This window comes from Chanos chanos, chromosome 5 (assembly GCF_902362185.1).
Source record: "Chanos chanos chromosome 5, fChaCha1.1, whole genome shotgun sequence".
Lineage (NCBI taxonomy): Eukaryota > Metazoa > Chordata > Actinopteri > Gonorynchiformes > Chanidae > Chanos > Chanos chanos.
In genome coordinates this window covers 13359661-13501099 of record NC_044499.1, presented here as the reverse complement: position 1 = coordinate 13501099, position 141439 = coordinate 13359661, and the positions used below count along the sequence as shown (strand labels likewise).

The following is a 141439-nucleotide window of genomic DNA, read 5'->3' as shown; positions in this document are numbered from 1 at the left end:
TCTGTAGTTGAGAAAAAGACTGTGACACCTTTTTTTCCTCAATATATCCTGGTATTTTATGTAGTTTTTAAGAATAATGCACAATATGTTGTATTATAACCTTTAAATATGAGCTTCAGTATATCAACTGATATCCTGCATGCTGACACTCATCTGAGCCCGTGTACGTAGGCTACGGCAGGGTTTTTTGGAAAAGCAGCAATGGGACACAGTGATATACGGACAGCAGCCCTGTAGGGGTGGCAAGACTGGAACCTGACTGTGGTATCACAACATGTCCACCAAAACATCGAAGGTCAAATCCTCATATAGATCAATGTTAAACGACAAGGCAACATATTTCACAGAGTTTTGACCTTTTAGGTCCTATAGGTACCTCAGTGCTCAAAAAGTTTTCTCAAAAAAGTTGCTTAGTGATTTTATGATGAGTTGACTTCTCATTTGTTGTGGTGTGCTTGAGATCTATAGAGGGATTTTTATAGGTCTGTAGAGATACAGATCTGTGAGATGCATGGTCTAAATGAACTGTTAAAAGAGTGTGTCTCCTCCTGCTCTCAGGTGAAGTGCTGTAAATACTGGCCAGACGACACAGAGATCTACAGAGACATAAAGGTCACTCTGATCGAGACTCAGCTTCTCTCAGAGTATGTCATCAGAACCTTCGCTGTAGAGAAGGTATGAGAGCAAGCAGAGACCTTCACACACACACACACACACACACACACACACGTATACATGTGCGTACACACGCATACACGTGCACACACGCATACACACACATGCGCGTGCTCAAACACACACGGACACACACACGTGCACAAACACGCGTACACACACACACATACACGCACGCACACACACAAACACACGCACGCACACACACCACACACACACACACACACACACACACACACACACACACACACTATGCCCTAATGACTTCATACACTTTCACTGTCTGGCACCAGTTCAGTGGTTAATGTACTACATTTGATCATTTCTTATCTTCTATGGAGAACATAAAGGGAGAAGATGTAGACATATCATATTTCTTATTTTACTTATCGCCATAACAGGCAAGCCTCCAAATTTTTGATCAAATATGGTCATTTGGGGGTTTGTGTCAAATGTGATGATTTGGGGTTTGTGTGAGGGTTTGTGGAGTGATGTGGCTGTAACTCCAGAGGGAGCGGTTGCAGGCGGTGCTGAGGTGGAGCGGAGGAAGGTAAGCTCCCGTTACCCTTCTTCTCGTGTGTCTGTTCACAGAGAGGAGCCCACGAGATCCGAGAGATCAGACAGTTTCACTTCACAGGCTGGCCAGATCACGGCGTGCCGTACCACGCCACAGGCCTGCTGGGCTTCATACGCAGGGTCAAAGCCAAGAACCCAGCCAACGCCGGCCCAATCGTAGTCCACTGCAGGTGACCGGCCACACATCCGCATATTTTTATACTTATTACAGTTTCCATGTGTTACTGCTCATGAGTTCTATCAGTGTAAAAAAATTTTTTGCACCTTAGTTCATAGTACGTTTGAAGTATTTTAATGAATGGTGTACTCCATTTAAGATTTTTAGCAATTGTCAAATGAATTTTGATTTTGTCATTTAAAAAAGTGTGTGTATGATGTTTGTGTCGTTAATAGTTTATCTGTCGTAGTTCTCTTTTATTGAGATGATATTTCACTTTTTCCCATTGAAATCAGAGTTGGGTTACATATTTACATGCCTGTATAAATTTGTGTTGTGAATGGTCTGTTTACAGCGCTGGGGCGGGACGCACGGGCTGTTTCATTGTGATTGACATTATGCTAGACATGGCAGAGAGGGAGGGCGTGGTCGACATCTATAACTGTGTGAGAGAGCTGCGTTCCCGGAGAGTCAACATGGTCCAAACAGAGGTAATGGCACTCTAATGACAATTACACTCCATATTCACATAATGAGTCTACAGCAACACAAGAGGTACACAAAGAAAGCATTTGAGGAGAACTATAGTATGAACGCAGAAAAAGAAAAATAGAGAGAGAAAGGAAGTGACAAACTGGAGAAAGTTGGAGGTAGAAAGCATAAAAGAGAAATAAATGTTTTCATGATTGATGGGTTGGCACTGAGGCAGGGAATTGGCTTCATCGATTGAAACAGTCAGTTAAGCTTCATGGCTGCTGTATACAGTATGTATGTATTCATTCATGGCCTGTTCTCACTCAGAGGAATCGTGTCATCTCCACTGTTGACTGTCTCGTCCAACCAGTGGAACACAAACACTTTCCACCTTCGTCCTTCCTCTTTAAGAGCCAATCAGGACAGAGTACGTGACACAATCCCAGCAGTTATGAAGATCATAAAGGCTCATGAATAGCCACAGAGATTATTTGGATTGAGCATTCTTTTAGTCCTTTTGACGTTTTAATGTGGTTACAGCACTGAAGAACTACTCGCTTTTGTGAACACGGACCATCTGGACGCAGCCATAGCTTTACTGAATGCATCATTTCACTGTAATTCCGTTTAGATCACAAGCGTCATTGGATTTAATGGGCAAATGTTTCATAGATGACGTCTGGATTGGGATTCAAGAATCCACAGAGCAAACGCACCTCTGATTCACCCTCCTCAAGTTCACTGACCTTCAGAGGGTGTTCAAATGCATATATGTGTGTGTGTTTTTGTGTGTGTGCGTATGTGTGTGTCTGCGTGTGTGTGTGTGGTTTGTGTGTGTGTGTGCGTGTGCATGTGTGTGAGTGTGTTGTTTTCCCTTGCAGGTGTTTGTTCACTTTGGCATGAACCATGGCCCTAAGGGCACTTGTTACCTTTTTATGTGCATGTTTGAACTGTCACTGGAAATTTTCAACAACAGAACAAATTTGTTTTGCAAATGTGGTGGAAAATTAGAAGGGAGATTCAAATTTGCAAAAGATTTGCTTTCTTTTTTTTTGTTTTTGTTTTTGTTTTTGTTCTTTTTGGTTTTGTTTGCTTCACATATTGACCATTATGTTGCATCTAGTTCTAGTTTAACAGTTACAGAACCAGCAGAAAGAGGAAAGATCATTAGACACTATGCTAACTGCCAAAGCTTAAACCCACTGACCCTTGTGTCAACACTTTAGTCAAAAGTGACAAGGCAAGATTCTCCCAAATGTCACTTCAAGAGTGATTTGCGTCAAGCTGAGAGCCTCTCTCCTCTTGGCAGAATGATGGGAATTTGATTTAGCATGTTCTGCCATGCCCCTCCAGTTTCTGTCATATTCAGGAAAAATCGGAGTTGTTTTGGACATTGAGATTATTTGTCATAATGTATGCTCTCTATAAATGTTTTGTTGGGTGCTGATGAAATTTGATAGCTTGCTGTTCTCTCTCTGTCAAAATGTAACTAGGGGATTTTCACAACAACAACAACAAAAAAAAAAAAATAGAAAACTAAATGTATGATGAATTCATTTACCCAGAGGGTATAAAACTAGTTTACAGAGCAGATTCTTGGCAAAATAATTAACATCACATCATTGCATTTACGTTGTTACAATGTATTTAAATGGTTACTGTAGGTTCGTAGGTGACTGAAAAAGTGTATTTTTCAGTCAGCAACAGTATAGATTCAGAATGGAACATTATAATAGAGACTATATGGAGATTACGTGCCATTCTTAGTCTTTTTAACCACTTTCTTTTCAGGAGCAGTATGTTTTTATTCATGATGCCATTCTGGAGGCGTGTCTCTGTGGTGACACCACTATCCCAGCCAATCAGCTTCGCTCTGTCTACTATGACATGAATCGACTGGACCCGCAGACCAATTCCAGTCCGATAAAAGAAGAGTTCAGGGTGGGTCACGAACAAATACCTTTGTATATTTGTTTTTAGAGGTTTTAGTCAAATCTGTACCAGTTTTATACCTTTGCTGTGAAGAGTAAAAACTACAGCTTTTTTTTTTTTGCTTTTGTTTAAGGATACATGTCTAGTTTTTATAAGTTTATGAACTAACCTAATAACATAATAACTTCCATTACATCATAGTTCCAACAATGTAAGCTTTGCTGTTCTAAATGAATAGACTGAGGACATGACAAACATTAATGAGGAGCTGTTGCACAAACAAATTCCATCATTTCGAACCATGAAGCTAATTTCATCAGCTAATGACAGCTAATGACTCGAACATTGTAAACATCACATTTTAAATAGTCTGAAAATCTTTCATACATTTCTTAGATGTGAAATGAAGTGATACTGAGAAAGTTTTGTTGTGCTGTGTTATAGACTCTCAACATGGTAACACCAACGTTACGTGTCGAGGACTGCAGCATTGCGCTGCTGCCACGGAACCACGAGAAGAACCGCTGCATGGATGTTCTGCCACCTGATCGCTGTCTCCCGTTCCTAATCACCATCGACGGAGAGAGCAGTAACTACATTAACGCTGCGCTTATGGATGTAAGCTTACAACCTCCCGAAGGACTGTGTCTGTCAACACACGCAGTTAAGGGAGGAGGCATGATCTTTTTTAGACAGTCTCCCAGAGATTTTTACCTTTTATCATTTGTTTCCATTTGCTTTTCCCTGTGTTTAATTGTCTCTACTCTGATTTTTGCTGCTTCCTCTTCTCTCTCTCTCTCTCCAGAGTTATAAGCAGCCTTCCGCATTCATTGTTACCCAGCATCCTTTACCAAACACAGTGAAAGACTTCTGGAGACTGGTGTTGGACTATCACTGCACATCCATAGTGATGCTCAATGATGTTGACCCTGCTCAGGTAGGCTTAGAGGATAAAGTTAGACTTTGTGTGTGAGTTAGAAACAGACAAAAAGATTGTGAGTGTATGATTGTGTGTGTGTGTGAGAGAGAGAGAGAGAGAGAGAGAGAGAGAGAGTGATGTTCTGTGGGGGCAGCAGCCTGAGGCACTGTCATAACACCCCTGGATCAAAGCTGAAAGAGGAGCAGTGATCCCAGTCTCCCCGCTCCCCCCTCACCTCCACCTCCACCTCACAAAATACTCCCCCTTCCAGACCCCCACCACCACAGTCTACTCCCAATGTGACTGAGCTTTTCATTCAATATTCTCACTGTAGCCACAGAGACCAGGAAACCCAGGTGGAGACACACACATACACACACACTCACACTCTTATTCCTCTCTTATTTCTCTCTCTCTTCCTCTCACTCTCACCCTATCTATCTATCTATCTATCTATCTATCTATCTATCTATCTATCTATCTATCTATCTATCTATCTGTCAGTCTGTCTGTCTGTCTGTCTGTCTGTCTGTCTATCTATCTATCTAGTTAGCTATCCTTTGCTCTCTCTCCCTCCCTCATCAAGGTCTTTGCTTTGCATATGCAGAATTTGTGAAGTTTTAATAGGACCTCAGAGGAAACAGACTTTTCTTCTTTTCCCTTGCTCTTTTTTTTCACATAACTTCATTCTTCAGTGTGTTTTCCCCTCTCTCTGAGTGTGTGTGTGTGTGTCTGTGTGTGTGTTTGTGCGTATATACATGCATGCATTCATGTCTGAGCGTTGGCTGGGTGAAAGCTGAAAGTTTAAATCCAGCTGTCGTTCTTTTGGAGCTGTGTGTCTGATATGGGGAAATAGGGAAATTTCCCTCCTCTTATAAACTGAACAGGCAACTCTCCCTCCAGCCCCATCCTCCATATCCTCCATATAGTTCAAAAAGAGGTGCCAAAGTGAAGAGTCGATAATCCACTGACGAGAGGCACTAAAGCTTTCTCCAGAACATCTTTTGATCTTGTATTCTTTTACAAAAAGCAACACAATGGCTTGCTATTGTGGGGAATTCACGCATTCTTCTTTTTAATAGAAATGATCAAATGCTAGATTATTTGAATTTATGAATAGATCATGAAGAGTCAATGATCTGATTCTCATGGAGTCTAAATGACTTTTTTTCACTGTCTTTCTCTGACACTCAAAGCTTTCGTGAATTAATATTTAATGTGATTTCTCCTACTGCAGTCTCTTTTTTGTGCATATTTACTGGCTCCGTATGAGTATTTGTATTTCTTTGGGATAATCTATATTCTATTTTGTAAGAGTCTCAATACCAGTGTGTTCACCAGAAAAAACAACCATTAAAACAGTCACTTTTCTCATATATTGGAGAGCTTACGTGTGTGTGTGTGTGTGTGTGTGTGTGTGTGTGTGTGCACGTGTGCGTGCATGTGTGCATGTGTGTGTGTGTGTGTGTGTGTGTGTGTGTGTGTGTTTATTAGCTGTGCCCTCAGTACTGGCCAGAGAATGGGGTTCATCGGCACGGACCTCTCCAAGTGGAATTCGTGTCAGCTGACCTAGAGGAAGACATCATCAGTAGAATATTCCGGATCTACAATGCAGCTCGGGTAGGAACAAACAGTCCCCGGCTGAGCTGACCTCAGTGATCACCTCAGCTCACCTGCTGACGGTTAAGCTCCTTACTGCTACATGGCAACAGCCATGAAAAAGCTAAAGCCACCAATGAATCCTCAGTAGAGCCTTGTCTCCAATGCTGTCCCAGTGTATGTTTGGAGATTATGATCAAATTACAACACCGAACCAAAATTGAATTTGTGTTTGAAGTTGTGTCTGCATTTCAACTGAACAAAGTTTTAAAGCTTTTTATTGGTTTCCTCATACATTGCAGTGCCATGTAATTTATGGATTCTCATTCCCAATTCAGGCTGGGGAATATATTGATATTCAGGTATAAAGATGATGGTCATGTAGACAGCATACTTTATCAAAGGTTTATCTGAGAACATATCTGAGTACTTCCATTTGTCATTTCAGATTTATGGCTAACATAGATTGAGTTTTGGCACCATACCGATCACCCAAGTACTTAGACATTCGGCATTTGAAGTGCTACTGTCGCTAAAAGACAGTGGTGTGACATAGAACTAATGTGATGTATGTCGTCTAGCCTCAGGATGGCTATCGTATGGTGCAGCAGTTCCAGTTCCTGGGTTGGCCCATGTACAGAGACACACCGGTGTCAAAGCGCTCCTTCCTCAAACTCATCCACCAGGTGGATAAATGGCAAGAGGAATACGACGGAGGGGAGGGCCGCACGGTGGTGCACTGCTTGTAAGTCTTCAACACCATTTCTCTTTTAACTCCACCTCAAGTCATATACGACTTACGACAACTCACATGCGTCTTGACATGTCAAAACTCGTATGCGACCCGAACTGTAAAAAGGTATATGCAGTCTAACGTTTATAATGACGACTTTCAGGTCATAAACACCTTTAGGGTTTAAGACAACCTCACATTTGCAAAAACTCTTTAACAGCTCATACAATATTAATTAATCACACAGACTTTTAACATTTAAGATGCTGTATATGACCTGTCAGGTCCATTTCGTACACAGTTGAAGACTTACATCTACAAAACACCCTAGGACTTCACACATTATAGCCCATTCAAGAAGGCTTCTGCTATGCACAACCTCACAGGCCTCACACAGTTTAAGACTTCTGAACCAGAATAGGGACTAAATAACTGATACACAGTACAGGACTAACAACAACTCAACTCAGCAACTCAACTTATGACTTTTTACTCAAATGCAATTTAAAATTCAGCAACACTCAATTCGATGAAAGTCCTCCTGAAAAGTCTCTCATATACAATTCATACGCACAGTTTATTAATCACTCGTATACAACTGAATCACCTATTAGTATACTCAATGTCCACACTCAACACAAAAAAGGGATTTTTACACAAGGAACAAATCTAAAGCCTCATACTTTATTGTTTCCCAACAACAAACTCATAGCATCTCAGTAAATCTTTCTAACAAAGTTGTTGATTCAAAATTGTGTTAACTAAATTTGTTCTCGCTTTCAAATAATTACTCTGTCCTAGCACAAGCACCTCACTGAATCCAAAGTAACACCATCTAAACAAATCAATAATCATTATTCCATTAATTAGAAGCCACATTAATCAGATTAGAGCCTTAAAGCTTTGTGTTTGTGTCAAATATGTTCATCTCTCTATTGTTCTCCAGGATTTAGAGCATGTCAAATAGGAGGATAAACATCCCCACCTACTGGCCCAGCACTCTTACTGCAATTTGTTTTTCACCAAATCATCAGATACACTCAAATGCTTAGACAATCTAGAAACTGCATGAATTGTTTTACTAATATTTGTAACCCTGTTTGCTTGCATGTGTGTGTGTGTGTTCACATGTACACATGATTAAATGCTAATTCATGAGTAACCCGCAAACCATTATCTGATATTCCATACAAATCATTTCAAGCATAATTATATCACATAGTCTCACCTGACGTGATAGTTATGCTCATTGACAGTACTGTATTGAAGTTACTCATTTTTCGTAAACGACTTTGTTATTTATTAAAGAGAGATGTTAAGTGGTGTAAATCTTTTAAGTGGTGTAAATCATTTTTCACCTTTGACCCCTGACCTGACCCGTATGAGTATCCGTTTGCCTCTCAGGAACGGCGGCGGTCGCAGTGGAACGTTCTGTGCCATCAGCATTGTCAGTGAAATGCTCCGTCACCAGCACTCTGTGGACGTGTTCCACGCCGTAAAAACACTAAGGAACAACAAGCCCAACATGGTGGACTTACTGGTATGTGATTTATAATACGTTTACACTGAGAAGACCTGCAGAATTAGAAAAACTGAGGCTTAATCCCTGTCTAGATGTTCATACTAAATGCTCATAGAATGTTTATTATATGAGTCCTTGCGTTGACTGTGTATGACTCTGTGAGTAGGACTCCACTGGAGATATTAACAGCAGTGACCTGTTTGCTTTGGCCATGTGTTAACTGATCATGGTGGAATACTCTTAAACTGATTTTTCCATAATCAGTAGCTGAGAAGTGTACTCAGTGCTGCATTGTTTATGTCTAAATGTAGCACTTTAGAGTAACGGTGCTCTCCTCTCTGTAGGACCAGTATAAGTTCTGCTACGAGGTGGCTTTGGAGTACCTGAGCTCGGGATAACTGACCAGTACGCAGACTGAAGCCTTGGGATTTTTTCTGCTGCAAGGACCCTGTTGCAGTGACTTTCAGACTATCTGTACAGACCACTGATGAGTGAGTGTGTGTGTGTGTGTGTGTGTGTGTGTGTGAGTGTGTGCGTGTGTACAGTGTGTTTAACTCATTAAATGCTCATTCATCCATCTAACCAAGTTAACTGAAAACCCAGAAGAGCACAATGTATTCTCAATAGAGTGATTTTTAATGGGGGTGTGTTCAATATTTTAGTGAAGTCTGCATTACCACCTGAGTTAGTCAAAGTCCACTTGGGTGGATTCTCTCTCTCTCTCTCTCTCTCTCTCTCTCTCTCTCTCTCTCTCCCTCTCTCTCTCTCTCTCTCCCTCTATCTCTCACTCTCTTACTCTTTCTCTCTCTCTCACTCTTGTTTGTTGGCCTTCATCACACTCCTCACACTCTTGGACAATGAGTCTGCATCATGTTAAGCTTAGTGTGAGATTTCAGTGTACGTTTTGCTGTACATTGTGTTTTGGCATTTCTTATTGCTCAATGCTGTAATATATATATAGTGGACATCATTTGTCAAAATGAATAACATAAATGATACTCTCTCGCGTGTATTAACCTAACTGTCATCGCCTCCAAGGACTTGTCATGACAACGATGCCATCGCTTACTGTGCGCCACGTCAAAAGGATCCAAAGCTTTGTTTTTCTCCCTCTTCCTTTTTTTGGTTGCACTCCTTTTTGTTTATCATTGTAAAACAAATTTGTAAATATTAGATATTTAGCTGATTATTTATTCATTCTGTGTACTTCTGTCGTGAAGCACAGTGACAATCATGTTTGATGGGTCCATTGTTTTTTTAGTGCCCTAATTGTATTGTCTGCTTTTGTTCATCTTGTTTGAAGAGATATTGTACATGTTCAAATATATGTATCAATAACAAACAACAGTTTGTCCTCTGAACTGTGTCTGTCTGTATATCTGCCTGTCTGTCTGTCTGTCTGTCTGTCTGTCTATCTATCTAGCTATCTAGCTATCTGTCTGTCTGTCTGTCTGTCGGTCATCTTATCAGTGTCCTCAAAATGGATACCCAGTGGTTTATGTGGTTTCAGAGTTTCAGAAGCAATGCAACAATGTGGTGTAGAGATAACTTATACCACCAAAAAAACACATAAGCTTACAAATATTGCAAACAGATTCATATACACACATATATGTGTGTGGGAACAGCCCCCAAATAAGGTTGCATTACTCTGCTGGAGTAAGAGAGGAGTGGATGCAAATGTACAGTATTTTAAAAGTGCATTATTCAACATATAGTGCCAAGTACTGTGAAATCTGGTCTATGTGTTCAGTACCTGTGAACTCCTAAAGTTTTACCTGGTACCAGCAAGTGCATAGTAGGCTCCATTTTACAACGATCCCAGAGATAAGGTTATGAGGTCACTAACCAGGTTGAATATGTATCAGTGAAAAATATCAAAAAAAGAAAACTTGGATGTGAAGCACGCCCTATTTCACATGTGCTTGAGTGATGAATATTGTAAAGTTGGATGACCTTATACCGTGTCACATCATACTTATTAGGTCAGTGTGTATGTGTGTGTGTGTGTGTGTGTATGTGTATGTGTAACTTGGTGCTAAAACTCGGTGACATCTTCTTTGTTTTTGTAAACAAATTCTCAAAACTTAGAAGTTCTCAAACAATTATTTTATTTTTTTTTTAACAGCCAAAACACCTATTATTATATTGTATTATATTTCATCTCTGAACATCTCCTGCCCAGCTGTTCTTCTTTGTTTAGAGCTTCATGTGTCAAATATATCACCTGGAGGATTTACTCTATGGGTTTATTATTGCAGAGGTCTGTCTGACAACACCGTGTGGTGAAAACAGGGATGGATATAAGGCATTCATATCTTCTCCCGCATCTCCAAAATGTTGTAACTGTTGAAGGAACAGAATATGGTTAACATTCTGAGCAATTGTTTGAACAATATAATGTAATTCCTGTTGTTTCTTTTTTTAGTTGTGAACTTCAAACTGTGCCCTTTTACACAGTTGCTCCTTAACACTAATTACACTCCCCTCACCTTGGTCACCACAAAGTTAAAGCACCTTAATTCAAAATTTCACCAATTTTACCTAAATTCAAAATGTTGCTAATGTAAAATTATCCATAGGAGCTGTGTGTGCAGACATGAGAAGACTTACATGGATAGTGTTTGAGTTTGGATGTGATACAGGCATCTTTCTTGAGGTCACAGGTTTCTGTGGTGGAGCAGTCAGGGGATGTACAACACTGTAGAGGAGTTTCTGTAATACAGTAATGGCCATCATATTTATGTATATTTATATGATGTGTGTGTGTGATTCTTCAATTTACAGAAACGCACAGCAGTTTGTTGCTTTAAAGGTCATTTTCCCAGTTAAAGAAAGCAACTTTATATTGAGTGTGATCTTCCCTAAACCTAACTGCAATAATCAGATAGATAGATAGATAGATAGATAGATAGATAGATAGATAGATAGATATGAAACATCTAACTACTTCATTTTAGTACTTCAGTTGAGATTTATGTTGGAGAGGACTCAGATGCACCTGTGCCAGATGAGTTTGAAGAGAGAATCATATACTCACCACGACGTGAGAAAACCACCCCAAAGAGAAGTGCAAGAATCAGAACCCTCATCATTTTGTCTAAAGAAGAGCAAAACATTGTTTAATATTTTGTGAAAATGTCAAGATACCTCTAAACATCATTTGATGAGTTATACTTTGGCCTTTTGCCAAGTTTAACATGAATTAGTCAGCTGTATATTTGTTATTTGATTAATAATTATCAATATTTCTATATAAAAGACATTCTGAACACCTAAACATTTCATAAAGAATATTACGGTATTTTCACTGTCATCTTTAAAATACTAAAACACTTAAAGAAAAAAGTTAAGTTCTAACTCAAAAAAGAATCCAAAAATTACAACATCTGTAACACAGAGTTGACTTTAAATAACTTACCACTCTGGTAGTGTGCTTCTGCTTAATGTGATCTGCGTTAGCTTGTATCACTGAATCCTTTTGTCTTCTCAGGACACATGTTATCTACAGTGTCCTCTCTCTCTTTTAAACACATTAGTGGTGTGAATGCTGAGTTTGGATGGCCAATCATTTGTGTCCTCTGAATCTTCGGAAATTTTGTCCAATGATTCAGGTTTATCAACAAATCAATAGTAACAAAGTTTCGCAACCTACTCACCGTAGTGTACAGCGATTAGAAGTGGTTCAAGGGACAGAAACAGTCATTTTTCAGGAATAAAAGAAAAAGAAATTGTGGAATGAACATTAAGAATAACTTTAAACCAACATAAACAGTTAAAATAGACATTTTTCTTCCAAAGTATTTTCATGAGGAACATAACAAATTATATCTAACAAGTTAAACTTATATTTGGCTTAAGTTTCCTCTATCTATGATATATGCTTTTCTCTAGCTATTAGACAGCAATCCATAGCATTCTGAAGGCATTAGCATTCTAACATGACCTGTCTGGAGAGAGTACACCTCAGCTGGAAGTAGCTAGCCAGTCCCAGTGTTTTAGAATTCAGTTATCATTTGAACTATAAATAAAAACCCAGAAAGTTAGCATGCCTTTAGTTAGAGCTAGGCTAAGTAAGAGTTTTAGAAAATTTAAAAGCATTAATGTATTTGTTAATGTGTTATATCCATATGCCGTGACTTTTCTGAATCTTGTGAAAGATTCTGCGTTGATGCAGAAAAGAAAATAATCGTTTTTTAAAACTGTAATTATATAACATACATGCCAGCGTACTGTTTTTATTGTAAATAAAGTAGGCTAGGTAACTAAAAAGTACACACACACACACACACACCCCTTCCCGGATACTCTGTTTATCATTTGTGCCTGGTGTGATTGGAAACATGGCGGAGGGAGAGCTACATCTCCAGCAGCCAGAGATTAAAAACGCACCCAGTATCTTAAAAGCAGATGTAATCGGTTCTTATGGAAACATAGCCAAAAACGAGCTTGACAAAATATATGCTTTTACATATGTATCAATTTAAAAAACACATGGAGGACAAGATGCATTGTGATGCTTCGAGAATCGTTTTGTAATCGAATCGAGTCGTGAGACCAGTGAAGATTCACATCTCTATTGTTTCATGCTGTAGGCTTTATTAAACCCAGGCATTTTGTCACAAAAAGTTTGAAAGTGAAATACGCTTTCTGTTTCGTAAATAAACTTCAATACTATACTATACGTAATTCAAACAGAGACTGCACGAAAATAGTACTAATCAAAATGTATGTAATCAAATGTACTAATCAAACATAAATAACAATTAATATATGTGCATAAAAACTGATAAATTTCCTCACTGATTTTGTCTTAGGTGGCAAAACTTGAACACAAATATCTAAAACTCTGATAGTACTCTCATAGCTGATGCTCTTAGATTTCTTAGGTTTCATTTCACAATGTTTCCTATTATCTTTGCAGCATACCTGCCACATTGTCATTATTAGTTTATTATTATTAGGTTATATTTATCAGAAGACCATGTCAAAGAGTTTCTGCAATAAAATCGCGAGCTTACATCCGCAGTGTATCAATGTGGCCTTTTCATGCTCTGTGATACAATCATTTTTGCCCCAATATATATATCTCATATCATACTAGAACCAAGTTAGATATAAATGAAGTCGTCTTGGACTTAGTATATGCTAAGAAAAAAAGAAATAAACAAAAGAAAAGTATGGACGTTGATGCTTGAACAGTACGTACAAGAGGCATCTTGACAGTCCATATGACTCATTCTTTGTAGCCTGTTCAAACAACGTATTTTTTATTTTTTCATTCATCTGAACAAATGACCAACATATTTTTGTGTGTGTATGCTGTTCTGGTTGTAGTAAAATGCCCTTTTATATCCTAGATAGCATATTTCTGATGTCATGAAAAAATTATATGAAAAGAAATGCCCATTTTAATAAATAGTTAATAAATAAATAATAAATAATAACCCTCCTGTGGGACACCTACAAAAACTACAAAACTCAACAAAATTGAGTTACTGACCTTAAAAAAAAGCAACTGACTAAATTCCAAACTATTTTGGACTGAAGCACTGATCTTTTTAATAGAAATGTCAACCTCCTCTTAATTACCTTACTTTATGTGTGCTCATTAAAATGCAATATAATTTAAAATGTAAATCATTATAACTTTCTAATCCAATCCACTAACAAGTTTTCGAGTCTCCTCTGAAGGTTTCCGTGCTGTAAATTCCCAGCAGGTTATTGCACCCTTCCACTACCTGGACAAACTCTGACAGTGGCCTTGTTTACTTTCTACCCTCACAATCCGGGGAGTGAGTCAATTTCCTGTACTTTTACGTTTATGCATTTAAATCTGGGAATTGCCTTGATTACATTCATTGGGAACTGCCTTGATTGCTTTTATTCATCAACATCATCAACATCAGAGCATTGCCCAGATTCCTGGATTGCTTTTGAACTTCATGACAGCTTCTATGTGTCATAGAAGATTTTCCCTCCATTTTTGGAGATTACTGATGTCTGGTCTTCCTCTGCTTCAAAGTGATGGTAAATTCCACAGCTGTTTTGATTTTGCCTTTTGAAATTTGACAAAGAATCAGCCTGGACAAGAATATAATTCTCTCTCTCTCTCTCTCTCTCTCTCTCTTTCTCTCTCTCTCTCTGTTAATCAAAAATAATGTGTATTTTCCTACACATTGTTATTGCTTGACTTTTGAAAGTGATATATTCAGTGCCTACACAGTGTCCATCTGTGGTGTCAGTCTGTAGGTGATATATGAATTATAGTTTGATAAGTCTACAAGTATATTGAAAGTATGAATGCGTATAGACTGTGTATGTGTGTCCATAAATCAATATAAATACGTAGATATGAAACTTTACTATGTACAAATGCATAGAATAGGTCATGAAAATACACCTGAACAACAAGGATGAAACAAAAGTTATTTTGTATTAGATATATTAGGTATATAGTAAAAAAAGAATGTGAGCAGCCTAGAGGCATAACTATATATCAGTTACAAAGACCATGTTTATTTTATTCATTTCAGTCAATTTTTATTTATTTAATTTTACAAAAAAACATTTTTAAAGAATGGTCTTCCTACCTAACAGATAGAAAGGCTAAAAACTGACAAGACCACAACCTGAATAATCCAGTGTCTATTCTCACCAGTGCAGTTTCTCTGTGTTCCTCTATGGGTCACACTCAGTCCATTTCTCACTACATGCCACAAAAGCACCACACGTCATGTATTTATTCCCTTCAACTTTATTAACCAGTTGTACAAATGAGTGGGTCAAATTACATACATGTAAGGCTTATAAATGCTAAAAGAATATGTGAGGATGTGTGTGTTTCCATAGACTGAAGAGAATACAAAGTAGGTCTCCTCCATTGAATTACAAAAGAATCAAGCAACACTTTTACATTTCCGTTTATGCTTTATTATCTTTAACAACATTGATGAGTTTGGGCAAAGTCCAGCCGGAACATCTCTCAGAAGAGAGTATTGCAGAAATCTGTTTCGCAGCATTTGATGTTTGCACCACGGATCAACTTTAAAAGTTCACAGTCAGACATCTTGATGCATCTTTGGAAGCTGTAGACTGGTTGAAGTTGAGAAAAAACAAATCAAACACTTTTCTTGGTTTTACATGGTTACAGTTATATGTGTCCACGGAATTTAACAAGATTAGAAGTAATACTGGTGAGAAGATCTTAAAGCTGCAAAAGGATCCCATCCTTAGCTTGCAACTAAAGGCCGAATCCTGCAGTTTAATTTCTAAAACAGGTAAAATCTCCTCCTTCATTTTCCAGCAGTATTAACTTCCTTCTGGACCTGTCCAGATTATTCATGAAGATTCTGCAGAGGTGTAGCAGAACATTAAGTTCCAGAGAGAGTCTCAGGCCTGGATGTGTGGACTTTCTGGATATATTTCTCTAACGTTGAGTGGGAGTATGTCATTACTGAAATGCGTTGACTTGAGCACTTGGCATTTGTTTTCACTTTTGAAAATTTTTAGCAACTCTGCCAAAAAATGTGTGATCATCTGTGTGGAGCATCAGATATCAAAGATGAAACTTACACTTAGGGAAGGAGAATTTGGCTGTAACACATGCATTCATTTCACTGGGGCATGTCTCTTTAGTGGTGGTACAAGCTGTCCCAGGTTTGGATACACAACGGAGGCACTTCAGGGCTGAACCTACCAAGCATCAGAAACTCAAATCAATGTGATGCTACACTGCTGCCATCATCAGGTTGTCTGTGGTTACTGCAGCACATATAGCCTTTGCCTTTAACCTTAAAAGTCACACACACAATTCTACATCTATGGAAATGTTAGCTTAAACTAACTTTCATACTCTGACCTATTTTCAAGTCCTGCACACTCATACAGACATATTTCAACCGAGATATTTCACCTGAAATATCTCTGTTGGTTATTTCACCTGAAATATATTCCGTTTATTATTATTTTTCATATACTTGTAAGTCTGTGGATTGACAGTACTCTAAATATCTTGATTTTTTGTCAGTATTATTGCTACTATTGTTACTTTAGTGTACAGTCACTTTAACCAAAGTCTTAATTTAACTCCATAACACAAGCTAGCAAGAGAAGAGAGCAGTTTGTTTGACTAAGTGTGGTCAAATGACTAAGAGGACTTTGTGCTTCACAGGAAACTCTGTACACAGAAAGAATCAATACTAGGCTTACCGCCAGTCAACATGAACACACAGATCAGGGCAAAAAGCAAGGTCTTCATCATTCTGCTAAAAGACGAGTCTGCAAAATATTTATTATATTGAATTATATCAAGTTCAGCACTGGTCTTCTTAGCCGAAGAAATTTGTATTACTGCAAGTCTTTCTTGAAAAATTTAGAAACTTTTATTAAGATTTGATGGAGAAAAAAAGTGTTTTGAAGGTAAAAAGAAATGTTTATAGTTACTGAGATCTTTGATAGTTTAATACAAACATTCTACAAATATTTTCAACAAAGCTGAAAAAGGCAAAGCACATAATGAAACACCATTGGTTTGTGAGACCACAGTGAACATGTGGTGGTATAACTGTGATACAGATCTATTATTCTGATATTTGATGACAACTTACCTCCTCTTGAACACTCCTGATGTGAATACTGTCATGAGCCACTTTCTGTCTTTATATATGAGCAGCACAGAGTTTGTTTCGGATGCTGTTCAAGTGTCTGGTACAAACACAAACAAACACTCTCTGACACATGCGCATGCACAAATACAGTCAGACACAGACATACATTCACACCCACACCTCCACCCCCACCCACACACACACACCATAAAGCAGTGCCTTTATTTTTCCCATTTATTTGAGACTCAGAGTCAGTAATAGGTCAAAATGATGTCATTCCTGTATTTCAGTAAATTTCCTTTTTGAAGAAGAATTGATGGTGTTTTGTTTTCTGTCTGTGTTAGGAAAAATATTGTATGAAGATTCACTGATTACACAATACAACCTAAGGCAAGCAGAGCAAGAGCAAGTTTTGTGTGTGAGTTATTTTTGTCAGTGAAAGGCCATAAAATTCCCTCTAAACATATAAATAGGTCTGCAAAAGAAATATTTTTGCCAGAATGTCTTTATTCATTGCATAGTAAATTCATAGCTGTCTGTTTTGTGCAGAGAGATGAGATGAAGCGCTCAGAAGGTATTGCAAAGGTCTGTCTGGCAACATTTGACTTGGATGTAGGCATTCATCTTCAGATCCTCACAATCAGACATTCTCATGCATTTCTGGAAGTGCCCGTCTGTTTAGGAAAATAGAAGAATGGCTGTATTTACAGTGAAGCTTCAACACATCTGGATATAGTGCATTTAAATGTGATCATAAATAGAAACATTATGTAGATATGTAGATTCACCATTTACTTCATCAGAAACACCTACCTTGGATCTACACTGAATGGCTGCTAAATGAGATATACTACCTTACAGGTATACAACAGAACATGTACAATTACAGACATACAATTACGCCCATCTGTTGCCATATACAGTTTGTTAGCCACCCTCTACCCCGCTCATCAGTGGTCGGAAACTGGACTGCTATTGACTGGATATTATTTGGCTGGCAGCCCATTCTCAGTACAGTAGTGACACTGACATGGCAGTGGAATGGCGGTGGGTATCACGCTGGTATGAGTGTATCAGACACAGCAGGACTGCTGGTTTTTATACATGTCAGTGACACTGCTGGGTTTAAAGTGGTCCACCACCCTAAAATAGCCAGTCATCAGCACTCCTGTAGTCAGAAAATGACCACTGATGAAGGGCTAGGTGGCAAGTTGGATGTTTCTAATAAAGTGGTTAATGAGTGTATGCAGTAAAGCAGTTGAATTCCCGTAGATTACATACAACAAATCAGTTTAACTCAAGTTGATACATACTAAAGCAAAATACACACACACATTTTATTTACTGTCTATCTTATGTGATTTTTGGGTGAGAATGACTAAGAGCTTAAAGTTCCCGGATATTGCTAGAACCTGGAGAAGATGACTGTGTGAGAAATTTCTGACCCTTACATGGAGCTCTATTGAACTTGGCTGCAGCACACGCATCTTTCTCTGGTTCACACCTTACTGCAGTGATTTCACAGGCTTCACCTGCCTTCCTGGGAGTACAGTGATGGCACTCCAGTGCAGAACCTACAAACCCACAAAATGTTTATCCATATGGATTCATACACACATTTGTAAACACATACACATACGCACAAACACAAACCATGCAGTCACACATTTTCCAGTAACTGTTTAGATGTGAAAACTGGACGTGAAAACCAAGTTACGAAAGAGAAAAGAAGAGTTTGCCTAAGTACAGGTGAATCACTTTGCATACACGTGTTGTTGAACTTGGCTGCATTTGAAGGGTGCAGTTAGGTTATTTCTACACAGACAAACGAATATAAAACTCACCACTAGTCACCACAAGCATAAAAACCAGAGCCAAAAGCAAGACCTTCATTATTCTGTTCAACAAAGCAGAATAAGATATTACATTTTTGTGGACATATTTCTAATTGATTTAGCTCACAGTCCAGTTCTTGGAAGTTGATGATTCAGTTTCAGTAATTGAGCAATAAGCATCAGGGTTGTTTTAGACTAAAGCCTGATTTCATACTAGCATTGTTTTAAAAATAAATCTGCTTATACAACTGGAAATCATATTGCAAAACTGTTCATAGTTTGCATTTTTATCAAAGAGAATCTTTAAAGGACTTACCCACCTGACTTTTACCTGATGTTCAATCAAACTCTTCACGTTTTCCTTATGTGTGAGACCTGCCCTTGCATTTAATGAATATGTCTACTTTTCCCCCAAAGGTTCAGTGACATCTGTGTGCAAACAATCCCTCCTTCATACAAAGTGTGCCCAATCTACTAAACGTCACACACATACATGGAGTACACGCTCATCAAACAGTATCTCTCAACTTTATGACTTTATGACTTTTTGACTTTATGACTCAACTTTAAGTGTGTGTGTGTGTGTGTGTGTGTGTGTGTGTGTGAGAGAGAGAGAGAGAGAGAGAGAGAGAGAAAGAGAGAGAGAGAGAGAGAGAGAGAGAGAGAGAGAGCTTTAAGTTGTGCAATATAGGGTACTTCTTCACAAAAGGAATTACATTCACTGTTTAAAGGGCAACATTGTTTGAAGACCAAACCCATGGAGATGTCTTAACTTAGGTACTCTATAAAATCTTAACAAGACAAGCTTTCATACTTTTACATACACAAAAGGTATCAACTATGAACAGGCATTAAGTCTTTAAATTAATTGTGGTTTTGCAACACAACAGGCTTGTGACACCTTATGTCTAAACAAATGTTAAAGTTTGATGTTTATGAAATGCTAGATTACACAAAAAGGTTTAATCTAGCTCTTATGTAACTACAGTTTCTCTGCTATTCCTTTAGTGCTCAATCACTGTTGATGAACTCATCATAGATAGGCTCTGTATGTTATTTCATTCATTTTCATCTCTGTGGTACAAATCAGTAAGTACATACATTTATTAAGCCAATCCATTAATCTTATAGGACAAACAGATGGTGATTTTTCTTGTTGACATAACTGTGACCATTATTTTTATCTGTTTAGTCACCAGAGCATTTATGTTTTGTCCATAATTGCCAAACTTATTCACAGCATGTTAGAATTCAGGTTGCACCATTCTTTAAGTTTAGTCTGCATTGCTGTTGGTCTATATTTAGTTGGGTGACATTTTAATCCCGTTGCTGTACTGTCTAGCATAAGACTACATAAATAAGTAATTTCATAAATGAATGTTCATGCAAATTTCTAAACACTGCTGGATTGCTGATTTTCTTTGGTTGCCAAAAGAAGGCATTAAATATTTTAAGTGCAGCTAAACGTTGCATTGCATCCCAACCATTAGCCAGCTGCAACAAGTGAGAGACTTGTTCATCCCAGTTAATTCAAATCATATGGTCATTGCCCACTACAGTAGCTCTATGGTGTTCACTGTCAATTATGATCAGTTCAGTAACCCAAACAGTCCGCTGCATAAAGATGTTCACCTCATGTCCCTAAACCTCATCCAAAGCACAAGCTGTTTTACCATTGTCTATCCCCTTCCCAGCCACCAAAGCCAAAGTCCAATATCAGCAGTGCCCAATATAAGGGAAATTGTCCATGAGGCGAAAACACTAAACCCTCTTTTGTGAGTCTTTTGTTAAAGAGATCGCGCGATACTGCCGCTGTCCCTATGGGCCATATATATCACAGTGTACAAGTTTTTCTCTGGTTGCTCTTTCACACTGCAGTAGCAAGTCTGGACAGCATCCCGTGGAAAAATGTCTCAGTACTCGGGAAAGGTGAGTACCACGCTCCATTTGGGAAAACCTCACATCCTAACACACACTTCCTGTCAGAAAAAAAAAAAAAAATACAACATGTTTCAGTGCTTCAGGGAGGGCTTACTTGTCAGTTCTGATCTAGGATCAGCTTCCCTTCCCCTGACCCTTTGCCTTAATCAAACAAGGAAAAAATGAGACTGGTTACAGGTCAACTATTAGGAGGTTCTACGAACTCCTAAATCAAACAAAGAAAACCCTATGTACACATATATACTGCAAGTAATTTTTCTTCTCCTAAATGCATTTTGATATAATTTTGTACACTGGTTGTTCTGCACATGAGTATAAGAGAGAAGAATATAAGAGAAACGTGTAGCTATTTAGCCCTTGCTACTTGAATGTGCTTTACTGCATATTTTACATTTAAAATGTAAAATATAGCTTCCCTTTCCAAGTAACAAATGTGGAGTTACTTCATACATTTTTCATGATTTCTGAGTACCGTGACAAATATTCTTTATAGCTGTTTCATCCAGCTAAATCCCCCCAACACTTTTTGTGTGCATATATCTCAGAGGGCATTATACAAAGCTGTTATGCATTAAACCCAATCCACCAACTAGTATAAATGAATACACAGAGGTGTTCCCTCACATCCAGTAATATCAGACCTATAAACACCAGCAGGAGAGGGCATAGTGGGATTGAACCCTGCCAGTCTGTTCAGCATTCACCAGTATTACAATGGTGGGCAAGATTATGGAAACTTTCTCCCTGCTTCATTTAGATAGTGTTTTATGAGGGAAAATGCTTCACTGGAAAGAGACTGGAGGTGTTTGGTGACTGTGACAACTTTGAAGACCGTGGTTTCATGAACCGGGTCAACTCCATCCGTGTGGAGAGTGGAGCCTGGGTTTGTTTTGATCACCCTGACTTTAAGGGCCAACAGTACATGCTGGAGCGTGGAGAATATCCAGAGTTCCAGCGCTGGAATGCCCACAATGATCACATGGGATCCTGCAGACCAATCAGAATGGTGAGCAAATTAAGCAGCACTAAAACACAGTACCTACAGCAACAAGATCATATTCTGGCATTTTGTAATGCTTCCCTCTTTAAGATTTTTAAGAGAAATGACAATTATCTCTCTAGATAAGCGCAAGAAGGTCAGATTACACTGTACCATAACACATGCAACGTGTTTCATATCAATATTCACAAGCAAAGAGAAATTATCTAAGTTTTTATTATATGCCCTATTGAACACCCTGAGAATCCAGTCTAACTGTGTTGCACAGTGTAAAATCCCAGACTATTTCTGTCAAAAACATCTCCCTTGCTCTTCATGCTCCTTAAAATTCACTGATTTTTATCAGAGCTGAACAAATGTAACCAATATGGGAGAAACCATTAGCTGACAGGAAGAAGCATGTGTGATTTCCACTGTTTTGTCTGCACAAGTCATTAAAGAGACAAGGGTGTAATATAAAAGAAAGCCACAAATAAACAACAGGAAGATACAAACAGGGAGAAAAGAGACTGGGTCCATAAAAGTTCTATCTGTGTGAGTGTCTTTATTCTCTGACAGCATGGCGAGCATTACAGGATGGAGATATTTGAGGCTCCTAACTTCACCGGACAGTGTATTGAAGTGTGTGATGACTGCCCCTTCCTACAAAGCCTAGGTCTTAACCAAAACTGCATCAACTCAATCAGAGTCTATGGAGATGGAGCGTAAGTCCTTAAATGTTTTAGAGCTGTTAGACTGAGATTAACTTACTTTAATACTTCACTGAGGTCAATTGTTACTATATAGCTGTTAAACCACTAACCTACTAGAAATTTTGTTGATGCTAAAGTCTTCCTCCCTCCCATCGGTTCAGCTGGGTGTTGTATGAGGAGCCAAACTTCCGTGGAAGTATGTACATTGTGGAGAGAGGGAACTACTGTACACACATGGAATGGCAGGCTCAGAACCCCAATATTCAGTCCATCCGCAGAGTGGTCAACTATTTCTAAACTTGGTACGGTGTAGCTGTCTGCACCGATCAAATCCCAACATCAGATGTCACTGCTCGGAGGTCAGGTACATTATATGACCTCTCAACATTATAACCTGGCAAAACATAACTCAACTTGGTTTATATGAAGGATGTGAATTATTTTTCTTAATTTCTATATAATAAAGTTGTAAAATAGTTTTTTAAAGAAATTAGCAAAGACATATTTTCTCTAATGCTTGTTCACTTTCAATTTGTATTTGTACTTAATGAGTTCAAATAAAAGCAACTAAGAAATTACTCTGTTATTATACTCCACATTAATTCTCGTATGAACAAATTTTCTTGTTTAAAGGAACAATGTGCTTTGCTTCTTCCTATCTTTAAAGATGGAGAAATACACTTTCCAAATCGACCCCTCCCTTGTCAGCAGTACACTCTGATGTTGACACTGCTGTTAAAAAGATGTCAGTGTTATTGAGCAAGAATTTCCCAACTACAGTGAACCCTGTTCAACACCCACCGGCCCAATGCTATCTATGTAAAATGTCTGTCATCCACACAATGGCACTTGCTCCAGCACAGAGAATTTATTACCATCCCATATCTAAATAGAAATTCCAAATATCAAGAATGTCATACTAACTACTCTTGTTATGTAAAAGTGTGGTGTACCCATAGTTTGGACTATCTATCTATCTATCTATCTATCTATCTATCTATCTATCTATCTATCTATCTATCTATCTATCCATCTATTTACTGTTGACATCAAATTAATGTGAGAACAGCATCACAAAACCTACTTGGATTAGACATAGGCCTGATGGCCTAATGTATTCTCACACTTGCAGAACAGTGAGTCTTTGTGCTTGGCAGGATGAGCGGGGAATATCCTGAATTTGTTCATGACAGCTGAACATCCGGGAGTCTGAAGGAGAAGAAATGGATTTTTCCTTCAGAAGTTTTGTCAACAGGAGGGAGCAGAGTGGACAAAGAGGTGACCTCTGGGGTCAAGCATATTGAGAGTTCTTTCACCCTCTTTGTGTTGCTCTGAGTAATGAACAGGCTGCTCAAAAATCACTGAAAAGGCATGTGTTCTCTTGAGCTTTCCTTGTTTCATTTTTCAGTTACATTTTACAAGGAAAATGGAAAATGATCTGTTTTCTTCTGTTTTTTGTCACAACCCCATTTAAAATGTCATGTAGTGATTTAGTTATTTTTAACAATCAAACAGATTTAAAAAAAAGGCTAATCATGTCGCAAATTATATTAATCACCTCTGAGAAAACGTAATTAAGTAATTGCTTGTCTTCTTGAAAGACTGAATATTCAAATAAATCGATAAATTATCTAGATTTCTCTCCTGGCATGCGAACATCCGGGTTTCCCCGCTGGCAGTGCTGTTGGTAGCTCGGCATTCAGAAGCCATTTTGGACGCGGTTCAGTTTTTCGCATGTCAATTCCAGCCTCCATCCTACCGCTGCGTAGTGTGCTTTTGCTACTACAATGAAAAGAAGAGAAATTCTTTGACAAACGGTGCGCCATAAAGTTTCTCCTGTGTTGACAGACAACGTTGGTATCGTCTCACAAACAAGTAATTTTAAATTCGTTTAGCGTCATGGATTTTTAAGCCGCTTCTCGCATTTCAAGCCGAACAATTGTGTGTTGAAGAGAGCCTATTGACAAACTCGTAGCGCTGAGATCTGTTGGAGGCCCCAGATCGCTTGAGCTCATGTGGTGGGGGCAAATTTTATCCTTAAATGCTTTCAGTGGAAAAACTGACAGAAAGAACAACGCTTCTCCCTCACTGAAGGAATATGTTTAATCCCTGGCTGACCTCTGCACTTATTTGGGGAAGTTTGTGTGCAGGTAAGTGGTCAGCTAACGTTCATTGTTAGGGGTGGTTTGGTACCTTATCCAACGAACTACTCTTGATGCATGACTGACACAATTCAGTATGCGAAACATAAAATCAGTTCGTGTTTGATCAGATTAGTGAATAACTCTGCCCTTCATATCTGGTGCGATATCTACTGCAAATTTACAAATTTCAGTGTTTACTTAAGGTCAGTGCTTCGTTTCAGTGGTTATTTATCACTCATCACGGCTAGTGTTTTCTTTTGTGACTGCGCCTATCACTCGAGAGGTTTCGTGAGATGTATTTGCTTTTTCAGTTATAAATAGACTTTTCTTCTTTTGTAAGTGTCTGTGAGTGAGTGAGGGATCATTTTAGGTTTGGCATCGAAGGTTAAACATTCACTGCTGTGACAACGAAGGTTTCATACTTTATATAACGTGTTGGCTTTTGTAACATGTTGAGAGGGGAGTCAGATACACTAAACCATTGGCAAAACGTCTTATTTTTGTTGTCATCAAAACATTTTTGTCACAGTCCCGAGGAGCTATGATATTTAACAGCGAAGTGATGCGTCGGTAACTTGCTGAATAATTCACTCCGAGAATGCATCTTGTAGCATTATCCTCTTGTTCTGTGACATTAAATAAAGTTATCTTGTGAAAGTGTTAAGTAAATACCGTTTGAATTTCAAAGAACTTATAACTCTGCCTTGTTGAATACGAATGTTTACATCAGTACCCACGTGAAACACTGTCCAAAGGCGACCGTACTTCTATTCGTCCTTGATCGGTAATTTTTTTTTCTCCTGAAACATTTTTTACCCCTGATAATTACTCGGTTAAACGAATTTCGTTCACTTTACATTTTATACTATCATCCACTGCCTATAATGTAGGATGGAGAACTCTTAGTTGTGTTATATATCGGAAAGTGTTTCAGACAGACAATAGGTAAATGTCTCTCAGTCTTAGGAGATGATGGTTTGCAGTTGAGCCATTAACATGGTTTTGTGTCCGTGCAGGTGGGGAAAGGCCATATCAATGCAAAAGGATTCTTGCGGATTTCAGTAGCTCTGTGTGGGCTTTAAGTTAACAGCAGTGATGTAGTCAACACGGGGTGAGGGCTGGGGTATAGAAAGTATGAGCCTTTTAGGGGGTCTTGTGGTGTTTGTGTGTGTGTGTGGGGATGTAGGATTGGACGGGAGGGGGTTGGGTCCTAAGGCCTGAGGCTGATCATTGCAATATTCTCATCACATGACCACTGATTTCACTAACAACATAGAAGGTCAGTTGTAGTGAATTTTCAGTAGTTGTGAAATTTCAAAATGGCAAATGTTGCAAGCATAAATATGTAAGGAAGTGCATACCATGAACAATAACATGGTAACAGGCCTCCTACCATCTTGTGTGTGTGCGTGTATGGTGAGTTTGCGCGTGTGTGTGTGTGTGTTCAGGGTGGGTGAGGGTTAGTGAGTAGGTGGGTTTCCACTGGGGGGATGGGCAGCCCTTAGTAAAGAGGAAGATTTAAAGGACCATGCAATGTTTTTTTTCTTGAGGTAATGTTGTATTTGATAGAAACATTAATGTTCTCCATGGTGACTTTATTATGAGATGTATCCCTCTGAGAGAGATTTTATTATCATTTGGTTAATGTGCTGGGATAATCATTTTATCCAAGGAAGCTCTCCTCTCATACTTGATTTAGCTTGCTTGATGTAAACATCACTATAGGATCTCTGACCCAATTCTGTGTCCATTTGAGCTATAACATGCTGTACAGTAGGCTTCCCATTGACATTTTCATAAACACATAATCATGCTTTTCAGCTTCTGAAGGCCAGAATTCTTCATAATGAATTGTACATTATGGTTCTTAATTCAAGCATTGGTTTTTTGACCAACTGAACCTTTGTAACATGCTATTAATATGAGATGCGTCACACAGAATTTTCATTAGTAATTGCTAGGTTTCCTTTACAACTCCAACACAGAAAATTGCTTTATATTCTGAAATGATTTCACATCTCTGAGTATGGTTTACTGTAATTTAGAATGGTCTTTGGTTGTGCCATTGTTCTTTTTTTTGATTGATGGATAGAGAATGATTCATGTTTACATAACGTGGATTACATTGAAACATCTGCATGTTTTCATTTCAATTGCGTGGGTTGTTTCAGCTTAAGAAAGTTGGCATGCAATATGCCATTGTGGTCAGACAGAGAGGCTCATCCAAGAGTAGTGAATTAACTGTTGATAGATTATAGATGGAGAGATTAGTCCTTCATAGTAGGGTAACCTTTGGGCTTTGTCTTTGTGGTCCTCTGCACTACTAAATTTTTTGATGTGGAAACTCAGATGGGGGGCGGGAATCACCACAGTTAGACACATTAGAGAGGCATTTGATGCCTTTGAGGTCAGAGCATGTGCTGGATTGTTATTTAATATGTAGTTTAGAGTAGAATAACAGAGAGCAATGCTGTGAATGGTACACATGACCTCTCTGTCTCTGTCTCTCTCTCTTTTTCTTTCTTTCTGTCTTTCTTTCTTTCTTTCACTCTCAGGACCCAGTCGGGGGGAGGTGGGGACCAGAGAGTGTGTTTACTACAATGATAACTGGCGAACAGAAAGGACCAATCAGAGCGGTCTGGAGCGATGTGAGGGAGAAAAAGACAAGAGGCTACACTGCTACGCTTCCTGGCTCAATTCATCTGGAACCATCCGCCTGGTCAAGAAGGGTTGCTGGCTAGATGATTTCAACTGCTATGACAGGTAATCAGATGTGTATCTTTTCCCAGAAGGCATTTAATTTGAGCTTTCATCACAACATAGTCTATAAAAAGCTCTGTGAAGCCACTGGCTGTTTAGCTTGTGTTAAATAAATATGAAATAAATGCATTGTGTTAAACTTGAATAAAAAGGAGTTCATATCTGTATGTGCATGATCTGTGTGTGTGTGAGTAGGCAGGAGTGTGTGGCCACAGAAGAGAGTCCTCAGGTGTTTTTCTGCTGCTGTGAGGGGAACTACTGCAATGAGAGATTCACCCACCTGCCTGATATTGTCGGACCCCCAGGTCAGTGCACACATACCTGCTTTTGTTTTTGTTTTGTGTGTGTGTTTGTGAGAGAGACAGTTACATGGAACTTAAACATTTCTCATGTTTCAAGTGATCACAATATTTGATAATTGACTGCTGGAGTATACACATGTATTTGATGATTTTGGGATAGTTGGTGAAAATGCAAAGAGAGTTCTTATGCATGTTGAACAGTTCTGTTGAGGACGTACAGTTAGGTTGCCAGGAGCTCACTGAATGAAAATTTCTGACTGTAACCCATTCTCAAAATCTCAAACTTTACACTCCCCCTTCTCTTCCTTGTGTGTCCCTCCAGTGAAGATCCAGCCTCCGAGGCCAGCCCCGTCTTTGTTGGGTGTGCTGGTCTACTCTCTCCTGCCTTTAGCTATCCTCTCCCTGGCTCTGGTGCTAGCCTGCTGGACCTACCATCAGCGCAAACCCCCTTATGGCCATGTGGACATCAGTGAGGTCGGTCTCCAGCAAGCTCAGCCAAGAGGCAAAGCAGTGGCCATAGCTAGACTCAGCACAGTAACACAATCCCACCATATCTGTTATTCAGAAATTAGCAGTAAACGTAGTCATATACCATACATCATGTTGCTGTGATTCTTCTTAGCAGAATATTTCACAAAATCAATATTTCTGATTCTGTGGTCTGATTTCCGGTTCTGATCTGTTAGGATCCGGGACCAGCTCCCCCATCCCCTCATGTGGGGCTGAAGCCTCTGCAGTTGCTGGAGATTAAAGCTAGAGGGCGCTTTGGCTGTGTGTGGAAGGCCCAGTTACTCAGTGAATATGTGGCAGTGAAGATCTTCCCCATTCAGGTTAGTCTGTGCCTAGTCACTATTAGTGGTTGACAGAACACTGACCACTTTGATCTCGGAGAGAGGTATTTGCTATGTGTTTATTTTTCCTTTTTTTGGATCAAGCAAGTAAAAAAAAAATCTTATGAAGGATAATATCATCTGTGTGGTGCGATTTAAATCAAAACTATGGCAGCCAATCACCGACATGCCTCTTATGTATGTGTGTCTGTCTGGAATTCTCTTAGGGGATACATTTAAAGATCGGAGCAAAAGTGACAAGGTCATTAGTGAAAAGGCAAAAAATGATCTTGTTGTAGTTATTATACATCTCATTTTTAAGGTAACCGGACAGATTTGTGGTGGCATGGATTTTTAACTATATCATCCAGCCCTAGTCACTGCTGTGCATGGCCACTGATTTAAGAGGTGATCAAGGATGCCGTGAATGGGACTGGAGATGCTTATAGTGTGTGTGTGTGTGTGTGTGTGTTTTTGTGTACAGGATAAACAGTCGTGGCAGAACGAGAGAGATATATACCTCACAGAGGGGATGCGACATGAGAACCTCCTGCGGTTTATCTCAGCAGAGAAGCGAGGGAGCAACCTCCAAATGGAACTGTGGCTCATCACTGAGTTTCATGAGAGGGTGAGTCCCAGTCTGCCAGTCCATCCATCCATCCATCCATCCATCCATCCCTCCATCCATCCATATGTTAAACTGGCTTGTGTGTGTGTGTGTGTGTGTGTGTGTGTGTGTGTGTGTGTGTGTGGGAACAGGGCTCTCTAATGGATTATCTGAAGGGTAATGTGGTGAACTGGGCTGAGATGTGTCATATTGCTGAGAGTATGTCCCGAGGCCTGGCCTACCTGCACGAGGACCAGCCTTACCGAGCTGAGGGACCCAAGCCTGCCATTGCACACAGGTGACACACACGTGCCTCAGGCATAGCAAACATACAGCAACATACAGCTTTATAAACACCTCAAATCATGCTTCAGCACCTGGGTTGACACACTCATTACAGGACACTGAACAATTATTCATTTTCCATAACGATGGAAGAAATTCTGATTTCTTGTGTCATAATAATGAGTGGAACTTGATTCTCGCAGGGACTTCAAGAGCAAGAATGTGTTGGTGAGGACAGATCTGACTGCTGTGATTGGAGACTTTGGGCTTGCTGTGCGCTTTGAACCTGGAAAACCCCCAGGAGATACTCATGGCCAGGCAAGGAGACAACACACAGTATACACACATCTACACACACACGGCACAAATGGAAAGCCATCAGTCACTACCATGCACCCACTACTGCTTTGTAATAAAGTTCACTAGTTGTTTGCATCCTGTGACTTTTCATTAATCGGTGGGGTGTTCCAGAGAGCGGGTTTAGTGAAAACTCAGAGTTAGTTAACTCAGAACAAGTAGTAAACCTTCTAATAGAAGAGCCCTTTGGCTTTGTTTTGCTAGGAGACTGAAGCCATAGGGCTCTTCTATTAGGAGGTTTACTACTTTTCACTAAAACCCGCTTTCTGGAATACCCCCCCTGACCAAACTGATAATGAAAACACACATTTGTGCACATTAATGGAGGTCACACAAAAGCTGTTTAAGACTTACAGAGGGGAGGATCATCCTACTTCTCATAGTTGAGTTTTGAATTGTAGCTTTGCCACAATTTGTGAGAAAAAGGAGGAAAATCACAAATCTCATCAAACAACTTTCTGCTAAATAATGTTTGAATTGGTGCAGCTTCTCCCCTCAGGCTGAGGTAGGGCTCAGTAATGTGACTGAGAGCTAAGGCTTGTGTCTATGCCCCGTTTCAGGTGGGCACCAGGCGTTACATGGCTCCAGAGGTGCTGGAGGGGGCCATAAACTTCCAGAGAGATGCCTTCCTGAGGATTGACATGTACGCCCTTGGCCTGGTGCTCTGGGAGTTGGTGTCTCGCTGCACCGCTGCAGACGGTGAGTGTCTCAAAGCTTAGTCATTTAAAGTGAAACCAGTCTCACCTCACAGTGTGGTTTCTCTTCAACCAGTTTTCTTACCACATTACAATATGTAGTCCTCTCAGATTAGATTTCACTATTGCTATGATGCTCAGTAAACGAGTATCTCTCCGATAGCCAGTCCTTTTTTTTAAATGATCTGAATTATGACATGTAGTCCTCTCAGTTTTTTTGACACCATGTGGACCAGGCTAATGTTACGTGCTTCTATCACTCTCAGGTCCAGTGGATGAGTATCTTTTGCCCTTTGAGGAGGAGATCGGGCAGCATCCGTCCCTGGAGGACCTGCAGGACGTGGTGGTCCATAAGAAGATGAGGCCAGTCTTTAAGGATTGCTGGCTAAAGCATCGGGTGAGTGAGGCTTTACAGAGCAGCTTCAGTGGGGACAAATGATGCACTATTTTAGTCTGTCATTCAGATAAACAGTGTAGAGAAATACAGCCTTAATATTATGCTTCTGACTGAACGTCGGTGATTTGATTCAAAATTACAAGCACCACAGACATGTTCAGGACATTTTTGAATATTTATTATTATAATACTAAAAAGAATTTTTGAACATTGATGCACAGGTCGTCTTGATGGATTTTTTTGTTTGTTTGTTTGTGTACCATTTGGCTCTGAGCTGTATCTTTTTTTCTTTTTTTTTTCCCTCTGCTCTTTCATAATACTTTTTTGGGTTTTTGTCTAACTTCTTGTCCTCTCCACTCTCTTCCACAACCTCCTGTGTGCTCTCCTCACCCCCTCCTCCGTGCGGCCTGTGTAATCCACTACCTGTGTGCTCTCCTCACCCCCTCCTCCGTGCCGCCTGTGTAATCCACTACCTGTGTGCTCTCCTCACCCCCTCCTCCGTGCCGCCTGTGTAATCCACTACCTGTGTGCTCTCCTCACCCCCTCCTCTGTGTCGCCTGTGTCATCCACTACCTGTGTGCTCTCCTCACCCCCTCCTCCGTGCGGCCTGTGTAATCCACTACCTGTGTGCTCTCCTCACCCCCTCCACCGTGCCGCCTGTGTCATCCACTACCTGTGTGCTCTCCTCACCCCCTCCGCTGTGCCGCCTGTGTCATCCACTACCTGTGTGCTCTCCTCACCCCCTCCGCTGTGCCGCCTGTGTCATCCACTACCTGTGTGCTCTCCTCACCCCCTCCTCTGTGCCGCCTGTGTCATCCACTACCTGTGTGCTCTCCTCACCCCCATGCTCCGTGCGGCCTGTGTCATCCACTACCTGTGCGGCGGGCTGTAGGGTCTGGGCCCGTTGTGTGAGACAATAGAGGAATGCTGGGATCACGACGCAGAGGCCCGCCTGTCCGCAGGCTGCGTGGAAGAACGTATCAGTCAAATCGCCAGGGTAACCAACAGCAACAACACTACCTCAGATTGCTTGGTCTCTGTGGTAACCTCTATCAGCGACACAGACCCTCCACCCAAAGAGGCCAGTACCTGAGTTTCCTCGCCAAACAAGGAATAAGCACCAGTGACTGCAGCATAAGAAATTTATTTCCTCTTCTCTTCAACTGAGTGGACGACTCAGAATTTCTCTTCTAATGTGAATGGAGCTGCTAATTTTAATAAATTTTTTTTTTATTTTGCAGTATTTCTGGATTGACATAACCAGCACACTCTCTACTGTATTTCTTCCACTTGGAAGGCACAAAAAAAGTCAAATGACTGAAATCTTAAGGGCATTCAGAATTCAAGTGACTGATTCACAGTGCTGGGATGTCAAACATGTTACCTCATCAGTTGATTTTTAAAGGAAGTTTTTTTTTGTTTTTTTTTAATCTGCCTCCACTCCTCATGTACCTCCATCCAAAGGACTTCCTGTGAAAACTACACTCCTCAATTTGTCCACCGTCTTGATTGTCCAGTGTCTTGGATGCTGCAGATCAGATCAGGGGAGGAAACTGAAGACTGTTACACATAATTACCCTTGCTTGAGAAATGGCAGACTTCATTTTGTATTCAGTGATCTTTTTGAAAATGAATTCTTCTCAAATCTTTTGCGCAAAGTGAATTGTTTTGTATTGTCCTGAGGGCAGTGGAAAAACACTGGAAATCAAAAGCAGCGGGACTGACTTTTTGTTTTTGTTGTTTTGTTTTTTTTTCTTAAAGTGCATCCACGGGTCAGAATTATTTAGACTGTTTGTAGCATAGAACCAGCAGGTCCTTTTAGCGTAGGAATGACAAATATGGCACTCACATGACTAGCATTGCATCAGTGGTTTAGTCTCTCACGGTTTTTTCGGCTGGTTTTAGCATAGTGTTTACCTGTAAGGGAATGGAACGTGATCATATTGTGTCTTTCAATAGTGATTTTGTTCTTCTCTCTTTATAGAGAAAAGGCTTGTAGCATCAGGACAGTGTCTTGTCTTAGCATTTACTGGACTTCCCAGGTACATGCAGTCTCATTTTGTGTGTGTGTGTGTGTGCGTGTGTGTGTGATATAAAGTGTGAAAGTTTCAATAGGGTTTAAAGAGATTTGATGATATTCACATCTTGCCACAACAGACCTCTATAGCCTCAGTACAATAGAGAGCTTTTTTTTTTTTTTTTTTTTTTTTTTTTGCAGCTGCAATAACTCAGCCATTTGGAAAGACTATATGTCCAAAGTGCTGCTCTGTCAGCCCGGGAAAAGTACTCCCTCCTGTGTTTTATTTTCATAACCAGAGGTGGTTTGATGATTTTTTTTTTTTTTGCGCCTGAATGGGCAGTTTTCAGGAATCACAGGAGTATCTTGTTTTGTTTTGTTTTGTTTTATCAGTGTAATGAGAGGACAGATTATCAGAAAACTTTCTCAGTGAAGTACAGCTTCATAACATTGTGACCTCAAAGATTAGACATACCTCAGAATTTCTATAAAAAGTCTCTTATAGGTTTTTTTTTTTTTTTTTTGGTTTTTTTTTTCCGGTGGTGTTTTGTTGGATTAGTACTTTATTTGTATTTGTTTTGTTAGGTCTAATTTAACGATGGCTGCTTTTAATACAAAAGAGATTTTTTTCTTTTTTTTAAAGAAGCACTCCTGTTTTATTTGATATTTGAACTACTCGTGTAGGACACAGGGGTGAAGACAAAAGGTGCTTGTGCAGTTTGGGAGTGGCCTCTAAAGGGTACCTCATTTGAGTTTTATTAATTGTCTGGTACCTTAAAGGAGTGTATACCTCATTTAAACCTCATTTATTAAGAGTTATCAGGAAATATCCCTATCTTTTCTTTTTAGCAGATATGTTTGTGTTTTTTTAAATCTGTGTTTGTGTAATCTGTGTAGTTTGCTGTATCTTCAGCCCTCACCCAGTCTCTGTCAGGTTAACCTAACATATTCCTGCTGATCAGATTAGGGATTTTGAATGTTGCTCATCAAATACCACAATGAACACACATCTTGTTTTAGCCTGATAATTTGTGCGTTGTATTAGCTGCAGGCAGGCAAACTGTCGGAGTCATTACAGTTTCATTTGGCAACTCAATTTATCACACACCTCAGAACTAGCAAGAGAGATAAAATTATGCACCTTGACGATTGATAATTAATGGATGACTATAGGATGTCCTAGTGTTTAGGGAGAATTCTGAGAAATTTGTGTGTTTTGTTTTGTTTTGAATTTGTCATTTACAGTTGCTAATACAATGGTAATTTTTTTCTTTTAAGTCCCCCTTTGGCCTCAGCAGATTCGTATGATGTTGCCTCATTCAGTATTGTATTTAGTTTACTGTTACATGGTTTTTACATAATATGAAGTCTTTATATTGAGCCAATATGAATCTCCTTCTTTTCAAAGGCTGGAAGAGTCTTCTAGGTAGGGGTGTGTCTGTGCACCTTTGTGAGTGTGTGAGTGAGTGAGTGTGTGTGTGTGTGTGTGTATGTAGGGGTGCATTTTTATGTTTGTTTTTTTTTTTCTTTATTTTCTCCCTTCACTAACTTGTATATTCTGTTGGGTTTGTTGAGTAGACGGTTCCCCAAAGGTCTTAATGTTTTTGGTTTGTTTTTTCATTTGTTTGTTTGTTTGTTTTTTGTAAATCTATGAAAACCACAATATTCCTGTATAATAGTTTTGATCCTCTGCATTAATTGTGCGTTTCAGTGTGATCCCATATTGCCCTCTCTAAGTGTGTCCGTTTCCTGCGTTGCATAAAGTCCTGCGACAGCAGAAAGTAAGTGAAGTGGTTTTAGATGAGTCCAGAGTGCATGTTCAGATGCCATATCCCTGTACTACTGAATGCCTTCCTCTTCTCTCTCCCATGAGCTAGGACATACTGATCCTCTCAAGGAGCCAAAATTTGACTTGATTTCAATAAAGCTGATCATTGTTTTCGCTCTCATTTAACATTCTGTTGCTTTCTCATCTGCTGTCAGTAGTGTCTCTTCATCTCATATTCCCGGGTCGTTGGTGTCACCTAACAGTCAAGCTTGGTTAAGCTTTTACTGTGTCTCTGCAGTACTTCTTCAAAGTACATAAGAGCTACATAGCAGAACTCAGAGCTTCTTAGATGTACAGAAATGTCAAAATACCAAGCATGAGACATTCATAAACAGCAGTGTACAGTGTTGATGAATGTCTCATTGCGTTCCTTTGTACTTGGCCGTGAGGTCAACGACCGCCTTTATTTTAGACCAGTATCTGACCAGCGTAAGGAGGATGCCATTCACATCAGTCCACGTTAACTGTCATACCAAGTATGAAAGATCATGTCCAAACATACCCATCAGTTTCACATTAGAATTCAAGAGGTATTTTAAAAATGACTTCACTCTCAAGCATTGAAATTTCCAGTTTATATTGTGAAGCTCAGTAAACTGAGCTCAAGTTGTTAGTCGTTTGATTTTCTTAATTGTGCTTGCAAAGTTGGCTGAGTGGCTGTGCACTTCAACAAAGCTGCTTCTTTAAAGGAAAAAAACCTACTAATCTCTCCTTGTTTAGGTAAAGGTTTACTACAAGTTAGCCGCTTTAAATTAGAGTGGTTAGACACGCCAGTATTATTAAAGGACAATTCGAAGTTGGCATTCAAACCTTTTTAAAACACTGCTTTTCATGTTCTATCTGCTTATCTCATGCTATGTTCTGGACAATCACCTCCTAAGTGAAAGAGAAACTCTGGGAAATGTCTGTTATTCACACAAAGCTTTGGCATTTGTTTCTGTGGTCAGCTCCTGTGCTATTAGCCAAGGTCAGAGCAATGTTATAATACAGATCAGTATTTTAGTTTGGGTTGCCATTTCAATTCATCCACATTTAAGTGTATGTCACCAAACATGGGAGAGTAAAAAGGGGGCATTTTGTTTTCTTAAACACATCTTTACATGGACATGAATAAACCTCAGGATGAATTTAAACTCAGGTGCAAACTGTGGTGGTCATGATATTTTCATCAGCTGGAAGTCTACAGAGCATTTGTACATTCAGTTTAACCCATTCAAGTGAAGTGGGTTTATGGTGAAACCACTTTTTTTCATTTATTCCTGGTTGATGCTGTAAAAAATAATAAATAAATAATCTAAAAGCTAAAAGATTCCGGTTCAGGTGTTCTTAGATGTCAAATGTCTCATTTATACCAAGAAACTTGGTTTTGACATTTAGTGCTTGTGCCTCACAGGGTTAATGATAAATCTGTGTGTGTGTGTGTGTGTGTGTGTGTACAGTAGTAAGAAAATGGAGTTGGGAACCATGGTGTATTCATATGAAGATTTTTTTTCCTGAAAGTTATACCATCTTGAAAAAAAAAAACCAGTGCTCTAGATGATTCCTGTGTTGGCGTTATTATCCCAACAAATCTCATTGAATCTCTTTTTCTTTTTTTACAGAATTCATGGTAATTTCCATTTTTTGACTTCAAGACAAAGAGTTTGTTTGAATGTAGTGTGTGCCTAATGTAAACGTGCAGGAAAACGTTGTAAGACTACATTTTAAGACGTTGTAACTCAAGTGTTTTTTTTTTGTATCACAGTAATAAACAAAATGCAAAGACTGTTAAAGTTTGTATGAATGATTTGAGAGATTCAGTTTGCCATCTTTTTGTTACTTGAACAAAAACAGTGTATGGTTTAGTTACAATAACGTATAGAAAACCTCAGATCTGTGTAAGGAGTGGCAGTGAAAGATAAATGACCACAGAGTACTCTGCAGCCGTTGAAAAAGGTTTTTGCACAGAAGTGTCCAAACACTAGGGGTCAGTAGCATTATACAATGGAACAGTTCACCTGCTACAGCAGGACTGGGAGCAGGCAGTACGAAAGCAACACGTTTAGTGTCTAGACAGGTACGTAAACGCATGGAAGAGCAGAGTCAGTTGTTTTCCCTTTAACTTACTAGACGTTTCAGTTTAACACTACCCTGAGATGTATGATAGATCACTTATTCACGTGTCTCCTGTCTCCTGACGGCTCCTCCGCAGCTACGTTTTCTTTTTACATCATTTATATTAAAAATCTGCTCTCATCCCGTCGCTTAATGCTCCACGGTGAAATGGCGGTGATGCTAGTGTGCCAAACCCGTTAAAAGTAATTAGATAGCACTTCCCCATACCATCTGGACACTATTTGCCCACTATGTTTATGTGTCTCTTTTTCCATCTTTCTCTCTCGGTCCCTCTCTCCCTCCCTCTGTGATAGGAGTGGTGTAGCAGGTTTGCTAAAGTCTCACTTTACTGCCATTTAGCTGAGCCATTTTGAAACTGATTTTATTTTTAGATCTCTCTGGTTTGTTCTACACGTCATATCTCCTAACAGGAATTTTTTTAACATGATTTATTTGTGGTGTTGAGAATAAAAGCCGTCAAAGAAAATGTACTAAATTCGAGTGAATTGTAACGCCATAGACTAATCACCGACTGAAAATGTCTACAAGTTTTCATATAAAATTTACACGTACATCGCAATGAATGGGGAGCAAGGTCTTTAAAGAACACCCAAAATCAGTCCAAAATCTTCGATAATCCCACAAAAAAGAGCAGATATACAAAACCAAAACAAAGGTCTTTTTCCTCCTGAGCTGAATTCCAGTCTCCAAGCCAGAGTTTTTCTAAACCTTCTTTAAGCCATCATTGCAATACATCACCAGATGGACTGTGTTAATTGCTTTTTTTTTTTTTTTTTTTATGATGGATTATGCTCTTTATTTTCTGGGAAGGTCGGGCTATTCTGTATCCACTCTTTTTCTAGAAATAGTCACAGATCCATTTCTATGTTTAATTATGAAAAAAGCTGTATTCTACTCACAACAAAAGTCCTGGTTTAAACTGGCACTTAAGCAGACACTTCAACATGCAACTCAGTTTACACGTCCAGAGTGACTAGTCAGAAGGGCTGCACTCAATTCAGATGAGAGAAATATTCCTAGTCCCGCCCTCACAGCCACTGATTGGTAAAGACGGCACTTTTGGCTTGAAAGTGTAGAAGATAGACATGACTGTTAGACTTTTCTAGAAATGTCTGCATTAAGACTTTGATAAGAGAAATTTGACACAGGTTTTCCAGTTTCCCAACACAGGCTGTTAGCATTAACATTATTTTCTCTCTCTCTTTATAGAGAGTTCTCACCCTGTCTTCTTGAAGGGGTCGTATGGTTCTTTGAGTGACTGGAAGGGAAACACGAGAAAGTGTCGAACTTTTGTTTCGAAGGTTTTTCTTGTCTTCCCAAGGCTGATCCATTATTCTCATCCTCTGACTGGCCCGTCTGAGTCCTGTGCAATACTTAGTCAACACAAGCCGCCCTGAGCAAATATGTTCGTTTTTGAGAAAACATTCTTCACATATAGAGGAAACCACACACACACTATACACTTAGGGCTATAAATTGTATACGAATCTTGTTGAACACCTTTTCATGGTATTTTGGTGTCTACTTTTCTTGAAAACACAAAGAGCTTTGTATGCGTGTCTGATATATAGGATGTGGTACCATGATATTTTCACTTTACAGATCAGGAGGAAAGATGACACGTCCAGAAAGGATACAAAATGTTCCGAGTGATGTAGGGTTTGAAATTTCTATGGTACGGCAATGGAATGACATACAGTAACCGTCCTCCTGTCTCTCTATCCTGTGTATGTTTATTAACCTTACACAGACAGCAAATGACTTTTTTTTTTCAATCAGCGCAAGGTTGATCAAGGATTAATCAGAGAAATCAGTCAATTAGGTGGCAGATCATCACACCCAAAAGGAAAACAACTGTGTGGATCTACGTGGTCATAGCAACCAGCAAACAAACATACTGTACATCCCAGAGGAGAAACCTTCTCTCATTACCTTAGACCTCGGAGGAAGAAGCATATTCACCTATTCAAACACATGCAGAAAGAGAGCATAGAATGTTCTGGGCTTTGATGTCAGAATCTGTCTTCTTCACTGATCCTTCACACTGGCAGAAAATAAAAATTACGCATGTCATCAGTAATGTCATCAGCTACCGGTCTGAATTAAATTTGGATTAAATTTAAAGGCACTGCTGTTGTTGCGTATTGTATTCATTGCACCTAAGAGCATCAGACTGTGGTACATGTACATTTTTGTAATTAGTAATAGTGCATTTTTAATCTTTTATAATACTTTCTCTACTGTGGACTTAATCCTGGCCACATGTTCTAATACCAAAGTGTCAAATCACATACCTAGCCTCAAGCGATTTATTGTATTTTATTGGCCAAAGTCAAATCTGCCTTTGATGAGATTTGGTTGAAACACAGGCAAAATCTTTACGTACACTGGTGGAAAGACACACAGGGTATTGCAAGATAGGTCTGTGTGTGTCTGCGAGAATGTTTGGTGCAGAGATAAAACATAAGAGTGCATACATGTGAATGACAGAAACACTATGAAAGCAGGGGAAAAAAGAGAGTCTTTCGTGAATATATCTTTCTGCCTATCTGAACAGGAAGGAAATGAAAAAAGCAACTTGTGCATGGGTGTTTGCAATATAAAGGTTACAAGTTAGAGTTTGTGCACAGAGTAAAAGATAAACTTATGCGTGCGTTTGTGTGTGTAATTAAAACAAGTGATTTTTTTTTTTTTTTTTACTCTGAGATAATCCCTGAGGCCCAGCTGGTCAGTGTTGGATTTGACCACCCTCTGTCTGTACTCCAAGGGGCCAATCTCTCTGGGGCCAAAGCCAAATTGGCTCCCTTTCTGACAGCTTCTGTCGAAACTGATGTGTTTGTTAAATGCAATACCTGTCTTTCTGAACATTCCCTGTCAAATGTTTTAAAATAAAAGCATAAAAGTAAAAGTATGCTAGATTTATACATAATTATTACAAGAAATCTCACCCCTGCCCCACCCCTCTCTCTCTCTCACTCCCTCTCCCTGTATGTAGAGTGTGTGGGCATGTGCATCAGTGTGAGTGGATGCTTTCTGAGTTCTGCAGATTAAGCTTTTATCATCCAGTTCTCTTCTCCTCTTTTTCAATTATTTATTTATTTGTCTTTTCTCCAGAACAAGCCTTTGAAAGAGGATTGTGATTCTCTGGAATGGCTGACATTGAACTTGGCCTGACATTTAACCTCTCTATATGAAATATAGCAAGGCTAAAATACATAAATGATTTCGGGTGGTATTATGCTGAGAGATGCCGTTACAGTAAGACAGGAAATGCAATTTTTGTGCCAGTTTTCATGCTGTCTTCTGTGCAATTAAGCAGGAGATTACAGTACTTAACGGCTGTGCTCTTGTACTTGCATGTGTTACCTAACTGTGTTTTGTCTGCTATGTTTGGGAAGATTTCACTGCAAAATCAGTAGTTCCCCTGCACAATCAGTAATTCAGAGAGCAAATGACATTAAACGTTAGAACATAGTGCAAGTGTTTTCTTTACAGCAGGACATTATGGGACAAGCTAATTCAATTTGAGTTCTCAGATACTAAATACTAGGTGCTGTGGAGTACTTTGACACTGGTTTTAAAAAAGCTCATGCATACATTATACATTGTTTTTCATGAAAAAAAGAGCATTTCTTGAATATTTTTCCTTTTGAGTTTTTGAAAAGAATTTTGAAAGAATTACAGACATTTTTTCAAGAAACTGACATTTTGTAGAAAAAGGAGTGCTCTATCTAGTGAACATAAAAATGTCTGTGTCTTGATATATTTCTACGTTTCATGTCAGTCCCTAAATTACACTGATATATACTTGCTTATTAAATGTAAGTACATAAAGTACATTTATAAAAGTTAAATAAAAATCATTTTTCCTCATAATGTTATTGCAGACTTTCACATGACAGTGGTATAATGAAGATAGTTATGATAGTATTGATTAACGTGCCTTTATAAGCGATACATAACACCTTTATAACCAGCCTATTTTGCCTCAGTTGTTCTGTCAATAACTATAAACGTAACTGTGTTTATTGGGATACCAACTGACAACTACACACAGTCAAGGTTCTATCCTTGACATCAGGTAAAGCATGCATATGCTTCAGTTTCTGGCAAAATCTGTTATCAGTATTTGTCTGATCTAAAGTAAGGTGTGATGTGTCACTTGAAGAAGATGTCACTTGACCCTTGGGTAGGACCCTTAAAGTGGCATGAAGGATTTTATCATGAAAGACTTAGGATGTAGAGACATTAAAATCATGATCAGGCACACAATATGGAATTTTGTCAAAAAGCCCTTGATCAACACTTGTTTTATAGGGTAAACAGTTCAAATATAATTCCTATTGTACTTCTGGCTTTGTTACTTAAAGGGGAACTGGACTGTGATTTGTTTATTTATAAAGCTTTTCTAATTTATTATTAGATGAGGCATGTACCAAACAAATCCCTGATTTTGCACCTATAAGAGTTTACAGGCCATGTCTTCTAATCAGAAAAAAAATGCTTTCCCTACCTCAACATGACTATATTACGCAAAGGTTCTTGGGGGTTGAGTGTGATAAATCTGAAAATGCTGATTAGTTGAGCAAATTAAGACAGAGAGCATAACACAAATAAGGAAATGATTCAAAGAAACCAACACAACTCTTTGCAAATGGTGCAATGCAAATGGTGATATTGTGAGATATTATGTTCATACAAGGGGCTTACAGAGTGGCTAAACTTGACCTTCCATTCACTTCCTGCATATTCAAAATCTCCTCTGCCAAAACTTGAGGTGGAACTGGCTTTCCAAACAGATTCATGATGCTGTATTCCCTAAATGCTATTATATCTGCGTGGTAATGAGCAGAATAGAGTTGGTTTTAGATCCAGTTCCCCATTTAAATTTAGCTGCTGAGTCAGTGGGGCCATACCTGCAATTAAAAGCCCCTGTTTGTTCAGCTGATATCCCTCATCTCAGTGGCTATATTTGGTCAGTGCAAAATCAGAGTGTTATAGATGTATTTGTCATCTGTAAATTAATATATTGCTATAAAACATACAAAGATCAGTCTTCAAGTTTCAGTCAACTTTAAAATGCACAAACATCCCTCTTTGCGTAAAATAGGCTGTCTGGTCCTGTTTCCTTTCTTAGTCTCTGCAGTGATCACTCACATCCCAATTGTTCTCTATTCAACTAATAAAACTCTTCAAGTTTAAAATCTGTTGAGTGTTCACTGTTTGCCCATAGCTCGTAATCAATAATCCTGCAAAAAAAAAAAAATGATAATAATAACAGTGGTTTTGTATATATACCATGCTTGATAGTCAAAATTCATATACCCAAATATATGTGTCAATGTCTACTACAAAGAGTTGGTATGACAATCTGTGCAAAATGCATATGATAGTTCTGTAAAGATGACTTTGCATCCATTAGTCTAATCTCTCAGTTAAATATATTCCAAAAAGATTAATCATATAATATAAAAGCAAATTTATCATTTTTCAGCAAGATCCAGAGTGTACTGAACACCCCAAAGTGCTCATCCTGAAATTGTTCATTCAGACGTATTGTGGCACGCGCACACACACACACACACACAAAACAATTGGTAAACAAACAAAAAAGGATGTTTACCAAAACACCAGTCCCTTATCAAAAAACAAACAAGCAAACAAAAAAAACCCCAGAAGAGTCCCTAGCGAAATATTTCATCATGGGCATCTGTAGAACTACAAGGTTCACAATGCTCGGTGTCCCTGTGGCCAGGTATAAGTACCTGGAGGAAGTCGCTGGTTGCCCTGGTAACACTCTCATAGGAAGGTGGAGAGGAGGCAGAGTACAGGGACTCCACCGTCACCTGTTTTTCAGGGCAGTAATTCTCCTTTATCATACAGGCAATGAGCCCTTCTGTCTCTGGAGCTTCCTCCACATCCATTGACGTTTCCTGCTTTATCTGACGGTATAGGTAGGAAGCCTGTTTGACTTGCCTCCTGACTAAGTGCTTTCTGTAGGCTCTCTGAATGATGACAGCAGACATCTCCTCCTGTTTGCGGCGTAGTGTAGTAGTAATGGGCTCATAAGAGATCTTGGAGGGATTGGCCATCATGAACTTCTCTTCCATCTGCTGCTTGAGAGCATCCATCTCACCTGACTCTCCCAGGACACGTTTGGTGAAAGCAAATAGGATGTCCAGGCAGTGGATTTTGTCACCACTGACCATGGGCAGGTCCATGGAGATGAGCTTAATTTTGTTGGGTTTGGCTATGCGCAGTGGTTCTGACAAAGAGTCGGCGAAGGCAGACAGTTTGGAATACTCGATGAAGTGTGAAGCTTCTACATCAAATTTCTCCCACACTTCGTAGAACATCTCAAAATCATCCTCACTCAGCGGTTCGGTGCTCTCCTCTGTGGCTACACTGAAGTTCTCCAAGATAATGGCAATGTACATGTTGACCACAATGAGGAAGGAGATGATGATGTAGCTGACAAAAAAGGTAATGCCCACAGAGGGGTTACCACAGTTTCCTTTTGTGTTGGTGCCTGTGTTGGTAATTGTGGGGTTGCATTCTTCTGGTGAATTATTCAAGATTGGATCGAGTAAATTATCCCAACCAGCAGATGTGGTAATCTGGAAGAGACAAATGATGCTGTTCCCAAAAGTTTCGAAGTTGAACATGTCATCGATCCCACCTTGCTTCTTCACATAGGCGAAGTTAGCCATGCCAAAAATAGCATAAATGAACATGACAAGGAAGAGCAAGAGACCAATGTTAAATAATGCAGGCAGAGACATCATTAAGGCAAACAGTAATGTCCTTATTCCTTTGGCTGCTCGTATAAGTCTGAGAACTCGACCAATCCTGGCAAGCCTGATGACTCGAAACAGAGTTGGAGACACAAAGTATTTCTCAATAATGTCTGCCAGTACAATCCCTGTAAGGAGACACAAACACAGACCGGGAATCAGATTATTTCGCCGCTCTTCCTAAGTACACAAACAGCTGTGAATATTCCAGGAACTGGAAAACTTAGAATGTAATTCTCAGAACATACAGAGTTTCAACATAATGATACATGTCAAAACACAGAGTGTTTTGGTCAGTTAAAATGCCGTGTTTGAGTAAAATCTTCTTTGCAACAGGTTTTTTTATCTAAAGAATGTAATGAAAGCTAAGCTGGATCTACACCTACCCACTATAGAGAGAATGACCACCACAAAGTCAAAAATGTTCCAGCTGATGGTGAAGAAGTAGCAGCGCAGGGCGAAAATCTTGATGAGGCATTCAGTGGTAAAGATCACAATGAAAGCCAGGTTGACGTTGTTGAGGATTGACTCCATACGAGCGGACTGCTCGTCCGTCTCCACCATCATCGTAATCATGTTGAGGATGATGAGCATCATGATTGAAATGTCAAACGCTTGCTTTGACACCAGGTCGAAAAAGAATCCTTGCAGAATGTTCTATATTGGAAGACAAAGAAAATTTACGTTGAGCCTCGAGATGGAAAAATAATTAAATGCATTTAAGGTGAACAGGCTTAAGAAAAGTTGTATCTAGATGTATATAGTTATATATAGTTGCACAGGCCATCTATACAGTCTCATATGGAAACAAAAAAGTAACTGGCGTCACAGTTTGGTTTTAACAAATTTATTCGTTTCTGGGATGTTTTTTTGTGATTTGCTGTGACAAATGCAGACAGACTAAGCAGATCACAGATCAGTAAATATGAAATGTATTTCAAATGTGTGCTTTGAAATGTGAAATCTATGTTTATGAGATTAATTCAAAGAATAAAACTGTTTTTGTAAGAAAAAAAAAAACAAAAAACAAAACCCTAATTAATTTTTTTTTACCGTGGGCCTTGGAATTGGCTTTTGAGGCTTCTTGGATCCTAGTTTTTTCATAGCGTTGTAATATTTTTTCTGCTCCGCTGTCATGAATATATCCTGTCCACCTAAGTATAGCAGGCAATTATTTTTACAATTACTTTCAGTGAAAACAAGCAACACATGTCTGAACTGATTTACTGATTGTTACTAACATCATATGATATACTGGGGTAAGAACATGGCAAACACATTGCGGGATTCCTTGAGTCACCATGGGCAAAGGATCTCATGCCTGCAGCTCTATCTAATCTTTGTCAAATCACCAAATGTATACTTATCTTTCGTTTTTGTTGGTTGAAGTTGTCAATGATCACACCAATGAACAGATTGAGAGTGAAGAATGATCCAAAAATGATGAAGATGACGAAGTACAGGTACATATAAAGGTTTATCTCCTTTATGGGCTGTTCATCTACCTGACAATGGAAACATAATACAGGCCACTCTGAAATCCTCCAAATCCTAAGAAAGGATCCGAACTTTAAACACATGGATATTTTCACACATATGCAAGTCTTTAAAAATAGTACACTTACTGCACGAGAGTCTACAGCGGCATACATGATTTCCATCCAACCTTTAAAAGTTGCCTGTGAGGCAGAAACATACACACAGCCAAACATGATTGTTCACACTTATATACAGATATTGTGAAATAAACCTTCAGATATATTTTGGGTGACCCCACATACAAATAAATGTATGTTTAAACAAATAACATGTAACTTGTCAAACCAAGATGGCCATTTCTTGCTTTTATAAGAGCTTTCTGTAGATATTTCCTGACATTGAATTCTGATTCACTGTGACTGAGAGTGAATGCCATTAAGAAGTGGTCCCAGCGGGATGCATTTTGCCTTGGTTACTGGCAATTACTGGCTTTTTTGAATGACTGTGAGACAGACTATTTGTGGAGACAAATGATAGGTTTATACCCAATGAGGTAAAGTAGTTGAGGAGAGCTGAAAGCTCCGTTGCTCGGTTACCGCACCAAATAATTTACGTCAGGGAGATGCACTCTTGCAAAACATGAAGACTTTGTAATGGCAATTAATTATAAAACCAGAGAAAAAACCAGTAGTAATTTTTGAAAACAAACCAAAAATATACCAAACAAAAGAAATTACTATCATTTGAAACTTACCACTTGCAGAAGTGAAAGATAGCCAATGCCCACATTGTCAAAGTTGACTTTTACTTTGGTCCAGTAGAACTGTGTGTCGTTCATGGCTAGACATTCAGACTTGTTGTTGACCAGCGAAGCATTATGGATGTAGCCTGTCCGATTGACACATTTACCAAATTTACCAGCGAAAAGGTTGACACCCATGATGCTGAAGATGAGCCAGAAGATGAGACAAACCAGCAGTACGTTCATGATTGAGGGAATTGCTCCGATAAGTGCATTTACCACTACCTGCACACAATAAACGCAACCATGATAAAATGAGTTCAGCTTTCACCCTCATCAGCAAAACAGTTACAGACACTGGGAAGTATGTTAATTAACTTCAGACTAAACTAATTGATTAGGCACACTCTTGAGAACTTCTGTTACAACTGCTAAAGAGAATATCATCAACATTATTAACAATACATCTTTATCTAATGCACCTAGCAGTCTGCACTCCAAAACAAATTAAATGATACCAGCTTTCTGGTGACAACTCATTTCATGTTGGACAAGAGAATCATAATTTCCTAATCACTCTTTTAGACTGAATGTAATTACATCTGAACGTTAGCATCACAGCTGAATGACAGAGACCTAGCAGCGATCCCACACATACAGCGGTCTCATGCAAGTTTAAAAATGATAAATTTGACATAAATGACACAAATTGGGATTAATGAAACACTCAGTGTTGATACTAATCACTGCCTCAATATTATTACCCCACCTGATAATTCAAAGACAGATCTTTTGTAAGTTATTAGTAATCACTGAATCATTACTGCAGATAATATGGGTGTTGTGATGACCAGTCTATCTATAACGTTGACAAACATTTAGTGTTAATCTTGTTAATATTGTTGATAAGGCATTTGGTAAAGACATTTGTGCCTGACTTTATGCCTCTTCAATGCACATTTTGAAATAACAAACAAGACTGTACAACAGCCTCTAAAAAGGCCCAGTTCAAACAAACTTTCTTGAGACTCTCAAAGAACTGTCTATAGTAAGCCTGTGTATAATTTCCTTGACATTGGCATGTCTTAATGTAATGTCAAGTAACTAGTTTATTACAGAGAAATCCTGTGTCTTACCCTCATGCCTTCAAATCTGGACAGAGCTCTGAGGGGTCTCAAAGCCCTTAATGTCCTCAAGGACTTAATGGCCCCAAAATCCGAGTAGCCAAGTGAGTTTGCCACCAGGCTAATCAGGGACACCTAAAGTACAGGGAAACAAAAGAAGCACAGTTTTAACATTAATACAGTTCTAACTGTAAAATGAGTTCTACACCCTGCCACAATGCTATAGGAAGTCATGGTTTTCAGACCTTCTAATTTAGAACTCTGAAATAAATTGAGAAGCTGGTTAAGGAGGAAGATAAACGCTGAAGAGATAACTATGTATGTTTACATCTCCTTCAAGTTTTAGGATCCAAGAAAAGGCTACATGAGCAGTGTGTGACAACCTCCGATTCACAAAACCTGATGTAAGTGACTTGTTTTTTGCACTGTTGCAGCATTAGCTAAGATGGTCTAATTATCTATGAATGGAAATTCTGTTGAGGGTTTTGCATGCATCTGCAAAAGTAGCATGTACCTCTTGTGTAGTGTCTTGTATATACACCTTCTGCCTTTGGGTATTTTTACAGTCTACAAGACCTAGACCTGTTTTTAACAGTGTAAATGTGACAGCACCTGTCATAAGGTCTTTCTAAGGGATTTTATAAACTTTGGGCAGTTGACTAATATTTCTGGATAATATGAATATTTATGGACAACCTATAGTACAATTATACTAGAAACTAAAAGGTTAAGAAGCTAGATAAGGCCACCATGCATTTTAAATAAGCAATGATTACAACTAATATTTTCCTCATTGTTACTGTCTTCAACACCATCATATACAGCATTTTAACAAGGCAGTCTAACAGAAAATAAGGGGTAAGATGAAAGAGAAAGAAAGATTACAGGAGCCAACATTTAGAAGTTTTGTTTTTGGGACATTCTACAGGAACACACTGATTGGGACGTATAAATTGAGCCAATTGGTTACAGAAAGATTTTCTTGTGTTTAATTGTTTATTTTTTTAAAATGTGTTTTCCACTCTATTCCACATTCAGAGTCAACAGAGCAGTATGGCATTCCACTGTTGAATGGCCCTTTGTGGATGGGTGTGGCTGTGAGTGACACGATGGTAGTAATGAAGTGAAATGGAGACAGAACATGGACAAGTATGTACATATGATCACATATGTAAATGAACATACATACATACTCAGCTATATATGCATACATCTAAATATGTATATATATCAAATAGAGTGAGGTTTTATAAAGAATTGTAGTCAATTCGAAAACTTTGAGAAGTAAGGCCAAATTTGCTCATGAAGTCTTTAGATTAGTTAGTGTCCAATCAAATGAGTCCAATTAGTATCCATGTGACCTACTGTGGATACTCTGCCATCATTTAAGAATCTCAACAGAATGAGTCCCAATAATCATTAGTTCTTTATAAAAGAAAGTTTCATGGATTTTTTTTCCTATATATCTAAAGAAGATTTTACATTCAAATATGATACTACTTGTCTTTGGCTCCAACAAGATTTACATAAAAAAGGAGTGAAAATAAAACAGAGTGAAACGCTGAAATAAAATGGAGTACTGATATTCTCAAAGGAAGAACAACAGCTGTCCTTTTTACTGGCCTGTCACATCACCTAGACATTACGAATCCTGCTGAGTTTACTCTGTAAGACTGAACACTGAGTGCTATATGCATCGGTATATGTCCTGCATTCTAAGTATTGAGCTGCGCCTTGTACTACATGATAGTGTTGTAGTGTTTGTGAACTCTGAAAACACAGTGACATAAGGTGTATGCAAACTGTTACATACAATGACAAATTTTGATATATTGAGATTGGATATATTGAGACATAAGGACATTCTCTGAAATACGCTTCTTTAGATAATATACCTATTTATATGTTGTTTAATTTTATACTATGTATTTTTAGTTCTTCCATGTCACTCTAAGTTAGAAATCATAGCACGAACTCACATAAACTCACAGATACACATTTTTCCAATCCCTGTCTTTCTAATAATGTGCCTAAGGTATGTAATCCTGCATCTTCTCTAGATAAACCTTTGATTCAAAGTGTGCACTTTCACTTGATATAAAAGCCAAGGTCCTCTTTCATAAGATGAGTTTTAAAATGTAATATCGTTTCCACATAGCTTAAGTTGAAGTGGAATACATGTTTAATTAATTTATAGAGTGACAATGGCATTTATATCACTAAGTGAGTGAGAGAGACACAGAAGCAGTTACCATGTAGATACACCGACTCCCCTGGAACCATTACTCACCTCTGACCTTTGAACTATGAACTTACCCTATCATTAAAGGAGTGTGTTGAGATCTGTTTGGAATCAGATGGCAGATGAAACCAAAAGAAACAGAGTAAAGGCTTTTCACGCAAACAACGTGACAGCTCTCACTCCAAATGTGAACGTTTCAGTTAATGTGTGTGTGTGTGTGTGCATCTGTGCGTGTGTGTGTGTGTGTGTGTGTGTGTGTGTGTGAGCAGGTACATGTGTGTTATGTATGCATGTACCGAGTATGTCCACTGGAGCTGTAATTATTATATACTGCTGAAGCATTTGGTTCAAAACCCATTAATGTCATTTTTGACAAAAGCTACCAAAATAACATTACCAATGCCTGTAATAATGCCTCTATAGCCCTGTCAAAGGTGCAAGCCCAATACTATGATGGGTAATACCAACATCTTCCGTAACCAATCAGGGAACAGAAAGTCTGAGTGCACAAAAAATCATGTCCTGCCCATTAAACCTAACACAGATATTAGGATCGACTACTGAACAAATGCAGATAATACTCACTATACTGTTATTCATAAAACACTCTCTGTTGTCTTAAAACAATGAACACAGAGTTTCTAAGGACTGAAGAACACTAGCAGTATGAGCTCCTCCACTGAGCTGGATTACACTGTGTTCACTTGATTACACTGAGTTCATTACTATGTGTTCACTGAATTATCCATCCAGTAATCATATCAATCCCAATTATTTCTCCACTTACCCATTCAAAACCATCTAAATGAAAGTCTAAATGTCTGACACATACCTTACCCATGAACAACCTAAAAACAACTGGATGTTGTCATATTGTGTCATGTCTTCATTGTGCATGTGAAAAAGTGACACAATTTTAATGATGATATAGACTGTATATGAACCAATTTTAAGTCAGTGTTTTGTCAAGTTTCATAATTGGTAGAAACATACTATGGTACAAACTCATTTTAAAAGCATATCATATTTCTGATACAGTTTGTATCCATTGACTATTAACAGGGTAAATAATAGACACCAAAATACTGGCAAAAAAGAAGGACTCTGATACTCACATCCACAATCAGGAAGTCAAGCCAACACCAGTAGTTGGTAAAGTATTTTTTAAAGCCGTATGCTATCCACTTGAGGAACATCTCCAGAACAAAGATGTAGGAGAAAACCTTGTCTGCATATTCCAACACAACTTTCACCACTTTTCTCTTCTCAATATAAATGTCTTCAAATGCCTGCAGTCCAAAATCATAAAATACACAAGTTACTGGACTTAACACATTAATGTAGCATAGCAGCCGTAGATATACTGGGGAGACTCATGATTTATGTTATAGACAAGGTTTTTTGAGTAAGAGAAAAAAAATATTAGGGTTTATGGTCAAGGGTTTTATCAACTGATTGGGAAGAGATCCTTACCAAGGCTCCACTGCTGAGGAGGATCATGAAAATGATGAAGGTTTCAAACCAGCTGTGCTCCACAATCTGGTAGCAGGTCTTCCTAAACCTCCACCACGCCTGCCCCAGACCACGCTTGGTGTTGATTTCACAACATTTACAGCGACGCACACAGACTGTCAAATTGACGAAAAACATTTCTGATATCACAAGAGGCAGACCAGGCCTGATTCAGAGGGCATCTTAGATAAGACTCATACAATGTGTGTGGGTTAAAAGCATGAAATCATGTGGATCCATTTTACCATAAAGTGCTGGACATCAAGTGCTGATTCACACAAGGTCATTACAAAACCACTGAATAGATGTCCCACACCATCCTCGTGATTACATTAAATGCTACTTGCTGCACAATATTAAAAGCGTCTTTGAGAAGGACAGCTCACTTTCAGACTGTGAAGATCCACGCATACACCTCCCTCTCAATGCCTCTCTCACTCTCTTATCCTCTTCATTGATATTCATCAAATGACATGAATATGCCTTAATGTAACGTGGGTAGCTACTTTAAAATCAGAGAACTCAAGGTTCTTCCAACTAAATGTATGATTTTCTGAAGAAGCTTTGGTTTGGATTTCTTTGTAGGAGGTGATGGCAGGATATTGATATGCTGCTACAAAAAATGTTTCATGAAATTTGATTTACACTCTGGGAAGCACTCTTCTGGTTCCATGGCATCATCATCTGTCTCCGAGTACTCATATTCTTCCTCTCCTGTCTTCCTCAGGTCCACTGTACTCCCCTCTGAAAGGCTGATCAATTCCTGTTAGAACAGAAAAGCTTAGTCTCAGTTATTTTTGCCATGTTCATATATCTTGACCACAAGGTAAAGTTTCAGACTTCATACAGCAGATCAGTTAACATTACTAACTTGCATTAATAACACTGCACATTTTTACCACAGGATGATCTAATTCCTCTAGATTTTGTAACTTCTTGTGTTTATTGTTGAACAGGTCAGTGAGCACTGCCCCTCAGAAGACCAGTGACGTGCCAAAAATACAGGCTCAGGTACAAAAAGGAGGGAAAACTCCAAGGAGATACTCTCGTCAACAAGCGCGCCTGCAGCTCATAGAAACCCATCAGCTGCAGCAGAAAAGTCAGGAGCAGGGGGGAGTGAGGGATGGTTGCGGTGGTGATGTAATCAGAGAGTGTAGAGGCAAGCTTATGGTGTCCATCTCTTCGCTCTCTGCCACACTCTGACTGAGCCACCATCTGAGCCGAACTGGTGTCAATCAAGTGGCTCAGAGGAGAGAGTCTTGTCTCCTACACAGGGGACCTAAGATGAATTCCCAGCCAAATCGTCCAGACGTCGGCAACACCGCTCCACTCCCGCCCAGACCAGTGACCAACTCAAGGACCTTGCTCATCACCAGACTGACCCTGCACCAAGCGCCTCCACATCATTACGCCCCTTCGCCTGTCCATTTGCCTTGTCTGATACCCTGTCAACACCCCCTCCGAGGTTAAAAGAGCTACCTGGCTCGTGCCTCCTTCTTCTCCTGTGAACACTTTAAGCCTCACAGTAAAGAAATCTTTCTTTCATCCTTCATTTAATCCTCCGCTTGCTTAGTAAAACATAACCGTGACCCTTGCCGTGTTTAAGCATGTGTAAGTCTATCAACATATGAAGGAATTAAGAATTAATCAAATCCTTGGTATGTTAGTGACTGGACTGCTCTAATGTGTCTACCATAAGATAAATACGGCTGTTAACTGCATCTGCCTTCACTGGATGGCCACTGATCTGCCATAAAGGTCACTGACCTGCAGTGTAATCAGAGATGAGGTAAAGTCTCCTGTAGCTTGTGATAAGCTCACTCTGCCTCTGCTGTGTTATGTTGCATCTCCACGCGGAAGCAGTTAGGCCTATGGCACTACAGGACTGTCTTAATGCAATTTTGATGAGATTTCCCGAGTCTGGTAATGGCAGCATATTAAAATGATTTACTGGGATTACTGGGTTTAAGGTGCTGGCACAATCCAATAACATAGCCTCTGTAATCCCACATTAAGGAAAGATGTACTTCTCTCTCTCTCTCTCTCTGTGTGTGTGTGTGTGTGTGTGTGTGTGTTGTGTGTGCATATGTGTGCGCGTGTGCATGCCTGTGTGTGTGTGTGTGTGTGTGTGTGTCTGTATGTGTGTTTGTTTGTTTGCATAATGAATTAGTGACCCAGGGCTCAGACTGTTATAATAAACATTATTCTCTTAGTGTTTGTTTTGAGAAAACTTTAAAAACAAGAGATGTCATGTGGATAGCCATTTTACCACTGTAGAGGACAAATTTCTTTACATGCTGACTTACTGTAACTTGATTACCTCAGACTTAAACTGATCTTTCATTGTGCCGGGGACCTTATAAATTTGTCGCAAGCTAACAGTTGTATGGACAGAAGCCGTGTAGTGATGATGCGAATTTTAAAGTAGTTAGGTAATCTCAATCATATCAGCCTAATGAATCAAGTCAGATATCTTTTTTTAAGTTTGACAACCATATTCACCATTCCCTATCCAGAGAACAATGATGTCAAGGACTACATTCACGTTTCCCTAAAGAAACTATTTACATTCAGGCTTCACTTCTCTAGACTACACTAAATCTAAAACAGCCATGAACCCCCTTAAAGACTGGTCACAGACTTTTCTAATAACCTGAAGCACAACCACAGAAGCCCAAAAGAAAGTCTTGAATCTAAACCACCCTACAGAAAAACCCTGCAATCTAGAGCCGCATGTACAAGCTAGTATGGAGACATTCTCTGCTAATTGTTTTTTTTTTTTTTTTTCTTGAGTTTTGCCACCAAAGAGGAATATTTTTGTTTCAGCATTCTGAGAACAGTTCAGTGGAGACCCAGCAGCAAAATCAAATGCAAAGTTCATATTAAAATAAATAAAGAAATAAATAAAGCAAAAATACAAAAACCTTGCAATCACTGTCTGACTTGTATTTTCTTAAGGGACACTAACAATATAAATAAATGGAGAAGATAGAATGGCTTCTACTTATACTGATTTTGCACAGTTAAGTCTATATAGTGACTATAGTCTGACAACAACATATTTATGCAGGTTTGTTTCACTTGCATTTATCTCTTATGTAACTGTAACTGCATGCCATAGGGATCACCTTGTCTGCTTCGCAGATTAACAGCTTATCTGTCCGGAAAAGCCTCCGGGCACATCCACATCCATTTACGACCCCACTCTTATCTGCTATCTTGTGCATGCCCCATCATGGCACTGACCTATGAACTCCGCACTCTCATTTGAGTGACAGACCTCTCAGCCTCTCAGGATGCAGGCAAAGAGTAACTCCATGGACTTCAATGTGTTAGTGAATCTGAATTATATTTCCTCATTGTATCACTGTCAGAAAGTTGATTACAAGGTATTCACTTTGATTTTATTCTTTTTTTTTTTTACTCAGTATTTTTTAGTTTTCCCATTCTTTCAGCGCACCCAAATTACTAGATTTTCATAAATATTTTACAAAGGCACGACAAAATAAAAATTCGTATGTTTCAACTCTGTGACACTGAATATTTCTGGTAACGCAGTCACCATCTTCCTCTTGCAGTAAGAATATCAGCTCTAACTCTAAGAAGAAGAATATTCTTAACCACAAGCCACAGACACATAGTTACAACCTCTCACCTCTTTATTGTCTTCATCCTCAGATGTCTCTGTATCCTCCTCTTCCTCTTCTTCTGGGAACTCTACATCCGATTCCCCTGGTGCTATGGGAACGCATATAGTCAGGTTAGGGTTGGTCATATAACTATCCTCTCCTTCATGAACAATACATTTCTCTCCATAGAGGCCAACTCCTCCCACAGTGCCATTGCTCTCCACATGGTTAAGCCCAGTGTGCTCCTTCATTGAAGTGTAAGCCTCTTTGGCCTTCTTCCTCCGTTTCTTGAAGTTTCCGGTGCAGAGGTCGACGACGGCTCTTAAAAGCCATGAGATGCCAGAGTGGGTACGTGCGATGGCGATCTGTAGGTTGTTCATCTCCCCGTCTTCTTCCGGAGCTGACAGGTTATCAGAGCTGAAGGAGCTCAAGAGCAGAGCCAGGAACAGATTCAGCACCTGCTCACAAAAAAAGACAAGCACAACATTAATGAATTAAAACTGCGGAGGTTGTAGAAGGTTGACTAATTCATACAGGACTTTCTGACAGGGAAACGTCTAGAAAATTCTGTGTTCGCTGATTATTAGAAAGGAGTGTGTACACACCGGGCCGTACCATTTTAATTTGACCGGTTTGAAAACAATTCAGTGTTGTAGACAAGCCAAATCAAACATATGGCAAAGCTGATGGAGTCGTTTTATGCGCTTTATGCGTGACATAATTTGAGGAAATTACCTTCACATACAAAAATGTGTTTACATTGCTCCCAAAAATGTAACATCTAAAATATCAAATTTCTCAGATAGCTGCAAATATCTTATCATTACATGTCTTCTTAGCATCGGGTGATATAAGCACATGATCCTCCATAGCTGTGCTTTCAGCATCACATATTCAGCTGTTACATCAACACTTCCGCTACACAAATCAGAACACAGAGAATGTCCATTGTGAGGTAGATTATTCATGACATGACCCAGAATATATTTTAAGTAACACCTGACCTCTAATATGTTTGATTGTCACTGTAGCCACTCTTTACCATCTCACCAGTTCTCTTAACCCTCTCTACAACAGTGTGTGGTGAGTCACCTCTGAGACCTAACATACCCTAAGCAGCTTGGATAATCCCTGACTGTCATATTGTGGCCTAGAGAAATGGATCAAAAGATTTCACCAGACTCATAGGCTCAGAATGGTTTATTTTCCAACAGGAATATCTGAATATATTTCTTTGTAATTTATTAATAAAGTTTGGATAACAAAGTCTGAGAAGAGTCATCAGTCTCTGGTAAAATCAGTCTACACAGCACAACTGAACTTTATGAATTTGTCTGCATTGTTTTTGAATGGAGTGATATAATTCCTATATAATTCCCATATAATTCCTAAGTCTTACTTAAAGAGAAGGTTTGAAGTGATGATTGAAGCATAATACTTCTGCATAAGACCTTTGAGGGCCCAGTTTAAGCTATAAGTATTCTAACTGATGAGATCAGTCCAGTAATACTGAAGTCTGAATCTGGATTGACTGATCATACAGACGTCAATGTGGACCGATTTACAGTCCATATCTCAGTCTGGAGTGATGAAGAACTCCCAGCTGGATGAGTAAGAAACATAACCACAGAATTGTCTTTGTACTTTTCTCAAAATTCTAAACGCACACACACACACACACACACACACACACGAACTCTTGTATGCACCTGACTGTTGACCAAGTCCTCCCAAAAAAAAAAACCCACACCTAAAAAAAGCGTACCTAAAAAGTCAACTCTCCTATCGCATATGTCCAGTGACTATCCTCTGCAATATAATGACTCTCTTACCAAACAGAAAAGCTTTTGGAAAATGGAAAAGGATGTTTTTTCCCCATATAATTGTCTACTAGATGGAATTTTGTGATCCAATCATTGGATTTGTAAAAAGAGACAGTGTATGACTCTGACGTGTTGAAACCTTGTCCAAAGCATCTGAGTGTCATGTTGTACTCATGCTGTCTGAATTTGTGCTGTCTTTCACCACACAGGATGATGTAAGGACATGAGATCAGAAAGAAAAAAAAAAACACAACCATTGCTGTCATGTAATACAGTACCTTAATTTCCCTGACTGGTCACATATGACCCGTAAAAGCCAGATGGGGACAACATACTAAAAGCTTCCCTAGGTCACTGGCCCAATTGCATTCTCCTTCTTATCTCAGACTTTTGTTTGTCAGGCATGGCATCATCCATATCTCATATTTCTGTTTTCCAGCTGAAACCTACTTTTAGCGGCTAGAGTTCAAAGCTGGGCTACAATCGCTTTACGCCAAAAAAAATATATATATATATCTTTAGGAAAGCAAACTTGTGCCATTTTGACAAAATCTATCCCAAATAATGTGTTGCTCACCAAAACATCTTCGCTGTTGCAAGATAGAGATGTAAATAATAAGAATTAAGATAAGCTTTAAGTTAATTACACAGAGGAAGAATCAGTAAGACAAACACATCATGCTTAAGCTTCTGAAGAGACCTCTGAAACTCTTGATTTTTCTCCAGAAGAAAAATTATCATCGGAGGCTATCAGGTGGCATTTAGAAAAAAAAAAAAAAGAAAGAAAGAAAGAAAAAAAAACAATCCATGGCTGGTGTGGCATTCAGGGAAAAGGTCTAAATGCATTCTCATTAAATGAATTTCCAGGTCATTGCAGGATCACAAATCAACATCTGGGAGGATGAGATAATATTTCCTTGCTATGGCAGCGGTTGAATTTAAATAGAGCAATTACACGGATTAGACCTTCACAGACACAGGCACAAACTAAGCTGGACATTTCAATTACAGTACTCCATACACACAGTGTCACAACATTTTTCAGCTACCCGTGGATAAACACTAAACCTGTGCTAAATCTGTAACCCCTCAGCTGTGTAACATCAGATGCATTTTCACAATTTCTGGAATGATACCTGGAATCAATTGCAACCGGTAACCTATATATAACCATGGTTAAATACAGATTATGAATGTGTCAACACAGAGGACAGGATCAACTGAAATTACAATACAACCTAAATATTTGCAATAGCAAGTTCATGCTGGAAAAATGAGTAATTAGAGCATGTGCTCACCACCAGGTTGCCTATGACCATCACCAGCATGAAGACCAGAATGCAGAGAGGTTGTCCTGCCACTTCCATACAGTCCCACATGGTCTCGATCCATTCTCCGCACAGGACTCTGAAGACAATGAGGAAGGAGTGGAAGAAGTCTTTCATATGCCAGCGAGGCAGTGTGCAATCCTTGGAGATCTTACACACGCAGTCCTGGTAGTTCTTGCCGAAGAGCTGCATGCCCACCACAGCAAAGATGAAGACAATGATGGCCAAGACCAGGGTCAGGTTACCCAGGGCACCCACCGAATTACCGATGATTTTGATTAGAGTGTTCAGGGTCGGCCAGGATTTGGCTAGCTTGAAGACTCTCAGCTAATGTAAAGACAAGAAGATTGGTCATGAACTGAGAGCCAGTCTAGGGGCCCAATTAGTCATTGATGCACTATTAGCCGCAGAGAAACGCTTATTCGTATACGTATGGGCTGGTGAGACTTTATGCTTTCAGTATCAAGTATTTTTCCCCACTGTTCTCCCTAAAATATTTACAGTAGTCAAGAAAAACAATGAAAGAAAAACAATGAAAATGCAACTGCAAAGAGGCTTTTAAACTGTAGACTGACTTTGCAGCTTTATGTGTCAAGACATTATAAGCATTTCATTAAGACTGAAAATTTCCTCTTTTCCTAAAGCTTTTAAGTAAAAGAGGAATGAACAATCTATTTTTGCACCCTAACTCTCTGGACTTTCATAAATATTACATGGCTAACTCCACCCGAAGGCATTAACACTAAGGATAAGGTACAGTATTTCCAGGTCATTGTTGGTCCAATCCAATAACTGTTTAAAACATGCGACCTGATACATGTAGCCAGACACAAAAATAACCTATATTCTAGCTTTGTGTACAGAGTTGAGGTGAACCAAGCAAAATTTGTAACCTACTTTTTCAGATGTCATTAGTCACATGGTAGCATATTTAATCATACTAATGCATAGAAGCTTAGTGTGCTACAGGATAATGTGTGTGTGTGTGTTACCTATAAGACAGAAAGCGAGAGAGTGAATGAGAGAGGGAGACAGAGAGACAGAGAGAGAGCCTATCAGAAATAGGGTCAGATTTTCTCTGTATGTATAACACTGCTCATAGAGTCCTAAAACTGCTTCCGAAAGATGGCAGAGAGATATTTTAAAAAGACAAATAAATAAATAAATATTATCAGTCGCAATTTCCTAATGAGGGAAGAATCCTAATAATCTTTGAGGTTAGTCAGATGTCAGTGACTGAATATTGAATTCACATGGTTCTTTTCAAACATCAGCATCAGATTTGCAGCATAGTTTCCAAACTGCATTTACAAACTATGAAAATATTTCTTCCATTACCTGATTAAATAAGCTTACCTGATTAAATAATGCATCCGCAAAGATTATACTGATTCAGATCCAAGTATATCACGATCAGATTACCGAATTGCTATGATCCTGACTTTATCACTCATACTGCGACCTTACCAGTCTGAACGAGCGGAGCACAGATAGCCCCTCCACATTGGACAGGCCCAACTCCATCAGACTGAGGCAAACGATAATCCCGTCAAAGATGTTCCAGCCCTGCTGGAAGTAGTAGTATGGGTCCAGTGCAACTAGTTTAAAGACCATTTCAGCCGTAAAAATCCCTGTGAAAACCTAAAGAGAAAGAGCAAAAATACACATCGTATGACCTTCTTTCTCAAGGCAGTAAAATCAAGATATATATCTCAGTGAATTAGTAAACAGAGGCATGGATAAAACTGAATAAGGTACATCCGTGCTGACAATGTGATTTGGCTGAACTTTCGGACTTTCTCCACATGTTACAGATGCATAAAATCCAGCACAATAAAATCCAAAGATTGATAAAATGGATAAATAATATCTGAAGATGGATTTTATCATGTAGAAGACAGTTCATTTATCCAACAATCCCCTTAAGAACACACTTTTGACAGCTGCACATTTACCCTGTAAACACAACACACCTGAGACCATTAGTACAAGGTGTGACCAATTGATTTTGCACAACAGACTCAAACATGGTCTAATGGTGAGAGTAAAGAAGACCCAGATGTTTCTTACCAGGTTCCCCACGCTTAGCATGCGGTCGAACTCTTCTGTCATGGGGTAGTGTTCCAGAGCCATAAACAGGGTATTAAGTACGATACAGATGGTGATAGCCAGGTCCAGGAATGGATCCATGACGATGAGCTTCACCCCTTCCTTCAGCTTCAGCCAGCCTGGCCAGCACGTCCAAATCAGGTGCTTCTGTGCAAATTCATACCAGCAGGGCGGGCACTTCTGACGGGACTCCTCCAGCTCTGCAGAGAACACAGATCCGTCATATCAAGATATAACGTTTGGCAAGACAGCTTTACTTATTGAACCATGCTTAATTTACTTCTGGAAAAGGAAAAAGTCAGCCTCTCTAGATACTAGGGCTCTAGATACTAACAGTTCAGAAAGCAGTGAGGGGAGAAGGAAGAGAAACAAAACAGATGAAGAAAAAACAGAAATGATATTCAAAACGATATGCGAAAAAAATCTCACCATCGAAGGCGTCACTAAAGAAACTGATGGAGCTCAGTCCTCTTTTCCTTCGGACAGGCTGGGCTTGAGCTGCCTCCTGCTTTTCCACCGTCTGTTTGGGGGCCTCAGCACTTGTCTCCTCCTGACACACAGGCTCCTGACACAACCACACACACTCATCAATGTATATATCCAGATACAGGCATATGACAAAACTCCAATATTTTTTTTAACCAAAATATCTATAATGAAAAATTTAACATCCCCAGAATATAAAATTTGCTGAACGTCAACATGATTTATTTTTCCCCTTGATCAATAGTTTTCAACAGGCCATAGCTCCATGGATAACATTGCCTACATCTTAACCGAAGGCAACTGGCCGCAGGACTTACTGTGTCTTCTTTCACCTTCTCCATGCTACAAGCAGGCAGAGAGGTAGGCGTGTGGGGTGCGATGCAGGTAATGCCGTTCTGGTCGAGAGATACGTTGAGTCGACCGTTGATGTTGAGGCTGGGAGTGAAAACATGGGAGCAATGGCTTCTCACACTGCCCGTGCGACGTTTGTGCCACGGTGTCAGGGTGGAGCCTGCACGACTCCGTCCATCGCCATGGACGCTGACCTCATCGTCGGCGAAGTCGGCCTCAGAGTTATTTCGGGCGCGGAAAGTGAAGATGCTGACCTGACTGCCTCGCCGTGTGCTCAAAGGATGAGAGGACAACGTAGCCAGGAGAGGATGGGCTGGCTGGAGGGATGGAGAAAGCGAGAAGTGATAGAGATAGAGAGAGAGAGGAAAGGTTAAAACAGAGAATTTCAGATGGAGTGAAGGAGAAAAATGAACAGTGCGGGATAGCAGTTGGTAGAGAGAGGAAAAGACAAAAGATTGAAAATGAAGGAACAAAAGAGCATTAGCAAAGGGAACAGAAATTCACGTTTAAAGAAAACGGTGATAGACATAAAATATGAAAAAGCGAAAGAAACGGAAGGAAAGGGTGGAATCAAATCTTTGGTTGAAACACACACTCCTAACAACAAACAATCTTTTGATGCAGTCTTTGAAATCTTCTGATTCTTTCTTTGTTACCGTGGGCTCATCGAAGGGGTCAAATTTTGGTGATTTGGGGTCAGAGTCATCCTCGGTTTCCTCTGAGAGGGTGCGGTGGGAGCGGATCCGGGTACGCTGCTCTTTGACATCTTTCAGAGTGAAAGGAGAGGGGGTTAACTCCAGGGACCGAGCCATCTCTGCCTCCCTATTTTTTCGTGCTAAAGCCTGGCATGAAGGGAAAGAGAGAGAAAAAAAAGATTTTGTCATGTTTTTTATATTCAATTTAAAGCACAATTCATTTGTTACTGTATTTCTACTGTTTAAATCTATTCTATTCTATTCTATTCTATTCTGTTCTAAATTTAGTAATAATAATAACACAATGACACTACCTGTGGTTCTTGGCCATTTGACAAGCATGAATGGGAATTCTCTCTCTAGCTAACAAAAACTATGTAAGTAATATATTAAACATTGGATGATAAAGTAAATCGGCTTGTACCCTCTGCTCTCTGCGTAGCTGCTCCATAGCTAGCTGAAACTCTCTCTCTTTCTGCCAGGCCTCTGCAATAGTGGCCTGGTTCTGCTCCTCATACGCCATGGCCACCACAGCAAGGATCAAGTTCACCAAGTAGAAGGAGCCAAGGAAGATCACCAGCACAAAGAAAATCATATAGGTCTTCCCAGCAGAGCGAAGAGTCTGGCACAGAAAAGAACAGGAGTTGGGAGATACAGAAGGGAAGAGGTGATGTTGTGATTTGTTACTATGGCATAGTAGACCTAGTTTTGCTTAAATGGAGATAAAGCCTGTAACTTTGAAACAACTGGACTGAACTAAAAATGAACTGATTACATTTTGGGTCATTTACTTAATCGTTGAGTCATTGACACATATGTTATACTAAACAGAGTGTAACATCAGTGCATTAATGGACAGATAGGAGATACCTGGTGATAGAGGTTTTCCCAGTAGTCTTGAGTCATAAGCCTGAAGAGAGCCAGAAAGGCCCAGCCAAAGCTGTCAAAACTTGTGTAGCCATAGTTTGGGTTCCTCCCCGTTTTCAAACAATCAAACCCATCAGGGCACTTTCTGTATAGAGACAGTGAAAACAAACAGAATACTGAGATGTGACCACTGAGAACTGAAAGTAACAAGGTAAAACATCTGGTATTAATCCACAAAGTGCAACAACCTTCACAGAAGGAGAGTGCTTATGTGAATTCTCAATCTGTAAATAATTTTGCATCAACAATGAAACAGACTTTATTTATTTATTTATTTATTTATTTTTTCAGTTCAACAGAATATGTTGTAAAAGGTCTAAACTTGGTCCTGCATTAGCATAGAGGAACAGAAAGGGCTTATGTGGATGAAACAGATGGGTTTGGAGTTTCAGCTGAATTGTTTTCCAGCCTGATGCATGACCCATCTCTGCTTTGTGTTACCATGGTAGCATCAAAGCTGGACTGACAGTCCACTGTAGCCATGTCAATCTGACAGCAGAATCATTTAGTAATGGAACTATCAACAGCTGGACAGGCCAGCTTCACTGCAAGGACATCTGTAAATCTCCCTTAGGCAAGAGAGAGAGAGAGAGAGAGAGCGAGAGAGAGAGAGAGAGAGAGAGAGAGAGAGAGAGAGAGAGAGAGAGAGTCCCTCCAATCTCTCCAATCATCATGATCTCCTGAAAATGTTTTCACAGCACACAAGTTTATATAATACAGTTTGGACTGTAGAAATGTGATATGCTGCAGTGTGGCCACAAAGAGATGACATCATGATATTTTGTTTATAAAACAGCAGCTTTCCCAACTGTAGCAAACATTTCAAAGAAAAAAATAATCACAAGTACAGATCCAATCTCCTCATGTTGCAAAAACACAGATTAGAGGAACAGGTATAAACGGCATGCAGCAAGATGGATTACGACAGCAAGTTTCCTGTTAGATTAGAGGTACTTAAAGTGTCTATAGTAACACTGTCCCAGAGGCGGTTGCCCATGGTGATCATGTTTAGATTAATCTCTTGGGTTCTTCCATGTCACAGCAATGTTTTGAATATTGGTGTGATTGCTCTGTTAATGGCCCATTCACAACTCCAAATACTATATACTCATTTGGTTAGGTTTGGTGCCTTAGTTATATGGATAGTACCTGGATAGTACTATAAGATTCAGTGAATGTAATGATTTTTCACCGAAAGTATTACTGAAAGACTTCAAAACATATGCATAGCTATTATAAAGTCTGTATAAAGCAGATATTCCAGGTTCAAAAGGACATTCAAACCCTACTATAAACACCACATGTTAGTCTTGTTGCTATGATTACCTTGAGGGAGATGTTCCTCTGCCCTTAAGGCTAAACCAGACCTAACATAGCAATTACAGCCTATAGGGATTCATCTTTGTAGAGCATAAATACGAGGTCATGGAAAGGTGATGAACTACTTTGCTTGTGTAAGACAGCGTGACAGACTCTGTAAAGAAGAGATTTCCACCAGTGAAGGAGTGAGGGTTAGAATGTGTGATGATTTAGAGAAGAAGCTTTAGATAAGGTCACAGGATTATTGTAAAGACATCCTACAATGCTACAGAAAGCAATGTCAATACACTATAGCATATTCCTCTTTTGTGTTTTTGACTTGTCAATTCAATAATAAGAGCTAAATGCTAATCAAGGTACAAGTCAAAACAGTCTGGCTCATACGACAGAACTCTGAGTTGACGTTTAGAGTCTTGACACATACTGTGCTTTTCGAGTACCTCTGATGCCCTCTTCCTCTCCCTACACGCAGGAGAGGAAAAAAAAAAACAACAACACTAATCTACTCCCCTGTGATGGATGTTCAGCCATTAACAAGCAACAAAAGAGCTTAAAAAGGATGTGAATTTAGAGGGGAAATCCTTCCACAGAATACCATATCTGTGAGTAAAACCATGAGAGAGAGAGAGAGAGAGAGAGTTGCTTCTGGAAGTGTTGACATTGCACAAAATAAAAGGTATACAAATCAGCCTTAATTAACATTTCCATGAGGAATGTGAGTAATTTTTTTTTTTAAATTTCTATTTCTTTCTAATGTTTGTCACGCTATTGATGGTGTATTGTACTCAACGGTTGTCTATCAGTACTACATTCATACAATATTAGCATACTAGTGAAAATAAGAAAAGTAAGATCTTTTCCAACGGTCAGTCTTCAATAGACCTTTTTATGTCCCCATCATATCCCTCTTCTTTCCTTTCTGATCTCAAATAAAAACAAGTCAGCTGTTTCCCCATGAGGATTACGCCTTTGTATTTTGTGAGATATTAGAAGAGATTAACCAATGAAAGTTGAAGCTCTATAATTGAGCACAACCGAAAACATGTTTTCCCAAGCATTATACACCTGTATACTTTATAAACCTACTAATGAACAATATCAGCAAGCAACATATTCCAAATGAAAATGTGCTCAACAAAATTTAAAAATACATCAGATATATCAAAATACATCAGGCATAGTGCCTCAATCACTCCATACTTTCCGCATTTATTAGTTTATCATTCATCCTACCTTCTGTAATTCTGAAACAAGTCACATTACATTTGTATGTTGCAATGGATCATTTATGTGCTCTCAACTACCGGGATTTAAACATTAAAACAGATGGGTATTTAGTTCAATAAAAATCCTTGAACTAGCACTGACAACATAAGCATCATCTTGTAGTGCTTGTTTCAAAAGCAGAGGGATTTATAGGATTACTGCAGCAGTCACTACAGCATCACCACAGCAGGACTGTTAGGCAAGATGCACTGGGAGGAAGCACTGACGTATGTGTACTCATGCATGTACGACTTGCCATTTAATGTATGGTAATTACACTGGAGTGACCAATTTTGTCTTTTTTGGGTTTCTTTTTTTTTTTTTTTGGTAATTTTGAAGAGTTTCAATCAGGTTTGGAGAGTCTTGTTCGATATATATTGAACCTGGTCATTTGACCATTTACTGATTTATATCAAGACAAGTTATTGTTCTGTATACAGCAAATAATTTGAAAATACCGGTGCAATGGTGATTTCCAAATTCGGAAATGCTGTGGAGAATATTGAAGTTTGACTCCCCAATTCAGTGAGTGCATTACATATCTAACTTACAAGGTGCATTCAGGGAGCCAGAATTGTATTATCTTTGGTTTGGTTAACTTAGAAGTGTTGTTTTGATGAATTACTGTGGGTTTGAGTGGGTTAATCTGAGTGCTATGCAGCTTTTGAGATAATGAAATGTCCGGTAGGGCCCCCTCCTTCTCTTTGCATCTGGCAGCTGCATGTTTGGATGTGATGAGAGAGATCCTGTTCAGATCCCATCCAGCGGACACAGCCCAGTGATTATACACCACATGCCATGCCACCACGCCAACCATACCACACGCAAACTCTCAATGTTTCCAGAAAAAAAAGAAAAAAAAAAACCCACCACCGTTTGTGGGATTTATGGAAATATCTGATCCCTCGTGGTATCTGGTTAAGACTGCGACGTGTGGTTTGGCCTCATATTAATGACAATGTGTCACAGGCAGACAATGATAATCCTGAGCTGGTCATGTTACAGCCTCCTCATGTTAGTTAGACGATTGAACCATGATGAGATCCATGATCTTCTCTACTGTTTATTCTGTATTTCATCCATTATCCTGTCTGTGTTCCTATAGTCAATCCTTCCACAAGCCCACTGGGTCATATAAGATCACACCAGTTTGAACTAGATGTGGCTTTTGCAGCTGTTAAGACTGTACTTGACCTGTACTTGTACTTGTACTTGACTGCAATCGATGAACAAACTTTCTGATATGTGTCTATGTGTTATGTTATTTTCTGATATTTTCCATGTCTTCCTGTTGACAAATAATCCAATATTCAGGCACAAATTAAATTATGGGCAAGAACTAGAAGTTGCCACAGGAAAGCAGGATTTAGTTTCTTAGACACGATGAGGAAATAAACATATGATATAATGTATCGAGATGACATACCCAGCATCACTGCTATATCCACATATTAAGGCATCCTTGGCTCCTTCAATTTTGTAGTAATTGTCTGAAACAAGGAAAAGAAACAATCGCATGTATTGATCATTTGTTAAACTGCCACTGTGCGCAAGACTAACTGTTTAATCAATGCTAAAAGAATCAGACAAAGAAACTGCACTAGGAACACACAAACAATGGCATTTTTCCACAGTGAGGTCAGTGAGGTTTTTTTATATATTAAGCTTCATAAGTTCTGGTTCCTTCACTATCATATGTTTTATACTCACCTTCGTTAGTGATAAAGTCTTTCATCGAGAGCCAGGTCCTGTTGTTGCAGAAGAAGGTGCCATTGCCAGTGTAGGATGAGTTGACACAATGTGCCGTGCTCCTCACGCACTTCTGTCGCAGGATGCCCATGAAGAGTTGCAGGCCGATGAGAGCAAAGACGCTGAGGCAGAACACCGTCAGAATCATCACGTCTGCCAGCTTCCTCACCGACTGGATCAGAGCGCCAACTATGGTTTTCAGACCTGAGCAAAGAAAAGGTCAGAGGCACAAGTGTTAATAATGTTAATAATAGCCTTAAAGATGAGTTTAATTCAGCTGTCTTCTTTTCACCATCGGGAGTTCCAAGGTTCAGACTAGTTTTAGTAGCCTTAATAGAGGGAATATATGAATAAGACGGTTAATAAGTCAAATCTCAACTTGCTACACTCACACTGGTTCCAGTAAATTACTGCAATATATGAAACACTGGAGTGTCTTTTACTTTAGAATGGGTACAGAGCAAAAACATATATTTTAAAATCCAGAAAATTTATTTAGAATTGTAAAAAGGGAAAGCTAGGACGACACAATGTTCCGAAAAAATGTAAAACATGAAAATGTAGCATACCCATTCCCTAACGTTTTACCTGGGATCACAGATATTGTTTTAAGTGCTCGAAGAACTCTAAATGTTCGTAATGCTGAGACGTTGCCAAGATCCACAAACTCTGTTACATATCTGTAAATGGTAGAAGATACAAACATCGTGATTAACAATGTTTAGGACCTAAGGCAAGAGGGGAAACAGATCTCAGGAAGTTTAGAGGTGTTTCCAATTAGGACCAAAAAAGTGAAGTTTAAGAAATAACCAAAGACTTGTTGTGAGTGACATGAAATATTAAGTACTAAATTACTAAAATAAAATAATCTGGAGTTGGACTGTTACCTTCCTCGTGTGCCAAGTGACATTATACAAATAATGATAATTTAATCATTGGGATTGGTCAGCTTTGACCATTTTGCTGAATTAATCGTAATGAGGGGATAATTTTCTGGCAGACAGAGGCTGGCCAATCACAAATACTGACAGATGCAAACTTGAACCAGGATATTAACAATATTACGATGTCATGACATTGTTACATTCAGGCTGTTTTGTTTGTTATCATGGATTAAAGAAATAATGCCCTTCACAATTGAGCAAACATATCCCAAAACTTTTCATCACTTTTTTCCATGTCAAACTCACAAAAAAATTGACAAATGTTCAAAGACTTTTGGGGCAAAAGTTGAAGGACAAGGAACAGTTTTGGCACCAGTGAAAGGAATATTTCCTTAGAAACAAAAAAATCAATAAAACACTGATCATACAGTAATAACACAGCAACAATAAACAACTTTTTATCATACAAAAGTACAGTAGTACTGTACTGAACAAAGAAATGAACTAAAATTGACCACAGTTCAAGTGACTGACACGTCCACCTCTGATTGACACGTCAGCTCTGAGGTTATAGAGAGGTGACATTACCCTGAGGCTGTTTACATGTTCCAGTTTTCGGAGTTTTCTCTCATTCGGTACGTACTGGCCCTGATTGTCAGGTGCTTCATTAATCCACCCCTCTGATTTGGAGTTTGATATATAGGTCACCAAACTAATCCCCCCTGGATACCTCTATTCCTCACTTTTCCAGTTAATTACTCTGCTGCTCCCTATTTCCCCGATTCACTCTGTGTTTGTTCCTGGATCTGTGTTGCCTGTGTTTGCCTTGCTATCTCTTTGTTAAATCTCCCCCTGTTCTTCTTCTTTTTCATACACATATGCACACACACACACACACACACACACACACACACACACACACACTGGAAGGTATTGAATATTAGAACACTGGTGAATTGAAGCTCCTGTTGGGTTTGGTTGACACTTTTTCACCCAAATTATGCTTACTTGGGAAAGACACATACATTTTTTTAAGAGAACAGTGTGCCTGTAATACATTTCAGAGCTGTCCAGTGCCGGTACCACGGACAGCTCCACAATGTTTCAGTCAAGCAACAGGTTGGACACACAGTATTACAGTATGGATGTGTTACAGTTCTCAACCACTGGTTCTTAAAAGGTTCGAACAATAAATACATAAGGCGCACTATATTAAATGGTCTTTATTAAGCCACAAAAAGTAAGTTACTGGTGAAATTACAATACTAAATGGAGCTTACAGGTCCACTGGAGACTGACCAGCTCTGTCTAATGTTATATTCTGTGCCTGATTCGAAGATGTGACCATCAGAATACAATTAAAATCACATTATTATGGAGAGATTGTTGTTAATGTCCAGTGCTACTCACGCCATAACAATCACACTGAAGTCCAGCCAGTTCCATGGATCTCTGAGGAAAGTGAAGGGTCCCACACAGAATCCTCTGGCCAGTATCTTTATCAATGACTCAAATGTATAAATACCAGTGAAAGTGTACCTAAGGTCAGAGAAAAAACATCAAAATGAAAAAGATGTTTAAACATATAACCCCCATAGCAGCAAACATAACTAGAGGATATGAGGTGCTCAAATGACAAATACAACCACTCATAACAGCACACAGTCTTAAAAAAATAACACCTACTTCCTCTTTCTCTGATTTTGAATATAGATTTGCTATGGTGATAAATTTCAAAATTCCACCTCGCTGGTAATGCATGACAAAAGTTCATTAATTAGAAACTACATGACATGCAGATATTCAATTAATATTCAGTCTGTAGTTCTACAATGGCATGCTAGTGCTTGGAGGAATGAGGGGAGTGAAAAGTTCTTTTGGGCTAAATTTGCATGCAAATGATCTTCAGTCAGCTACTCATTTAAATATTCCTCCTATGTAGGTTATGTAAACCAAATATTAAATGTGAGAGACTCTTATGTAGTACTTCATCATGTAGTACTTCATCAATCTGCTAAAATTTAGACCAGTCTTGCTTAAACTAGGATTTTCCATATATAACACAGATCTACACTAAATGTTAATGTCTTGTTATAGGAAATAAAGTGGGTGATGTTAAATAATCACTGGAAACCAATAGACTGTAGTCTACCTAAAAGAATAATCTGTGTTTGTTGAAAGGTCAACTATTTTTTGATTGATGACAGTACATCCCTCTGATGAAAATCCCTTTAAGGCATAACAGAAAATGACATCATGCCATGACTTCATTCCATTGAGGCATTCCAAGGGCAGCAAGCAGTACAGTCTGATTGATTTCACTCCTCAAACTTCTTTACTTACAGAATTATCAAAGATTCACCAGCCAACAAACCTTAGCAGAGCATTATATTAAATTGAAAGAAAAAAATACAATTAACATTCTCTATTCAAGAGGACAGTTCAGACTGATTTTTCAGCACTATAATCTATAGTCATTTTCTTATTCCTGGAATTTCAAATTCAGTTCACACACTGCTTTACACTTTTGTTATTCATTTTTGCAAATATGTTGGGATGGGAGTTTCAGTTCTCTTAATTGCTGGTCAACATACAGTTCCATTCTGTTTCATTCATTGTCACTACTGTTATAGCATGAAAGAGTATCATACACCATATAATAATTGCTTGTACATAAAAGTATATACTTAAATTGTTAATTACATAATAAATACCACCTATGTTTCAAGGTCAAAAGTTCTATGATAAACAATATTTATGAATTGTAAAATGCTATATTTATGTCACCAATGGGCTACAAGACAAGACATGACAGAAAGTGTCATACTTACTCAAGGTACTTAGTCCACTGTGCAGGGTCTGACATAGCCATGAAGCAGCAGTTGGTCAGTATTGTACACATTATAAAAAAACTGAATAATGTGGCATATTGTCAAGGAAAGTAATGAGAACAGTGTAAGATAAACACTACATCCATAAGACAACGACACATGCTAGTAGATCAAAGTCCACTTCCTTTTTTTTTTTTTTTTTGAGAGACACCATCTTAATCTGTGAGCTTTTTTGGCCATTCTTAGGGAAGTCAAGTCATTTCAATCCTACCCAAAAAATCATCATTGAAAACACTCAAGGATTTGACCTCTTTTGGTGCTCAAGGCTATTCATTTTAAGTCTTCTCTTAGTATTAGGCATTTAACCATCAGTAGATTTCCAGACATGACCCTGACTCAGAGGGATTTTTGCCTAAGGCATCTGAGGACTGCATGAGATAAAACTGGCCCAGGCCAGCCTCCACCCTCCCTGCCCTAAGGATGTTCTCTAAAGTGCAAAGCTGAAACATCCCCAAGCCGCTGCTGCGGCGTACTGAGGTAACATGCTATCCTATAGGCAGGGCAAAATCTACATCAGTACAAAAAAAAACCGAAAAAAAAAAAAAAACACAGCAAGGAACAGAGCAAATCAAGTTATTCCCTGAAGATGTGATACTGGATTATAATCATGTAATACTTTCTTTAATATGTATCATCCTGTTCTGAATGATGGGGAGCGCGGATTCTGTCAACTGCATCCATTCCTTTCATTCCAAATGATGCATGTTTTGAATCCACACTAAAAAAAAAAAAAAAAAAAAAAAGGCTTCCATTTCCCCACCTAAGCATTAGGATATATGGGAGGCGGTGCATACAACACAGCTGTGTCAGAGACGGGCCCGCTGATGCATGTAAAAGACAAACAGGCAGCCCAGGGACTAATGGGCGGCCATCACGTGACGTGAAATCTCCTTGCTCTTATTTCATTTCGGAGATTAGAAGAGGGTTATGAGAGGATTTGGTTTGCGATGCCAGGGAGGAACATTACATAGCTGTTTCAAAAATGCGACTTTGTAAAAAAAATAAATAAAATAGAAGCCAGTGGTAAAGGGAAAGGTAGATAATAGAAATTGGCTTACTGTACAGGGTAAGCTTCAGGCTACAGTCATATTGATTTAAATATTCACGGATGCAAACGTGTATTAATACAGATTTTGTTTATGTTGCCGCTTTTGCTGAATATTGATACACTGTTCCTGTTGCTGTTATAAGTAAAAGAAGTAAATAAATAAAAGCATTTCTTCCCTCTTCAGATCATTTGCTCTTGAATTCACAGTTGACCTTGAGCTGAACTTGTCAGCTGAAAACCAAATGGCAATCAATAGAGACTACATCTCTGTAAAAGCATTACTCACTAAAATCACTCGTGATTTTGCACCATTAATGCACTCTGTACAGTTAATGATTTGACAAACAGCTGGAGGCCACCAAATCTCAAGTATGAAATTTTAGCTGAACATGAATAATCAGCTGTTATATGTTTGGTTCCACAGGTATGTGGCAAATCCTCTGCAATGACTGAATCCCTGACTGACTCCGACTGACTCTGTAAACTAGTATACTGAAATAGAGCACTTATCTTTTTTTCTCATGTCCCTGTCTCTTTGTTCCTTAATGTAAACCAGTGGCCCATTCGGTCAAGTCTTTTGTTCAATTCACAAGTGTGAATTGAATTGGACACATCCTACAGAACATAACATTTTAATTACAGGAAGTGAGTTTAATTCAGTACAAATGACAGTTACTGGAGAGTTTTTGGCTGAAACCCCATGCACAGCAACTAGTAATGTTGACTTTACACTATTGGTTTGAATGTCTCTGTCTGACTACTGTCTTGGTGCCTATGAGCAACTGACTCCAGGGATCCTGCAGCCTAGCACCCCCCCCCCCCCCCCCCCCCCCACACCAATAATCCAACATGACTGCTTTGCAAAAATGCAAGACTGCGGGACTACCAGAACATTTGAATATATCTGATCACTTGAATATATCAGGGCTGCTTTTAAACTGTGACTTACTTTTTTAAAACTTTTTATTTATTATTCTAATTACTTTTTGCACACAATACTGACTGTATTTGGATCTTAGTAATCTCCAGCACTTTATGCCTTCATCTGTAACTTATTTATAACCAGACTGTCTATCTTTCTGCTTATTCATCTATTCATCTTAGCTGCTGTGTTCATGTACCTGCTGTCATTTGTATTTTAATGCATCTGGCTGCTATGACGATTTAATTTCCTTCCAGGGATTAATAAACTATCTATCTATCTATCTATCTATCTATCTATCTATCTATCTATCTATCTATCTGTCTGTCTGTCTATCTATCTATCTATCTATCTATCTATCTATCTATCTGTCTATCTATCTATCTGTCTGTCTATCTATCTATCTATCTATCTATCTATCTATCTATCTATCTATCTATCTATCTATCTATCTATCTATCTATCTATCTGTCTATCTGTCTATCTATCTATCTATCTATCTATCTATCTATCTATCTAAGATGCAACCAGAGATGGATGGGCCCCCCCTTTTATTCTGTGTTCCAAGGTTTAGGTTTCTAGAGTGTTCTCTCTTGTTTAAAGCTGCTGAGGATCTCACTTTGCCATTGTCATTTCAGTCTTATTCATTGGTGGGTTTAAACTGCAAATATATAGACATATATAGAAGTGAAATTAACTGTGTCAGAAACATTAATAAACAATAACAATTAAAGTGTCTGAATCAGATTACATTTTTTCATCACAGTGACATCACCTATTTATATAACATTGAAAATGACCAAACGTTACATCATGTACTGTGTACAACCAAAGCTTATTACTGTTATCTTACAATCCTCATATGAAAATAAACACAAGCGCAGATTTCTCAGAGAATCAGCAAAGGATATGAATGCACTAGGATTCTTATGGCGATCCTCCTAATAGGATGAAATGGGCTAAAGATATAGAGGGCTGAAGTGGCACTGAATCGGAAGATGGCCTTCCCCTTATTTAGAGCTATAAACGTCTGCGAAGAGAAAAGAAACACACAAACAACGAGGTCGATATACAGACATTATTAACACTGCAACACCATTTTAGTCTTTCAATAAGAGAGGAGGCCTCCTGTGTGCCGCTGTAAGCCAAAACATAGCATTACATTTTTTTTTGGCATATTGTTTTGGTAACTGAGATCTTTGCTAACTTTAATACTTTTTCAGAACTGAAACATCTGAGAGGAGAGCTTTGTTGACTATGAGAATATTTATTCTACGAAAGCTGAATATTTCACTGGGGCAGCTCTATAGATCTTGGCATTAGTAAAAAAAATACACGTGTATGAACAATAATCGTGTATTAAAATAGAATGAAACAAAATGTACAGGGTAAATATGGTATTAAAGCTCACAGAAAATACCACTGATACAAACAACCTTATATATGTCTCTGGGCTGTACAATAAATGTTTTGCATTTTCATCATATGTAATATCCGCCCTTCAAACAGATTAAAACGCATTTAATGCTAATGCAACACGTGTCTATATTTCTCCTCCCGCTGCGTTCATTTCTCTAAGACAGAAATAAACAATCAAACAACAACAAAAACATCCAGCGGCAGAAACAAAAGCTGGTCTGAAGCCCTGCTGATCATTTCATGAACTGAGCCTTTCCCAAACAGATTGTCAGATTTATTTAAATATTTCTTTTGTTTGGCTTAATCCTGTCAGTCAGCAACACTTCAAACAAACTGACCCTTTTTTTTTTTTTTTTTTTCGTTTTACCAATCTCATGTCAGTCCGTCCACTTGCTGAGAATGTCATTATAACGACTGATTAACAGTGTGTCCTTTTATTTACCTCCACCAAACAGTCCCAAAAGATGAACAGCTTTTGCTCACAAAGCAAACATTTCTGATTACACCAATCAGAATATCAGCAAATGGTACGAAAGTTGTCAAGACCAACAGACTGATCTGCTGTCAGGTTTATGCGGGTGGTCTTTCAAATCATATCATCATTCATTGAATTAAAGAGGATTAAAACACTGCTCATGCTAATTTCATTGAAGATTTACCAAATTGGCTCAGATCAGATTTGAAATGAGTACATAACCCTGTATCCTTAATTCATCTCTCAGACATGCTCTCATTAGCAAGCATTAATGAATGAATACCGTATGTGAGCCTCTGAAGATTAGCCCTGCAGACCAGGGATCAGATGAGTTCCCGTGCAGTTTTAAGGCCATACACATGGTAAAAACACAGCAATACATTCTGTCTATTCAAAGCTACAGCAAATGTAGGCCCAAAGAAAGCAACATGACAATTAAAACTGAAATTTCATCATGTTACATTCATGTTCATCCATAAAAATGCTCAAACAGAACAAAGGCACACTTACACACATCTTTTCTTGAAATTGAAAGAATACGGTATTTGGTACCTTAATAACTAAAGTTAAAAGTTAAAGTTAAAAGTCATAGATTTATTGAGATCATAATCACATACTAAATCAAGAAAGCCTCTTAAAAGTACACTCAGCAGTTTTGCATGTCTAATCACATGTGGTACTCACTTTCTGGTTTTTGAAGTAGTAAGGATCGATGTCTTCCAGAGGAACGCCAACAAGTCCTGTGGGAATATCGCCAAAGATGCGCGGCAGCCCTTTGCCCGCCTCCAGGTCGACACGAGGCCTGGCATGCTCCGCGTTGCCACTGTCCTCCTGGTGATCCTTGGCATTCCTGGCCTGCTCCTCGGCAATCCGTCGCTCGATGGCAGCCAAGGATTCGCGAGTGAACCGGCGCAAGCCATCAGGACCCGTTGGTAACAGCATGGTTGCCATCTTTTCATCCTGATTGTCCTGTACTAGAATTTACTCACAGCTGTTTGAAGAATATGCAAAGAGAAAACAGAAGATTGAAAAAAAAACCTCTCAGTGATATTCATAGCTGAGGGAGGACACTGGGTCACAGTCAATTCACTCATTCTCTTTACGTGGTCATCGCCACGGTGGGAAAATGCTAAGCCCTTTTTAAATCTAGATTTAAGTGACAGAACCCCAATAAAATGAAACTGAACTGTTTTCTCTTGTTCATGACACGCTATGCTCTGATTGTGTTGTGAGTGTTCCAGTTGGATTGCTTGAATAAAAGTCTTAAATCTACATTACAGTTTTTCATCTGATGTTGTAACCAAAAACATTTATTTTACATGGCCCTGTGTGTAAGCCAAAGTATTACATGTTCCAAATGAAATATGCTTTTCAACCTTCTGTGAGAGCAAAAAAAAAAAAAAAAAACCCAACCAAAAAAACCCATCAGAGCAGTCACCCTCAGTGTCACTGCAACAAAATCCCCTCTGAAACTATCACCATTTTTTCCTCATTGTGGATTACAACTCCAAAGCTTTAAACTGAGGTACTAAAAGTTTCACTTGATTATACATTACAGTTCCACAAGAGGATTTTGATGTTGCCATGGATATGAAACCGATGAGTAAAAGACCATCTCTCATGTCAGTCACGGGACTGCTCCTGGCTGCATTTTAGTGCCGGATTACCTCCAGATTTGTACCACTGTATCTCTAATGTCTTTTCAGCGATGTGCTGGAAGCGTGCTGGGTTTCCCTTTGAGCTACTCTGGCAAAATCCACCCCCACAAAGCAGAATAATGCAGGTATGAAGCATGTGTATCTAAGCTCTAGCCCCTCTGATGTGTGTTTCTGTTTGTGCGCGCGCGCGCGCGCGCGTGTGTGTCCAGGCATCCAGTTATCCAATAATTTCATCTAGTTTATCACCTGGCATTGGCTTGGTTGCATGTAGCATGATTTTCCTATTTAGCAGCATGTATTGTGTTGAAGAAGCAGGCACACATTATCTCTGATCTCCACAGAACATTTATAATATTTATTTTATAACATATACCCTGTACCCTTTCATTTCCTACCACCACAGTACGGATAGGAATGTCCAGATTACTTACAAAAGTTTGGGTTTTTTTGCAGTACTGGTTTGAATTCCCAATAAAATAAAAGTGAATAAATTCACTCAGTCAAAAGTAAAGAGTAGTCTACACTCTGTTTAGTAGGAGAAATCATAAGTTTTTCTTATAATGCAGCTGTCTGTTATGTTATGAAGGCATATAACAAGTCTATGATAAAGAGGGGCTTAAAACAATTAGCACCAGTGTATCCTAAGAATATCACCCCGAGCAGCGTGCTATCATGACTTTGTCAGCTGTCTCCTACTCAAAACCTATGAGTCATCCTATTATGGTTAAATCCTCCTTGGTATTTTTTTTTAAATTAATTAATGTAAGGTTATTTATATTAAATCATTGTCAGTTAAATTATTTGAATTAACATTAAACAACAGTTGTAAGGCTCTCCCATTTCCTCTCACTGTTTGTTTGTTTTTTTTTTCTAAACTAGCCTGTACATGAGCGAGACAAAGCTCAAATCTGGATGTGGGAAATTACACAGATATATTTGTTGGGACTAAAAATTGCTGAGGAGACTTCATGACAGTTTAACATGTTTTCCAGCTTTTACCCAGAGACCAGCTTCAGAAACGTCATCCAGCCGTCACCCTCAAAGTAGGCCAGCCGATGGTCAGGAGATTAACCAACAGCAGTTTAGTTTTCATCCAAACCCTCTCAAATCTAATGCCTGACAAGCTCAAACAGAGAGTTTGGGTGAATAGAAAAGTCTGAAAACTTGAGTTTACACCAAGTGCAAGAAATTACTTTAAATCAAACGTGTTGTTATTTCTTTAGTAATCTTAGAGGTAGGCCTTTAAGGTAAGTCTTATTGAATGTGAACTGTTTTGTTTCTCTGGAAAAAAAAAAATCAACTGTGACTACTGAGCACAGTAACTGCATACAATAAAAACACACTCCACATCTCTTACTGTCCCTTGGGGGAAGCTTAATTAAAACCTACACATTATAGTTAATGTACAAGAATCAACTTGTAGCAAGTGATAGATAACATAAGGTAACTAATATCTTACAAAACAACAACAGACAAGTCCTAATATATATTAAAAAAAATGATGAGTTTCGTCATCGCAAATAGACTTTCCTGGTCAAAGGAAAAACACAACAACCACATAACAATCTCACTTAACCTTGAATGTTGGTTTATACTGTGTACAAATACATCAGCACATCAGGAAAGCCCATCCATTATAGCATGTCAGCTCTCAAGAGTCTAAATTCAAATGGATTTTAAAGAGGATTATATTGACACCAAGTCTGCCTGCACCAGGGCCTCAGTGCAGATTTTCCTTTACATAAAATTTGGCTTTGTTCCCAGACAAAGGGTGGAGGAAAGAAGGTCTGAACGTATGAACATGTATGAATGAATTTATCAAATCTAACTCAAATGAAGACTTGGAATTTGAATTGTAATTGAAATTGAAGTGGAAGCTGAGGAAGCTGAATTTCATGAAATTTAAAGTAATTCCACATTCTAGAGAGTGGATACAAATACCAGTCTGGCACTTTTGAATATTTTAATTCTTTTACCAAATACTTCTCTATATCAAATTCATATAAAATGAAAAGAAATGTATTCATGTATTGTTTTTTTTTTGGCGGGGGGGGGGGGGGGTATCAAATGTGATTTACGTGTGATTTATGTTTAATAATTGCAAATAACATCACTCTTGGACGTGGTACGTCATGGAATTTAATCAGATGAAAATTCTGCTGTCTTTAATTCTTGTTAAATTCCCGTTTTACATCCTCAACACCGTTGTCAATTTCAACTCGAATTCCAATTCAAATAAATGAATCCAGATAAACCATTTACCTCAGTTCAACTCAGAACTGATCCCAACCCTGTCCCACACATCACCCCTGTCCCAACCCTGAAATGAACTGATCCCATTCACCTGTAAAATATCATATACAACAAGAGGAGGATATCTCCCCACTAGTTTGATATAGATTGATACAGATATAGATTGTGACACAGATAGTGAAACATCTGGCGGGTCTATCTACAAAGAACAACTTCCTATTTATATTTTGATTTTAAATTGTTAGGATTTGCGGCCCATTATACGCAGACTTTTACGTGGTTACATACAGGCTCAACTTTCATTAAAGGAGGAAACATGGCACAGTGTATCCCTGTTGTGTCATTACCGTTCTATGCTAAGGTTATGTAAAATAACATGAGCAAGAAGTGCTTTGTGACAGCAAACCCTGACACAGTTCCCTGCTTTCTTCTGCTGAACCAATCTTTCATAAAATATGTACAACCAGCTCTGTACCAGTGAAGTAAAAAACGTGGAGGATGTTCAAAAAAATTTTTAAAACACCATTGTTTTAAATATGGTTCACAGTATTCAAGATATCCTTAAATATCTTCATCTGAAATGTCTAATATGTAACACTGACACAGACATCTTAATCAGCAACATTTGTGGTAACATTTAATGTAATTAAGTTTCAGAGAATAGAGCTAGCCAGAATAGCTCAAATGTTCTAATTCTGTGACACTCGCACAAACATAACATAATCCATTGCTCTTAAAAAATAGAATAAAAACAAATTGAGCTACAGTGACAGCGTGGACCTTCACCTGTGACAACTGCTGATATCACCAAGAGCCAAGGCACATCAAACTTTAGGGATTTTAATGGTAGTAGAACATGCTAACTATTAGCATGACAGACTAAAACACTATAGCAAACACAAGTTCCCTTTTTTGCTCATTCTCGTTAAGGTCAGGTGTTATATGGTTCCTAAAAAAAATTACCACTACAAAGTACACTGTAACAAGAGAGGGGAGGATGGACAAATATCTGTTCAATCCTGTTTTCTAAAGAGCAGTGAATCTTGAACTATAGTGACTCAGGTGGATATTTCGCTAAATTCCACAACGTCACTCCGGGAAAAGAAGGGGTCACCTGCAGGTGCTATTAAAACATCCTAACCTGGCGAGTTGTACAGTGGTCCTTAATTCTGTTATATTTATTTTGCACTGTTCAGATAAGAACTACTTAAAGTGCAGTGAGAATCTCAACATTCTACCCTAGACACATATGTTCAACAACCCCTCATTCACCCTGGATTATATTATATCTTTTGTCCTTTATGTTTCAGTGTAGTCTGTTAATCAGTAAGGTCATTATACATATATATTCCTGATGATAACCATGCTTGACCATACAGTATCTGCTCGGAGACACAACATATCAAATTTGTAGATTTAAGCACAACAGAAGACACACCTGAATACATTCCTCTCTGCTAAATCTTTCAACACGTGCTGACAACTACAACTGTGAATCTCTTTAAGCGTGGAACAAAATCATCAGGGAACTGAAACCAGCTGAGGGCTTTTCTAATGACTAAATGTACCATATGTGCAGATTCAAGCCCTGTATTTTTATATCAGGTCTATCAAGATGCCTATAATGCAAAATTGATTCAATTTATTTGTGGTATGATACCTGATGCACTAATTTTTCAAATAAGTGTGGCATGTTCTTGCAAATATTATTCAAAGTAATCAGGAATCTTTTAATTGTCCTAACCAGTACTGCCTATGACCTGCACACCCACTCCATAAACCCCACCCAAAGAAATCAACCAGGTTACATAATTAAAAGCTAATGTTTGTAAAACCTTTATGGTCATGCAGTGAGAACGCTGAAGAACATTCAAAATGCTGAAGTAAATCGGTTAAAGTTTAACACCTGAGAAGGGTTGCCTTTTTATGCATTTTGGAAAATTACTGCCTTTCCATGTTTTTAATGAAAATAATTTCTCATTTTCATGACTATGTTCTACATTGAAGAGGTTTTACACATACAGTCACATGCTATTAATCAGAAACGTGATGCTCATTACTGACGCATTAATACTTTTAATCCTCCTCTGTCTGATCCACTCAGATCAGGTGTGTTAGTGGTAGATTGTTTAATTAGAGACCCTCATCATAGAGTAGCAGATGAGGCCAGGAAATGGTGGAAAACAGCAACGTTACGACACGGACACTGCAATCCAGGTCATATTTACCACTTACTAAAGTGGCCTTCAGGTGACCTCCTACAGAGAGTCTCTTAACTACAACCAAATATTTTCTTCTTTGGTGATACAGAACATGTACTTTAACATATGCCAGTGCTGAAACCAACTTCCTCAGCAGCTGTTTAACTTTGTAAAGTCCATGCCAATTAACTTAAATTCTCAACCACATCATAGCTTGTTACATTGAGTCTGATCACTTGAGATGAAAGCTATCATGAGTGATCCAGCCTACAAGCCTGGCTGTTGTTTTAACTCACGCAACAAGGATATGTATATAGAAATATTGTGGTAATGATGTTCATGACATAACTGTTAGATTGTGTCCCAAATTTTCTAACCTTGCAGCTCCAACTGAGCAGATGAGCAAGCAACTCAGACATTTCTGCGACCGATGATGCTACAGGACGGAACTGATGCTAGATGAGGTTTGTTATACGCACAAAATGGATATGGAAAGAGCATGCTTAGGTCATCCATTACTTCTGAGATAGCTTAACCCAAAGAGAGGGACAAGGTGAGGACACACTTAAGAGCCTCTTCTATGTGGATAAACATGACATTGTGTATGTGTAGTTGCTTTTTTCTCCACCACACTTTAAATGTCGGTGTGTCCCAACAACTGTAGAATAAGAAATATACTCAAAAATATGCTTTCACTTAGAAACCTGATCACCTTTTAGACTGATGAGGACCTTCTTAATTGTCGTAAAGCATACTGAATCCTAAAAGGTGTTTTATGTCCCATAATATTACGTTTAAAAACAGCTCTATGCACTGTGTGCCCATCTATGTTTAGTTTAGTCTTAGCTAAAAGCACACCTTAACAAGACAATTAATTGTAATAGTTTTATGTAATTTGTATAACGTTGTCAGCACTGACAAAACAATACTGTTACAAAACTTTCCAGTTGATATTTGCATATTATTTCATTTATGTTGCTTCTATATGAAGACCTGTTGTCGGTTTACACAGGATTGGCCAAATCAGCATTTTTATCCTTTTTTGCAGTCTCTTGCATTTCCTGCAGTTCATAAACTGACAACAGTACACATTTTTACTGTTGTTCTTTTTTGTTTTGTTTTGTTTTGTTTTTGTTTTACCAGTGTAAAGACGAGGCTGTCTTGGACATACAACAATAGATGCCCCATCAACAGCTGCCACTGCTCATGTGCTGTATCTGTGCAGTAATTGTGCAAACATTAATTGTGTTGAATTGTGGAATCAACATTTATGGCTAAAAGACAGACCTCTGATTTCCCGAATCGTCTATAAGTCTATAATCAGTATGTCATCAGTATGTATGTATATATCTATATACATAGATATCTATACACATTATAGTGTGTGTGTGTGTGTGTGTGTGTGTGTGTGTGTGTGTGTGTGTGTGTGTGTGTGTGTGTGTGTGTGTGTACAACGTCCTCCAAATATCAGTAAATTGCTATCACAATTCATTCTTTTTTTGTCAAAAGTTAGAGAGAGCATTAACCCTCACGCATTAAACTTGTGGACTAAAAATACCGTACTTACGTACAAAGTTCTTTAGGATATTTCCAGCATAACGTCCATGTTGGTACAATTATTATTGTATATTTAAGTTTTAGAGCTCTGTAAAGAAGAAAAAATCCCAAAGATATCCATGATGAAGTGTTATTTGTTTGAGGATAAAAATCATTGAGGGAACTGAAAAAATCCGAGTAGAATTTTCTTCACGCAGACATTTAAGAGTCGATTGTCTCTTCTCAAATCACTGCACGATGGTCTCGCAATCAGTCGCACCAGCCGAATGCCATATTCTGAAATCCCATTTATCAATTATATTTCGCCCTCATAAAAGTGTGAAGAAGAGTTTACCGAAACTGAGTATGTCTTTTGCCGTATTCAGTTGCCTTTAGTTGCCTGTTCAGATGTATCCAGAATTGGTCCTGGTTCCCACCAGTAAAATTTTATCTAAATACGTGCATGTTGTTTTGCACAGATCCACTATGCACATCTCCATAAGTTCAGCTTTCAAACGTAGCGCACCCCAGAGCTGCTACGCTTGAGGGAATATCTGTCAAACCTTCGCCTGCCCTTGAGCTGCGGGGAAAACGTATCTAGCCCTGGAGGATTACAAAAATAAGCAAGCACTTACGCAAAGGGGAGACCTCATTTCGCTTTTAAAAGATGATGTTTGACGAAAGTTGTATCAGTTTTTCAGGAGTATCAGTCAGATCACTCATATATCAATGAGAAAACAACGCAGTGAGGATTTCCATAAAGTAAATCTTCTTCAAGCAGTCATATTTCCTCCCATTTTTATTGTGCTCGCGTTGTCCACAGAGATTTGGCTGTATGAGCTGTATGAGAAGTTCAGAGGCTATGGCTTTTAGACTCTTTTCTTACATGCGCTATAACTTTCATAAATTTTGCCATGAAATTAATCAGCAGAAATGAATCTGTGAATTATTGATATCACTGCTCGAGCGTTTAGGCAGCTTTCTGAGAATTATTCAGTTAGTAAAAAAGTAAAATGGTAAAAGTACAAATATTGAGTCAAAATTTAAAAAAAAAAAAAAGAAAGAAAGAAAGAAAAGAAAAATGAAAACTTTAAAAATGACCAAGTCTGATCAACTGAAGTTTCTCTAATTAATCCTTAGTCTTTATCATTAAGTTATCAAAGCAATACATTTGGGAAGGATTAAAGAAAAAACGTCAGAAAAACATGTAAGATATGATTACACGTACACTGTAAAGAAATAAATTCAACATCCTGTCTCGACAGAGTACCTACAATATTTTTCGTATGTATATTTGCATACAGTATATCCATGGCCGTGTCAGGGTGAATCCCAAGGACGCAGACCCATGCTGAGTAATTTCAGAAATTATACCACTACGCCTCCTACTGGCCCATGGATATTTGTTATCGTCAAAGAGGACTCTTCAAGAAAAAAAAATGTTTTCGATCAAGCCGTGCAGTAAACAAGTAAACTTAACACATGTTGAACCTATTCAATAGGTGGCGCTAATGGTTTTACGAATTTGGAAAGATACTAGATTGAAGTCCGAAGAAGGGAGAGGAGCAATTTGGTTTATTTCCGCTACAGCTTCACGTGTAGCTGGCTTGTGTAAATTCATAAACGTTTTCTTATTACGGTTGCAGTTGGTCTTTTTGAAAAATGTCGGAAAGAAAAGTATTGAACGTAAGTGTGTCATTATCTTGTACAAGAATTTCGAATTGGTATGTGTTAACAATGAACTTCCCTAGCTCAATTTGCTAAACTTGCTAACTTAAGTTATGTTTTACTTAAGGGAAAGCAACGAATATCTGTCTAGTCTTGACACGTTCAGTGTCTTCCATATTTATTTTGTCTCTATTTTATCCTAACTAGGTCGATCTATGATAAATTGGTCGTGGTCTAAACTGTCTAAAACCCTCCGGAGAAATATGTCAAATGCCCAGACGTACTGTTTTTCACTGGCCGTCTTAAACAAACCGATTTACTAATGTCATTGTTCTTTGTTACAGAAATACTACCCTCCTGATTTTGACCCGTCCAAAATCCCTAAACTCAAATTACCAAAAGATCGCCAATATGTTGTCAGATTGATGGCTCCATTTAACATGAGGTGAGTATACTTCAATAACGTTAACACTTACATATACTCAGCATCAGCACCTACACTGATTATACATTTTCTGCGAATGTGCCCAGCCATAATGGATTGTTCCTTTAGGTGCAAAACGTGCGGAGAGTACATATATAAGGGAAAGAAATTCAATGCACGTAAGGAAACGGTGCAGAATGAGCACTACATGGGGCTCCCCATCTTCAGGTTCTATATTAAGTGCACACGTTGTCTTGCTGAAATCACTTTCAAGGTAAGAGCATAACTGTTTACTTCTCTTGTCGTATATGTATGCATGGTGAAATATTTCACAACTCATCATTGTAAATTTGGAAGCTTAATGTTTATCATTGGTTTAATTTAGTTTGAGGAGGTAAAGGACAAATAAGAGAGAATATTAATGTGTCTAATTACATTTGTATATGAATTGGCTGAATCTTTCTTCAGACAGACCCAGAGAACACAGATTACGCCATGGAGCATGGTGCAACTCGAAACTTCCAGGCAGAAAAGCTCATTGAAGAAGAGGAGAAGAAAGTTCAAAGGGAACGAGAGGAGGAAGAACTTAATAATCCTATGAAGGTAATGTTCAAAAATATGAAACTAACTGTACATAGCTTATTAGGTAGCTCAGTTAAACCAGTAACATGATAAATGTTATGTAGACATTACTTTTTGCCGTGCTTTTGAACACATCAAACCCTTTTTCTTTTATGATTGTTGTATAAGGTAGAATGGTTAGAGGCCCCTGTACTCTTGGCATCCAATCACCTGAGACTGGCTCAAGTGCAGTTCAAATTATAATAACATGGTCTTTTGAATCACACAGTGATGAAATGTGATATGGTTTTTTTTGATTGGGGCAGGTCCTTGAGAATCGCACAAAGGACTCTAAGATGGAAATGGAGGTCTTAGAGAACCTGCAGGAGCTAAAGGAGCTGAATCAGAGACAGGCTCAGGTGGATTTTGAGGCTATGCTGGGCCAATACAGAGAGCTGGAGCAGAAACAGAGGGAAAGAGAAAAAGAGGAGGATGAGAGGGAGACAAAGTAAGTGTGAAGTAATGCATATATTTTTGGATGTACATTTTTTTTATAATTGCTTTGAATAACTCTTGAACAAGCAATGTAAACTGTAGACAGTTAAGAATGCATTTTCAGTCACCTTTGCACATATGGATGCAATTGAAGCACAGTGTATATTGTGAATGTGTTTGCATGTTACCTGACACAGTTAAAGTACATATTTTATGATTTCTTTTTTCTTTATTCACTCTTAACTCCTTTTTGCTGTTAGGGAGATGCTGGAGAAGGCTTTGGTGAAGAGACTGAGGGACTCTGACTCAGACTCTGACCAGGAGAGAGAGAGTGGAGGAGTGGGAATGAGTAAAATGGCTGGAGAAAAACCCACTGATATCCTCACAACAGACGAGCATCCAGATACGCAGGTACACACGGTCGCGCAGCTCTCTCATGGTTACGTAAAATGAGAATGGCTTCTCTTTGCAGCTGCGAATCAGTTTGTATTTTTATATGAGTAAATTATTTCGGAACATTTGGTAAGATGTTCACCTCCACATATGTGTCTTAAGTTTGACTTAAACCAGTTCAGACCTTCTTGTTCTTCCTCTGATTTTGGTGACTGATTAAACTTTACTACCCACAGCATATGCTACTGAGGATCTGGGGAGGTGTATAGCTTTGCTCAAAGTCATATTCACTTCCTCTCAAACACCTCCATACCTCAATTTATTCTCCTCTAGTCCTTTCTCAACTCATTTGTTTTCTTCCAACGTTTTGTTCCACGGTCTCCTTCTTTTATTTTGATCACAATCTTCACCCCTTCATCGGGCATCTTTCTCTCTCTCTGTAGGGCACATCATCTGGTGGGGTTAAGCGGCCCAAGCCGGAGAGTTGGGAGAAGAGTGTGGGAGGACTGAATAGTAAAGCTTTGGGATCACTGGTGGTTAGGAAGAAATGTACAACTACAGACCCCAAACCAGGACCAAGTGAACAACAGTCTGCTTCTGGCACACGATCAGGTAAATGGAGCGATAAGGCTATGAAAACGTTTTGTAGAATGGTCAGGAGTCCTTGATACTACTTGGATTAATACAAAGTAAGGGACATAGGTTTTGAAAGGGGCTCTTATTTGTGTTTTGTGTCTATTTGGAAAAGTGATGCCTTTATTTTTCTTGTTTGTAAGTAAGGATTATAAAGAGAATAGGTAGGTGATTTGCTGATTAATAAAATGTATTTATTAACATCTCATTCAGGTACACTCGTTGTAATTGTTTACAGTTTTAACTCTTCGTGTTAAGAGAAATGTAATTTCAACAAAATGAGAAAGCAGCAGTGTCCAGTTTTAACATTTATTTTTCCAATCTCTCAGATGGAGAAGCTCCCAAGCCTGTGTCCTCATCAGCTGCAGCTAACGCATCAACCAGCCAGTCCATCACATCTCAGAATGGTTCCTCTCTCAGCCTCTTGGGGGCGTATTCGGACAGTGATGACAGTGACTGAGAGGATAATATGGCATCATTGTTCACAGCCCATTGAAAGTAAAGGCAGTCAGAATTGGAAGCGCTGTCTTCTTAGGGCTCTGAAAGAGTCATTTTTAGTCAGATGTAATTAAATAAAAGCATACAGTGTGACTTTGCTTTTAACCTAAATGCTTTCTTGAGGTTCACCATTTATATAAGTAAAAATCTGTTCCATCTCAGGGATGTGTTGCATGTTTAATTTTACCTCATAGCTCCCCCATACAAATTTGAGTTTGGATGATGTACATATATGTGTATTTTTTCCCTGTACCCCACATAATATCCACATGTCAGATTGTTTTCTTGTCAGAGGCTGTGCACAACTTGAGTTTCTCTTCATACCTTTTTTTTTGTTACTAAGTTCATTGATTCTTTGAAAAAAATCTCATGGCCAATGTGATGTTAATGCAATTTCCAACTGTGAATCAATCTGAAAACTGCTATGATCCGTATTGATCAGCTACAATGTACAATATGACCTTCTATCCAAACCATCTGATCCCTCCATACTGACTGAGAGGGGAGGTGTTATGGAGGGGCAAAGTGACAGATGTGACGTCCTTTAAATGATAATATCGTGTCATTTTATTTCTTGAATAACATATAGCCTGATCTCTTTGCTAGTTTGAGAGAGTTGTAGCAATTGTGGTTAAGATCCCACATGACTCGTCCCTTGACTCTGGTCCCTATGTAGTGAACTCATACGTTTTAAACTGTAACCTTTAATAGTAATAAATTTGTTTCTGCTAGTAATTTTGGAAATTTCCGGAAGCCGATTATAACCGCCAAATTCATTTTACAGCGCTGGCATGACAGAATAGAACAAAGGGCATGTAACCAGCCCGGAGGCATACAAGATATTTGAATAAGTCAGCGCAGATTGTATTTTAACCAGCTGGCAGCCAGGCCGTATTACTCACTTGGTATTCGCACTTGCAAACACACACACACACACAGGACTTAAATGGGGGAAAGAGTTTTATCTGAAGTGGCTCGTCACTAAGCTATCCTCATTGAGACGTAAGTACATACGTTAATCTTTTGATATTAGGTAATGTAGGTTAATTGTACTCCGGGTCATAGGGAAAAACAACAATGATCTGGGAATCTGGTCGTTTTAAATAGTAAGGTTTGCTAATGATGGTTAGCCACCGTGTAGCTAATGTTAGCGGGCAGTCTGAGCGCTGGATTCTTCTCAATATAGGACAAAAAGCCAGCCGGTCATCCCCTGGTAATCAACTTAAAAATCCGATTACTTCGTAGATCTTTCTTAGTCTTTGGTACTTGGTATTATATGTTTAGGCAATGTATTTTCCCTCGCCAGCGAAACCCTCTTAGTCAAGTTAGCCTGCAGTTAGCTAGCTAGGTTAGTGGTAGACAACTTAACCGTTAACCCAACCTATGGTACAATCCCGGTGGGACTGTGAGCAAGCTCATGTTATCCAAATGAGACTGGTTTAAAGTCCTACAAGTGGTTAATTTTCGTACATTCGTTCTTTTTTCATTTACATTTCCAGGCATAAGGAGACATGAATATTGCCATGCGTTTGAGTTAGAGGGACGTCGTTAGCCACATTTGACAGTCCGCTCTGCTAAGTTGTATTGACTTTCCGTAATGGGAACAAGAAGGGAATTTTCAACAATGAACGACAGCTATGGCGAGGGATGAAGCATGATGGATTGTTAAAAAGGATCCGATGGACCGATCCTTGTCCCGCAGTTATTGACTGAAGTGTTTTTGGCAAGCTGTCAAAAATCTACAAAAAGAAGAAGAGTCAAAGCAATAAAAATATATTAATTATTCGTGTGAACTTCCGAGGTGGTTTAATGAGGCCGTTGTCATTTAAGGTGTTGTGTTCACTAGGGTTCGTCTAGAAAGTGAAGAATTATTCTTGTGCCGTTGAATAGGACTTTTCCTGGGCATCAATGCATTGGTCACACTGAAGGTGAGCATTTTTTTTAATGTCGACTGTGATTTTTAACTTCGTGCTCACGGTGTTGCTTTTATGACATGACTGAGCAGCTCAGTCTTTGTGCAGCTGACGTTTAATGCTGTTTTTCTCATTTTTAATTTCCTCAAATCTGTAGATCCATGGCAAAGTGGTTCAAAGATTACCTGAGTTTTGGCAGCAGGAAAGGACCCCCGCAGCCACCTAAGCCCGACTACACAGAGAGTGAGATCCTTAGAGCGTACCGAGCCCAGAAGGAGTTAGACTTCGAGGATCCGTATGAAACCTCTGACAACCGGCTACAAAATGGCTCGAATGTAGTGGACCCATTTCCATCATTCGGCACAGTCCTGTCAAACGGAGTTGAGGTCAAGATTGTCTCTCCGAAACACAGACTGATAAAAGTGGAATCTCAGGAATTTGGTCGCTGCAAAATCCCTTTAAGTATTGTTTCTTTTGAAGAGCCACATGCACCGGTAAGTCTGTTTCAATCATACGTTTACATAGACAGGTAAATTATGCTTCCTGTTAAGACTTAGTTGTACAGTTGCGGGCGATTATGTGACTGTATGTGGCAAGCTGGTGGGACGTAATGGTGCTTGGCAAAGGGTAACTAACCTTTAAATTATTGTTTGTGACCCAGTTAACAGTATTGTTGTGTCTGCAGTATGTGTGGTAGCAAAACAGAACTGTTTAGGTGTCACAGGCTCGAACCTTGAAGTGAAGATCCTTTATCTTACATTGTATTGACAACTGCTTTGGTCTTTATTCTTGATCAAATCATGTGCAAAGGACATTCTTTTTTTTCACCCTTCTGCAAACCCTATCTACTTTTAGCTTATTTCCTATCAATATGCTGACAAACATTTCTGTTGCATTGTCTCTTGTCTCCCCTAACATTGTTATTATGAAGTGAGTATGATCCATCATGCAGTCTAACCTAAACTGATGTTAATTGGAACAATCAGCTCTCTGGATTGCATGTCTGGTTTGTTTGAAGTAGAACAAATGCGTTGGAAGTCCAAAAAAAAATGTGCCTATCTTTTATTTGGATTGCGGGTGTACACCCTCAGAATTTTCAAAAGCTTGTTTCGTGATAGTGTACAGTCATGGAACCTAACTTGGCATTCATCCTCTTAGAGGCAATGAAATATTTAAGCTTTGAGACACGGAGAACTCTCATTCGTTCATTTAAATGTCGCACATAATTCGCATGCCAGCCATGTCAGGTTCAGTGATTTTGATCATACTCACAGACATACACACAAATCAGTCATGTTTGATTTGGTGGATAGGGTCTTGTTTTTCTCCACTAGGGTGGATTTGTAAGTGTTTGTTGGTACAAGCAGATATACAGTGGTACACACAGAGGCTGCATACCCAATTGACATTTCATAGAACTAATCGAGTGGTGTTGCAAGTGGTGGTCATGGCTGGTCAGGTCATTGACTTTAAGCCTAGCAGGCTATGTTCCATGTCTGTGAGTATTTTGCACTTGTTTAATGAGTTAGGACATGTTGGGGGGGAAGCAAAGCCATAGAGAGTCTAAGCCCCAACAAAAACACATGCATTTCTTTTTTTTTTTTACTCAATCTCACGTTTAAATTAGTCCAGAATTGAAATAACCCTGTCACGAAAACACTCACATGCAATATCCTCACAAACCTCCCTCAAACATCTGTCTTTTTTTGCTCTCCTTCTACCCAACGCTTCTTTTATTCTCTTCAGGTGATTCCCTCTGCTCCAGCAGTGGGAGATACAGATTACTCAGACCCATTTGACGCCCGCACGGACCCCCGACCCAGGCCCGGCTGGGAGCTGGACTCAGCCGAGAACTGCAGCAGCTACATGGAGCCTTTTGAAGCACAGAGAGTCATAACTGGTGAGGCTTTGCATTAAGTGAAAACATCTTTGGAGGATTATCAGAACTGGGTGGAGTAGTTTAGAGAAACTATGGAATAAAAGGGAGTGATTTATGGTGCTTTTTCTATGCTCAGATGTTCAAATCTAGCATCATTTCATTAATACTTGTCGGTAGAGTTTGTCTAAAACTCTCAACTCTGCTGTCTGGTGAAGGTATATTAGTAATAAGCTTTGGGTAATACCAGAAGAGAAATGTTACATTACACCTCCATGACACATAAACATTAACTGAACTAAAAACCCTGAACTGAAAGTTTGTATTAGAATGAGATAGTGATCAACCAATATTGGCAGTTACTCTAAACACGTAAACAGTGTCTTAGATGTAAGGTCATATTTTTATGCTGTAAAGAGTGTGTGATATATCTTGTGTGTCTGTGTCTGTGTGTGTGTGTGTGTGTGTGTGTGTGTGGTGTTCCTAGAACTGCAGCATAACACAGAGAGGCCAGAGTCCCGAGGCAGTCCTCAGCTGTATGACAGTCCATATGAAGAGAGAAGTCGACGCAGACCTGCTCCAGCAGAGGATGAGAGAGAGAGTCGACTACCACAGGATGACGAACGGCCAGCAGACGAGTATGATCAGCCTTGGGAATGGAAAAAAGATAACATCTCCAAAGCTTTTGCTGGCAAGTATCACATCACACAGGTCAAATTAATGGGCATCTCACTATCAAATAACAAGCATTATTCCAGACTAACACTGATCATCTGCTCTAATAATTTCTTCCATATTCACAAATAATGTACACTTGTTTACCTAGTGTATTTGCTGTGTCCCTTACAAGTTGTGTGCAAGAATAAGCCAGTATATGCATTTTAAGATGCTGTCAGACAATGTTATTACATGAGTTCGTGGCCTTTAATATAGGTCATAGACTACTTGATCTTAAGGTTAGCTGGAATATGTTCACTATGTTAATGTACCTCGTCTTGCTTACACACTATAAAAAGACTGTGACTGGTTTCCACATAAAATTGTCTGGAGTATATGTGTAGTTGACAGCTGCCAAGTATTAAAGGAGATTAGATGAATGGTAGGTTTCCTCTGAAGACCAGTGTGCGTTGTTTAGGGGGGAAATGAAATGACAGCTGTTGAAGAGAGGTGGGGGGGGGGGGGGGGGTGAGGAGAGCGTGGAGAGAGTAGCAGGGGGTGTGTGTGTGTGTGGGGGTTTGGTGGCCTGTCATGCAGTAGAAATATCAGTCACGCTGAATGACACTGCTGTCTTACAGATCTGTCACTATAGCACTGACACAGACCTTAGCACGCACACAGTACACACACACACATATATATGTATGTGCCCTAGATTCACATAGACCAGCACACACATTCTGTCTTTCACGGATGTGTCTTTTATTGTAAGTGAGTGATAACTGTGCGTTTGAATATTTATTCACATACATGTTTGAGAGCCAGAGACTGTAAAGATGGTTTTACCTTTACCTAGTCTTTCTGTTATTAGAGATCAGTGGGCGGATCCCAGCTGGCATGTGTATGATACTTTATCCCAAATCATTCAGACAGGGCCGCAGGGACGTGCTGATGAAACATGGTGTGATTCACTGGATCTGCCCCATGGCAACTCACCAAAGCGTGCTGCACTTTATCATTTGTATCTTTTAACAGGCTCTCTGCCTTCTCTCCATACCAGCTGTTCTGAAAAAGCATGCCTTGTTCCAGTGAGACACATATAGAAAGAACGTGAGGACAGATTGATATGGGAGAATGTTTGTTTGGTGGAATTTGCTTGGCACTTCATTCAGTTTTGACTTCCTGTGAAGAGGGGAGATGAGAGTTGGAGAGAGAAGAGGGCAGCAGTAGAAATGATGATAAACATCCAGATTTTAAGGAACCTCCCTCGGTTCCCTTAATTAGTTCCCTTTACTTTAAGCTTTGTCTGAGTATTGACAGGAAGACTTTTTGGAATAGCACAGCTGGACAGCTGACACACGAAGAGCCATGTTATGCCAAAAAATGTATAAAGTTGATGAGATTTAGAAAATGATTTGTAGGCCGGCCTTGCAGATTAAGAGAATGAATAAACAATGTGGCAATGTAAGACTGCGCACTGGCAAATTCACCATTTCTCTACTGCAGAGTGGGGCAAACATGGAGGGCAGCTCATGAGACAAACTAAATATTAATTAATGTAATTTGCAGTTTGCTTTGAAAAAGCCCTGTAACTTCACATATCATTTAAAATTGAATAACACCTTGATGTGAAATTTTGACTATACACTAAACCCTGCTGTTTATGACGCTTGTAAATAAATTAATAAGCACCAATGAAATCGTTTTTGTTTACGGTCTGCTCTCACAGCCATTGTATTGGTTTGAGTCTTGCCTTCCAGAGTGAGAGGGAAAAAAAAGACCTTGGTGATTGTCCACCGCATGAATCCAGGGTGATAGTCCTGGATTGACATGTAGGAGCCCTGGGTTAAGACAGTGGTCTGGAGGACTGATGCTCTGATTAAGACTTTCTATCTTCTTCTTTTTCTTCTTCTTTCCAATGCCATCCCCAGTTCAGTTCGACGGGGCAGACTGGGAGCGTCCGCTACCCCAGGGGGAACAAAAGTCCGCCCTTCACACCAGCCCGACGGCAAGCAGGGCTGTCAGCCTCCGAAAATCCCCCGGGAATCACGGAATTCTAGGAGAGAGGGTAGACCCCACACTCCCACTGGAGAAACAGGTGTATGTATTTCATACAGAGCCCACGTCTCATCGTTTGCGATACTAAAAGCGCCAGTGTGTGTGTGTGTGTGTATGAGGTGTTCATGAAAAAGGTGCATAAGATACATAGTGGTTTTTCGTCGTATGTGTATTTTACACAAACAGGCTGCTGTTCTGAAGCAGAATGTTTACGAGATCATCCAGTCACTGTTCCAGGCTTTCTTTCTGAGGGGGCGCGTGTGTGTCTGTGTTCGTGTGTGTGTGCTTGTGTGTGTGTTTTGAAGGTGGTACCATGGAGCCCTGACCCGCTCTGAGGCAGAGACTCTGCTCACTCTGTGTAAGGAGTGCAGTTATCTAGTGAGGAACAGCCAGACAAGCCGCAACGACTATTCTCTCTCACTCAGGTAATCCGTCTCCGCTGTCTGTCTGTATTCAATCTCTCTGTCTCTCTCTCCGTTTCTCTTTTAAACACAGACACGTGCACGTACTCAAATACTCAGAGCATCCAGACGCCCATAATTAACTTATTGTCCATTTACACTTATCAGTCTCAAGATGCCCATTTCTATGTCCATCGTCTGCCTTCTGTTCCCTGTTCCTGTAATACATCTCTGAGTGCTCACCTCTCTGTTTCCAGACATCTAATTCACTCTCTCAGACTCCACTCATACAATTTCTTAGGTTCTACCACACAACTGCATTTAAGGCAAGCTGTAGATATAAGTTCAGTTAAATACGTTAGAACAGCTGCCTTAAGAATAAGACACTCTCTGTCCAGTTTTAAAGTGAACACCAACAGTGGGAACAGACCAAATGCTTAACCAGAGAACAGCATTTCTGCCAACCTGTTTATTATCATCACATTTCATGAATAATGATTTAGATGTCATGAGAAGATTTGGCTCACACATAGGTCTGTGTAATGTCTTAGTGTTGTTAAGTTGTTATATAATCAATAGACTCTGTCTGTCTGTCTGTCTGTGAGGCAGTCATGTGGTATGACTGCGTTTACTGATGGATCAGTGCTGACTTCACAGTGTAAGTCCGAATGCTCTCCAAGTGCTATAACCACTTACTGTACTGATGCTAAAGCGTTTCAGGCTCTTTACCTGTTATATAAAGAGCGCCTTTTCATCCTTAAAAGCTTTTTGTAATTTATTTATTTAATTTTTGTGCCACATAGCCAGCATCCATACATACATTTGTTGACATTTTATTAGCATTAGGGTCAAATGAATGAAATCCCTTGGTGCAGGGGATTTTGGTACCAAATACCACTAAAACTGATTGGTCACAGTATTATTTTTCCTTCCGTAAAGCATTTCCGTTTATACACACACGCTCTCAGGTAGAGACGGTCCATCAGAAAACTTAATCACGGATTAGTCACAGCAGAGATCCTGAGTGATTTGTTTTCTACATGCTGAAGGCTTTCTGAAACCAGACCCTTTAATATATTGCTTACTCAATCTCTTTCACTCACTCCCTCTCTCTTTCTTTTTTTTTTTTTTTTCTACACCATCATCCATTTCCGTGCTCACTCCTCTCTCTTTTTATCCTCCTTTTAACCTCGTCTTTTCTCCTCCCCCATCTTTTTCCTCAAACGTCTTTTTTTCCATTCCACTGGCTCCCTGAATAATGTGGGAGCAGGCCTGTTGTTTCTTTCAGGGAGCATCTTCAGCCAATGCCAATCCAGCGTTCAGACAGGCTAAGACTTGGAGGGGGTTTATGTCATGGTCTCTGTATATCTTCTGCTCTGTTTGTTAGAATAAGTCCTGTTTTGATTCTCTGGCTCATTCACACAGCCGCTCAGATGGAGCGCTCTTTAACTGGGTCAGTCTGTTACAGCTGTCTCTTACAGTTCCCCACATGGGTTCAGTGGGAGCATATAGCGGCTGTGCGCTCAGAGGGGAGGTTGTGCTCGGTGCGTGTGTTTTAAGTGCTTCAGCTTTTAGGTTAATAAATTAGTTAATACAGAGAGTGCCGAGGAAAGTGATAGTTACAACAGCCTAATGGTATCCCATTTCAGTGCTGTCTTCTATATGTTTCTGTCTTTAAATGAATCCAATTTCTCTCTCTCTCTCTCTCTCTCTCTCTCTCTCTCTCTCTCCTTCCCTCACTCTCTTTCTCTTTCCCTGCGTCTCTCTATATTTCTGCTGAACAGGAGCTGCCATGGCTTCATGCACATGAAGTTCTCTCAGTCTCGGGACGGGAAATACATCCTGGGAGAGAACAGCCCCCCCTTTGACACCATCCCAGAGGTCATCCACCACTACACCACGCACAAGCTGCCCATCCGCGGAGCTGAACACCTGTCCCTGCTCTTCCCCGTGCTGGTGCAGACACTCTGAGACCAAGCGGCCCATATGGACTCACCCACTCAGGGCCAGACCCAATCGAATACACTGTGGCGATTCCTTTTCAATGAAATCTTCCCTCAGAATGAATGTGTGATTTGCAGATACAGCTGAAGCAAGCAAGAAGTGACAAACTGACATGCCAGTTTGGATTTTTTTTTTCCCCCCATAGTTCATAGTTTTGATGATTCGAGGGTTGATGAAGCAGAAGCGTCACGATATTTAGCTAGGGATATCTCTGAATACTGCTGTCTGTGGTGTGGTAGAATATCCTCTCATCCTCCACTTGGCTCAACAGGAATCCTAACAGGCTTCACTGAACTGGGCATACGGGTGACTGCAATACTTAATGTGCACTCTCATTCTCAAAGTATCTGTTTAGGCAGAGTGTCCTGTTTTAGCCAAATATACACCACTATAGAATAGATTAATGAGGACAAAGGAAGGATGGCCCATAGACCCATACTGCACTCTTTTGTCTGGGCCACATAACAAAAAGCTTTTGGCAGTATTAGTAACTTTTTAATGAGTTACGTTGTCATGAATATTTTATCCCACTTGTATCTTCAGGATATGATTGTTTTATAAATAGCTTGGAAAAAACATATGTAGTCCAAAATAAATGATGAATTAGATGGAGGTTAGAAGAAGCTGCTTTTGGTGGTGTGAACGTAAGCAGGCGGTCTTGATTAACAGGGCAGAATTAGTACACAGTGACACTAAATATAACATTTAAAACTTGAGGCAATAAGAAGAATATCTGTGAAGGTAAACTCAAGGTGGCTTTCATAAAGCTGCATATATTTAACACTGTCATAAACCAATCAGGATGTACTGTGACCACAATGCCCACTCAAGCTACACTCAGCATCACGTCAGAAATAATGAATGCTGAAATTCTTCAGTAGTTTCTCTCCCTTCTTAACTGATGACCTACTGCCAAAAATGAAGATTATAGAGGGCTATTTTGTATCTTGTTAGATGTTTTACAGCACGTTTGTTTGTGGACCAGGGCACGACTACTAAAGTGTTTAAAAGTAGAAGTGTATCCTAATTAAATGATAATTCATCAGTAGTTTGGCGTCTGATAAAACACTTACAGTCATGTTCTAACTTGAGGTTTGTGTAGAGCTGACATGCTTACACCTTTAACACTAACAGAGCAGTTACTAATACATGGAAGAATGCCAGAAAACCAGGGCGTGGCCTGTAGCTCTCGCCTCAGAGAGCACTGAAATCAGTCACTTAATCAAGACAGTGTGTTTATATGGGGAGAGCCACCTTAGGTGTGTTTCTGTTGAACTGTTGTGTAAAATCTTGCTTTTCTTGGAACACGCCCCCTACATATACTTCAATAAAAGAATAGCTGTGATTGAGATATTAATGTACACAATGAAAATACTGCAGTTCTAACTGATGTAACACCTAGATTATGCGTTCTCTGAATATTTCAATCGCCTTTTTTTTCCCCCTCACAAAGCAGAATTTAATGCAGGGTGTACCTTACTGTATCTGGAATGTTATGATGGTAAACTGTGCTGATGTAAGGTGGGATGCTGACCAGGTTTTAATCAGGGTTTTCTGTTGGTTGTATCTGTCTAGGCATGGCATCTGTAGAGCTGCAGCACTGTCGCTGTGGAAACTGTAGCATATTGAAGGCATATTGCATTAATAGAGTAGTTATTGCAGAGCTGAACACTAAAGACACAGTAGTTGTCAATGTTTGTAATAACTTTCATTTTACTGCTGTTTTATTATTGTTCTCCTTACTTTTTATGTTTTTAAGATTCTAATCTGTTTTCAATAAAATAGGGATTTTTTTTTTTAAATGCCATTGATTTTTCTTAACTGCTCACTTGAGTATTTGCAGACACAGTCTGTTCTGTTTGAATGGGTGAATTGGATGCAACACAGCACCAAGGACAAAAGAGAACGTGATGCAAAATAAAAGACAAAGGGTTTCTCAGTCAAAGCTAAGGTACAGTACATTGGAAAGTGGGTCATGACTCCCACAGTCATCAGTGCATCACTACAAATGCTTGCTGTGATGTTGGTGTACATGACTCTTAAATATATGTGTCCATACACTGGACAACTCGAGTTTTCTAAGACATATTTACTGGACAGCATTATGATACGGGAAGTAAATAAACATTCTCTCATCACTTCCACTCAGACCACATATGAAAAAAAAAAAAATAACCCAGTTGTTCTAGTGCAGACATGGTTTAAATTGTCAGAGCTCATAACTTGTGGTTGTGAATACAGGGATGGGGAAGTGGCACATATATAAAATGGATATGAGCTGAGAGAACAAAGTTATCAGGATAGTGTTTCATAAATATTTTAGGTAATGCAAAATAGACCTGTTAGTCTCAGTTTAGCTTTAACAGCCTCTCGCTGAGAGTGTAGGAGAGGAAATGTGGCATTCTCTCTCTCTCTTTTTTTCTCCTTGTTTATTTTTAGCCGTTTTGATATCTTGAGATAGATGCATCTATCATCTATGCTTTCTTGACTGTTTAGTGACACTCTAATCTTAAGAACCATGTGCCTGCAGGGCTGCGTGGATTGGTGTGTGTGTGTGTGTGTGTGTGTGTCAGGGAAAGAAGTCCTGTGGGAACAGGTGTAAGATGAGAGAGAGCATTGAAGCAGAAATAGTGGGAACATTTCATCAGTGACGGGTCACAGAAGAACTGTGGAAGGAGAGAGAGGGTGTCCTAGTTACCAAGGCAACAGTTTCACCTAACCAGCTCTTTTATTCTTTTCCCAAACAGTCTTTTTGTTCGTTTTACCATAGGGGATATCATGTATATCATAGTATGGCGAGTTATTTCAAAATTATTTCGTGGTACTTTTTTCATTATCGAAGTCAAGAACACATGCGTCACATCATATGGATCTAGCATTGATCTGGGTGTGTGGTAGGGGTTAACCCTTATACTGCACATCAACATTTAATATCAGATTCATCCTGCATTCGCCCCCATTTTAAGTCAACTAAGTACTTTGCAGATTGAAGACATCATGTAAAAAACTGTCCATTCTTGTCTGTGAGTGCCCTCGGCTTGTTTCTTTGGCTCTAAGTAGTTATGTTAAAATGTGGTTGTGCAAGAATTCCAGATGAATCTTGTTAAGCTGCTGGGCACAGTCATAAACATTTTTGTGCAAGTTGAGTCAAAGGGAGAAAGGCAGATTGGTCCAAAGGTACTGTACCCTGCCTAATAGCTGCAATGTTAATTGCATACAATAACAGTTATGAGCTGGTCTTGCCGGTGTGATTTTTGTGTGGGTGCATGTTGTTATGCGGTAGCCTATTTATACACCGTAGGTACAGTGATATTATTTGTTATGAAGAGCTGTACACATAGCAGGCAACCACATAGCAGGCTAGCACTGAAGCATTACATCAGCCAATCCTACTTGCCTTGCAGGAATCTGAGCAGTATTAGCAAACTTTACCATATGGTGGGTTTTTTCTCTACCACAGCTTTGCTATGAGTTTGTCAGCTAACCTGTAGCCTGGGTCTGTTTAAAGCTTAGACTTTTACCTCTGGGTTTTGACCTGGATTATCATTACATAAACTTAGCCTAGAGCCCCATCTACTGCTGTCGTTCAGCTTAGGTGTTTGTCCATATATATATATATATATATATATATATATAATCAATCAATTTATGTTCATTTCATTTTTCAATGAGATGCTTATTCAAAAAATGTTTATATTGCAATTTGTGCAGTGATCGTAGGATTTTAAGTTTAAGTTTCAGTGATTGCACACACACACTGTGAACAGTGAGCAGTGAATTTGTCCTCTGCATGTAACCCATCCAATACACCAGTGCACAGCATTCTTGCGCCCGGGGAGCATTGGGGTTAAGTGCCTTGCTCAAGGGCACACAGCCGTGGATGTTGGGCCTGGGAATCAGCCCGGTTCTCTAACCTTTAGACCACGGCTGCCCCATAAAGTATGTAAATGCTTTCGACGAGGATGGGATTCGAACCCACGTGTGCAGAGCACAATGGATTAGCAGTCCATCGCCTTAACCACTCGGCCACCTCGTCACAAATTCATCATCTCATCATCTCCTGCGTGACAGGCGGGGATACTCACCAATATACTAACGAGGGGTTACCACAGCGCTTGAGGAATAGTACAGAAATTGGCTGTCTGATACACACAAGATTCATTCAGATTTTCTTACCTGTCAAGCACAATGACAAATCTGAACTGGTCAACCTTGAGGCGTGTCTTTGTGCTGTTAAGGGTTGGATGTCTTTCCTGATGCTTAATGCAGGCAAGACTGAAATGCTGGTCATTGGTCCCCCTATGCATAAGCATCTTTTTAATGATTACCCCTTACCCCTAAATTTTGACAACTGCATCATCTCTCAAACTCTACAGCTAAAAACCTTGGTGTGATTTTTGACTGTAGTCTCTCGCTAATCACTCATATCAAAAATACAACTAAAACTGCCTTTTGTCACCTCCGTTATATCACTTCTGCACTCTGGTCTGCCTGTCTCTAGTACCAAAAGTCTTTAGCTGGTCCAGAATGCTGCTGCCAGAATTCTGACCACAACAAGGAAGTTTGACCACATTACACCTGTCCTGGCTTCCCTTCACTGGCTCCAATTCATGCAAGGGCAGATTTTAAGGTACTTTTATTGACATATAAGATTCTACATGGGCTTGCACCTGCCTCTCTACCCAACTGAATTACAACCTTTAACCCCCCTCGCAACCTGCACTCTCAAGATTCTGGACTATTAATTGTTCCGAGAGAAGTCCACTGGTTACTGGGCCTTTTCCTACCGCTATCCCTTCCTCTGGAATAGTCGACCTACAGAAATCAGGGAGGCAAACTCTCTTCATACCTTTAAAACTAAACTACAGACTTATCTATTCTCTCTAACTTATGGATAATATAATTTTGATTTAACTTTGTTGTGGACATGTAAAGCCCTTTGAGAGTATAAATGATGATATTGGGCTCTAAATAAACTTGTATTATTATTATTACTATTATTATAGTTGTGGTTGTTCTTGTTTGTTTGTTTAATGCGTAGAGGTTATGTAGAATAAATCGCCAGTACAAACGGTCCCCAGCGAGATGCTTATTCAAAAAAAAAAAATCATATTGCAGTTTGTACAGTGATCATAGGATTTTACCACAGCGCCTAAGGAATAGCACAGAAATTGGTCGTCTGATACAGAGAAGATTAATGGTAGAATGCATTTTTGATCCACCCGACTTAGGTTACTGTGTCCCATGTTGCTATAGTAACCGCGAAGTTTCTCAGTGTCCAGACCGCTTCTATCGCTGGTGCGAATCAGGTAAGCTTCGTGAAAATCCCTCTTCTACAGATGTTTCTCTTAACGCCAATATTACGTAAACCAACTGATTGAAACATCAGTGCAAACATTTTCTCCTGAAGCTCGTCGAAAGATAGCGTGCTCAGTGAATAAACGAATAAGGTTTTCAGAGCTGACCTAATTCTGCTTTCGCTGCAATTTATGTTCGTCCATTCTAATCGTTTTAGGCTTTAGTTACCTTTCGAACAAATGTGTGAAAGTGCTTTTGTTGGTTTTTTACGTTTATTTATTCAACCGCCTACGCCCCCCCCCCCCCCCCCCCCCCCCCCCCCCCCCACCATCGCCACCACCACCACCACCACCACACACACACACACACACACAAAACAAACACGTAGGCTTACACAAATACGCAGTGGCGCACTTTGACATTTATTTTATTGACATTTGTTCTAGGTCTATGCGGCCACTAGACTGCTGCTCATCCATGGCAGCTCGGATTGCTCGAATTGATCGACTTGCTCAGCCCAAACCTGATCTGCTCAAATTTCCTGACAGGTTGAAAAAAATAGGTTATTATGGTTACTATCAGAAATAGCAAACACACATCTAAAGTCACAGAGTTTTAAAGTAAAATGGATCTAGACCATGCAAAACATGATGAAGAATCAGTGCTGTCATTGTAGGTCTATTAACTACTTTCCAAAGTACGGAAATTCACATTTTTTGCATTGCCATGAAAAGATATTCTTTTTTGTTTGTTTTGTCACGACAAATAATAGATGTATCGTTTATTACAATTTACTCTTAGATCTGTCCAATGTAGTCATTAGAGTGTTTGACCTTATTTTGTGTGGTATATGTCGCAGTCTCCCCACAAGGGGGGCTGAGCACTCCATTTACACACCAATAAATTGACTCGGCTAACTGCCATGCATTGACACCTAGAGGTGTTTTGCATATTTTTGATACAACTCTGAGGGCTGCATAGTTACTTAGCCAATAAGCGCATTGTCTGGCTTGTTCATTTACAGACGTTCCGTGTACTGGCTGGATGAACTTCCAGCAAAAATAAATCGTGCAGAAAGCTTTGGTGAGATATCAGTTATTGGATTTCTCATTTCTTGGTTTGTCCAAGAACTTCTCGAATTGTTCTTTTTATATTTTAATTCGGTTTCCCTCAGTATTAACACCTCGTCTGTCAAAGCTAACAGAGAGTAAACGACTTGACCCCACATTTCAAAATAACAGGTAATCGTTTTTATCTTGAATTACACATATTAGCAGTGTGATGAAATAACGTCAGTGAGAGGTACAAGCACGATGTCGTTTCACTGCACCTTCTCTCTGTTCCCCTAGGCAGTCTCCTGTGTGGGTAGTCAGTACAGCAGCTCTGAGTGCTCGCCCTTCTGACAGAGTACGCTATCTAGCCCTCCCACGGCTGCCTGCTGCAGGATGGCAGCCTGAACGCCCCCTGTTGGCCGCAGTGAGTTCATACACCCCCCCGCCCCCCATTTTTTATTAATTCTGTTTTTTACATTTGTTCCTACAAAACCGCACGTTTTGGTTTTAATACAGCACTACACACCAAATTGAGCATTACAATGGGTCTTCAAGACTTTGATAAACTGTGGTTGAAGCTGAGATGTACAATGCCACAATGGTATTCACAATATTTATAAGTAATCTAACCAAACTGCACGGTATGCGGTTAATCTGGAGTTCTGTAAAAACTGAGTATATTTTAGAAAGTTAGGCTAGTGCTTCCTTTGAGGTATATACTGCTCAAAATGGGTTTATCTGTACATGATTTCACAGCAGTCACAAACTGTTATCTATGCTGAGGTACGATCGACTACCGTTTTGTATGTAGTAGCTGCAGGCCCTGTATGATCAGTTATCTTTCTTTGGCTCCTACTGTATCCTAAACTTTCTTTCTTCTATTTTAAATTGACCTGCAGCTTCATTTAAACACATGGTGTTTGATTTTAGACAACTAATGTTATGGCATTGTCATTTATGTATTTATCGTATGCACCAAAAGTTTCCTCTATAAATACTGCATATAAAGCTGAAAGATGAGTTAAGTGTTTTGCAAAAAGAACATTTCAGACTGAGTTAAAACTCAGTTAACGTCATGAGTTCAACCCACAAGCGTCTGAGTGTAGCTCAAGAGAAGTACTTAGCTCCTGTTATTGGAAAAAAAAAAAAGAAGAAAGAAACACATTTCTCTGCAGAAACATTTTTTTTTGCAGAATTGATAGGACTCCCCTGTGTTCTCTGTTCACCTCAGCTGAGTGTAGCAGTGCGTACAGCAGAGGCCAGCCAGCGGATCTGCCAGTTAGCTCACCCAAAGAGGATGAAGAAGATCCCAAATCAGAAGGATTCTAAAGCCTCCATAACCGCTGCACCACCTTGCTCCACTTCCTCTCGTATTCATCTACTCGCCAGTTCGTGACTCACTTCATCTCATAAGGGAACCATGTATCCTGCAGTATCAAATAGCAGATAATAATCAATTCACATAGCAGAGTAAACAGGAGAAGAACAAATTAGAGAGTATATTAAGGATATGATCTGTGTTCCCTTTGAGTACATTTCTCGCTACCTTTCTATTTTTTTAATCAAGCAATTAAAGTTATGAATGTTATAAAACAAAATAGTTCAAGGAAATACAGGTCCCCTAGTGTGCTCTCAGCAAAATCATGTTTAATTTTTTTATTAGAAAGTTTCAGTGGTCAAGAACAAAACTTTACATATAACATAACTTGGTCTAATTAGCCTTTCCTTCTCTCTCTCTCTCTCTCTCTCTCTCTCTCTCTCCCTCTCTCCCTCTCTCTCTCCCTCTCTCTTTCTTTCTCTTTCTTTCTCTCTCTCTCTCTGTTTTTTTTTCTCTGTATTTCCATCAGCACCGAAGTCAAACCACTCGCAGTACATGTTGGACAGACCAGTGACATGTCCAGTCTCAAGGTCCACGCGTAAAGCTGTGGCCAGTGAGAGGGTGCAGGTCTTGGCACAACCCAAACCCAGGAAAGCTCTGTTTCAGGGTTACGACCCCTACCGTGTCAATGCAGCTGCCCGTTCTGCAAATGCCTCTCCCAGAGTCCTGGAACTTTGCATGCCACTTCCTCGGAAATGCAAGGCAAAATGAAGGAAGGATGAAAAACTTAAAGACCAATTAGGAACAAGTTCACTCTCCCATGACCTTTACTGATTTGTCAGACATGTCCTTTATCATCTTACTACCATAATAAAATGTTCTTAAAGGCAGAGGATATGTGATTATTTGATGGGTAAGGGATGATTATGTTCTTGGTAAAATATAAACTGATATTTGTAAATAATAAGCGTTGAATGCCATAATCACTCATTTAATATTTTTACCAAAAACCGAGGAAAGACCTTCATATTGGATTTTGATTTCTGAACAAGACTGGACAATCAGTTCTACTTAGTTGTAGATAAGTTCTCTCTTAATTGCAAATTACTGTTAATTGCTTATTACATATGAATGACACATGGTAGAGAATAACTAGCAACACACAGCCCCAATGTAAGTCACTCTTTACATGGAAACAACACGGATTCAGCATCTCATGACCAAGTGTTAATTTAAAATGCACAGGTCACAAGACACAGTCAGTGCTAAACAAAGCACACCCTCACCACAATGTAAAAGCACAATATTGTTACTTTACAATGAGTGCATTTATAATTCATGGATGACACTTTCAGCAGTTATAATACAATGATAACTGAATATTTTATGGCTATTTGAATGAAATAATAAACTTTATTGATCATTTCAGAGTAATTTTTCTCTTTCATTAGCTACACGTGGCTCTATGATTGAGCATGTTCGTTAAGGAAAATAAATATAACCATAGTGACGTTACACAACAAATGATTTATAAACACGCACAGGTCACTACCAAGATAAAGGAAACACTTGAGTAAATTAGGGCTACAGATCAAGTTGACAGCAGGTGCTTCCACGCTTGTGTGGTTACTCAGTTTATCGAGCAATTAACATTCGCTTAGGATCATTTATAAAAATGTAGAGCAAACCTGGTCACGTGTTATGTTTGATACCAAAACTAAATGAGAAAATGTTTGTGACTTTCAAAATGGGTTATTGTTTGGGCGCATTAACTTAAGTTGTGAAGACAGCTCAATTAGATGGTGAAGAATTGTGGCTAAGCTGGCACGGGCATGGAAGTCTGAGGGGAAGAGATAATTAGTTAGGGTCAACTGCAGTCAAAATCACACTCTTTGTTTCTGATGTCTACACTGGTTTGAGATCCACTGTAAAACTGACAAAGACAGACTGCAAATCAACGTAAAGCTCACCAGAGCATAACATCTTACCCACTATGGTCTATGAGTGAATGGCGTTTGGTGATTTCAGCACTCAGGAAGTCTAGAGGTCGGACTCTTTTCACTTGAGGCTCGCTTATGGTGGAGTGAGTTGCCCAGCTCAACAAATGTTAGGCATGGGGGACATGGGTTATCTTGCTGTGGTAGGCACGGGATGCCCGGACAAAAAAAAAATCGGAATGGTGAAATTTACACGATCAGTTTTCTTTTGCTCGTTTGTCCTTTACGACAGTTACATCATGTCATCGTATGGGTCAATTAACCTTGTTGGAGTGGGCGCCCTGATTCTAGTTTGTGAGATAGGTAGGCTACTGCCTTGGAGGGTCTCCCACTCAGAAGTACCAAATATGGAGGGGAGCAGGGTTCGGATGACCTCAGGTCTCTCCACTGGAAGCCCGAGGTAGGGGGAACGGGTGAATACATAAAATAGCTCGTCTAACTTTGTACAGTATTAATGCAATTAGTAAGATAAGTCATGCCACGAAATGCTACCAAATAAACCCAGTTCATTCATAATACTGTGAATATATAGTTTCAGAGAAAACGTAGAGAGAAGTTAACCATTGCAGCGGTAACATAGTTCCCTACATAGCTCCCTTCCAACGCACAGTCTCGTTGATTTGTGCAGGTAGATATATTTCTATCTTTTTTTGGGGGGGTGTCACTTGTCTTTCTTTAGCTAATCCAATAAGCCCTGGACGAGAATAAGCAGAAACACGTTTTCGCTTGTAAGCGAGGGAGCTCATAGCCACATTATTTTAGGATTAATGTTTTACTCCCGGTTATGATGTCTTTGTGCCACCAGCCAGTCTAGATCGCAAAGTATGTAACATGATAATGTTTAAGAAGAAAGGCGAAGCGTTCACTGGCTGTGCGCAATTTATTTTGTTAATTTGGGAAATTGGAATGACCAACAGGCATTACTCGGTTGTAAAGTACAATTTCTTTGTAATTCCAACTAAAGTAGGCTATCCTGGACGCTGAAAATACGTTCCTGTCCCGCTGGTGTTTTGAGGGTTCCAGCTCTCCAGCTCCGGTGTCTGTGTTTCTGACAATTCTGATTGCATCACATTAGAGGTCTCAAACTGCGGGAAAATGGTGCATTTAGCTGCCAGAGCGAAGAACATTTTCCCCCGGGGGAGGATGCTCTCGGACCCCCCTACAGGTCTGGGTTTTCCCCGTGTTCTTGCTCCCCCCACCTTGAAACTCGTTCCGGCGCCGCTGATCTGGACACCGTCAAGGTGAAGAGAAAAGTCTTGACTCTTAGTGGATAGTGCTGGATAATCGGGTAATGAATTGATGCTCGAATGCCAAGTCAACACAAATGGATATTACTCTTTGTTACTTCTTTTTTTTTGTATTTCTGAGCCTTATTTTTGTATGTATTTTTCTATTCATATAGTTTTAAATATTATCATTATTTATATGTGTTGTTCCAAAAGTCTGTATAAAAATTACAGAAAGTGTAGAATGGTGACTTTTTCTGCTGGAGGAGGGTATACACAGTTTTTGTTTGGGGGGAGGCTCCCTGAAGAGGTGGGGGGGTTCGCCCAGGGCGCCATACAAGACAGAACCGCCACCGGTTGCCAATAAAAAGACACGGGCCGGACCTAAATCTGCTTTTGGAGGCGGCGACTACCTCTGGCTACGTAAGCAGGTTGCTGACAGCACGCGGTTACCTGAGGGTAGTGTGTTAGTGTGCGGCTTTCAAAACAAGTGAAACTATCTTGTTTATTCCTGAGAGCATCTGTTTTAGACGTTTGACGACCTTGTCGCTTTGGGAGCGTTTTTAAACTTAGAAGTGAGCGCACTTCTGAACATGGGCTACAATATTGTTTCAGACTACCGCCAGGAATAACGAATCCCAAGTAAAAACTCAGGTACAGTGGAACTGACGCGTTTACTTAGCACAGCGCGGGCGCCGATCAAAGTCTGCCGATTGATTGAAACGTTAAGTAACTGTTTACTTATAATTATTTCTTTTACATCTACCATCTGCGTATCACACGTTTATTAGGCTACCCTATCTCTAAATAAAATCCATTTAACCAGACATGAGGGGTAGGTGTATTCCAATGCATCATTGTTGGAATGATTCAAATGATTTAAAAACAGCAGTTCAGCTTCTGTTTTCAAGGTTCATCTCCACGACCTGTAGCTTTTAAATGTCCTAACTTTTTCAACCATTGCCTCCTCTCTTACTGCTGGACGATGCACATGTGTCAAATCTAGATTCATATCATGTGACGGTTGAATGAGCCTGCAACGAGAAAATCAGCGAATTACAAGAGAATCTGTCGCAAATTACACTCAAAATATTTATTTTGCGCTCGACTGTGTTTTGTTTTCCCCCTTAATTTGTTGATTAAATTATCTAATTGCTCTTCAATATTCTTTTTATGGATGAGCTGAATTCATATGAGATCTTCGTGTGACAGTGTCGGTCCGTTGCAGGTGTGAAAAGCGGTGTTACCGGATAGAATGGACCTCTTAATCCGATTTTTGACATGGATTTCTACAGTACATATGATTTTTGGTTTAGGTAAGAGAATGTTTTTTGTTTGTTTGTTTGTTTCAGATTTGTGTCTGTGGTCACTGTCATGAGACAGTATACTCCAGGATCATATTTACAGGAAAGATTTGATATTATTGAATAGGCCTATTTAGTTAGGATTTTACGTTCATCTCTGAATTTAAACAGATTTAGTTCGGTATTGTTTGCTGTCAGTTGCGCATGTATTTTAAGCATGTCATTATTTTCAGTTGAATCACGTGCGTTAGATATGTAGCTTAAATGCTTCGCAAGTAGTTTATGTTTGGTCTGTAAAACAAGCATGTTGAAGGGTTGACGTTGATCTCATAATATATGTAGCGATGATGATTTTACCTCTCCTGTCATCTCAATTTAAAACGGTGGTAAAAGTGAACATTTACCGAAATTAAACTAATTAATATTTGATAGGCCGACATACACGCTGCCTAATACTGGACTGCGTGCTGTGTCTGTGCAAACTTTTGATTAATAACCAGAGCTGTTGTTGATGATGTCCAGTTCATTCATTATGTGTTCATCTGGCTTTCACAGACACCTCTCTCAGTAATCCCATGTGTACGCTTACAGCCCCTTCACAGACACCTGTCATCAGCCAGTGTGAGCTCATGGAGCACGCCAATATCACCTGCCACTGGGAGCCAGGGAATAATGCATTGGAAATCTTCAATTATACTTTAAATGTCAACAGGTAAGGTGGTGCTCATACCCTGTTCAGTCTGCTGTAGACGTCCAACAGACATTTCTCAACTGAGTAGTGTCCAAGTTGAGAAACTGGATTTGTTGTGTTTGTCCTGATTTGTTGTGTTTGTGTGGCCTTCCAGAAAACATTTCATTCAGCCTTTCACACTTATCTAATTTATTCTTTAGATGGTCAGAGAACAGTCTGAATCATTAGGACTCCTGTTGACAATGTTTCACATTGACATGTCATGTTTACATGATGGTACTAAATTTAAACAGTTATATCTTTTACTCATTGCTAAAAATCCACAATGAAGAACAAGTGCATCATGTTATTTTATGCTGCTATCTGCTGAGCTCCAGAAAGCTACAAGAATCCATCAAATTCAGAGATTTTAATGTTTTTGCAATTACTATTTCTATTTAGTGCTCTCTGGATGACTGTGGAATTTTCCCTTTTAAAAATAAGGCATTAAATGAGTCACTAGCCGTCAGCTTCTTTGGGGGCGGTGCCAAATATCTCTGTGACTAACTCATTCCAGAACAGCTATCCTATTAACCTAGCACTAAACAAGCTTTTTTTATGCTGTAATTCTCGTAGACCTACAGGTTGACATCTTGAGGTGATGAAGACATAGACCTATTTATAAGTACCAGTTTCAGATAAATGGACAGATCTCGTGGCCTTTTACCTTTAAGAACTAAAAGACAGGTAATATTAATGGAGCCCAAAAACTCTCAGCCAAAGATGGGGATATCAGAGGGTTTGGAGTCAAATTGCATTAAATTAAACATGCTATAGCATTCAGACCAAATGAGAAAGGGAACAGGACATTGCATGAACAAGTAAGTGTTTCACTGTGAGGTAAACTTTTCATATGTCGTTCATGTTAGCGACGGTCTTATAAACAGGAAGAGCGGGTGGAGATGAGAAGGCTAAGGTACGGCAGGAAGGGAAGTGGTGCCCCTAGCTTTGATCAGAAAACAGATACAGGTTGACATCTTGAGGTGATGCAGACATAGACCTATTTATAAATACCTGTTCCAGATAAATGGACAGATCTCGAGGCCTTTTACCTTTAAGAACTAAAAGATAGGTAATATTAATGGAGCCCAAAACTCTCAGCCAAAGATGGGGATATCAGAGGGTTTGGAGTCAAATTGCATTAAAATAAACATGCTATAGCATTCAGACCAAATGAGAAAGGGAACAGGACTTTGAATGAACAAGTAAGTGTTTCACTGTGAGGTAAACTTTTCATATGTCATTCATGTTAGCAGCGGTCTTATAAACAGGAAGAGCGGGTGGAGATGAGAAGGCTAAGGTACGGCAGGAAGGGAAGTGGTGCCCCTAGCTTTGATCTGAAAACTGATACAGGTTGACATCTTGAGGTGATGAAGACATAGACCTATTTATAAATACCTGTTCCAGATAAATGGACAGATCTCGTGGCCTTTTACCTTTAAGAACCTAGCTTTGATCAGAAAACTGACGTGTTTTTAAAAAAAAGAGGAAGAAGGAAAAAAAAAGGAGCACTTTGCATGCAAGTTTTTATACAAGTCAGCAAGTCAGGGACTGATTTGTGATAAATATCAGTATTTGAAATCAGCAATACTGCTTAGTTTATGAAAGTATATGTCATGGAGGACTTCTTATATAATGCTTACCTTTGCTGAAGGCTAGTTTTGGTTTTAGTGTTTGAGGACTTAGAGAGGGATCCTGTAAGAAAGCTATCTGCTTCCACAACTAAGTTGTTTCTCCATATGTTTCTTGCTCTTATAAGGTATTACCAAGAGTCTTTTGAAGCAGACAGAAATAATAAGGCTCTCTTTTTTTTCTTCCTCAAAGATTTCTGTGGAGTCACAGACTAAACAAAGTATAATACATAAAACATTTTTGTTCCTTAATAATTTACAATTTCTTAAATGAACACATTTTCTTCTTTTAAAATTTGACTGATGCACATGTGTCAAATGGTTTTGACCAGAACTGTGGATCAGAATGGCGCCTTCTTTCAGGCCATGGGCTCTTGTACTACGAAGGCGACTTCCTGTTCAGTGACCATCGATACAGTGCGAGGATTCTACTGCGTGGATGTGCTGGCGCACGGACCCAGAGGAAGTATCAGGTCACCCCGGCGATGTCTCAATGGCATCTTGGATGGTACTGTCTCCCAAGTACCTTAGCTTTCTAGTGAGGTGAATTCACCCACTAAATGAGTGAATTGAGTATATAATTACATGCGGAAAACTGCGTGTCATCTGTTTAATCCACATCTTTGTCTCTCTCTCTCTCTCTCTCTCTCTCTCTCTCCTTCATTTCTTTTTGCTGCGTATTTTTTGAGCAGTTAAGCTGTATCCTCTGGAAAAGATCTGGGCTGAAAAGCTACCAGGGAGGCCCAGATGTCTGCGTGTGGGGTGGAGTAAACTAACATCCTCTCATATACCTTCTAGTCTAAAAGAGGAGTGGAGACATGGAGTCCTCCAGTTAGAGTTCAGCACACCTCAACAGGTCTGAAGCCCCCATACTTGCCTTAAGCAACTCTATACACAATTCCCTTTATGTGGACTTTTATGCACATGCACAGTTAAACTTATAAAAGGGTGAAGGAAGTAGCATCTGGTTTAGTGCCTTGTGGAGGAACAAAATGGCGTTGATTGTGATTATCGCTCTGTAGTTTTTTTTTGGTCTGAACTATCCTTCTCCCCATGCATGTGTGCGTCCTTTCATGCTTATGGAATAATTTAGCCTCTAAAAGGGAGGAAAAATGCACTACACGGTCAATTAGTGAAATACATTCATCCAGCACCAGGTTGGATCTTCTATGCCTCCAGAATAGCATGGGTTCTAGTCAATGGGGGAAGCATTCCTCAGGGATGTCGGTCCGTGCTGACTGGATGCAATCAGAAGCAGTATGTGCTTTGTGAGAAAGTGCTTCTGTCCTGCTGGGACTATCAAGGAGAAGAGATGCATCTGAGTAACAGAAATGTTCAGACATGCTTTGGCATTCAAACGTCGCTCACCAAACTTGTTGTATAGCGAGGAAAAATTCCTCAGCCCCTCCTGCCGGTACAGCTACCAATTAGGCTGAATCAATCTATAGATTCACGCTGCTTATCATACGTCCTGAATAAATCCATCAAGCATGATGCAGCAGAAACCAGGATGACTTCAAATGTTTCTCAACTCCTCATTTGCTCCATGTAGGTGATCACACACTAACCAGTGCTGTTTCGTTCTTGTTTTTAGCTGACAGCCGCGCAACCCTGTGTGATCAGCCACTGCTATAGCCCATTCATGACAAGCTATGACAATTAATGCATGCTGAACTACAGTTCTGCCTTTTGCTGTCGTTTGCCTCTTTGCTTACGCAGCTCTTTCAAATCTCCAGCAACATCTCATCAACAAGCTGTTTCACCATGGGACTTCTGCCTACGGCATGCTTCTTTTTTTTCTCCCCGTTTTCATTAAACCTTTGACTGTGTTGTGCATGAAAAGCACAGGAGATTCTTGAACCAGCACCCTTGACATCAATTAGGTTATTCATTTTGCCCATTCAGTCAAACAGTAACAGTAACTGGATTCCTCAGTGCCTGCCTACGTATTTTACATAGCAAGCCACGGGCATGTGATTGACTGTTGGCGATCCATTTTTGTGAATGAAGTGGTGTACCAATAAACTGGCCTCTTGGTTTATTGGGTTTGGATGGATTGAAGAACATGGTGTTTTGTATCTGTATTGTCTTATAGCCCCGGCCCCACACTGTGAATATACCCATTCAGGAGGACCCTAAAGAATTGTGTGGACTTTGGCCAGGTACCACGTATACAGTGAGGATTCGTGCCCAAGACAAACGAGCTGACAGACACTGGAGCGCGTGGAGTCCCAGTGTGCAGTCGTCCACAGATGAAGCAGGTGAGGGGGAGAGGTGGGCATGATGAGAAGACTTTGGCAGGTGAAAAGATCTTCGCCTTGTTGAACCAAACCACAAACATGTAAATTGTAACAAGTGTCCATAGTGTGGTTCTACATGAGGAACAGCTTTGGGCCTAAGGAATTTAGAGCCTCACAGACTTGTCTTTTCCTTTCTACCCTGTCAGCTCCTGCTGCAGCTCCTGAGATGTGGAGACACATTGAACCTGTGAATTTAGAAGGAATGAGACGCATCACTCTCCTGTGGAAGGTAATGCTATTTACAGTAACTCTATTAGAATTATATTGTATTGATAACACTATTTACATCCTATGGTTTAGAAAAACATGTGAGTCTAAGGGTCTTTATCAATGTCTTGTCAAAATAGACAGAAGAAAATGATCAGACAATGTAGATTAAAGCGTGACTGAATTCAGGATAATCCATGTGTTCACAAGCGTAAATCTGGATGCACTGGAACTTGTAACCTTTTCCTGTTGTAGAAAGAGCACCAGCTGCCCCTGTTTCGATAGTCATAAAACTAATGTTCTCTTTCCAAGGCATGACGTAGGATAGACACTGGCACACTGCACCACACTGCCTATCAATACATGGGGAAGGAACCTCATAGTTCAGACCATTTTAAAACATAGCTTATAGTAATTATTCAGCTTAATAAGATGTATAGTCCCATTAGTGTCGTACCTTAACTTATTTAATAATAATTTGATCTGTTCTTTAATTTGACTTGAGACTGTGAAGTGCTGGATCAATTTGTTCCAGATTTAAAACTGATCACTAGGGAAATAGAGAATCTGGGATATTAGTGCAGTAAATAGGCAGGGAAAGTCTCTCCCTTCTGCAGGGAAATTCTGTTGAATATGCACTAATTGGAAGCAGTTGTCTAGAAACCTTATCAACTCTAAACAGAGATCCATGTGAAATACTGAAGTTTGACTCTCTCACAGCCGTTGGAAATAAGCTGCACTGGTCTTTTCAGTCTTTTTGCGCTTTGTTTAACTATGCACTTTCATGCCATGACCAGAGAAAAAACAATCATGTTCATTTGATCAAAGACATCCTGTATTAGTTCTGCTGACTCTGTCATGAGTTTGGGAAAAAAAAGTGAAGTTTTGTCTTTCTGTTTTTATCAAACAGCGTGTGCCGTGGCCTTTGGCTAATGCTCAAATTTTGCATTATGATGCATCGTGCAGCAGTGAGCTAGACAAATCGCAATGGGACTGTGCACCCCTGAATGGCTCCAGTACTTCCTGTGTCTTCAGTGCCCCCAGCCTGCCTTGCACCTGTACTCTTACTGCATTCAATTCTGCAGGGACATCCCCTTTGGCCCAGTTACACATCCCAGGCTCTTTAAAAACAGGTGACATTGTATAGGCGCAGAATCAAAGTCATGTTGAAGAGCATTTTTTCTACATTTAGCATATAATTGAATCCCGTTTACAGCCTATGGCCTGAGATGAAACCTCTGGGATTGTGTCTTTGATTAGTAGTTATTTATCCCTTTTTTTGACAGTTTTCTAAGCACATTTTTCTTCTTTGTAGTTCCCTCATTACCTTTTCCTATCCGTGTCACTCCACTGGGTGACTTCAGCCTGGAGGTGCAATGGACAGATACGATTGGCCAATCAATGAGTGGCTTTGTTGTGGAATGGTTTTGTCTACTTGACACTTCAGGTGTTGGTCTGCACTGGAAAAGACTAGACAGATCTGTTAGAAGCTTCGTTATCACAGGTGAGCAGCTGCTACTTCTGTATTTCATTCATGAGGCACACAAGGGTCCTTATGCATCAATCTTTATTAGTAATGAATACCTTTTTAGAGTTGCATGCATGTCTATGGGGTGTATGGTCATTGTGTACAGGCAAATAAGTGTTGCACAATTCCTTTATCTGCTATGTCAGATAATAGTAAAGCATGAATGTGTTATCATTTGTCAACAAGGAAGCTAATCAGTGTTTTACAAGCAGAGCAGAAAACTTTTTGTTATTCTGTTATCTCTTCCAGTGAGTGAAAGGAATCTATGATTGACAGTGTTTTCTGGAAATGTTTCGGATTGTCTTGGAATATTCTGGAACTTTTTGCTTAATTGAGTTACATGTTTCACAACAGAGTGGTGATTTACAATCGCCTACGCTCTGCACATGAGCATACCTGTAATCTGTTCTCATATGTGTTCTGGGTTATCTATATTTCAGTAGTTATTTACATGCTCATTTGCTGTTTTTTTTTTTTATAGGCTTGCTATCAGTTTGATGGATGACTCTCTCTCTCTCTCTCTCTCTCTCTCTCTCACTCTATGTGCTGTGTATGTGTGTGTATATTCCAGATGGTGTTCAGCCTGAGATACCATACAATGTATCTGTTCTTGCTGTCTATGGAACAGTACCTAGGGCCAAATCCACAGTTACTACGTTCACCAGACAAGGAGGTCAGTCACCTAACATTTTTTGCAGGGACGAGTACATAATTGAACGGCTGTAATTATTCTTACTGCAGCGTACAGCAGGCAGAATGTAACACTTTTTGTTTGGTTTTGCTCCGTTACTTTTTAGATCATTTGAGTTAGATGAACAGTAATTTTGTGAAACTAAGATATATCTGCTGCTGCAAGGCGTGTCTTAGCCATTGGCAGCACTCCTAGTGAACCCACATCCTGAGCTGCAATATCACACTAATCTGTGGTCACTAACCTAAACTGTTATGCTCTTTCATTTGTGATTTCATGTAAAGAAAAAAGTCAGCAAAAAGTGCATTTTGTTTCTATCATTACTGATGTGGATTGATTGTTGTCCTGTTCTACATTACATTAGAAGATTAGCAGCGTGTGAGCCTGAAGAATCAGACTGAAAAACATATTTTCGAGGAAAAAATATTTTTTTTGAATTTCATCATTAGAAGCATATGTGTGTGGTTAGGAACAGTTTGGACTCTATCACACAATATTTTGGTCCCATAAACAATAAGAAGCCTATGTTGTCCATTAACAGGCTACCTAATGAGTTAACCAGTTGCAACTATCGGTTAAATAAACGTGCCTTAATTTATAAGATCATGGTGCACTCTACTGTGAGAAGAATGGTCAACTAAAGGCATTTTCACACTTGACACGTTTGGTCTGATACAACCAAACCCTGGTGTGATTTCTCTGTCTATGCAGTTTGTTTGAGCAAGTGTGAATGGTGCCTTTCAATCTCTGGTGTGCACCAAATCACAGCAGATCACTTTAGGACTGCTTCCAAGCAAACTCTGGTGTGGTTTGTGTAAAGTGTGAAAAACAATATTCTAAAAAAAACAATATTGAAAAACAATGATTCTAAAACACACTAGATTTTGTGTTTACCACAGAAAACACTGACAAAATCCTGATAATTGTCACGCTGGTGGTGTGGTGCAGGACCCAAGTGCAAAGACACGATGGTTAAAGGTGACAAACAGAGGACTTTACTTGAACTGAAGATCAAAGTACAAATAAAACTAGAACAAAAACCAATAACAAAAAGGTGCAGCAAGACAGTGCGCAAAATACACAAACAACGATAGACAAAGTACAAGGCAAACACTAGGACTTAAATAGAAGGAGAACTGAACAGGGCAAAACAGGATTGGGTGAAATTAACAAGGTAATAATGAGACAAACGGGAACAGGTGAGGGGCGGAGACAGACAGAGAACAGGAGCACAAAGACATGTCAAACAAAAGTCCAAAATGGCGGTGCAGGTTGTGACAGAGCCCCCCCCTTAAGGGGCGGCTCCCAGACGGCCCAAAAGAAAAACAAAGTCCAGAACAGACCGAGTGGGTGGGGGGGCGCACAGAGGGATGACCGAAGGTGCTGCAGCCGACGGGCCCCCTCTGCGGCCGAGCAGGTGAGGGGTTGGCTGGAACAGATTTTCCAAACCGGCAGAGGAACAGGAACGGAGCAAACTCTTCAAACAGCCTCGACGTCGGCTAGAGGGCTGAGCTGGTTCGGGGAAAGGGCCTCGGGAACAGGACAGGGCGTCAGCATGGGAGCTGACCAGGACAGGGCGTCAGCATGGGAGCTGACCAGGACAGGGCGTCAGCATGGGAGCTGACCTGGACAGGGCGTCAGCATGGGAGCTGACCTGGACAGGGCGTCAGCATGGGAGCTGACCTGGACAGGGCGTCAGCATGGGAGCTGACCAGGGCCGGGAAAGCGGCCTCAGGAACAGGGCAGGACAGCGCATCCTCCATGGTGCGCCGGGCAGCGCATCCCTCGCGCCGGGCAGCGCATCCTCCATGGTGCGCCGGGCAGCGCATTCCTCGCGCTGGGCAGCGCACCCTCCATGGTGCGCCGGGCAGCGCATTCCTCGCGCTGGGCAGCGCACCCTCCATGGTGCGCCGGGCAGCGCATTCCTCGCGCTGGGCAGCGCATCCTCCATCCTCCTTCGGAGTCACTGCTCGAAGAGGGGGATTCAGGGGATTCAGGGTGGCAGAGACAGGAGACCCAGGAGCGGACACAGCCCTAGAGATGGTTGGGCCCAGCACCACAGTCCATGTGGTGCCTGGGTCTAGGGCTGGGAGCCCCCCCCCAAAAAATTCCCCCCCCCGGGTTAGGGGCTGGAGAACCTACCGAGAGAGGGAGCCCCGCCGCACCCAGGTCAGGAGCTGGAGCCGTCTCTGCCTGGGAGACAGAAGTGTCTGCTGGGTCCTTGTGTGGTCTATCGTTGTTTGTGTTAGTTTGCACAACAGTTACGCTGCACCTCTTTGTTATCGGTTTTGTTATTAGTTTGCACTGTATTTTGGTCTTCATTTTAAGTAAAGCCTTCTGTTTTCTCACCGTCAACCATCGTGTCTTTGCACTTGGGTCCTGCACCACACCACCAGCGTGACAATAATATGTACTTGTGAGGTATCGGACAGGTTTAGTTCTATGCACTGAAAAGACTATGCAGGCATACCTTGTTCTTTTGATAATAGTAGCAATCTCACACATTGAGTTCTGGTACTGGTGTTGGATCCAATCAGCGCATGATTTTTTTTCATCCACGTGGCATTTTGATGTATTTGTTCACAACTTTTGGTTAATGGTAAATATCAGTGGAAAACCTAAGTGTTCAAGAACTAAAATGCAGCAATGTATCTTTTTTTTTCTTTCTTTCTTTCTTTTTTTTTCTTTTAAGTTGGTCTGGTCCAAGGAAACTGAACTACAAGTGTGAACTCACAAAGTTCTTTTTTGTATGTGTTTCTCAGCGCCCTCTGTTGGTCCAGCAGTAGTAGTGCTGGATATTGGCAGCAGCAGTGTGACTCTCAGATGGGATCCCCTGCCAATTGACAAACAACGCGGTTTCATCCATCACTATTCTCTAGAGTACAACACTGGTGGAAGAAATAAATGTAAGGGCCAAACTTTTTGCACACTTACTTTTTTTAATTAAACAATTTAGTGCAGTGGTGCAGTGGGTAGCGCTGTTACCTCACAGCAAGAAGGTCCCAGGTTCGATTCCCGGCCGGGTGGGGAGTGTGGAGTTTGTATGTTCTCCCTGTGTCTGCATGGGTTTTCTCCGGGAGCTCTGGTTTCCCACCACAGTTCAGAGACATGCTGGTTAGGTGAACTGGAGACATTAAATTGCCTGTAGGTGAGTGTGTCTACCCTGCGATGGACTGGCGATCTGTCCAGGGTGTTTCCCTGCCATTCACCCAATGAGTGCTGAGACAGGCTCCAATACCTTGCGCCCTTAATTAGGATAAGTGGCTTTGAAAATGTATGAATGAATTTAATGCAGAATTTATACACATAAAGAATGTGTATTTTATGTTGCATAGTTGTTGTGTTTGAAAAGTATGGTAAGATGATGTTTAAATCATCTTTTTTTTTTTTTGTCAAACAGCATTGATATTGGATGGCTCTGTCCACCAGTTCACATTAACAGGATTATCTGGGCAGTGCAATATCCGTGTTAAGGCCTACACAGAGGCAGGAGGCACTGAAGGTCCGTGGATTACTGTGGCTGTCGGTATGCACAGAGATTATGCATTCATCTGTCTACAGTAACCACATCTCCCACCTGTCATATCCTCTCGCATGTTTGGACGAAATAAGATTTACTGCTTCAAATAAACCCCAAAAGTTGATATTGAGATTTGGTTTTGAGGGGCACTAGTATGGAATGACAAAATGTGCCAATTATGATTTAAATTTAAATTTTGTGCAACTGAGTTTTACTGCATGACCTGAAACTGTATATGTCATGTTTTCAAATTGAATTTGATATAATCCAACTTGTATCCTGTCATTTGAATTTTCTCCATTTCAGCTAATCAGCTATCAGAAAATGGGTAGACACCATTGTATACCTCAAAACTTGATGTACAGTTTCAAAATATGCAATAAAATTCAGATTTACAGAATTCAAATTCAAATCATACTGGCTTGTTTTTCATGCATACACATTTCTCCTTCCACACACAAAATTTCAGTTTGTTAAAAGTATGTGTGAACACAGAGTTTTAATGTTTTTTTGTGTTTCATTTGTCTTCTTTTTGTATGTTTACCCTGTGTGTGTGCGCACGTGCGCGCGTGTGTGTGTGCACGCATGAGAAAGGAAGAGGAGATATACCAGTCATAACCATATTGTGGTGTGTCATTAGCACTGCAGTGTTTGTGCTGATGTCTCTAATACTGAGGATTGGGTGAGTGATATATCCTCCCATTGTTTTGATATGTTCATGACAATGCACCATATACTGAATACCACTGCAGGGTCTACAGAGTCTGTTAATATAATCTCACTTTCACTGTGCTTAACTGTAGTTAAACTGAACTGAAGAGTGTTGAAAACATGCTTAGTGTTTTCATCCATCAGGTTGAAACGCTACATCTGCCCAAATGTTCCAGACCCCTCCAAAAGCAGTCTGTCCAACTGGTACCCTGGGCAGCTTTGGCAGGTAAGCCGTGTCTACTCCCATCAGTGAAAAAAGATGATGCATGTATGCTAAAGTGGGCTTTTTAAATCTACATTCACAGAATGTATTTCAAAATGTCAGAACCAAAATACAGTTGAAGATGTTTGGGTTTTTTTGTACTAGTTTGTTGAAAAGTAAACAGTTGACCAGAACAGAATGAATTGGAAGATAACGTGATTCAGATAGTTGCTATTTTATGCTGGGTTTTTTTTCCTTTTTGGTCATTTTAATTCTTACTGCTCTGTGCTCTTCAACAGAAAGGAAAAACCTCCCCAGTGTCGAAGTCTTTTAAATCACCTTTCTGTGCGGTCATTCACTTGGGCAAAATCGACGGTATGGATTATAGCTATGCTGAAGTTTGGGACTGTGACACAGCTCAGACAAAGGCAGACAGTGAAGAAGTGGAGTCTTCATCGACTGGTTACGAAGATGGCTATAAACAGTACTGGCACTCTCACCAGCATAGCCAGTTCTGTGAACCTGAACCACAAGGTCTGATTACTGCAGCTACGACAAATTAGCAAGCTTCATTCCACCGGTTTGTGTCAATGGCAATGACACTGATGGGGAGAAATGGAACACATATAAATCAATGTAAATTTGCCTTGTCTGTGCAGTTTTAAATAGCAGAATCATGAAACTGAATAACCATTGACACTTCAGGGACATGCATGAGAACACTTCATTCCTTCCATTTTAATAGTCCGTCTCATAAAATTAATGGTATTAACTTAATCTGTAACTCAATACCATCTGTACCCAAATTTGAATGGGTAGTTGAGATGGGTATTTAGTCTTCCATGGCTTACCAAAGGATGTGACTTTGGTCAGAATCTGATACAGATCATACTTTGAATATGTTTTGTAAGTGATCTTTATTTTGGCCCTTTTACCTCAGATCTGTCTACTCTTCAACAGATGTTTTCATTTGTGTGAGTACTTTATTTTCAGATATTTGTCATACATTTGCGAGAACAACGTGAACAGTTCAAGGTTTTCCACCTCGTGACTATTACACGATCTCACAGACTGTAAAGACTTTGTTATAAAATCTTTTGTTTTTTGGGGGGGAGTAATCTACTGGAAGTCAAAAGCAGTGACATTGTTCAGAAGTAAGCAGCGAGGAGACGGCTCTGAATGTAAAGGCTCCAGCTGATAAAGCTGTTGCGGGAAGAGGAAAGGGAAAGGGCCCAGAGCCCTGAGTGGAGTCAGTAGCGTGGCCTTTATGGGAGCACTGTGGCTGAAGGCCAGGGTTCACTTCCACTGGGTCATCTTTCCTGTGGTTGGAATTCCTGACAAATCCCCTCTTTGTTTTGACAGACACAGTCCACTATGTGTCATATCCACCCTGCAGCAAACTGCTGATACCCAGGCCTCTGCGCACAGATAGGCCAAGTGCCAAGCCTGTTCCAACAACAGCGGCTGCAGACGAAAGACAGTTGATGTCCGCTGTCACTGATGATTACCTTGTCTGTGCTGCCAGTTCCTGGAATTTGCCAGCGTGTAATTACACAGATACAAAGGGGAATGTTGAAACAACACCCTCTTGTGGCCTTAAAGGGAACAGATTTTTTTGGCCGAGGAAAGAAATGTTGAGAAGCCGTCAGTCATCTTCCAAAAAATAAATAAATAAATAAAGTCTCAAGGCAGAGTTGCATAAGTGGAGTCCTGGAGAGCCAGAGTCCTGGGTTTTTCGACTATGCCATATAATCAGAGGCTGACATCGAACTGTGAAACTGTGAAGGACCCACATGGTGCAACTTGTAACATTGCAGAACATTTAGAGAACTCTAACAGTGATGGCTCATTCACATGAAGGCTGTTTCCACATGTGTACAGAATAAAGTTTATTGCATCTCAAATTATAAAATTCAAAATTGTGTACTTTGATAATATTAAATGTGAAAATAAAAATTCAACTGAAAATTATGTGTTGCTGTTAAGCTTATCTTGTTAAATAAATTACCACAGCAAATGCAAAGTGGACAGGAACGTCTTTGTGCTTTATTTGCATACGTTTACAGAACGGTGAGAGATTAGGAATTAGTCATTTTATTTCTCTCGAATGCTTCCCGAGTGACTTCTACCTCTAGACTATGTTCCGAGGGTAGACGAACTGAATATTATAGGTAGAGTTTGAATATTGGACACGGATGGTCTCATATCAATATGATTTAATTCTAAGTACACGTTATTGATTGGTTTTAAATTACTAAGTGTGTGTGTGTGTGAGAGAGAGAGAAAGAGGGAGAGAGAGGAGGAGAGAGAGGGCGTGACGTCAGAAGTTGGGAGTTGACAAGAAGGAAAAGAAAATGTGGACGAAGTATTACCTTAGTCAAACACTGAGATTTAAATCCGGACATCTTGAAGGAGTTTTGCAAGCCTAGATCTGTCCATAAAATCTAATGTAATAACCAAAGCGAAGTTCACATTTACTTCCTTTCATTAGCTTACTGGTACTGGAGTTAAGTGAGGAAGTTGTTTTCCTACCCCACAGCACACCTTCAACACAATCAGCATTAACACAGGTAGGGAAGTGGATCCGGAAGAACTTGCAGATCGGGTTGACTTTTAACGTGAAGAATCATATCCCAGGATATCCTTGTTTTTACCTTATTATTTATTATTATCATTATTTTTCATAGACAACAGTAAGAAGAGGGATTGGCGAAGATACGCTAAACCATCATGTCGGAATTGAGAAAGAAGATGTTCATTGTGGTTGACGTTCTGTGTGTACTCGTCGGTGAGTTTAAAAGTCGAAACATTTTTCAGATACTGCTTTCATAACAAGTATGTGTTATTAGACTACATTATGTCATTGTGTGGGTTCGTAAAAGGCTGTATATTTTCTAGAACTGCAGCTCCTGTGTGGTCAGGTTATTAAATATGTATCCGTTCACATCAGTTCACCTGTACAAACCCGACCGACAGCGTTTCCAGACGGTTGTACAGCTAAAGTCGTAGAACATATTAAGGAGCAACATGTTCGTTTTACGGACATTCACGGGACATCTTTCAGTTCAACTTGGTTTGTTTTTCACGTGTAAAACCTGTGGGTAGCACTGTTCACTGGAGGCGTACCCTCTAACGCGTGGTTAGACTTAGTTCGAGTTCATTTGGTATCTGATCACAAAATTACTTATGTATAATTACATTCTTAGTGTAGGCTTTGCTACTGAGACTTACAGGTTTAAATTCTTCTCATGTGTATATATTTACTCCAACAATTTTTTTTAAAAATGAATTTCTTATTAATAAAAGTTATATCCTGAGAATTTAAAGAGTCTAAATATTCTTGTTCAAAAATATTTGCCCACACATACTTTTGATTTGAACGTAGAATTAAAATAATCTTAATATCAATCTATTAAGTGGGGCTTACAACATTCAGATCTCTCTGTACCTTGATGGCACATCTGTGTGCTATGTAATTTGCAGTCATGCCTGAGTTGTTACCACAGATGGCTGCCAATAACTATAGGTTTACCATCTGGCTGAGTCATCAGTCACTATTAGTGTGAATTGTGTCAAGTTTGTAATCGGGGTGGGGAACAATAGCTTGTCCTCTCATTGTAACTCAAGGCAACACCCAGACTTTTGAAAAGGTTAAGTAATATTATTTAAAAACCTTTTTCGCTCTTTTGTGTAGATGGAATGGAAGCCTAGTTTTAACTTTTCAATTCTTCTTGTGACTAAGGTTATATTTAACCTTTTAATTGCCTACCAGGTAATGAGAGCGTATGATTCTGATGAATTTATCCTACGCAAACCTGTCCTTTGCTATGTTTTCCCACCCCCACAATCCTGTTCTTATTTGCATATGTTTTGATGTGTTTTTTGACTATGAGCAGACAACACTGTTGCAATTTATATATGTTTTGGAGCCTCTTTATAGTTAATGGAACATAGTATTTTAGTATTCTGCATTTACATAAGTCTTTTGACATTAAGTTATGTACTGTCTCTTGTTTGTTCCTCAGAAACTCAAGTCTGTATTACTTACACAGTGTCGTTTGTTCCTGTTCTATGGCGAATTATCTCCATATTATGCTATCATGTCCTCGGCTGTTCATGCAAACACTTTGTGTCCAATTGTGAGGAATTCCCTGTGCCAGCTGGTGCAGTCTGTCTGCTTATGCCCAACTGAACTCATTGAAATGCTACTATGATTGGCACATGTGTTTGTAGGAGCTGTGTCAAAGTTGGCCTCAATATTTACCTTAGTCTGGCATGTGGCTGCACATTCCTGCTCTACTGGTGTGTGTTGGTGTGTGCGTGGGAGTGTGTGTGTGTGTGTGTGTGTGTGTGTATGTGTGTGTGTATAGAGAGATTTCTCTGTTGAAACTTGTCTGAACTCATACGACACACATTTTAGCACAACTTTTTCTGAAGATATGAAGCTCCGCACAGCTCTTCACTGTTGACTTGTGTTCTTTCAGTGGATGTTTACCTCTTTGTCTGGATAAAGACCAACACAGGGGTTGGTGCCCAGCCTTAGAGTTGTATAACATGCCAAACTATGCCTTGAAGTAGAGATATTAGCATGTTTCAAGAGTCAGTATATGTGAACTTCAAATTGTGGAAAAGAAAAGAAAAACTGTTGTGGTGTGCAGTTTAGGCATTTTAACCAATATTGTGGGGAACAAAATGAGAGAAAATATAACTAAGTATAATATTTAACAGTTAAATTAGTCTGTTTCATCTACAATCTTAGCAGTCCTCGGCAGTTCAAGTCATTTCTTATGCAAAAAGTCCTATCCTTTTTACATCAATCATACTCCATATCAACGAACAGCCTCAGAATGCTCTGATGTTGAGTGTATTTTTTTTCAAACCTCAGCTCTGCGTGCTGCCTTGTGTGTTTTGTCTTGTGTGGGACATTCTTCTGTTTGTGAAGGAATATCTCAGCAGTCTCCTGGCAGTTTTTGGCTTTTGTTCTCAAACCCCAGTGTGACATTTAAGCCTGAATCCTCAAGAGAGCTCCATACACCCTACTCAGATTACATCATTTACCGGCCCTCCCTCAGCAGGAGCCTGGTGGCTGGATGATTGAGTAGAAGTATAGGATATATGGGCTATGTTGGGACACAGAGATTTCAGTAGTACGTCGTGGGCTCTTTAGATGTAGAGTGTAGATGTGAATGTGTGATCTTAAGGGTCATTCTTTGACGGTATTATGTCCATGATTTTTAGTACCCAGTCTCTTCCTTTCTCATGTGCACTTGACCCATTGTCCTTCAGAGATGTTTTGAAATGTTTTTTTTTTTTTTAAATGCAGTATACATTGCACTATCTGACATGTCATTGTGTCTTCTCTTGGCGATGCTCTTGTTTCTTAGAATTTTGAGGAAGTAATGAGTTACCTAAACTAGGATGTGTGCCTGACAAGTGATATAGGTGGATACAATTTTGAAGAGGAAGAGATTTCAGTGTTTTTTTTTACTGTCTCCTGAAACACAAGGTTCTTTTTTTTTTGGTCAAATTTAAGCTTTTGTTTGTGTTTTGTTTTTGTTTTTTTTCAGTTATTTAGAGTTTAGAATTTGTGCATTGTGAGACTGAGAGATTTTTTCTTTTTGGACCATACAGATAAAAATGTCCCATGGAAGAGGAAGGAAATATGAGTACTATCTTCTGTTCTATAAATGATGCAGTGACCCATCACAAGTATCTCAAGCTTTTGATGGTCAATTAGCATCTCATTCACTTACATTAACTTGCACATAATTATATTAATAATACATTAATTTTATACATAATGTAACATGAATTCTCATGTTGCATTGACTCTAAAGTGCAGATAATAGATATTGTCCAAGAAACAACATAATTACATAGAAATGAAATGTACACTGTAGCACTGAAGAGGGTTTTTTTTCGTTGTCTTGTTTGGGAGTACTGACTCAATGTCCACTGAGGTTTGTGACTATAGTCACTTTCAGAATGATGTGTTTGGCTTCCTGACGATTGTGTGTCACAAAGAGACAAGGATTAGCAGAGCGTACCCCTGCCAAATGCTTTGGGACTCAGGACAACTTTAAGACGAATGTTTATCTTTCTTTCTCCTTCCTTCACTTTTAAGTCAAGTTTTAATCTCTTTCTCAAATCGCCCATCCCTCCTTTTAACTTTACTTGTGTGATTATTTTCACTAACGCCCTTGTTTATCTTTCCTTTTACCTCCCTGTAGCTGTCTAATCTAGTCGTCTTTGGATCATTTACATAATAAACAAATTTAAACATTCATTTATACGCGTGTGTGTGTGTGTGTGTGTGTGTGTGTGTGTGTGTGTGTCTCCACCCACAGATTTAGATATTTATATCCGTTTGTGTTTATGTGTATGCGTGTCTACACACCTTCCCGAGCGCGCGGGAAGGAGATCGGTGAGATAGCAGTAAAAATGTCGTGGAATGTTTATTTCCACCTTTTCCTGCTACTTCACATGCTCTTTGTTCTCTAACTAAGACTTGTGATCCCAAATGAGTGCTGAGTCACACGAAAGAGATTTCAATTTGTTCCAGTCCCTTACTGTGAAATCTGACCAGTGGATTAGCTGGGGACCTACTCACTCCGCTGAGCACCCGCTATGCATGAACAAACCACAGAGCAAAAATCAGCATGGAGAGAAGAGAGCAGTTTTAAAGGCCTCAAAAGAACTGAGAGGAGATATATAGAGAGAGAGGGATGTTGGAAATGAAAGAGAGAGAGGAGTGAATGAGAGAGAGAAAGAAGGAGAGACCAGACAAAAGAGAAGGATTAAGGGAGAGTAGAAAAAGAAGAAAACGGAGAAAGAAAGAATCAGCAAGGAGAGAAGAGAGAAAAAATGATTTGGGGCAGAGAGAGAGAGAGAGAGAGAGAGAGAGAGAGAGAGAGAGAGAGAGAAGGGTAAGGGTAGGGGTGGGGGTGGACACAGAGACACCAACCTCCTGTGTGGATTAGTTTTGCTAGAGTTCTCTAAATACATGCATACCAACTTTAGTTTGGTAGTCAGGAGAAGGACGAAAATCCCACTTTATTCTCACATTAGCCAGACACTCTCACATGCACAGTCATACAAATGTGCACATTTAACAGCAGCAAGAACAGCTGTTACATTTAGTATACATACTGTATTCTAAAGCATTTTACCCAGATGCTGACTTTAAACAGTATCTGCTTGACCTGTCAGAAAATCACATATTTATGAGATTCAGCATGAAAATGACTCAGTGAACACAGAGTGAAGTGCGAGTCTTCACATTTTCCCTGAAAGACCAAAAGCTCTTTTAGTTACTAAAGCTCTTCAGGAAGAAGTCAACACAAGTCCAGGTCATGGCTGAAGAAGGCCAGTTGGATGGAGTTCAGTGATCCCTGTGAGTTCGAGTAACTCGACTAGAGGTTTGACATTAGTTAGATTGCATAGCTGAACAACTTTTATGAACTGCTTGACAAGTTGATTTCCTGTGAAAATAACAACAGCTGCAGATGTTTTCCATTGTTTTAAAAACGCTGAAGAGGAGGATGTCACATTTGTCTCTTCCATGAGACGTGGTCATGGGTTCACAGTGAGGCCTCAGCGGTGTCTCAGACTCATTTTGTGGAGTCATGTACGGACACTCACAAAATGCTAAGAGCTGGAACAGGACCCCAATCTCCATTCAAAAAAGCCACGGATACACACTAAGGCATTCTGTAGGGTGTTTAAGATGTTTATTTGTAGAAGTAGATGTTTAGAAGTTTTGTTGTTGTTGTTGTTTTTGAAAGCACAGTGGTAGCAGTGGTGTGGTGGAACAGCTTGGCAAATTAACACCATGAAAGTGAGTGTTGAGAAAGGCGTATGTGTCCGAATGCAGACCGAGTGACCAGAATGTGCTTGTTCTGAGTATTCTGTATCACTTCGCTGTACACGGAGGCCTATTAAACGTGCTTCTGTAATGTGGTTTCACACTTTTGCTGCTGTTTCAGTTTCCTCCGTGTTCTTTACCACTGCTGTCCTCATTTACGATAGGAACAGCCACATGACCGCGTGCTAAAAATACACCTGTATTGGGACAGTCAATGTAAAACACACACAGTGTCCACTGCCAAGATATTCCTTATTGTTTCTTGGAATAACCAGTCCAGAACACACACTTTCACGGTAACAATATTCACCTAATTACTCACCCACTCATTCATATACTTCTCTCTCTTTGCCTCTCTCTCTCTCTCTCTCTCTCTCTCTCTCTCTCTCTCTCTCTCTCTCTCTCTCTCTCTCTCTCTCTCCATATTCTCTTGCATCATGTTCTGCAGCATGTTGACTGTTGATTTCTTGATTTTGTAATGCTATGAGGCCTTTGTTACATAAGACTATTCTAAGTGTCAAATATCTTTTCTCTGCGTCAGCTAGGAGTGGGGAAGCAGGGAGCCTGGCTGTAGCATTCCTGTGTGAAAATGACACCTTTTTCACTTGGAGATGAGAGCTGGATCAGTGATGCACCACTGTCCAAAACTCACATTCAGATCATTTAGGTCATGCAATGGCAGGTTAAAATGCCACGTTTTCTAAAGCGCGAACAGTATCAGTTCTCTAGAACCCTGAATATCTCTTGACTGCTTTCAGTATTTCCCCACCGTGGGTTAATATCTCTCAGTAAGGAGAAGGGAGGAAAATCAACCCTAAAACGCTATCTTGTTTTCTTTCTTTCCCCTTTAATCATTTAAAATCTGACTTTCACGCTTGGGGTATAATGTTTAGTAAAGAAAAAGTAGGTCTCACTGCCGTGAGACTTCGAGATTGAAACAGAGCAGTGTGAAAGGGACCTTGCTTGTTGCTGCTGTACACTGATATCATTGTGATATTTTTGTATATTTTGGCATCAGTGAGATTAAGAAAGATGAATAACGTGAATTATTCCAGACTTCTCCTTCGTGAGCATGGGAAAGCAGTGAAGGTGAAAGGTCAAGGGGAAGACAAACTGTATCCAATTGTGAATTTTTGCCTGTTTGCTTTTTCAAAGTCATCCTTTTTGAAACTTAATAGTGAGATGAGGTTGCATAACCTTTCAAAAAACAATGGCCGTCCTTTCTTCCCTAAACTCTCTTTCATTGGGTTTTGGATACAAAGGGTCCATTGGCTCACATTCCTGTCAGTCATCACTTTCCTGGCCAGCAGTGTTCATCTCAAGAAGGTATCCATCATTTGCCTCATATTGGTATATAGAAAATGTAATATTAGACTCTTTTGACATTTATCTACCCAAAAAGTATATATATTAGGAGAAATAATGGTTGTATGTCCCATCAGTGGGAACCCTCTGTGACATGCCTGCTCTTTGCATGTTGTCCACTTTCAGTCTTATTATAATCCTTTGTGGGGCATGAGGAACCTCTGAATTTGGAAGTTGCTGAGATGCGAGGGTGTTTTTAGAGAACTGAAATTGACAGGGCCAAAACTGTTTTTTTTTGTTGTTGTTTTATTTTTTTTTTAAGATAGTTCTCGCCTTCTCTTGGTTCTCTATCTCCATTCTCATATTTCACGTGGGAGCTTGACCCAGTCTTTGAAAATGAAAACAATCAAGTGGCCTGGAATAACAGCTCCCTCCCCTCTCTCAGTGAGTTTTGGATCAAAACAGGTCAAGATGTTTGATTCTCGGTTGTTTTTAGATTCTCTGGGGGGGCACTTCCCTTAAATGCCCCCGTGTTAAAATTTTTCTTCTTAGGCTGTTTATTCACATTTCTCATGGATTTGATTTCCCATTGGACGGCTCAGCGATAACCATAGAGTATAATCACCTCGCATGCCCTCTATGTCTTCGAAGACTGTATCCAGTAAACCCTCACTTAGCAGACGCATTTTTTCCCCAGTACAAACCAAACCCCTGTAAACGATCCACTGCGTCTGATCTCTGCAGCCCATTATTTCTTTATCCTATGAAGTTATTTACTGGTCCACTATTACTCATCATGGGAATATCTACATGTAAATGCTGGACTCTACATGACTGAACTGTTTGTTTTGAAAACCATCATCATTCTAGAGGCATTTCACATAATGAATCATTTTCACATGAAAAGCAAGTGAAGCAGAATTCATTTCAAAAGCAGGATTCATGTCCCTTCCCATTCCCAACCAGTCCCTTCCAGGCCCTGCTGTCTTTTGCCCATGTTTCTGCACGGCTTTGAAGTATGGTTTGATGTTTGTATTACTATTAAAGACTTTGACAGGTGAATTTTAGCATGATCATTTTTTTCCACCAGGGTCTAAATGTACTAATATAAAAAGCATTCTGTCCCACAACTGCGTGCTAGTCATTGACTGGTAGAAACGACCAAACTTTCATTTCCTGACGTCTCAATGAGGTCAGTGTTACCATTACTTATGACTTCACCTGCTCTCCTCTTGAAGAGCACCGGGCACCAAAACACACTATTTATGGTTTTCCTGCAAGTGCAGTCTTACATTTTCCAACTGTCGGATTCTCTATAGGTTCATTTTGTCATGACCCAGAGAATGAAGGAAGCATTAACTTGACAGCATAGTACACAGGCAGTTTGACCAAAGTAAATTGGAAATGCAGCACAGCCTCACAGAGAGGGGGATGGAGACGTTTGGTCTGGATTAACACCAAAAATGTCTAATTTATTATTTAGAAAAACATTTGTCTGGGCGTTTAGTTTTGTGTGCTGGGCATGGAGAGAGTTCCCTTATAAACTGTGGTTGTGACCTTGGAACAAACCACATCTTTAGGGGTCAACCACAGACTTCAAAGCTTTCGCCAATGGAAATGATTGAGTTTATTTATCAATTAAAAGTAAAACTCTGGAATTTTATCTTAATTTGCTGTAAAAATGTTACATTTCTTCTAATGCTGTAGAAGTTTATTATCTCTGAGTCAACTTGTAGAGGTACCTCTCTGAACAAATTTTGTAGGAAACAAGGTACCCCAGCTCTGACAGACAAGTTCCCCTCACTGTCCTGAAGATCACCTTGGTTAGGACAGAGAATTTTAGGAGTAGGCAGCTCTGAATACTAAATGTCTATCCACCTATGTTTCCACTCACAAGACATTCTTAAGACACATCAAGTCCAAGACTTGATGTATCAGTGAGAGCACCTTGACTGTTTCCTCCTCCTTGCTGTGGAGATCCAAGCTTTTAGTTTGTGTACAAACTGGTCTCAGCAAGATGTCCTGGGTGATAAGTTCAGTGAGGTCTTAATCTGTGCATGATCATCTGGACAGTGGATAAGGTTGGACTAATGGATCTGGACAATGAGCAGGAAGAAGATGATCAGCAGTGGTCTGATAATCGGACAGAGAGCATTGGAGACTCAACAGGGAGACTCAGTGGAGACCATTGATATCATTTAATGTTGTTATGGAGCCCCTCCTGGCTTATCTGTAGTGGAATGTTCCAATCTGTCAGGGCTACCTTCTCAGTGACTACAGTGAGCTGAGCTGGTGTTCTTTCACACAGAGTACAGTTCAGAAGCTCCTTCATCTTTATAGACCAATACAAATCAATGGCCAGACTTCATGGTGCCAAGGAGGCCCTGTTCCTTGGTTATGGTTTGATGAGCGGGACATGTTCAGGTTGTTGTCTAGGATGACTAAATAAAATGACATTAAGCTAAATTCTATCAGAAGCCGACTTTTGCTGAGGTCCTTGACTTTAGGCATGACTCTAACTTTTGTAAAATAAATAGATAAATAAATGCATCAATACAAAGAAAGCAGAAGACACATGACGGAGCTGAACTGACTGAATGAAATGTTGAGTGAATGAGTCAGACTGTGGGGGCTTAATTTTTGAGCCTTAGATTGTTCTAGAACACAAGCATGTGTGTTCAGGAATCCAGTTAAAATGTTACAAGTTCCCAAATGTGGATTAGTAACCTTCTCAGTTGTTTTCCTCACATATTTAGGAGACAGGTTTATGGTCACACTCACTGCCAAAGTACAAGAACATGTTCGGGTGCCATTGTATATTTGTTATGAGCCTTCAGTTGTAGAGGGTGAGAGTTTCCTCTATTCTTCAGACACTGAACCTCTAAATTCAGCTTTGTGAACCTTTCCTGCGTTTTTTGCAGTTCAGTACAGAGTAAAAACATCGTCAGCTGTTAACCCTTAATACCAACTGTTGACCTTATTTTTTTTTATTTCTCCCAGATGAACATATTATATTTTGTATTGAAGTTACATGACTTCCCCTGCATCTCGTCGTGTGATCAAGGAATGCTGATTACTTAGAGTTGTGTAACTTATGTAAAACATGTCTCTCCCTGTGTCTCACCATGTGATCAAAAAAATGTTGATGGTTTAGAGATCCATAACTCATAACCTGCTACTACTGAGACCTTGGAATGCACAATCACACTTACTATCTAATACTGTGTTTACATCTCTCTCTCTCTCGCTCTCTCTCTCTCTCTCTCTGTGTGTTCTTGTAATTGTTGATGGTGTCTGGTGCTGGGAATATGCACAATATGTTTTTTGGTGGTCAGCAAAGTCCTTTTTTCTCACAGCGGAGAGTTTAAAGCACAGTGTGCTCATTGCCTATGGGAAATGAGTATGATGCAGACATTAGTAAACTGTTTCAGTGATTTAACATATCCATATAAGAGCATATAAAGCGAAACGCTCTGCTTGGCTCCAGTTGTGTGTCCGTTGCCAATGTGATAAGGACGTCCCCCAGATCCTAGACTCTGTCAATACTGTTGTCTTCCTGAAGAGGGGATAGTGGCTTGTTTGCACATCCCTCCACTAGATAGCCACTTTTCCTGACTTTTGATATCCTAATTTCTCTCTCCGCCTCTTTAGTCATTTACAGAGACAGTGTAGTCGCAGTGACGACTAATACTGTAACACTGGAGAACGACAGCTAGCGATAGTTCATTTTTCTGATTGATATCCAGTGTTTCTCTTTCATCATCTGTCTTTGTTTCAGGACTGCGTAACTTAGATTATTATGAGACAGGGTCTTTGATGCTTGTATGTTTTCGGTCGTGTGTTAAACCTGCTCATGTTAGTGGTGATCTGCTGTTTTAGCAGTGGACGTGTGACTCATTCATTTGTTGTCCTGTTTATATGTTTTACTGCTAGCCGCGCTGCCCTTCCTGATCATGACCATTGTCTTCCGGCCATACCAGCGTGGCATCTACTGTGATGACGAGAGCATCCGTTACCCCTACAAACCAGACACCATCTCCCATGGCATGATGGCTGCCGTCACCATCACCTGCTCCATCGTTATTGTAAATCTGATATCTATCTATCTATCTATCTATCTATCTATCTATCTATCTATCTATCTATCTATCTATCTGTCTATCTGTCTATCTGTCTATCTATCTATCTGTCTATCTATCTATATCTTTATCATCAAATAAATACATAGATATGTATTTCAATGTACAGATTATAAAGTATAAAAACAGTATAAAAATGTATTATTTTGTATTTTGATTATAAGTCATCGGAATATATCAACATTTCACCTTCTTGTCTCTAGATCACGTCTGGAGAGGCCTACCTAGTGTACACAAAGAGACTGTACTCCAATTCAAACTTCAACCGGTATGTGTCTGCCCTGTATAAAGTGGTAGGCACTTTCTTGTTTGGAGCCTGCGTCAGCCAGTCTCTAACTGAGATGGCCAAGTTCACCATTGGACGCCCACGACCTAACTTCATGGATGTTTGTAAGCCCATCGTGTGTAAAGGTTACATGACTGAGCTGAACTGCACAGGAAACATACGCAATGTGACTGAGTCCAGGTAGCACACGCACGCGCACACACGCGCACACACACACACACACACACACACACACACACACACACACACACACACACACACAGTTTAGTCAGAGTTCCAGCAGCTCTTCTCTCACATCCTGTGTTTGTTTTTTTTTTTCTTTATCATTTATCTGGTATCTTTCAGTTCCTGCTTCCCAAAGACCATGACTTTGGTTCCACTTTACATATGGCGTCTCAAAATCCTTTTTTGATGCGTATTAAATTGATAATTTATTCTGGCCTCTGCAGAGCTGCACAGTATTTAGAGGTTGTACTGTTTGTGTGCTCTATTGTACTCTAGCACGGTGTCACTTCATGGGAAAAAACTCGGAGAGAAAAAAGTTCTGTAGAAATTGCTCAAATACGCCAAGAGTGTGACGCAACTGCGTCTAATAACATCTTCAAAACGAGGAAATACGCTGACTTGTTGGGGTTTTTTTTTTCATATTTAAATATTTAAATCATGTTCTGGCAGGTTATCCTTCTACTCTGGCCACTCTTCTTTTGGGATGTACTCCATGTTGTTTCTAGCGGTGAGTATATGAGGAACCAAAGGCTTGTGTTTGTTTTTGTTATTGTTTTAAGGACAGACAAATAGACCTAACAGATGTAGTCAGTCAGTCTGAAATAGCTGCCAGAGGATCTGTCTGAGGATCTGTGTCATTAGATATGCAAATTCAACTCAAATGTCAGCAGACACCGTTATGCTGGACGACATAAAGAAAGAGTAACATCTAACAGCAGCGTGGGTTTTTTATTTTTTTTTTCACGTTAGTTTCGCTATCATGTTAAAACAAGCAAATGTAAGACGTCTGTTGAATACTTGGGAGTATTTTGTAACAGTCTAGCTATGGAATTCTCTGTTTGTGCAGACCCACAAGCAAACACACGCAGCTTCTCTTTATAGGAAAGAGTCTTTGAATGTACTTTTTCTTTTTTTCCCCCACGGATGTGAAAACTGTTATTTGATACTATGTGCACATTTAGTGTTATGTAATCTCTCCTCTGTCTGTATCTGTACAGTTATATGTCCAGGCACGTATGGTGTCAAAGTGGGCACGCCTCCTGAGACCCACGATCCAGTTCTTCCTGGTGGCGTTTGCTATTTATGTGGGTTACACACGAGTGTCTGACTACAAACACCACTGGAGTGATGTGTTAGTGGGCCTCCTACAGGGGGCGCTCATTGCAATTCTTAATGTGAGTCACAAGCTCCTCTACAGATTTTACCACTGACAGCATTAACCTCTTTTTATTCAATATTTATAAAGTAGCCGACAGAAATATTGACACCCTTTGTTTGGGTGAACAGAAGGTAGAGCCTGAAATAAATTATATTATCAGAATGTAAATGTTAGTTCTCGAATGCACGTAATATTCTGCCATATTATAAATTCAATGAAATCAACTAATCAGCCAATGAAACGGGCTGTTTGTTGCGTACAAACAATCTCTCAGTGTCATAAATTTAATTTTTATGTATAACATGCAAGTATTGTGTTCCCACGGACTTTTCCAATATAGCTATTTCCAGGCATAGACTTAAAAAAAAAAAAAAGAAGAAGAAGAAGAAAAGGTGTAGACATTTGTAAGTATGTCTGCCGTTTGTCCCCGCTGCAGGTGCGTTACGTATCAGACTTCTTTAAAGACCGCCCCCCTCTGTGCCAGCACGCTGAGACTGGAGAGAATGAGGAGATGGAGCGGAAACCCAGTCTGCAGATCGCTGACACGGAGAGAAACAACCATTACAACTACCAAAGGCCTGTATGAGTGACTTTATACTTTTGGCCCACTGTGCTGTGTAAAGTTCTCTCAAAGCCCCAAAACATGACCACTGGACACGTTACAGAACTACTCCATACCCACCCCACACCTCCCTGACCCTCCTAAACCCACTCCCAAAGACGCAGCTACGCGGTGTTCCCGCTCCTGATGACTGCTCCTCTCTCCGAGGATACACTCCCTCTACGCATTTGTTTGTCTCTGTGTGTGTGTTCGTGTGTGTGTGTGTGTGTGTGTGTGTGTATGTCTGTCTGTTTCTCTGCTTGTGTATGTTTGTTTTATACTCATCTACTGATCTCAGACTATGTTTATTCTGGATATTTGAATTTTTAGATTTTGCCCTTAAAACTCAAATGTTTTCATAACTGATTAAGTGTTTAGACTTTACGTTGATGCGCACCTTTCTTTTCTTTTTACATTCATGAAAATCTTTTTTTTTAAAGACATTGCTGATTAGTGTACTGCATCTTCACAATCAGAAGCCAAATATGGTCTTGCGAATGTTGAGAATTTTCTCCTTTGAAGCAATTAGGTTTAAAAAAACGAAATAGTCAAATACCCTGGCTGTTCTGAATGGAAGCATGGGTCCCTGAGTGCTTTTGGCCGTAAAGAGAACGCACTGAAATTTTCTCATAGCTGGAAGCGGACAGGAGATTGTAGGTTCCTTCAATTTACAGAAAGCCAGGAAGAGAGGCTCAAACACTGAAAAACGTTTGTAGCAAGTTTCTGCCAAAAAAGTCCCCCAGGCCATCCGTCACATTGGAAATCTGGACATGTTTATCAGCATTTCTATTGTTCTGTCCTCTATTTTAACATTTTTTTTCCCTGGTCTGACGTTTAAGACACCATTTTTTTTTTTACTTCCTGCGTTGTTGACACAAATATTATCCCTTAAGATGGCCGTAGACAGACTTCGTAGATGGACTGCATAGCATGGCTTTTTGTGTGTGTGTGTGTGTCTGTCTCATGAAATTGATAAGAGTGAAATACCACTAGCTATTAGCAGCCTAATTATATTTATAGTAAAATGTAGGTTAAATTTTTTAATGAAAAATTAGAATTTATGGGCAACTTTGGAGGGGTGGGGGGGGGGGGGGGGGGGCGGATTGTGAGCAAATTCACCACAGTGGATTCACAGCAGACTGAGTGAAACAAGACGATCATATAATGTGACCTTCCAGTATCCAATGATGAATCATACATTTTTTGCTATGATAGTTGTGTTATTTCAATGCCAAGTTAGTTAGTATTTTGGAGTTTCAAAACTTTCCTTTACCAAACTGAAAGAACTTTAGGCAGCACATTCAAAGTTCCTATGCGATCACAAACTCTTAAGTTTCCGTATAACAACACTGACAGTTCAACTTTCAATGGTGTATTCAGTTCTAGTCATGTTGTCTTGCTTATGATTAAGTCAGCTGGAACAGCCATGAATGAATCAGACAAAGCTCATACAGGCATCGTTTCGTGTTTATGATACTCTTTCTCTTATTCTCATACACTGTGTTTAAACCGATGTCATGTGATCTCACGTCTTCTTGGTTTATGTTAATCATTCCATTTGTTGTTGTGTATGAAGCATGTTTGCTTTGCAAAGACAGTTTAGCATTTAACTGTGAGATGTGCAATTCTGTGTGTATATGTTCTTTTTTTTTTTTTTTTAAATGTTACAAGTGCTTTTATAAACTGTATCTTTACCGTGTGCGTATGCTAGCTCACTACTGCAAGGGGGGGGGGGGGGGGGTGACTTAAAATAGAGCAGGTCCCTAGACACTGTATGAGTTCATAGATAGATTCCATACAGGGTACCGAACCTGTGTGGGTTTGTGAAAACTTTGTGTGGAAAGGCTAACAGCATGCGACCCATTGGTAAGGCCACTCTTCCTTTGCATTTTTTAAAGTTTTACTAAGTGAAATGCACATAGTACCATATCTATGCTCTTATCATTTACTGACATAGCGAGACACAAGTTCTTGATTTTAAAGAGCATTTTTTTCAAATGATGAATTGGATATTTTAGTTAGATTTTTTTTTTCTTCTAAACCTCAGATTTTAACCATGGCCAGTCTTGGTGGAAGTGAGGGGTGAGTTCCCACATATGTCCTCTGTTACTCTATACATTACTTTTTTTTTTTTTTTTTTTTTTTTTTTTACTTCATAACGAGATTGGTCTTGTCTGGGAAGAGTTTTTTTTTTTTTTTTTGGTAAGGGTATAAATGAGGAGGGAGTGTGTGGTAATGTATGTATCATTTTATTTGAGCAGTAAGAAGCTGCTGAAGATGACGTTTTATCTCAAAATGTAACGCACGTACACAACGCCATGTGTTAGGCTTATAACGGATGTATCTGACAAAAGTCTTACCAAGTCCCAAACACCTCCAGACAACTTGCCGCTGTTACGTCTGAGCACTGGACATCTCTGTGTGTTCTCCAAGCTTTTGATTGTATAGCAACTTCATATTGCACATATACAAATTTCTTAATCTCCATTTTATATTTTTTGGTTTTAACTACTGTAAAAAAAAAAAAAAAAAAACATTAAATATGAAACGATTTGTATCAGTTTCTTTGTGTTCTTGGAGGTTTCAGTGTGGATTTCCAACAGGATGGGAAGGTAAGTTCATTTAGATGTTGCTCCTCTAGACCACAGCTGACAGTTTTTATGATATCACAGGCCCCTTGGGGTTAAAATCCTTAATCCAGAAAACATTTGGAGAAACTCAAAACACACACCTTTCTACTCACTGGGCCATCGTCCTTGAGCAGCAGACGAGAGTATAATAGTATATCTTTAATGATATTACTTTAACATTACTTCAATTATTAGTCATTGCCTATGCCCACGCAAAACAAGGCCTTACAAAGAACAACAGAAGCCGATGAATCATTTGTTCGGATTTAGCTCTGTAGACCTATCTCTTCCTCTCGTCTTACTGAAGGCATGAGTGAGTTTGTTGGCGTCAGCTGGGTGCAGAGAGACTATTCCAGCTCCTCTAAATAACATTTTCCGGTTATTAAAACCCTGTATTTGTTTTATAGACGTTTGCTCCGTATATTGTTCTGTTCTGTGGTATTGACATTGTACACATCCTGCGGAAAGAGCCTTTTGTTTGCAGTAGAGGGATAAAACAATTTAACAATCAAACAATTTTGTTGTCTCCGAGATGATACCATGACTAAAATGTCCTGAAAACATCCTTTTAGCTGATGTGTGTACTGCACTTACCATTATGAGGTACTAAATGACCATTTAGTACTTACCTGTTCTAATTTTCATTTAAACGCTTCACACCCGGTGCACATGTTCTTGTGGAAAATATGAATTTATTATATTGATAATGGACATACAAGGCTTGACTCTGGTTAACATGTTAAAATTCAGTACTGAAGTCAATATATACATTTATATGTATATGTATATTTTTTAAATCAAGACCACAAACCTTAATGCATATTACAAATAAAGTGGGCCATAATGAAAAACGAAAAAAAAAAAAAGTTTCTGAGAAGCCAATCACATTTGCATCTATCAAAGACCCCAAAAAACTTCAAGAAAAGCACTTTGAGTTCAACAGGAATGGAAAAGAGGTGACACAGATCACTTCGTTTTAAAAGACAGGTTTGTGTGATGAAGTAGTCCTGTGATATCGGTCTTGTTGCTGTAGTACTAATTACAAATTAAGAAATGGTAGAAGAGCTGAGAGAATCCATGCACAGTGGCTGGTCCTCGCATCTGAATGTAGTTTTTTTATGCAATGTCCTTTTGATTTGTGGATGTCAAAACTGTTAGCTATTTTCCTCTAATTTAAGGTAAGAAAATTTACTGCATTTATGCCAGTGGATGGAGAGGAGAACAAAAGGAACAGAGGATACATGAAACAGCCAAACAAAAAAGCAATGATGTTGCAATGGCCGACATCTGCAGAGATGAGAAAATCCTCACGGATTAACAAAGCTGAAAACGACGGAAGAGTTTACATTGCTTCCCCCTAGTGGCCAAAAGTGGAAGTGAGGTGGAGAAAAACCCTCCATTTAACCCTTTAATACGCCCCACCACGGGAAAATACCACTCTAAATTAAGTCAGTCCCTCATATGCTGGTGTTGGATGCCTGTCTACTGAAAATGTACTGCAAATGTCCAACAGATGAAAAAGACTAACTGAATATTTATCAGATGAGGTGTGTCATTAAATGCAACACTAATCAATCTCAGTTCCAAGACATATGGAAAATGTTATTTCTGGATAAATTTGAACTGCTCCCATAATACACAAATTGAATTAATGAGCACTAGAGCTGCGTTGGGAGACGAAGCATGAACCACTCCTGTGGCGGTGTAGCTTTGTGACGTATTGCTTTTCCTTCATAATAAAAGTCACAATAAAAGCAGGGCCCTTTTAAAAAGAATAGCTCCATTGTTTCTCTAAATCGTTGGCCATCTGATTCATCATGTAAATAAGTTTTACGATTTTGGGATCAGTCCACCAAAGCTGGGGCAGATTGGTCTTTCATCCCGTTAACGATCCGTTCGCGTGAAGATGAGACGGCCGTGGGCTTGTGTGTGTGTGTGTGTATGTGTGTGCGTGTGTGTGTGCGTGCGTGTGTGTGTGTGTGTGTGCGTGTGTGTGTTTTTCTTTTTTTTCACTTCTCTTTCAAAGAGCAATGTCTTTTGACAGATTAGCCTTCGCTAATCTGTCTCTTATCGGAGATGCAGTCCTTCCAATCAGTGGAGGAAATTTGCAGACTGGGCACTCAGGTTCTCCCTTTCACCTGTGGACAGGGGAAAGAACATGGACTGTCATTCATGCTCCGATTAAGATCATGAAGTTTGTCTTTCCTTTGAAATTTTCAAACACAAAAGCACTTATCTCACAACAACACATCTGGTCTTCCAATACATGAGTTCTTGGCATATTAAAGCTGATAGTTTGGTCAAGATAAGAACGACAGCCTTTCAAAAGTCACATGTACGAGAAGCAGAGCGATCGATTTGATAATTAGGTGTATGAATAAGCTCCACACAAACATATCATGACTAATACATGAAAAACTGTACCCTGTGTACTGCCGCCCATCTCTGCGACAGCCTGAGGCTGTAGGTGCAGTGGGTAGGGTATGGGGAGCTCCTTTTTTAATGCGTTTTCGATGAGGGTGTGGTCAAAGCAGAGGGGAGGAATTTAGGCCCGGTTGGCCGCCAAGTAGGAGTGTCCACCAATCTGGGAGGTGCTTCAAACAGCAGTTCACTCTGATTGGACGAGACGGAATCACACAAACGGATGCAGGGAATTACGTAAAGCAACGCAGTCAAGGGTGCATTACTAACCAAACAGATGTCATGTGCTGTAAGTGTGATAAACTACCATGCATAAATCAAATCAAATGCTTGTTTCTGCCCGAGAAAGACCGATGCAAACACCAAAAAAAATTCACACTCTCATATTACAATTGAAAATACTGAAACATTACAACTTGCTCACGTAGCTGAAGGAAGTAGCTTTAGATAAGGGTGTCTGATAAATGAACAATTGCGGAATGCGAACATCACACGACTAATGGGAGGCAGGCCTGTACTTGAATTGACTATGATATATTCTCTGAGACACTGCGTGTCTTTGTAACATGTGAGCTTTACTCTCAGCTCGCGGGCAGTATGTTCAGCGATACAAACTAGAAGTAACAACGCACCAGAAGGCTCGGTTTTGTCTGAAGAAATTGCAGCTTTCTGACTGGCTGTGCGGGGGTGTGAGCTCCTATGAATGCTGTGTGTGGCTCTGATGGAGAACTCCAGTGAGGTAAATCAGCTGCTGCTGGCAGACACTCGAGTGCCGAGGGTCAGAGAGCGGGTATACGGTATCTGACAAGGCACAGGTCATCCAGGACCCAGTGCGATACAGGGAGGGGCGGGGCAGCAGCTGCCTCCCAACCGGCCTCTCTGCACTGGAGGGAGGGGGTACTGGGAGAAGAAACAGGGAACGCAATCGTGATAGTTTGTTTCAGATTCCATCACACTGAGAAGGAACAGTAAATTAAAGCAAAAAAAAAAAAGTAATGTAGTAACAATAAATTATTGATGTTAAGAGAGTGAGTGTTTTTTTGGTTTTTTTTGAGAACTGGGACATAAATTAGACAGTCAAAGACTGAGTGTGTGTGCGTGTGTGTGTGTGTGTGGGCGAGCAGTAGTAACAGGTGGTAGGACTCACCTAGTGTTTGACTGGAAGAGAGGGAGAGAGAGCTGCGGAGGAGAAAACGGGAGTAGCGGTAGAAGGAGGAGTGCCAGGAGAGACGGTTTCGCGAGACGGTGAGAGAGACTTAGCCTTCTCCTCCTAAAAGGGAGAGGGAGAAACCGTTGGTCCAAATCAAAATGAGAATTTCCTTTGTGTGTGTAGCTTGCCATGGCTTTGAGAAGCTTTCGTGAGTAGTCAGTCAGTCTGTCAGTGAGGCATGCTCCACCCACCTGCCCGGGACTCCTGCCGTTAGTGGGTGTGGGGGAGCGCGAGGGGGCAGAGTTGGATGAGGTGCTCTCTCTGGGGGGGTTCTTTCTCAAGGCTGTGGAACTGTCCAACCCATTCCCATCTGCAGATTTGGGGGAGACCCCAGCAGGAGACGGACTCTTCTACAGCAGAAAAAGATAAGCGTATGATTCTGCCACACAGATAATGGACTTTTTTTTTTTTCCATTTACAGTACGTGTTGGGGGACGTA

General features: G+C 39.7%; 11 protein-coding genes, 1 long non-coding RNA gene and 1 other non-coding gene across 23 annotated transcripts in view; 8 read left to right on the top strand and 5 right to left on the bottom strand.

Moving 5' to 3' along the window:
* The window catches only part of LOC115812185 (receptor-type tyrosine-protein phosphatase mu), a 98614-nt gene extending 89629 nt beyond the window's left edge, over positions 1 to 8985 (top strand). The window contains exons 27-36 of the mRNA XM_030774669.1: positions 559 to 675; positions 1267 to 1421; positions 1764 to 1899; positions 3674 to 3823; positions 4259 to 4432; positions 4620 to 4751; positions 6228 to 6353; positions 6914 to 7077; positions 8470 to 8605; positions 8932 to 8985. Coding sequence (XP_030630529.1) covers positions 559 to 675; positions 1267 to 1421; positions 1764 to 1899; positions 3674 to 3823; positions 4259 to 4432; positions 4620 to 4751; positions 6228 to 6353; positions 6914 to 7077; positions 8470 to 8605; positions 8932 to 8985 — 1344 coding nt within the window. The remainder of the gene's footprint in view (positions 1 to 558; positions 676 to 1266; positions 1422 to 1763; positions 1900 to 3673; positions 3824 to 4258; positions 4433 to 4619; positions 4752 to 6227; positions 6354 to 6913; positions 7078 to 8469; positions 8606 to 8931) is intronic.
* A 1698-nt stretch (positions 8986 to 10683) lies between these two features.
* LOC115813422 (uncharacterized) lies at positions 10684 to 12082 on the bottom strand. Its single transcript, XR_004025294.1, has 4 exons — positions 12009 to 12082; positions 11628 to 11687; positions 11201 to 11302; positions 10684 to 10933 (listed from the first exon to the last, which is right to left on the bottom strand). It is a non-coding gene; the product is annotated as an uncharacterized LOC115813422 (long non-coding RNA).
* A 5601-nt stretch (positions 12083 to 17683) lies between these two features.
* On the bottom strand, positions 17684 to 19495 carry ly97.3 (lymphocyte antigen 97, tandem duplicate 3). 2 transcript variants are annotated; one of them, XM_030773333.1, is made up of 4 exons: positions 19352 to 19495; positions 19041 to 19093; positions 18648 to 18770; positions 17684 to 17870 (listed from the first exon to the last, which is right to left on the bottom strand). In XM_030773333.1, exons 2-4 carry the CDS (start codon positions 19087 to 19089, stop codon positions 17764 to 17766), a joined length of 279 nt encoding a protein of 92 aa, XP_030629193.1. In that variant the 5' UTR covers positions 19090 to 19093; positions 19352 to 19495; the 3' UTR covers positions 17684 to 17763. The 2 variants fall into 2 exon arrangements, with proteins under 2 accessions (XP_030629193.1, XP_030629194.1); XM_030773334.1 differs by having other exon boundaries at positions 19348 to 19464.
* A 301-nt stretch (positions 19496 to 19796) lies between these two features.
* On the top strand, positions 19797 to 23134 carry crygn1 (crystallin, gamma N1). 2 transcript variants are annotated; one of them, XM_030775579.1, is made up of 5 exons: positions 19797 to 19808; positions 20910 to 20960; positions 21730 to 21978; positions 22531 to 22676; positions 22826 to 23134. In XM_030775579.1, exons 2-5 carry the CDS (start codon positions 20940 to 20942, stop codon positions 22959 to 22961), a joined length of 552 nt encoding a protein of 183 aa, XP_030631439.1. In that variant the 5' UTR covers positions 19797 to 19808; positions 20910 to 20939; the 3' UTR covers positions 22962 to 23134. The 2 variants fall into 2 exon arrangements, with proteins under 2 accessions (XP_030631439.1, XP_030631440.1); XM_030775580.1 differs by lacking the exon at positions 19797 to 19808 and adding an exon at positions 20087 to 20120.
* Positions 23135 to 24696: 1562 nt separating this feature from the next.
* On the top strand, positions 24697 to 32134 carry acvr2bb (activin A receptor type 2Bb). 2 transcript variants are annotated; one of them, XM_030773327.1, is made up of 11 exons: positions 24697 to 24814; positions 27364 to 27571; positions 27764 to 27873; positions 28193 to 28344; positions 28557 to 28700; positions 29185 to 29328; positions 29460 to 29605; positions 29796 to 29910; positions 30510 to 30648; positions 30911 to 31041; positions 31934 to 32134. In XM_030773327.1, the coding sequence occupies exons 1-11, from the start codon at positions 24763 to 24765 to the stop codon at positions 32132 to 32134; spliced, it is 1542 nt and encodes a 513-aa protein (XP_030629187.1). In that variant the 5' UTR covers positions 24697 to 24762. The 2 variants fall into 2 exon arrangements, with proteins under 2 accessions (XP_030629187.1, XP_030629188.1); XM_030773328.1 differs by having other exon boundaries at positions 27764 to 27879.
* Positions 32135 to 42685: 10551 nt separating this feature from the next.
* Positions 42686 to 75167, bottom strand: scn12aa (sodium channel, voltage gated, type XII, alpha a). Its single transcript, XM_030774668.1, has 27 exons — positions 74901 to 75167; positions 73234 to 73352; positions 70293 to 70382; positions 68872 to 69000; positions 67166 to 67257; positions 66539 to 66781; positions 66255 to 66318; positions 62186 to 62327; positions 61740 to 61937; positions 61277 to 61462; positions 60587 to 60937; positions 60213 to 60348; positions 59745 to 59983; positions 59142 to 59315; positions 57645 to 58001; positions 54550 to 54981; positions 51540 to 51657; positions 50856 to 51010; positions 50498 to 50671; positions 49457 to 49483; positions 47153 to 47275; positions 46029 to 46301; positions 45421 to 45474; positions 45159 to 45300; positions 44849 to 44949; positions 44182 to 44452; positions 42686 to 43923 (listed from the first exon to the last, which is right to left on the bottom strand). Exons 1-27 carry the CDS (start codon positions 75165 to 75167, stop codon positions 42686 to 42688), a joined length of 5895 nt encoding a protein of 1964 aa, XP_030630528.1.
* An 8287-nt stretch (positions 75168 to 83454) lies between these two features.
* Positions 83455 to 87271, top strand: yju2 (YJU2 splicing factor homolog). Its single transcript, XM_030774088.1, has 8 exons — positions 83455 to 83550; positions 83877 to 83977; positions 84086 to 84230; positions 84425 to 84559; positions 84844 to 85025; positions 85273 to 85423; positions 85849 to 86017; positions 86368 to 87271. Exons 1-8 carry the CDS (start codon positions 83527 to 83529, stop codon positions 86496 to 86498), a joined length of 1038 nt encoding a protein of 345 aa, XP_030629948.1. The 5' UTR covers positions 83455 to 83526; the 3' UTR covers positions 86499 to 87271.
* Positions 87272 to 87457: 186 nt separating this feature from the next.
* Positions 87458 to 97241, top strand: shda (Src homology 2 domain containing transforming protein D, a). 3 transcript variants are annotated; one of them, XM_030773696.1, is made up of 8 exons: positions 87458 to 87538; positions 88383 to 88464; positions 88607 to 88943; positions 90196 to 90349; positions 90813 to 91016; positions 92914 to 93082; positions 93346 to 93465; positions 95226 to 97241. In XM_030773696.1, exons 3-8 carry the CDS (start codon positions 88611 to 88613, stop codon positions 95410 to 95412), a joined length of 1167 nt encoding a protein of 388 aa, XP_030629556.1. In that variant the 5' UTR covers positions 87458 to 87538; positions 88383 to 88464; positions 88607 to 88610; the 3' UTR covers positions 95413 to 97241. The 3 variants fall into 3 exon arrangements, with proteins under 3 accessions (XP_030629556.1, XP_030629558.1, XP_030629557.1); XM_030773697.1 differs by having other exon boundaries at positions 87461 to 87538; positions 88036 to 88464; XM_030773698.1 differs by lacking the exon at positions 88383 to 88464 and having other exon boundaries at positions 87459 to 87538.
* Positions 97242 to 99399: 2158 nt separating this feature from the next.
* trnas-gcu (transfer RNA serine (anticodon GCU)) lies at positions 99400 to 99481 on the bottom strand. The gene has a single exon. It is a non-coding gene; the product is annotated as a tRNA-Ser (tRNA).
* Positions 99482 to 101193: 1712 nt separating this feature from the next.
* spmap2 (sperm microtubule associated protein 2) lies at positions 101194 to 103884 on the top strand. Its single transcript, XM_030774667.1, has 6 exons — positions 101194 to 101291; positions 101768 to 101798; positions 101872 to 101984; positions 102093 to 102219; positions 103027 to 103183; positions 103643 to 103884. Exons 1-6 carry the CDS (start codon positions 101194 to 101196, stop codon positions 103882 to 103884), a joined length of 768 nt encoding a protein of 255 aa, XP_030630527.1.
* Positions 103885 to 106784: 2900 nt separating this feature from the next.
* Positions 106785 to 120933, top strand: LOC115811724 (interleukin-6 receptor subunit beta). 4 transcript variants are annotated; one of them, XM_030774057.1, is made up of 15 exons: positions 106785 to 106990; positions 107565 to 107652; positions 108232 to 108352; positions 110334 to 110509; positions 110694 to 110857; positions 112097 to 112262; positions 112448 to 112530; positions 113419 to 113641; positions 113824 to 114012; positions 114608 to 114709; positions 117490 to 117633; positions 118128 to 118253; positions 118842 to 118929; positions 119103 to 119184; positions 119460 to 120933. In XM_030774057.1, exons 2-15 carry the CDS (start codon positions 107592 to 107594, stop codon positions 119721 to 119723), a joined length of 1989 nt encoding a protein of 662 aa, XP_030629917.1. In that variant the 5' UTR covers positions 106785 to 106990; positions 107565 to 107591; the 3' UTR covers positions 119724 to 120933. The 4 variants fall into 4 exon arrangements, with proteins under 4 accessions (XP_030629917.1, XP_030629913.1, XP_030629914.1 ...); XM_030774053.1 differs by having other exon boundaries at positions 108196 to 108352; XM_030774054.1 differs by having other exon boundaries at positions 107549 to 107652; positions 108196 to 108352.
* Positions 120934 to 121537: 604 nt separating this feature from the next.
* Positions 121538 to 135710, top strand: plpp2a (phospholipid phosphatase 2a). Of its 3 annotated transcripts, XM_030773905.1 has the most exons (7): positions 121538 to 121730; positions 121848 to 121948; positions 132263 to 132414; positions 132672 to 132934; positions 133430 to 133487; positions 133978 to 134154; positions 134575 to 135710. In XM_030773905.1, the coding sequence occupies exons 2-7, from the start codon at positions 121891 to 121893 to the stop codon at positions 134722 to 134724; spliced, it is 858 nt and encodes a 285-aa protein (XP_030629765.1). In that variant the 5' UTR covers positions 121538 to 121730; positions 121848 to 121890; the 3' UTR covers positions 134725 to 135710. The 3 variants fall into 3 exon arrangements, with proteins under 3 accessions (XP_030629765.1, XP_030629767.1, XP_030629766.1); XM_030773907.1 differs by lacking the exons at positions 121538 to 121730; positions 121848 to 121948 and adding an exon at positions 128417 to 128456; XM_030773906.1 differs by lacking the exons at positions 121538 to 121730; positions 121848 to 121948 and adding an exon at positions 128426 to 128465.
* A 4859-nt stretch (positions 135711 to 140569) lies between these two features.
* Positions 140570 to 141439, bottom strand: part of tle2c (TLE family member 2, transcriptional corepressor c) — an 8377-nt gene continuing 7507 nt past the window's right edge. Inside the window, exons 11-12 of the mRNA XM_030774666.1 lie at positions 141192 to 141350; positions 140570 to 140674 (exon numbers count right to left, since the gene is read on the bottom strand). Coding sequence (XP_030630526.1) covers positions 140570 to 140674; positions 141192 to 141350 — 264 coding nt within the window. The remainder of the gene's footprint in view (positions 140675 to 141191; positions 141351 to 141439) is intronic.

Coding starts and splice junctions, on each gene's coding strand:
- acvr2bb (XM_030773328.1), top strand. CDS start 24,763: ATGTTTAATCCCTGGCTGACCTCTGCACTTATTTGGGGAAGTTTGTGT. Junction 24,815..27,363: donor TTGGGGAAGTTTGTGTGCAG/GTAAGTGGTCAG, acceptor TTTCACTCTCAG/GACCCAGTCGGGGGGAGGTG. Junction 28,345..28,556: donor GCCATGTGGACATCAGTGAG/GTCGGTCTCCAG, acceptor CTGATCTGTTAG/GATCCGGGACCAGCTCCCCC.
- scn12aa (XM_030774668.1), bottom strand. CDS start 75,167: ATGGCAACCATGCTGTTACCAACGGGTCCTGATGGCTTGCGCCGGTTC. Junction 66,782..67,165: donor AACAATATCTGTGATCCCAG/GTAAAACGTTAG, acceptor TTCTTTGCTCAG/GTCTGAAAACCATAGTTGGC. Junction 54,982..57,644: donor TGGTCATAGGCAACCTGGTG/GTGAGCACATGC, acceptor TTTTGTGAGCAG/GTGCTGAATCTGTTCCTGGC.
- shda (XM_030773696.1), top strand. CDS start 88,611: ATGGCAAAGTGGTTCAAAGATTACCTGAGTTTTGGCAGCAGGAAAGGA. Junction 93,083..93,345: donor CTCCCACTGGAGAAACAGGT/GTATGTATTTCA, acceptor TGTGTTTTGAAG/GTGGTACCATGGAGCCCTGA. Junction 93,466..95,225: donor GACTATTCTCTCTCACTCAG/GTAATCCGTCTC, acceptor TCTGCTGAACAG/GAGCTGCCATGGCTTCATGC.
- crygn1 (XM_030775579.1), top strand. CDS start 20,940: ATGTCTCAGTACTCGGGAAAG. Junction 20,961..21,729: donor TGTCTCAGTACTCGGGAAAG/GTGAGTACCACG, acceptor TGCTTCATTTAG/ATAGTGTTTTATGAGGGAAA. Junction 22,677..22,825: donor AGAGTCTATGGAGATGGAGC/GTAAGTCCTTAA, acceptor CCATCGGTTCAG/CTGGGTGTTGTATGAGGAGC.
- plpp2a (XM_030773905.1), top strand. CDS start 121,891: ATGTCGGAATTGAGAAAGAAGATGTTCATTGTGGTTGACGTTCTGTGT. Junction 121,949..132,262: donor CGTTCTGTGTGTACTCGTCG/GTGAGTTTAAAA, acceptor TTTTACTGCTAG/CCGCGCTGCCCTTCCTGATC. Junction 132,935..133,429: donor CGCAATGTGACTGAGTCCAG/GTAGCACACGCA, acceptor ATGTTCTGGCAG/GTTATCCTTCTACTCTGGCC.
- spmap2 (XM_030774667.1), top strand. CDS start 101,194: ATGCGGCCACTAGACTGCTGCTCATCCATGGCAGCTCGGATTGCTCGA. Junction 101,292..101,767: donor CTGCTCAAATTTCCTGACAG/GTTGAAAAAAAT, acceptor GTTCATTTACAG/ACGTTCCGTGTACTGGCTGG. Junction 101,985..102,092: donor CCCACATTTCAAAATAACAG/GTAATCGTTTTT, acceptor CTGTTCCCCTAG/GCAGTCTCCTGTGTGGGTAG.
- yju2 (XM_030774088.1), top strand. CDS start 83,527: ATGTCGGAAAGAAAAGTATTGAAC. Junction 85,026..85,272: donor GAGGATGAGAGGGAGACAAA/GTAAGTGTGAAG, acceptor TTTTGCTGTTAG/GGAGATGCTGGAGAAGGCTT. Junction 85,424..85,848: donor ACGAGCATCCAGATACGCAG/GTACACACGGTC, acceptor CTCTCTCTGTAG/GGCACATCATCTGGTGGGGT.
- LOC115811724 (XM_030774053.1), top strand. CDS start 107,592: ATGGACCTCTTAATCCGATTTTTGACATGGATTTCTACAGTACATATG. Junction 108,353..110,333: donor TATACTTTAAATGTCAACAG/GTAAGGTGGTGC, acceptor GGTTTTGACCAG/AACTGTGGATCAGAATGGCG. Junction 119,185..119,459: donor ACCCTGGGCAGCTTTGGCAG/GTAAGCCGTGTC, acceptor GCTCTTCAACAG/AAAGGAAAAACCTCCCCAGT.
- ly97.3 (XM_030773333.1), bottom strand. CDS start 19,089: ATGAAGGTCTTGCTTTTGGCTCTGGTTTTTATGCTTGTGGTGACTAGT. Junction 18,771..19,040: donor TATGCTTGTGGTGACTAGTG/GTGAGTTTTATA, acceptor GTGGGTTTGTAG/GTTCTGCACTGGAGTGCCAT. Junction 17,871..18,647: donor CAAGTTCAATAGAGCTCCAT/GTAAGGGTCAGA, acceptor TTTCCTAAACAG/ACGGGCACTTCCAGAAATGC.